At 42.8% G+C, this 144,179-nt stretch overlaps 2 long non-coding RNA genes across 5 annotated transcripts; one reads left to right on the top strand and one right to left on the bottom strand.

Moving 5' to 3' along the window:
- Nucleotides 1–36,978: 36,978 nt before the first annotated feature.
- Nucleotides 36,979–94,625, bottom strand: LOC310765449. Of its 2 annotated transcripts, XR_014549595.1 has the most exons (4): nt 94,480–94,625; nt 92,427–92,519; nt 60,209–60,395; nt 36,979–37,320 (listed from the first exon to the last, which is right to left on the bottom strand). It is a non-coding gene; the product is annotated as an uncharacterized lncRNA (long non-coding RNA). The 2 variants fall into 2 exon arrangements; XR_014549596.1 differs by lacking the exon at nt 60,209–60,395.
- LOC310765440 lies at nt 94,152–124,705 on the top strand. 3 transcript variants are annotated; one of them, XR_014549582.1, is made up of 4 exons: nt 94,152–94,467; nt 96,242–96,338; nt 123,593–123,830; nt 124,573–124,705. It is a non-coding gene; the product is annotated as an uncharacterized lncRNA (long non-coding RNA). The 3 variants fall into 3 exon arrangements; XR_014549583.1 differs by lacking the exon at nt 94,152–94,467 and adding an exon at nt 95,074–95,147 and having other exon boundaries at nt 96,242–96,334; XR_014549584.1 differs by lacking the exon at nt 94,152–94,467 and adding an exon at nt 95,074–95,147.
- Nucleotides 124,706–144,179: the final 19,474 nt, after the last annotated feature.

The raw sequence follows: 144,179 nt of genomic DNA, 5'->3' as shown, positions 1-144,179 counted from the left end.
TAATAATAATAATAATAATGGTGATTATATGTATAAGGTGTTCCACAGTTAAACCAAAAGTGGATAACAACCTGATTAGAAATGTATATTGGCTTCTGAATGCAGAATATGATCCCCAGTAATACCACATGCATTATGCAGTACTTGGAATGAACTGGTTGATTATTATTTTTTAAATCTCTGAACTATGTGTGAAAGTAGTTTCAATAATGGCTGGGTGAGCTTAAGGTGAATTAAGTTCATTTGTGGGTACAACTTTGAATGATTTCATTTTTCTTTTTTCTCATTCGCCTCACATTCATTCTCTCCCTCCCCACCCAAATGTAGAACCAAATGTCTTAGCTCCCAGTTTTTTAAAAGGAAATCAATAATGAAAGGTAGAAAGCAAAACAAGGAGGGAATGTTCTAAGGCTTATTAGGCAGCTACGGAGGACACTGCTATTGCTAAGGTTGCTTATTCACTTAATCACTGTTGCTAAGCAATCAGAAGGAAGGAATGTAAGGAATTTCCTGTATCTATCATGCTGCACAAATTCATTCTCTGCCAACAGGAACAGCCAGCAGCAAGTAGTACAGGAACAAAATTCCTTGTGCCTTTAAAATCCCCTGTGTTAAATCAAACAAGGTAAGCCTTCGGAAATTCAATATGGAAATGCAGTTACTTGTTGTTCGTGGCCCCTGAATTATTTTTGCATCCTATGCTTCAGAACAGCAGCTTGTAACATGCAGAATGTCAATTCCCCCTGCCCTCGAGGATGATTTTGATATTAACTAAAAAGTTCATTTGGATGAGTTTCAGTTGAACTATTATGCAGCACATGATTGTAGACTCCTTTGGATAAGAGTTCCAAACATCCTAATATAGGTGATGGGAAGGATCAGGCCCAGGAACTCCTACAGTGTATTTCCAGAGTGCTTATTTAAATACTGTGATGAAGCAGTGTGATTTTATGAAATAGACTCCATTTTATGAAAGTAGGTTTCTGACAAGTTGGATTTATGGCTTATGTTTTAGAGTTTATGCATTAAATCACATTACGTGCATTATTCATAGAACCTATTACCCTGTTGGTACAAAGTAGAATAGTCCGTGCCTTTATATAATACACAAATTTCCAGTGCTTTGTATAAACAATAGGGATCAAAGCTATTAAAAACCCTGAATTTTCCATTCATCTCATCTTTCATCATGTGTTTTTTTACGTGTGTTGCATTCACTTGTAGTGATTAATATGCAGTTAAAATGTAGTGGGGGGGATGACATCACCTATTTATCTCTATGTAAATTTTCTGACACACTTAATAGTTTGAATCTTCCTGAGTAATTCCCAAATCCCAGACCTCCATGGATGCAAATGTGCAGGTGAAAAAAGAAAAGATTTGGGTGGTTACCTGGTTGCAAAGGTCACAGGAGCTTCCAATAAGAATGGAAACGGACTGTCTCATGCCATGCCCACGGAGATGCCCAATTGCTTGGAGAAGGGACAACCAATGTGTTGACCTCCAGATGTTTTTGGACTACAACTCCCATCAGCTGAAGCCAGCATAGCCTATGGCTGAAGTGATGGAAACTGTTGGCATCTGTCTTGGGAAACAATAGAGGAGTGCACCTTTGAATTATTATTATTATTATTATTTATTTATTTATTCTTTATACCCCACACTCTGGGTGGCTTCCAACAGAATATTAAAATACAATAGTCCATTAAACATTAAAAACTTCCCTAAACAGGGCTGCCTTCAGATGCCAAAAGTGAGGTTACAGGGAACCAGGCAGAGGGCTTTCTCGGTGGTGGCGCCTGCCCTGTGGAACGCCCTCCCATCAGATGTCAAGGAAATAAACAACTATCTGACTTTTAGAAGACATCTGAAGGCAGCCCTGTTTAGGGAAGTTTTTAATGTTTGATTTTTATTGCTTGATGATGATGATGATGATGATGATGATGATGTTGGGAGCTACCTATAGTGGCTGGGGAAACCCAGCCAGATGGACAGGGTATAAATAATAAAGTGTTGTTGTTGTTACTGATGATTGAGTTCAAAGCTTGCAGTGTGAAGGTGCAGTCTTGGCCCCTGGGGAAGATACTTGAGTTGTCAAAGGATACAGTCCAAACCCAGGTTTGAAATTTGAAAAATAAGGATGAAGAGAAAACAATTCCCATTTACAATGCTTCCCAGGAATAAGGGAAATTGCAGTACCAAAACATCTGGATGTCTCCCCTTTTGTAAGCAATACTTGGCTAATGTATCTGAAGTATTGCAAACACTCACAAAGTTCCATATAAATGCTAAACATTTTCATTTTCTTCTTCTTCCATCATTTTCACAGGGGAAGATTGTGCTGGGACTGGCATCCAAAACAGGTTTTGGTTTTTTTAAGTGCCTCCTGAAAAGGTATGTTTTTTTACTCAAGCCTCTTCTGACCCTGGGTAGGACTTTTCAGTTCTGTACTTCTGCAATTTTTTTTGTTTTGTTTATCGCTTTTAAGATGTTTGTGGTTGTTGTATATCATGTTGTGGGCCAAGTTGCAGCACCCTACCTCTCCTCAGTGTGAAGACGAAAGGACAATAGTTCTGTGTAAAGGAACAGACTTGGCAATACAACAATCTGGGATAAAAATGGCCACAACTTTATTGATTGCACACTGTAAGTAGACTTTGACTTGGGCATTCGGTGTAAATTCATTTGAGTCTCCTGTTGGAGGGCTGAAACTTGAACAGAGTCCTCCCAAGGATTATCGCTTCCCTAAGATGCTAATCTAGGGGATGCAGGTGGCACTGTGGGTTAAACCACTGAGCCTAGGGCTTGCCGATCAGAAGGTCGGCGGTTCGAATCCCCGCGACGGGGTGAGCTACTGTTGCTCAGTTCCAGCTCCTGCCAACCTAGCAGTTTGAAAGCACGGCAAAAGTGCAAGTAGATAAATAGGTTCCGCTCCGGCGGGAAGGTAAACGGCGTTTCCGTGCGGTGCTCTGGTTCGCTAAAAGCGGCTTAGACATGCTGGCCACATGACCCGGAAGCTGTATGCCAGCTCCCTCGGCCAATAAAACAAGATGAGCGCTGCAACCCCAAAGTCATCCGCGACTGAACCTAATGGTCCGGGGTCCCTTTACCTTTTTAAGATGCTAATCTACTGAGGTGGCCACCCTCAGACTGCTGCTGGAAGCTCCATGGTGTGTCTGCCCCCAATTGGCTTCTGGACAGAGACTTCCACCTAGACCCCTCAAACGGGGCACACACAGTTTGCCTGCTTTAGGTTGAGATGATACCAATTCACCCATAACCTTGATAACTAGGCACAACACAAAACACAGGAGATTGATGCTGTCAGTGTCTATTCCATCACAGGGAATCCATTTGAGAACTGGGAGGGAGGCATGCAACGTATTTGCTGTACCCGGCACCTCCTGCATCTGTGCAGTGGCTTGCTTCTCCCACACAGACGCAAGACAACTCCAGCAGTAATTATCTCAGCTTTATTGCTCAAACTCATAAATCACTGTGGAGCTCAGTCTTCGGTGTGTTCATCCCAGCTTCCAGTCTGAGCTCCCACTTTCACTTTCTTTCTTTTCCCCTCTTCTCGCAGATTCTCTCGAGCCTATGATTTTTTGGACAGGCTATTTCCGGGTCTCTCCCCCCCCCCCCGGCTTCTCCTCTTCCTGCTCTTTGTTCTGTGAGATTAGGCTTCTACTGCAGCTTGGCTGCTCCTCCCCCCCTTCACATTCCAAGCCAATCACATCCCTTGCATTCTCATTCTCTGTCAGCGGAGGTACGAGTTTCACGGAGTTTCACGGAGCCGACAATCTGCCACCAGGACTGGGGCTGTGAGAAACATCATGTCCTGAACCCCGGCATACCCAGAGGTAAGTTCTGATAGCGGACACAGTCCCAAGGGCAACACTGGCAAGTAGTCACATAATCCCAATGGTCAAATACCTGTACAGGTTCAATGCAATCAGTAATGTCTTAAGTTAACCTGCAAGGTCGGATTCCCACCTCTGCAGAAGATTCAGGGTTGGAACACCTGGGGACATTCCAGAAGTCACAGTCCAGTGCAGTTCCTGAAGCAGCCAAGCCATGGTCCATCAACGGAGAAGGTTGAGCAGATACAGAGTCTCTGCCTGTTCATGACACATCAGTAGCAGCCACTCAGTGAAGACATCCTGGCCTGTTTGGGACTGGCATCTAACGTCTTCAAGAGCTGCAGAAGGGCATTTTCTGGGCCATCAGACAAGAAGAGGAGTGGGGACTTACACATACATTGTTGCTCTGCTGTTGTTGTTGTTTTAGTTGTTTAGTCATGTCCAACTCTTTGTGACCCCATGGACAAAATGAAGCAGGGCAAAGGCTAATAGAGTTCTGTCAAGAGAACAAGCTGGTCATCACAAACACTCTTTTCCAACAACACAAGAGACGGCTCTACACATGGACATCACCAGGTGGGCAGCATCAAAATCAGATTGATTATATTCTTTGCAGCCAAAGATGGAGAAGCTGTATACAATCAGCAAAAACAAGACCTGGAGCTGACTCATATCATTGGCTTCTTATAGCAAAATTCAAGCTTAGACTGAAGAAAGTAGGGAAGGCCACTGGGCCAGTAATATACAATCTAAATCAAATCCCTTATGAATACACAGTGGAAGTGAGGAACAGGTTTAAGGATTTAGATTTGATGGACAGAGTGCCTGAAGAACTATGGACAGAGGCTCATAACATTATACAGGAGGCAGCAACTAAAACCATCCCAATGAAAAGGAAATGCAAGAAAGTGAAGTGGCTGTCCAACGAGGCCTTACAAATAGCGGGGGAGAGAAGGCAAGCAAAATGCAAGGGAGATAGTGAAAGATACAGAAAATTGATTGCAGATTTCCAAAGAATAGCAAGGAGAGACAAGAGGGCCTTCTTAAACGGACAATGCAAAGAAATAGAGGAAAACAATAGAATGGGAAAAACCAGAGATCTGTTCAAGAAAACTGGGGATATGAAAGGAACATTTTGTGCAGATTACCATAATAAAGGACAAAAGTGGTAAGGACCTAACAGATGCAGAAGACATCAAGAAGAGGTGGCAAGAATACAAGGAGGAATTATACCAGAAAGATATGGATGTCTCGTACACCCCAGGTAGTGTGGTTGCTGACCTTGAGCCAGACATCCTGGAGAGTGAAGTCAAATGGGCCTTAGAAAGCACTGCTAATAACAAGGCCAGTGGAAGTGATGATATTCCAGCTGAACTATTTAAAATTTTAAAAGATGATGCTGATAAGGTGCTACACTCAGTATGCTCTGCTGTAGTGACTATTATATTCCCATCTATTTTAATTGCTACTTGAATATATAATGTAAGCCTCCTCTGGAACTTTGGTTAGTAGGTGGGGTATAAATACGCCTAAATATTTTTTTTAAAAAACAGATAGTGTTGCGTGATGGTGAACCTTTCTAATCAGATGTGCAGAAAATGACATTTGCTGTTGTATTTGGGTTTTCATTACATATTGGCGTATTTTTTTGGTGATTATAAAAGCTGCTCGGAGCACATAAACAGAAGGGTGGGTTATAAAATTTTAAAATCAAATCAAACAATTACTAAAGCACAGAACTCTTGTAGCCATCTATAGCCTTGGGATTTTTCTGCCAAATATTCCAGATGTCAATCAACGTCTCCAAAAGGATGCCTGCCAGAACCATGCACACATCAGTTTTTAATGCTTTTGTTCCTTCTGAATAGCAAATGTCCAATAAGGCTTTTGTTTGTACGGGGAAATTATATTGACTAATTCTCCTCTACTGAGTGTACATTGTTTCTACACTTTACTCATAAGTCAAGCAGAATGGGCACCAATTTGCAAACTTAAGTTTTAATGGTGGCATTTCTCCCTTCATTATTCATGGGTTTATAATTTCTCTACATCCACTTGTGTATAAAACTCCTGGCTATCTGGGTCATATCAGTCACATACTATCCAGCATTTCAAGATGAAATTTATATACTTGCATACTTTATATACTTGTATATTTTTAAAGCTATTATTGCACCAAGAATTGCTGTCTCTATTTGTGTGTACACACAGAGAAAATACACACACACATGCATGCACCCACCCACACCTGTCTACCTGCTTCCTTTGCTTGCTGTATACTGTGCAACAGCTTGTTCTGCACTTCCTTCTGGCGGTTTGTTAGTAAACTTTCCCTAATAGCTCCCTTCAAGGATATTTAAGAAAATGTTTAATTGGACATTTCAGGCTGCTATCCTCCTAACAACACATTTTAAGAAGCAAGACCTATTCAAAATAGTGTGATTTACTTCCAAGTAAATATGTGTAGCATTATACTTTTAATTAAATACTACTACTACTACTACTACTACTACTACTACTAATAATAATAATAATAATTTATTGCTACTAACATGAGTTTGACCAAACTGTGGGAGGCAGTGGAAGACAGGAGTGCCTGGTGTGCTCTGGTCCATGGGGTCACAAAGAGTCGGACACGACTAAACAACTGAACAGCAACAATAATTTATTGGAATAACAAAACAGTCATGCTATACTTGTGACAATTTTTTTAAACACACACACACACACACACACACACACACACACACACAAAACCACACACAGAGAGAGTATTGTATTGCTGGAACACCCCCTTGGATGATAGGTGGATAAGAAATCAAATAAATAATAACAACAGTAGCAAACACTTTACAAAATCCATATTATAATAAAAAAGATTAACAAAACAATGGACAATGGCAAAAAAAAAACCCACACTGAAAAATCAAACCAAATCTTTCTTGTAAATGGATTCAGATATGTTTAATTGAAATTAGAAACAGAGATGACATACCTCCAGGCTCCAAACATTATAGTGACATTTTATTTGACTACCCAGCCATGTGAGATTGAGTTGCAACATTTACTATTTGCAGTAGGCAGATATGGAGACGCAGAAGGCATATGCTATGAATGGACATTTTGCATTCATGCACGTCCACTGAAACGTTTTGTGCACTAGAACAAAGATGCATTCGGTCCTATACTCAAAAGATTTAACTTCTAGAGATTTAAAGGAAGCGGCTGAAGCCAGAAGAACTCTAGAACATAGATGTGCATACTTGAGGAGCATCCTCAAAAAGGGAACTATCGACAGATTTTTCTGAAGGGCAAATCCTAGAAAATAGGATCTGTCCCTGGGGAATAAGAACAGTTGGAGCATATGTGATCATGGCTATGCTCCTTTGTTGTGGCTCGAATCATCAAAGCAAAAGGCATAAGACTGACATTGTCAGAGTCTGCTCCACCACAAGGAACTCACTGAAGCAAAAGGCCATGAGAAAGTTGCATGTCATTTTCCACTTCTGTTCTTATGCAAAATGCATGTTGTGGAAGTGATGTAATGTACTATTATTCCAACTGGGCTACAGGGAGGGAGAGCTTTTGAAGAACAGTTAGTATGTTGCTGCTCATCTGGACCCTTGGACTGAGGTGAGCTGAGCTCTAAGTCAAAATGTGAAAAACAAACTTGGTTCACATATTGGAAAAACGCAGATGGCGGAAAGCATATAATCAGATATTCCTACTACTACCATATTGGTGGAGTCTTTTGCAATCCATTCAAAAGGACCTGTCTAATTAGGGCTGTTCGTTTTCAGTGATTCCATACACCAGATGTCCTTGCAGGTGCACTTCCATTTTAGCTGCCATAATGGTGACAAACAGCATCTGTAAATATGTGGGCAGAGGGAGAGATTTCATTTACCTTGCCTTTCCCCATCCGGCTATCTTCAGTCACTGTCTCCCTGCTCTAATTTCCCTGTGGTATAGTAGTTAAGAGCAGTAGACTCGTAATCAGGTGAACCGGGTTCGCTTCCCTGCTCCTCCACATGCAGCTGCTGGGTGACCTTGGGCTAGTCACACTTCTCTGAAGTCTCTCAGCCTCACTCACCTCACAGAGTGTTTGTTGTGGGGGAGGAAGGGAAAGGAGAATGTTAGCTGCTTTGAGACTCCTTCGGGTAGTGATAAAGCGGGATATCAAATCCAAACTCTTCTTCTTCTTCTACTGCCTGTCACTCATTCACCACTCACCTTCTCATAGCAATTCTGCTGCTTAACATTTCAAACTGAAGGGGGAAGGGAGGGTTGTTCCTTCCAAAAAGTTTAACAAGCAAATGGAGGGGAAAGGACAAAGGGGGCAAAGGACAGAGCCACTGTTGGGGGGGGGACAAGCAACAAAGTCCGGATGTGAAACACCAACCGCTCTCTCAGGCCAATAAGGGGCAAAACAAATCATCCCAGAGGGGACAAAGCAACAGAAACCCAAAGAAAATGCAAGGCAACCGCCCCACCCACCCTGCCAAGCCAGTCTCCAAACCTCATGGTTTGCAAACCGCTGATGATTCTGCTTCCTTTGAGGCACTCCACTCAGAAATCTGCTGCCAAGACAAAATACTTGAGCCCCTGCTTCCCTGCAGGAACTGCTCCTCCTGGCTCTTGCTGCCCACACTCCCAAACCAGCCAAAAAACAATAAGCTCCTCCAGAGGTCTTGATCCGATTAAAACCAGTAGTGGAATGAAAGAGAAGTGCTGCCACGGCCACGTTTGAGTGGCAAAACCCCACCCCCAAGCCTCCACCTGGTTGGTTGGCTACCTGGGGGCGTGGCACAGCAGCCAGGCCAGCTGGGTAGGGGGCTGGAACGCCCCCTGCCAACGCGGGAAATGGCTCCTGCTCACAGCTCCTCCCCTCTGTAAGGAGGAGAGGCTTTATCATTTCAAACGAAACACCTAAATTGTGCAGAAATTAATGTACAGGACTGGGAATAAAACAATTCCAACTGAATGCAAAATAAGGACACAAGCTAACTTCTGCAGGGTGGATGGAGAGTGTAAGTACAGTTATAAAGGTAAAGGTAAAGGACCCCTGGATGGTTAAGTCTATTCAAAGGCGACTATGGTGTTGCAGCGCTCATCTCGCTTTCAGGCTGAGGGAGCTGGCGTTTGTCCGCAGACAGCTTTCTGGGTCATGTGGCCAGCAGGACTAAACTACTTCTAGCACAACAGAACACCGTGACAGAAGCCAAGAGCACATGGAAATGCTGTTTACCTTCCCACCACAATGGTACCTATTTATCTACTTGCACTGGTGTGCTTTCGAACTGCTAGGGTGGCAGGAGCTGGGACAGAGCAACGGGGGCTCACTCCGTTGCTGAGATTCGAACCGCCAACCTTCTGATCGGCAAGCCCAAGAGTTTCAGTAGTTTAGACCACAGTGCCACCCATGTCCCTCAAGTACAGTTATAGCTTGACACCAAAACACAAAAAGATTCAAAACAGTCCAGCATAATACTCTGTAGCATGCATGATCTTTTGCATGTTCCGACCCAGAAACCTCGCCCCTAAAGAAATTCACACTTTACTCAAATTTTTGGTTTGGTTTTTGGCAGAATTTAGGCCACAACTTTATTGATTGCAGAAAGTGACAGGTTGCATAGGCTCTGTTCGACTAGCTCCCTGCCATGCAGGTAGCGCTGACCCAGGGCACCAACATAGGTCAGCCAATGGTGAACACCTAGATAAGTGGAAAGCCGGGAAGCAGCTAACTCCGCCACCCAAATCAGGCACAACCCCCTCTCAGGGGTTGACCAAACCATCGAGTCCCTGGATTCCTTTAACAGAATACCCTTCACATAGGGATGGCAAGAGCATTCTCCCATCCCTATCACCTGAACTAGAGCCTATCTGCAACCTTACAAGTTGTGACGATTTGCTACACGGCAGGCGAAACCCAAATGGCAACAGACAATCAGCCAAGTGGGGAAAATTCCTGCCGTGCCCCTGTCCCAATGACAGACGACACACGACGGCATAGCAAGGTCAACCACAACAAGCCCTAAAAGTAGGGAGAGGTGGGCAGGTGTTCCGAATGCACGCGCCGAAAGAAGAAACTCTGGGTCATGTACATGGGCATAAATAGGTCCCTCAAACCATTTGGACTACGTTCCATTGGTCAGATTGTACCCAGCTTTGAGGGACCTACCAATCGGGTGTTGTGGCTGACCAAATGTACCCACCCACAACACAGGGTGTCGGTTGTCCAGGTCTCACTGCAATACGTGCCCTTTTTAAGGGAGGACCCAATTTATGGCACATTGCATACATCACCATCTCCTTGAGTACCCATATTGTGATCAGGCATTCTTCAACCTGATCTCTGTGAAATCAGTGAATGGACAGCTTCCGTCTGTTATTCCATTTTTTGTCATTCTTTGCTTGCACCGTTAAGCCTTATATAGCAAGCTAAATATTTCTCATAGCAAGTCCTTCAACAGGCCGTTTTGCCACAAACCACAGCCATTCCTTGCACCTTCCTTCATACTTACTGAGGCACAGCAAAAGGCAGCTAAAAGAAAAATTCATTACATAAAGGGTTTTTCCTTTATTAAAATGGAATTCACCTTCACATCCAAACATATTCCAGACTTCCCTAATGTATTTAGACAGTGTGTGCTCCCAAACAGCCATAATCAGCACACCATCACTACAGCAAATGTTCGTACACAAACCTAGTTTTCGTGTTTAAGTAGTCGGTGTAAGAAAAAAAGAAAGAAAAAGAAAATATTCTTAGTGTAAGCCAGTGTTAACTCTATAATGAAAATGTAGGACTCAGCTACACTGGCAAAGAAAAAGCACTTTATATTTGTTGTTTATGCATTCTAACACTGACACCAGATGGCGCTGTGGAGTACCATTTTTGCTAACCAGATTTTTCATACAAACTTTCAAATGCATTTAACTGAAACGCTTCTTTGATGTGTCTAGATCCAGCTGAAGTCTTCCAAAGCTCTGCCCAGCAGCAGATTTTAGATGGAAATAAAATCTTTTAAATGCTAAGGCATGAGATTTTGAAGAGCTACTGCTCCAGAGATGAAATGGGAGGGGCCCGGTAATATTATGTAAGCATCGCATAACCTACAATGCAAACCAGCAAATATAATTTGTAACACATTCTACACACTGTAAACAAAGCTAAATTAAAATACGATATAACAAGCCAAGGAAGCTTTGGTAAACAAGATCCTTCAAAAGAGTGTATTTGCACTGCGTAAAGAGAGTATCCCAATTTGAAGCAGTTAAGTATGGAATATTATCAAAGGGATAATAACCACCTCATATTTATGCATGCAGCATAATGAAGAGAAAAGCACAATAGGGCAGATACATTAGATTAGCATAATTTTATCCCACTATTCAGATGTGTAAGTTGGAAACGGATTTTGTTTCAATTACTGCTTTTCTCTGTGGGGTTTAGACATTTTTATTCAAAATCCTCGCTCTGTTTTTATTTTGTCTTATTCATTATATCCCACCGACGTTTGCTCTGCCTCTTTTTATCAGTAGATGTGTTTCAGTAATCTGTCCCCAAACATTTGCACTGTACCAAACTATTGCTGAACTCCTGATTATTACATTTATCTTAGGGGTATTTCCAAAGTTTGACTGAACACCTAAGTTGACTGAATACTAACAGGGTCATTTCTTCACATCCTCCCTGTCCAAGATTGAAGAGTAAAGAAAATAGTAATGAAACCTAGAATGTTGTTGGCATTTTATGAAAGCTAACTAATGAAAGTTATTAATTAAAAAAATGTAATATAAAAGCAGGCTGTAAATGTGAACGACCCAAAAGGCTACTTCAATGAACGAGTGGAAGTGTTTGTCTATGTTCCCATATTCCAGCATACGCATTAAACCAGGCATCCCCAAACTTGGCCCTCCAGATGTTTTGGGACTACAACTCCCATCACCCCTGACCACTGGTCCTGTTAGCTAGGGATGATGGGAGTTGTAGTCCCAAAACATCTGGAAGGCCGAGTTTGGGGATGCCTTCATTAAACCATGCAGTTAACTAAACTACCACCCTAGAGTCTGTTTTATCAGCCCAAGGTAGCTAGGTCACCCGTGGACCCAATAAGACATGATGTTAAATACATCTTTACATTCAACATGCACATTTTCTGAAATTGTAAAATTCAAACAACAGCTTCTGGAGAAAGCATGATAATTAATCATATCACAGCATTAAGAGGTTGAGGGAAGAGTTCAAATCAGCCCTTTCCTCCCGAAGGACATTGACATACCCTCCAATTCTTCTCAGACGAAAATAAAAGAAGAAGAAGAGTTTGGATTTGATACCCCGCTTTATCACTACCCTAAGGAGTCTCAAACCTATCAATTCTTAAGGAAATCAGCTCTGAGTGCTCACTGGAAGGATAGATCATGAAGCTGAGGCTCCAATACTTTGGCCACCTCATGAGAAGAGAAGACTCCCTGGAAAAGACCCTGAGGTTGGGAAAGATTGAGGGCACAAGGAGAAGGGGACAACAGAGGATGAGATGGTTGGACAGTGTTCTCGAAGCTACCAGCATGAGTTTGACCAAACTGTGGGAGGCAGTGGAAGACAGGAGTGCCTGGCGTGCTCTGGTCCATGGGGTCACGAAGAGTCGGACACGACTAAACGACTAAACAACAACAACAAGGAGTCTTGAAGCAGCTAACATTCTCCTTTCCCTTCTTCCCCCACAACAAACACTCTGTGAGGTGAGTGGGGCTGAGAGACTTCAGAGAAGTGCGACTAGCCCAAGGTCACCCATGTGGAGGAGCAGGGACGCGAACCCGGTTCACCAGATTACGAGTCAAGGGGCAGCTTGAGGCAATTACAACCTCTCCGTCGAGCCTACCTCACAGAATTGTTGTAAAGGGAAAATATGTGAGGAAAGGGATCATGCACAACACTGTCAACAGATAAAGAGAATAAAACAATATTTTAGCTGTAAGCTGCCTTGAGTCCTTGTTAGGGGAAAAGGTGCTGGCCACCATTTGCATTTAAAACAAGAAGAACGTGCAATTAAATGCCAAGATGCATTTAATGACAAGTGTAGTTTGGCCCTGTATCATCCCACTAAGGAGAATCTACCCTTTACCAAGAGGGCTAAGTGGTAAAATCATGGTCTGCTTTAGGCTTAGTGCTGTTTTTTACAGGAACTGATTTTCCCAAAGGCAGGGGAACACAATGCATTTCTGTTTATCCCATTCATGTGTATTTTAAAGTGGAGCGAAGCTAAAACTGCAAACATTTACCCTTGGTGTGATGCGAGGGTGTTTTGTACTCAGGTATGCCAACTGAGTACAAAGTGTCAAGTGAAAGTCAGCCCCGATACAGAAGCAAGCAACAAATCTTCATATCTCAGCACGTAAAGCACATCTCGATTTGTCTGTGTATGATCGACAAAAGGAAAACCTCCGCCAGTCTGCCATGACTCTTAAACCCGGAGAACAATATTTCTTATTATATTAAAGGCTTTTAGATGACTCATTAAACTGAATCTATTTCTGCTTCCACACTCAAAAATCCCATTTATTGACTCCCAGATACCTCATAAAGGATTAATACCCACATCGTGATGCCACAAGGACGTCCTTAGGGTCATGTGAAGTGCAATATTATTCCTTCATTCCTGATTTTGCTTTACAATTTTACTGGGGTTGCTGGAAGCAGGTCCAGTGTTTGGCTCCAGTTTCCACATTGTTAGGCTGGTTTCCAAGTGGTCAGCAGATGGCTGGTGCTCTTTGTCTTTCTCATCCAGAGATTATTATATGCCAGCTGCTTTTTTGCAAACATTTGATCTATAGGGCGGCAGGACAATTTACTATCGGTGGCACAGCTAAATTAGATTCGGTCTCCCTAAATTTAAAAGGAACATTTTGGAACAATGGATATTTATATGAAATTGAGGGAGCCACTTATTTATGAACACAAGTGTTAGCTCTTGGGGTGATTCATTGTTTCACAGAATAACAAGGCTGATCTACAATCCAATTAAGGCAAATGCTGCTACTCGGATCAATTCTGTCCCAGTCAAGTCAAGTTGAAATGAGACTATATACAAAAACTGCAGCTCAGATCAAGGTGTGGTCCACAGTGGACAAATATCCAAGTGAAAAACAACAACAACCCTTTATTTATTTGAAAGGATATATACTCTAAGTGAAATCTGTTAGGGAAACAAACTTCTATAAATCCAGTTTAAGGCCCACAATTACTGATTACTCCCTTCCATTACAGTCAAACCTCGGCTGTCGAACGTAATCCGTTCCGGAAGGCCGTTCGACTTCCGAAACTTTTGACAACCGAGGTGCAGCTTCTGATTAGTTGCAAGAGCTTCTTGCACTCAAGCGGAAGCCACATCAGACATTCAATTTCCAGAAAATGTTTGAAAACCAGAGCATTTACTTACAGGTTCTCAGGGTTTGGGAGCCGAAACGTTCACAAAACTGAGCTGTTTGAGAACTGAGGTTTGACTATATTGAGCTCAGCAGAAGAATAATCAAATGCCATTCCAGAGATTCTGTCTGCCCCAACACAGGCAGAAGCTGTCTACAGGAGACCAACCTGGGAAACTTTTGACATGCTCAACAGCAGGTTCTTAAATTGGAGGAAAACGGTCTTATACTACCTGAATTTCTGAACTGCCTAATTTCCTTTATTGCTGTTTTCCAACCAAGGAAGCAGAATGTTTAGCCTGAGGATGGAGGCCAATATGAGCATCAACTGGATTTTCTGTTTCCAAAAATGAAGGATTCACCTTTTCTGTGTGTTTCTTCTTCCCGTCAGCCTTTGTACAACCTGAAACCTGAATAGAAGAAGAAGAGTTTGGATTTGATATCCCACTTTATCACTACCCTAAGGAGTCTCAAAGCGGCTAACATTCTCCTTTCCCTTCCTCCCCCACAACAAACACTCTGTGAGATGAGTGAGGCTGAGAGACTTCAGAGAAGTGTGACTAGCCCAAGGTCACCCAGCAGCTGCATGTGGAGGAGCGGAGACGCGAACCCAGTTCCCCAGATTGCAAGACTACCGCTCTTAACCACTACACCACACTGGCTCTCACCAGTGTGAGAGCATACAATATCGCACAATAGACTCCAATTTCAATGTCTGCTTCCACTTCCCACATTCCCTCTGAAGATTGCAAACAATTGCAGACTCTGTGGTTTCAGCATGTGCCCTTTTTTCGTCCTCTCCTTGCTATGTTTACCATCCAACCTGGTAAAGCGTTCTGGAGAACATGAGAGCTTGCACACTGCAGCTTTCAAAGCCAATTTGACACTCCTGCTGCTGCTCCCACACTGTACAAGTCTTCCCACTGCCTTGCCTTTCCTCTTCTCCCGTCTGGTAAGCACACCAGTGTGGCTGATGGGAGACCAATGCGCTGGTGGGAGTCTCTGCTGTTTTGTGACATTTTGGCTGTAATATTACAATGCTCTAGTTCAGATGTGCCAGGGATTTCAAAGGCAGAAAATAAAAATAATGGTAAATGCCACTGCGCTGTGATGCAAAAGCCACTTGGATTTCACACATCAGATGGCAAAATGTCTTGGTGAAATCTTGCCCTGTAATAACATTGCATGCATTGTTCTGGAGCATGAAAGCTTGTGACATAATAAACAAGTTGGTCTTTAAGGTAATTTTATTGTCTAACATGGCTATCCTGTCCACTCTGCAAAGTGTTTTTTTTAATGAATGAATGCTGACCTTTAGCAAACAAAAATGGAGTAACATGGGTAAACAAAAACTCTTGCACATCATCAAATGTACCCATGTTGCAACCTTATTATATTCTGTGCTTTCTTGGCTATGCCAGCAACTGGGCAGGAAAAATATGTGGTTTATCTGCAAGGGTGTTTCTATACATTATGGGGGAAATGTTGATAGAGGGATGTCATTTTTTTAGAGCAGCTTCATGCCAAGTATAACTTGTAGTTCTTCATGGCATATACTTCCTTAGTATATGGGCACCTATATTGCTCACAATACCATGGGTATTCACACGTAGTTGAAGAAAAAAACATATACACAACTCTTTAGAAAGGTCCTTGTTACCTTAGAGCCAGGAGGCTGCCTATAAATGAGATGTTCAGCCTTGCTAATCAAATTACTTATTGAAATCACTTACAATAATATAAAATAACTAGGCAGCAAGGGAGTAATAAAAACATTAAACCCATAAACATAAAAGCAAATAAAACGACAATTATTGCAATCATACACTAGTGTATTTCCCTAGATTACAGCATTACATTCCAGTCTAAACTAATACCTCCAGAACAGCTTCCTTGCAGGATGGGAAGAGATAATCTCAACTATTTCCTAAGGCAGTCAAAGGAACATGGTAATAGAGCAGAAATAGCCAATTATTTACCATGCTAAATAAGATTTCCTGTGCCAGTTGCTTGCTGTTTGAAACAAGCAGCACAGTAGGCTTTCATTAGGTAACTCCAAGCAATTGGTTATGTACTGTTTGGAACAATTAGAAACTGCAGCAATTTTTCCAGGCCAGAACCCAGCCAAATCCTTTTGCCACAGTGCATTTTTGCATGGGATTCATGTCCTAGTACAGTGCTTTTGGTTTGGTAAGAGTGCAAAAGAAATCAAGTTCAAAAGAGTGCTGCTTTAGTATATATACACTTTAATTGGGGAGGCCCTGGCATTAGGAAATCATCTAAGGCAACTGTTTCTGGGTATCATGGAAAGACAGCAAATTGATAGTCAATGTCCTTTTTTAACTTCCAGAATAAGGGACTAGCATTTGTGACATTTTCTGCCGCAAGTGTCAAAATAACCAAGGCAATACAGTGGTACCTTGGTTTCCGAACGGCTTAGTTGTCAAACAAATCAACTCCCGAATGCCGCAAACCCGGAAATGAGCTGTTTTGCGAATGTTTTTCGGAAGCCGAATGTCTGACAAAGCTTCTGAATTAGTGAAAGAAGCGCCTGCAGCCAATCAGAAGCCGCGCCTTGGTTTTCAAATGGTTTCGGGAGTCAAACGGACTCCCGGAACGGATTAAATTCGAGAACCAAGGTACCACCTTATTGGGCACACTCACTATACATCTTTACTTGGAAGGGAATGCCATTTGCCTATTAGCAACACTTTATGGAGGGCTGAAGGACCCTGTGTGCAGGGATGAAGTTAGGGTGGTGATAGTGATGCGCCAAAATTTGGAGAAGGAGGCATTCCTCTCCTCAACCGTTGGAGCTAAACCATTTTAGTCAGAGGTTAGCAAAGCTGAGCCAGCATTTCATCACAACTTGCTGCTGTTAAAGCAGGATAGTGCCAAAAAGATGTTACATATACTTTTTATAGTTTGAAATTTCAACAGGATAAATGTGTCTTTGAAATCTTAGCCTAATGTGAAATTTAAATACCAGCTGCTGCAGTAGAATACGAAAATAGATATATATATATATATATATATATATATATATATATATATATATATATCACCTCTAAATGAAATGAAACAATTGTTTCACAAGTGACAGCGTCAAGTTCCAGCGGCATGAGAAACTGATTGCTTTGGTAGGCGCATTATGTGGCTCAGAAGACAGGACACCAGGCGTTTGGATGAAAAACAAGTTAAATATTTATTGACTGCAGCAGGCAGGGTAAGGGCTGGCATGGGTCTAGCAAAGGCTGGCATGCTGGTGGAATAGAATCAGCTGAGGTTGGACCGTGCCAAACCTGTTCCTTGGGAGTCACCCAGTACTGAACATTGTCATGGTACAAGCCAAACCAGCTAAGTCTTGTTGAGTGACCGGGATAAGGATACCAACCAGGCAGAGACCCCCACCGCAGCTTGGGGGTGCCAGGGTCAGTTCCCACTTCTTATGGCCCCCATTTTACAATGTTGATCATGCCCAATGCCAGTTTCACCCTTATACAAAAAGTTATTCCACCAACAAAATGAAGCCGTAATTTTCACTGTGAGAAAGGCTTAAAAACAACAACAGCCAAGTGCCAATCAGGCTGGAAGACAAAAAAATATTTCCGGCTTAGTCAATCAGCGACCAGAAAATCCCAGCGAAGGTTCTAACCCGAGGGTGAGTGGGAAGTTCACAGTGTGAAAAGTCTTCTCCTCTCTCCTCCTCTCGTGAGAGTTTATTCCCATGGTTCCCCTGTGCTCTTTTGATGGACTTCGAAACAAAAAGAAGAAGAAAGGGAAACCTATTTAATTATTACTTTCCGAAAAGATACGTACTTGAACCCAAACACAATCTCTTCTCTGAATTTTGCAATGCAATGTGTACAAGGCACGGAAGGTCAGCACCCATACCAAGGCCTTAATATATATAAATAAGAAACTTAGGGCTGATGGGACTGGCAGAAATGACTGGCAGAATCCGCGACCAGGGAGAAAAGTCAGCAGAAGAAGATTGGAAGAAATTCAAGGAATATCTACAGAAATACTATAAAATTAATGAACTTTGAAAAGATGTTGATTTGAACTTTGGTGGTCTCTAGCTGTTATGATAAAGATAATGGGGATTATAATTGTTTTTGTTATTAAATTTAAAAAAAAAGTTGAGTGGAAAATAAGGTGATATTCTAAAAGGAATGTTAAGAGATTAGGATTTGCTGAATTAACAAATTGAACTAGAGAACAAGAAGGGGAGGTATGAGGAAGTCAAAGAAACATGTGACCGAAAAACTGTTATTGAAACCGAATTGTTTTTAATATTTTTCTTTTTCTTTTTCTTTTTGTGTTTATATAAAATTGGAAAATTCAATAAATATTCATTTAAAAAAAAATATTTGAGGGGGCCAGACCCCTCCCCAAAGTTAAAAAAAAGAAAAGAAACTTAGGGCTGAGTGGTAATGGCTATACAGCCTAAACAGGGTTAGTGAGAAAAGAGAAAGGTACCTTTAGTTGAGGAGGGGACTCAAAGGAGGTGACAAAAGCCCCCAACACCCCATGTTTAGTGGTCATAGAAGATTGTGTGTCTGTTGCTGGGGTGAAGGGGGCAGGAAGGGCAGAAAATCAGAGGGCAGGGAGCATAGAATGGAATGGCTTAGAAATGGCTGACTGGCACCCTGAACAGGTGCATGCACATTGCAAGTGTTTTGTGTTAGGCCCCGAGTATAACCAAGTTTCACAGACACGGGTGGCACTGTGGGTTAAACCACAGAGCCAAGGGCTTGCCAATCAGAAGGTCGGCGGTTCGAATCCCCGCGACAGGGTGAGCTCCTGTTGCTCGGTCCCTGCTCCTGCCAACCTAGCAGTTCGAAAACACGTCAAAGTGCAAGTAGATAAATAGGTACCGCTCTGGCAGGAAGGTAAACAGCGTTTCCATGCGCTGCTCTGGTTCGCCAGAAGCAGCTTAGTCATGCTGGCCACATGACCCGGAAGCTGTACGCCGGCTCCCTCAGCCAATAAAGTGAGATGAGCGCCGCAACCCCAGAGTCGGCCACGACTGGACCTAATGGTCAGGGGTCCCTTTACCTTAACCTTATAATCAAAATCTTGGAGTACTTTGGAAGTCAAGGTAAAGGGAAATGTTCTAGTTAACGCCACAGGAAGCAAGTTAGAATAGGAAAAGGTCACTGAAGGTTTATAAACAGAGGTTGGGTGGCCATCTATCAGGGATTCTTTCGCTGCAATTCCTGCATTGCATGGGGTTGTACTAGACTTTTGGAGACCCTTCCAACTTGCTGATTCTATAAAGCCATTACATGAAGTCAGAAATCAATTTTCAGACGTGTCTTACAATTTTTTAATGCAATTAACTTTTTCGCTTTTGCTATAATCGTGCACGATAACTAAATTGTCTCTTTTAAGGTGGCGGGGGGCCAAGCCTGTGTGATCTCTGCTAACTTGAAAATATCTGGCGAAGCTACGCTAACCAAAAAGCTAGAAAGGGAATGGGGGAAAAAACCCTTTTATACGGCATGTCTTTCTAATTGTGTTAAGCTCAGCAGGTGTCTCAAGAGTTGGATCTTTGCTTTAGTAAAATCAGGGAAGAAACAGCAAGGAAGTGATCTGGGGGCAGTGAAGACTCTGTGGTCTTAAGAGATAATGGGGAGTTGAAATAGTTGATAAATCCCAATAATTCATGTGACAGACACAACTGGGATGTAAAAGTCCTTGCCAGTAGTATTATTAGCATGAGATCTAGTAACTCGAAATCTCAGCTTGTCTAGAATTCCACTCATCAGTTTGAACTGGGTGTGCACAAGGCATTTTGCTATAGAGAGCATCAAATATATTCCAAACAGGTGTGGTGGTTTTCAGGAAAAACAAAAGCAAAATTAAAGGTCCAGTTCACCCCTAGGCAGGGATGTGGGTGGTGCTGTGGGTTAAACCACAGAGCCTAGGACTTGCCGATCAGAAGGTTGGTGGTTCGAATCCCCGCGACGGGGTGAGCTCCCGTTGCTCAGTCCCTGTTCCTGCCAATCTAGCAGTTCGAAAGCACATCAAAGTGCAAGTAGATAAATAGGTACCACTCCGGTGGGAAGGTAAATGGCGTTTCCGTGTGCTGCTCTGGTTCGCCAGAAGTGGCTTAGTCATGCTGGCCACATGACCCGGAAGCTGTACGCCGGCTCCCTCGGCCAATAAAGCGAGATGAGCACCGCAACCCCAGAGTCAGTCACAACTGGACCTAATGGTCAGGGGTCCCTTTTCCTTTATCACCCCTAGGCAGGATGTATTGATTCAGGAACATACACACAGAGGTTCTTTAGTGAACACTGAAATGTGTCTATTGCCAAACGGCTTTCAAAAGTCGTGGTTCCCCATGTCTTTGCTGAATATACGTCGCCTATCATTGCCAAAAGCAAATGCAAAATAAGATTATTACAAAAGGGTTTAGAGCACTGGCTCTAGTTATTTCAATAAATGGAGGCAAGTCAATTTCTTCCTAGAATACAGATATCAAGAATTAATAGTTTCATATCAAAGAAAAAGAGTCTTGTTTCTTCGCAATGAGGTTTCTAATGAAATGCAAATTTTGGTCTGGGCTTTAAAGATTTGTTCTTCCTTATCCAATTCAAGTTTATTGATATTGAGATTGTAGGTCTTGTGGTTTATTTGGCCTATATACTGTAAAACTGGTCAAGTAATAAGAAATGACATTTAAAGTTCCAAAGTATAGTATGAAGATACAAGATTCACTCCTAGTACAGAAAAAAATTTAAGCAGATCTGATTCAGAGCACTGCCAAGATGGGAGAACAAATGAAATCCATTCTGTAGCCTATGGAGAACTGTCATGTTAAAATGAACAAGCAAGCAAGCAAGCAAAAAAACCAAACAGGTAGTTGTGAGATAATCAAATGAGATATAACCATGCAAATATATGTAAGATATAGTCCAGTGACCTTCATGGAAATATATGTAATCTAAGTTACTGGTATGCATTCTCAATATATTTTTGTTTCGTTTCTATACTGTATTTTAAATTATAAATAGTGCTGGACATGCTTTCATAAGGAAATGGCACGAGGACCTTACTTTACTGCCAGGTCAGCATGGGTGCTGCTGGGGGGCGGTATGCCACCCCCAAGATCTCATCCCCTAGTTCCCTCTCCCTGATTGCTAGACTCTGTCATTAACATATTTGTGATTTTTCTTTCAAGGATCTGAACATGTGAGACACAGCTCACCCACCTAGGCATATACATTTTTTTATGGTGTCACCACTGCATGTCAGACCCTGAAGTCTGTAGGAAAGGCTTGTCTAACAGTTACATCAGTGAACATGACCCTCAGTTTGTACAACTCTCTATCTCTGTTTCTCTCACTTAAAACACATCATATCATACTGGCATTTGGGGGAATGTCTGCGAGTAGGCCTGGTGATTTTGATGCTTCCGATTTTATCCGTGTTATGCTCGAATTAAACTCTAAAGGAACTGCTCTACAATTTTATCTTGTGTTTTCACTGTCCTGGCTCCCTATGGGAGGAAGGGTGGTTTATAAACATAAATAAATAAATAAATAAATAAATAAATAAATAAATAGGGTTATACTATAGGGCAGGCGCACCAACTCTAGGGGGCGGAGGTGTCATCAGCCCCCTCAATGTTCCTTAGCAGTGGTTTCAGCCCCATCCCACCCCAATATTTAGGGAGTGAGGGAGACTGAGCTGCTGAGCCAAGAGCAGCGTGGCATCAAACGCAGGCTCCTCGTGAGTGCAAGAGTTGAGGAGAAGTTGTGCATCACTGGGCAAGGCCTCCCACTGACGACCTGCACGCCACGCACCATGCGCATTACATCACAGGCACATGATGCACTGCTGCCCAAGCTTTTTAAAAAATCATTTTTATTAATTTTCCAATAAAAAACATCCAATTAACATATCCAATCATAATCCAATTAAAATAGAAAACTAAAATAAAAAAGACCAAATTACCATCCAAATTATAATTATTGATTTTTGGGGGCTCCCCATAGTCTGGACCTCTGAAGCATATCTCCAAATCTCAGTCCTGCCTCTCCTCGTTATTTCCATATTTTACACATCTTGATTTTAATGCTTTAAAGTTCTCCATCTCTGGTTCTACGGTTCTCAATCATGTCAGACATCATATATATCCAATACAGTTTTATTTGTGTATATTTGTGACCCAAGGCTGCACCTCTGCTATAGGCTTCTTCAGCTCTCCTTCTCTAAGCATGAGAACACAGAGTTCCACCCTTGTAAAGACCCCATAAGTTAAAGATAAAGGTGTATGGAAGTGAGAGCTGGACCATAAAGAAGGCTGATCGCCAAAGAATTGATGCTTTTGAATTATGGTGCTGGAGGAGACTCTTGAGAGTCCCATGGACTCCAAAAAGATCAAACCTATCCATTCTTAAGGAAATCAGCCTTGAGTGCTCACTGGAAGGACAGATCCTGAAGCTGAGGCTCCAGTACTTTGGCCACCTCATGAGAAGAGAAGACTCCCTGCAAAAGACCCTGATGTTGGGAAAGATGGAGGGCACAAGGAGAAGGGGACGACAGAGGACGAGATGGTTGGATGGTGTTCTTGAAGCTACCAGCATGAGTTTGACCAAACTGCGGGAGGCAGTGGAAGACAGAAGTGCATGGCATTCTCTGGTCCATGGGGTCACGAAGAGTCGGACACGACTAAACGACTAAACAACAACAGCCCCTGGATGGTTAAGTCCAGTCAAAGGCGACTGTGGGGTTGCAGCGCTCATCTCACTTTCAGGCCGAGGGAGCCATCATTTGTCTGCAGACAGCTTTCTGGATCATGTGGCCAGCATGACTAAACCGCTTTTGGTGCAACAGGACACCGTGACGGAAACCAGAGCGCACGAAAACGCCGTTTACCTTCCCGCCACAGGGGTACCTATTTATCTACTTGCACTGGCGTGCTTTCAAACTGCTAGGTTGACAGGAGCTGGGACAGAGAAACGGGAGGTCATTCCATCACGGGGATTCGAACCTCCAACCTTCTGATCGGCAAGCCCTAGGCTCTGTGGTTTAGACCACAACGCCACCCACGTCCACAACCCCTAAGACCACTCCCTGCCACTGCAGAAATCTCTGACACTCTTCCCTTACCCACAGTGAAGTTCCAGCATTGGCAGTGGGGAAAAGGCAGCGTGCTGGAGCAGATCAGTGGAAGTTGACGGATGCAGTCTCCCAACACTCCCCTAAAATGGATGCATACACATACCAGCCCTGAAACAGGTGTATCTGTTTTCCCTCCCACTGGAAAACGGTATTAAAAAAAGAAAGGTTAAGGCTCTTTCTTCCACCCTGTCAGCACAAGCCTGGCAGGGCCCTGCAAAAGGTGGATCATCCATCTTGGGTTCCGACTCCTGCTACCTTTTGGATTGTTCTGCCCATAAATTAATTAGCCAACTAAAGTGTTAATTGTGTAATTGGCGGTAGGTCAACTTTAATAGGTAGGGCTGTGAGTTACAGACATACCTATTTGTTACCAGAAGCTATTATGGCTGGGGAAAGTTACAGTAATAGGAAATGAAGCAGAAAATGTCTTTCCTTGTAACAGTGAGCAGGAATTGGGTCATAGCTCAGAGGTACGGAAGATGCCCTTGCATGCAAAATGTCTGTAGTTCACTCCCTGACATCTGGAGGAGGGGCCAAGAAAGGCAGAAAGAGATGAACTGCAGTTTCCTACAGTATGTGTTTTAAGAACTACAAGTTATCATACGCTTCCTTCAATATCTCAAAAAGAGACTCATATCCAGAGAGGTATTGATGATATTCAAATTAATGAAAATCTGGTTATTAATCAGCAAAAGACAGCAGATTCTTCCACTTGAAAAATAAGGTTTGAGATGAGAACCCTAGAATTTATCAGTCTGATTAAAACCACATTTCATATTTTATCAATGGATTGTGCTGTTTGTGCTTGTTTCCAATGCAATTTAAACTAATTCATAAACAGCCTTGTGCTTTCACGTTGGTCTCCTTTATTAAAGAGGGGATGTCATTTGAATGCTTAATTGTGTTATTTATTGGAGCTTGGGATGTTTTGATTAGCTCACCATGGAATGGAACTAAGGACAATTTGGGCTTATAAAATATAATCAGATTTTTTTAAAATAAAAAAAACATGCTGGCAAGTGCAATGATGGTAGATTAAATGCTTACTAAAACAGACTAGGTAGAAATGTATTAATTCAACAGAGCTAATATTCACACACACACACACACACACACACACACACACAGGTTCTTAGCATCATTCACCTTAATTATTTCAGATATTTCCATATAAAATGGGAACTTTCTAGACACACAGCACAGATCACAAGCGGTGTGATTAAAATCTTACTGCCACACTCATCATTTTAGTTTACAAGGTCATGAGGCAATACCTATTTTACATTGCTTTACAGTAGAGTTAAAGGACAGAATTCAAGATGAAGACAAGCTGTGTGTGTCCCAGTCTCCTCCCTAATTAAAGGCTGACAGCAGTTTCTACACCATTCTGTATGTCCTAGAAATGTCAGCATGTGCTTGGAAGAAGACTGATAAATGAGGCCTGTGGCTTTATTCCCTCCCCACAATAGTATGTTGAAAACCATCATGTACTACCAAAGCACTTAGGTTATAGGAAATAACCTATTTTTCACTTTCACTCCCAGGATGGGACCTGATATTCAACACTTGTCTCATCAACCGAGTTATATATACACTGCAGTGTAGAACTTTTCACAAGTGCGTCAAGGAAATTTCATTTGGAAGGTCTGTACTCTCAGATTATGCCTATAAGATGTGTCCCACAAAGGTAAGCACAGCCATTCAGCTACATGCGAGGCCATTGCTCCATGTAATCCAACATTGGCCAAAGCACAGTCCTTTGGTAATCCTCATAGATCTCTAGCCCAATAGTTGCCATTAATTTGATTTTGAATTGATTTTAGAATGAATTGATTTTAGAATGTTGTGTTACTTTTATTGTTGTTAGCCGCTCTGAGCCCGGCTTTGGCTGGGGAGGGCAGGATATAAATGAAATTTTTTTATTATTTATTTTATTATTATTTATTAACACTGCTTAGTCTAATTAACAGAAGGCTTGTTCAAGCATTGCACTGGACACAGGCACTGTTAAGTAGCATAACTGATTTAATTGACACAGAAATGGAAAACGTATGTGTATTCATGATAGCTCAGTTGGTTAGAGGATGGTGCTGATAACGCCAGAGTTGCAGGTTTGATCCCCGTATGGGACAGTTGTGTATTTTTGTATTGCAGGAAGTTGGTCTAGAACAGGTGGCCGACTCCCAAGAGACTGTGATCTACTCACAGAATTAAAAACTGGCAGTGATCAGGGTTCAGGTCAAAGAAGTTGTTGAGCTTTTTTTAGGAAGGAGGAAAGCCCCATTTTGGGGGAGTTCAAGGCTGAGCTGTTGGCCATTTTTAGGGAGAAAGAGGAACCCGCACTCACCAACAGATCACTCAGGAAACAATAAGTATACTCTGTCTGCCGTTCTGCAGATCATGCAACAATGGAGGGCAGGGCGAAGGGCCGGGGCTGGGCCCTATTTTAACAATAAGGAAAGGGACCCAATGATCGACCGCAATCTACCAAAATCTCCTGGGGATGTACCAGTAGATCACGATCGACCTGTTGGACTAGATGATCCTCAGGGTCCCTTCCAACTCTACAGTTCTATGATTCTAAATGGAAGGATTTTTCCACAGTAGTTTTTTAAGGGACTCTATGCTCCTAAATGGATTAATGACTCCCTGTTGATTGTTTTCTGTTACTCACTGCTGTACCCTTAGATCAGGTGACAAAGGTATTGAGTTTCAGGTTCGCCATCTTGAAAGGGTACTGGCTGTTAGTCTTTCTTTGAACATGACTGAGAGCAGAAGGATGTGAATGAAGATCTCGAGGCAAACAGCTCCAGGGAAATGGATAGTGTTAAAGAGAGAGAGAGACCTTTCTTAATAGGTCTGCTTAGGGTTATCTTTCATTTCTAAGATGTTGAGCCTGTGCTGGACAGCACAATACATCGTATGCATGTTTTGGATGTATCATTTACTGTATTTTGTTTTGCTTCTGAAGAGTTCTGCTAGTAAAAGCTGAATGCTCTTTTTATGAGCCTGGACAATGATTCCCTCCAAAGGGAGTCGGTCCTTATGCTTCCGGTTGTTTCAAACTGTGCAATAGTAATATCTGCAACAGGTACTAGCTGTGTAGAAGTGTTTGTGTGAATGAGTGTCCACTTGTTGATTTGTCCAGCTGAATTATATGTCTACCCAGGTACACAGATTGTACAGTGGTACCTTGGGTTACATACGCTTCAGGTTACATACGCTTCAGGTTACAGACTCCGCTAACCCAGAAATATTACCTCGGGTTAAGAACTTTGCTTCAGGTTGAGTTCAGAAATCGTGCTCCGGCGGCGCGGCGGCAGCAGGAGGCCCCATTAGCTAAAGTGGTGCTTCAAGTTAAGAACAGTTTCAGGTTAAGAACAGACCTCTGGAACGAATTAAGTACTTAACCTGAGGTACCACTGTGCACTTGTTGAGTGCAATCTGTTAATACCCCTAGTTACAGCAGTGTTCTGCTACAGAGCCAGAACTTTGCTACATTCTAAGCTATTCATCCCATCAGATCTTGCCATAGATTGCCTCCTTATAAGTCAAACTCTAGCATGCCCCTGTTGTCTGCCTCCATGCCCACTCCTGACTGATTATTCTGCACTTCCTGTATAAGGGACTTCCTTGATGGCTACTCATGGGACCCCATACCTTCACAACAGCCTTTGCTTTTCGCAAAAGTAATGTGCAAAATGGTCTAAACAAACTCATTTAGTATTCATTTTGTTTATCTAATTTAGAGATGCTGCGGTGTTACCAGGCACTAATTTATCTCTAGGTTCATTGCTAGACTAAACTGTATGAGATTGCTCTTGCATATTTATGGGAAGGGATTTTTTTTTTTTTACTGCCCCAACAATCTATTAAGCACAGCATAAATACTGGAAATAAATCAAGAGTAAATAGAGTCTGCTGTTGATTTACTAAGCTTATAACTTCTTCAAGTATCTCCTGCTAAACAGGGCAAATGAGTTCAAAATTTCCTACAATCCATTAAATGCTATTTCAGTATTTTTTTGGCTGGACATGCCTATAAACCTTGCATTAGGGAGTCCAGTAGGATAAGAAATCATACTTCTAATAATCCAATCCATGCCATGATTACTCAAAGGTAATCTCATTCCTTTCAGTGGAATTTACTTCCAAGAAAGTTTGCTTAGGATGTAATGTGAGCCTGTTTTACTAAAAATAAGTCTCACTGAGTTGAATAGAGCTTACTCAAATTAGCATTTAAAAACCTGCAGCAGCCTAATATAATCCCAAATCCAATACATAAAAGTTTATAAATTTTCTAAATCAAAAGAAAAAGAAGCTACTCTGTGAGTTTCACCTGGTCATTGGTTGACTTGCTATAATGGCAGGAAATCTCCAAAATATCCTCACAGTGGAGGTGAATGGTGCTCCGTAAATTAAATGTTGACAAACCTATAAGAGAAGTGAACGGTTAGTTTCCCTGGGATATAAACCTCATATAGGGACTAAGTACAAGACAAACAATTTGCTGTAGAGGGAAATGGCTTGGAATCTGAGCAGGAACATGAAGAGGTCTAAGAAGACAGAGGACCCAAAGAACAGAAACAAGAGGGCTGGAGGAAATGTGGGGCAGGTAAGAAGAAAGTGAACTGAGACTAGAAAGAAGGATGGATGAAAGAGGTATATGGGGACAGAGGGGTAGGACAGTGTGTGGCAACCAGATCCAAGAAATGAATTGTTGAGAGGAACATTGAGACCAGATAGGTTGTGATTTGTTGATTGGTAGGTTGCCCACCTAGCAGTTCGAAAGCACGTCAAAGTGCAAGTAGATAAATAGGCACCGCTCCGGCGGGAAGGTAAACGGCGTTTCCGTGCACTGCTCTGGTTCGCCAGAAGTGGCTTAGTCATGCTGGCCACATGACCCGGAAGCTGTACGCCGGCTCCCTTGGTCAATAAAGTGAGATGAGTGCCACAACCCCAGAGTCGGTCACAACTGGACCTAATGGTCAGGGGTCCCTTTACCTTTACCTTAGCGGGTTGACAGGCAAGCCACAGAGACAGTGTGATAGTTAGCAAGGATAAGGCAGAGCTGACAAATGATTTCCTGTTTGCACTAACTTGCTGCTTGCTAATATGACCAGTAGGGTAGCTAGATGAAAAAGACAACAGAGCTCCTGAGCCTTTAGTATTTATGTGAAAGAGGGAACTTTAACTGCTGAAATTCTTCCTTCTGTACAGATATTGAAGACTGAATTGCTGTCTCTCTGATACATACTGAAATATTTCAGCTATTCACATTTAACCTCCCTTGCATATCGTTAATTTGCTTGGGCTTCTGAACTCTTGATTGGCACCACAAATTCATAGAATCAATGATCAATCAGGTCTGGTACTAATGTGTGTACAGTCGTACCTTGGTTTTCGAACGGAATCCATTTCGGAAGTCCGTTCAATTTCCGAAAATGTTCGAAAACCAAGGCGCAGCTTCTAATTGGCTGCAGGAGCTTCTTGCACTCAACCGGAAGCTACGGACGCCACATCAGATTTTTGGCTTCCCAAAAAAGTTCTCAAACCAGAACACTCACTTCCGAGTTTGCGGCATTCAGGAGCCAAAACGTTCGAGTCACAAGGCGTTCAAAAACCAAGGTATGACTCTATTAGATTGTATCAACAGTCACATGTGTGCAATTGTAAGGAAACTTCTTGTTTTGGAAACGCCTCTTAATTTCAGAAATTGTTAACTGGTGTATAGTGATGTGTTGGAAAATGTGAAAGATATGTTACCACAAGGAGAGAGACACACATCCATCAGGCTATCTCTCTGATGTTTTATGCAGAGCCTCTATAGTGACCTGAAACTGCTTAGCTAATCCAGAATGCGGCAGCTAGACTGGTGACTGGGGGCGGCCGCCGAGACCATATAACACCGGTCTTGAAAGACCTACATTGGCTCCCAGTACATTTCTGAGCACAATTCAAAGTGTTGGTGCTGACCTTTAAAGCCCTAAACGGCCTCGGTCCAGTATACCTGAAGGAGCGTCTCCACCCCCATCATTCTGCCCGGACGCTGAGGTCCAGCGCCGAGGGCCTTCTGGCGGTTCCCTCCTTGCGAGAAGCAAAGCTACAGGGAACCAGGCAGAGGGCCTTCTCGGTAGTGGCGCCCGCCCTGTGGAACGCCCTTCCAGCAGATGTCAAAGCGATAAACAACTACCTGACATTCAGAAGACATCTTAAGGCAGCCCTGTTCAGGGAAGTTTTTAACGTGTGATATTTTACTGTATTTTTGGTTTTTATGGAAGCCGCCCAGAGTGGCTGGGGAGGCCCAGCCAGATGGGCGGGGTATAAATAATAAATTATTATTATTATTATTATTATTATTATTATTATTATTATTATTATTAGCTAATAGAATCCTTTTTGGCTGTGTATTTTAAGGAATTGGATCTAGAATTGTGTATGATGTCACAAGAAAGTGCTTCAAGCAAGTCCACAGTGTGAGACAGTACAGATATAGGGGAGTGGGCTTCCCTAAAGGCCATCATAAGTCCTTGGACAGCTGCCCAAGCATCGTAGATGCATGAGGTTTGCATGGGAGTAATGAGCTATCTCCCTTGGCTACTAACCATTCCTTTGAAATGACCCAGCCATAAGAGCAATAGTGGAATGTGGGTGACTTCATTTTAAGATACTATAAATATTATAAAGCTCAGTAATGCCCCTGCTTAGTAGAAGATTTGGAGACCATCTGTGAGAGACTGGAGGAAAGAAAGGATGTGCTTTGCTCAGGAAGAAATTATCCAGCAACTCAAAGGAACATGAGAAATCTGCTTTATTTGTTTTGTGCTTTGTATTGTTGTTGCTTAGTCGTTTAGTCGTGTCCGACTCTTCGTGACCCCATGGACCAGAGCACGCCAGGCACTTCTGTCTTCCACTGCCTCCCACAGTTTGGTCAAACTCATGCTGGTAGCTTCGGGAACACTATCCAACCATCTCGTCCTCTGTCGTCCCCTTCTCCTTGTGCCCTCCATCTTTCCCAACATCAGGGTCTTTTCCAGGGAGTCTTCTCTTCTCATGAGGTGGCCAAAGTATTGGAGCCTCAGCTTCACGATCTGTCCTTCCAGTGAGCACTCAGGGTCGATTTCCTTAAGAATGGATAGGTTTGATCTTCTTGCAGTCCATGGGACTCTCAAGAGTCTTCTCCAGCACCATAATTCAAAAGCATCAATTCTTTGGCGATCAGCCTTCTTTATGGTCCAGCTTTTACTTCCATACATCACTACTGGGAAAACCATAGCCTTTGTTGGTAAGGTGATGTCTCTTAAAAAGTAGAGGGGGGGGGAGTGCTTTGTATTATTAGCTTGCAAATAAGCCTGCTAAAGTGCAACTTGGTGTTTCATTCATTGTCTACCTGAATCCAAAAAGAACTCCTTGGCAAGGCGGTGGTCAGGACAGTACCAAAGAGCATGAGTCCAAGCTTCACGGAGTGCATGAAACCTGGGGCATAGCATTTTGGACATCATCTTTAATGAAGCTTCTGACAGTTCCAATGTTTCAGTTCTGTGACCAAACTCATAAAATGTGGGGAGGGAAGTTGGTTGAGACATTTCTTCAAAGCTTTCAGTGGCCCAGATGTAATCTGTCCATGGTACTGAACTGAATGGGGAAATTTCAAAAACTAACTGATAATTATTGCTTCAATTGCCAGAAACATATCCTTTATATTGTACCTTTTCTAAAATGGCAGTTATGGCATTTTCTGTCTCTTCTGCAGATTGTATTCAATTTTGCAAAAAATGCAAACATTAAGGGGGGGGGTCATATTGGTTATGCAATGATCAGTTCATGGAGGAGGGTGAGCTAGTGCTGGAATGAAGGGAGAAGGGGCCACATCTCTCACTAAGAATAATAAATTGTCTAGGTTGGATTGAAGGAATGGGTTTCCCAAACCCAAAACTGACTGTGCAGGCAGTTTGAAACAGGCACCAAAATCCCTATTTTTCCTTAGCTAAAATCCATTAACTTGAGCTCTGAGTCAATGTATAAACAAAAACCCGGCTGAATAAACAAGTGCTCAGAGCCCTCTCCTTTATCAGTTCATGATGGCAAGGATGGCCTTGACTGTTCCAGTAGAACAGGGGTGACACGTCTAGGGCTTATCTTACATGCTGACGCACAGACCTAGTCCGGGAACAGCGCCAGAGTGTGTTCTTGGAGATGGTGACCTCTTGCTCCAAGATAAGAGTAGGAACAGGAATATCCTTTTATGGTCAGAAGTACAGGAAGGAATACCCTTTTATGGTTAAGAATACCGGAGTAGGAACATCTGTGATGTCAACCTCCATGCACAAGCTGACGTGCTTGGATTCCTGGGGAAGGGGGAGAGGGTGCCTGGAGGATATATATACTGTATGAAATTTCTCATTTCTTTGGACTTGCTGTGGACTGACCACGCAAGTGCCTTTCTGCTGCTCTGGAGAGCAGAAATAAAGAACTCTTTCTCTGAACCAACCCTCGGTGTCATTTGACTTCCTTCCTCCCGTCTGGGAGCAACGCAGAGCCCACCAATCGGTAAAGTCTAATAAGGCTACAGGATGAATTCAGGGTCCTGTCCCAAACTGCAGCACTTCTACTTTGTAGCATGGTTAACCATTCCCTTGCTTACTCGCGTGGGATGCTTGAGATCATTGTATGGGCAATCTATCCGGAAGATAAATTGTATCGAGAAGTTAGTGATCTAACATGCTTGCCCTTCCTGCCTCTGTTCCTTCCTCTTCTTATCTCTTGTTAAATTCTTTGATGGCATGAGAACAGCCTTTAATGTCCCAATCCAGGGGTCAGCAACCTTTTTCAGCCAAAGGCTGGTCCACTGTCCCTCATACTATGTGGTGGGCCGGACTATATTTTTTTTTGGGGGGGGGGGAATGAGCAAATTCCTATGCCTCACAAATAACACAGAGATGCATTTTAAATAAAAGCACACATTCTACTCATGTAAAAACACCAGGCAGACCCCACAAATAACCCAGAGATGCATTTTAAATAAAAGGGCACATTCTACTCATGTAAAAACACACTGATTCCTGGACTGTTCTCAGGCCGGATTTAGAAGACGATTGGGCTGGATCTGGCCCCCGGGCCTTAGGTTGCCTACCCCTGCCCTAATCTGTTGAAAGGAAGTGCTAGGGCTAGGTACCTTCTTTGATGTTAGTTAGATAGATAATTTATTACGGTCGGAGACCAGCTTATAAAACACACTTGGGGGTACTGTCACAGAAGGAAAACAAACAATTAAAACAATGTACAGCAATAAATGTAAAAACCATGTACAACAATAAACTACCGCAGGGAGCTGACCCAGAGTCACCCATAGAACCAAGTTTGGGGATTTTCTTAGCGAACTAGTTTGAATTGGGAGATGGTCTGCACCTACAGTTCTGTACACAGAATCTGGCGACCATCCGGGTCGTCTTCTGATCTTTGCCTAACAGGAAAAGGTCAAATTTTTGCTTTTCTGGGAGGTCAGCGAGCCTCACCAGTAGGGCATCAATGGTCTTACTATGCGCCTCTTCATAAAAGGGCATCTAAAGAACAAGTGCTCTGGGCTTCCTATCTCCCCCAATGAACAGGCGCAAAGTCTTTGAGCATATGGGACTCTTTTAAAGGCTCCTTCCAGGACCGGCAAGGGCAGGGCCAAACTTCTGGCGAGTGTAAAGGCCCTTCTTGCATTTTTAGATATGAGAAAGAAGAGATATGCTGCCGGTGCAGCTATCTCTCTCTCGATATTCTTTGATGTTGGACATTGTTTGGAGAAAGTGAGGCATTGGGGGAGGGTGACTAATGAACAATCTACATGTAACTAGTGATCTGCACCTAGTCAGTCGGGCAAACCACACAGGTTAGCTATCTATAAATCGGATGGTTTTGGGCATAGTTTAGAGAGAAACTTGTCACAGACTGAGGGCCGTGCAACTTGAGGCTATCGGGAATAATAATAATAATTTATTATTTATACCCCACCCATCTGGCTGGGCTTCCCCAGACACTCTGGGTGGCTTCCAACAAAATATAAAAATACAGTAATGCATCAAACGTTAAAAGCATCCCTAAACAGGGCTGCCTTCAGATGGGAAGTCACTTTGCTGATTCTTGAGGGCTTCCAAGTAGCAGATTGAGGTGCTGGCTTGGTATGTATATATTGCTTGCTGTTTAGAATAAAATTGCTGCTTAGAATAAAATCTTTAATCTTCTCACTCACTTGTGTTTTGTATCACTTCTGAATCTCATTTTAAAAGAACTACCTTGCATTTGGCAAGACAATCATGGAGGTGGGAGAGGACTTAAACCTTTGCCCAGTGCTGCATTCCAGTTACAGATTGCCCCCCCCACACACACTGGTACTTTTTAAGAGCTACTCACACAGGTGTTAATTGTGTGAATTGCACTCTTGACACCAAGGTCATCTTTATTTATGTATTTGTAGTATTTGAAGAAGAAAAAGCCATTAAAAGCAAGTAGGAGAGAACAAGCCAGTTTTATCTCTCCATGGAAGGGCATTCATTAAATACCTGGGTCTCCTATGTAATTGTCATTTAAAAAGAAAAAAAAAATGAAATGCAGACTATGGGACATATCTTTAATGGCATGCGTTGGGAGAGCTTTGCAACAAATAACCAGTAAGACCATGCAGGGAATGCACAGAGATAAGAGTGGAAATCAAGCCAAAGAAGTGTCAAGACGGACATGAGCAGTGTACACACTGGACAGCATGCAAAGCTCAGATTGTGGGAGAAACTTGGCTGATAAATATAAACCTTGGCTCCAGATTTATAAGCCTGTCAGTCTATATGTACAGAGTCGCAGCCGAACCACGCCAGAAGGCAGTTTTAAAATGTAATTTGACTGATACTCCAAATGAGTTAAGTCTTAGCTAACTAGCATTTAAATTAGCATAATGTGTATGAAAAACAGGAGCACGTCCATGACTCACGTAATAAATGCTAAGTTGTTGTTGATTTCTAAATTCTACAGAGCAAAGCGCTCAGAATGCAAGGGATTTGTGTACCTGTGTTCAGACAACAGAATTTCAGGCTGTGTACACAACACACATTTAAAGGACTACCCCCCCCCCCCAATAATAATGCTGGAAACCATAGTTTGGTAAGGGTGCTGGGAATTATGGTTCTATAAGAAGAAATCTACATTTCTCGGGATACTTGAGAAGTGTAAGCTTTAAATGCATGGTGTATATACAGCCTCTCCCTCTCCATTCTCTCTAATATGCTTCGTAATTAAATAAAGGCAAGTTTAAAGGGCACCTAATTATAAATTCAGCATGTTGAGATTTTCTCATCCAACTTGTAAGACCACTCGGTTATAAATAGCGTCTATCTCCAGCTGAAGAATGCTCACCGCAAATACCATACATTTGTCTTTGTCTATGCAGTGTGTGTGTGTGTGTGTGTGTGTGTGTGTGTGTGTGTTTGTGGACACAGCACATGCATATTCACTAAAACTCTTTCCCTATTGTGTCAATGTATGCAATGCACAGCCAGTGTAATGTGAAGGGAAAAGCATGTCCTGCGCTGTCATGCCTTGATAAGGAGGGGATTGCGGAGGTGACCCTCATCATTTTGCTGAGTGCATTTGGCCACAGTGCCCATGTGTGTGTGTTCATTTCCTCACTATTGTTGAGGTATATCTTCCCTTCAGCAGAGTACTTGGTTGCCATCGCAGACTCTGTTGGAATCTAGACACATATAAAAGACGCTGTGAAAATGTGTGGTGTTGTTTTTTTAAAGCGTTTTGAAAAATATATTGAATTTCCCATAAGCTCACCATCTCCACCTAGTGTCACATTTGCATAATGCACTTAAAAGTGCACTTAAAATGTTATATTTGCAGCTGTATAGCTGAGTCCTCTTTATTGGGTTGTTGGAGGTGGGGGCACTGCCATCTAGGCAGGCAGGCAGGTAGATAGATAGATAGCATCCTCCATAAAGTCTCCATAAAGTATGTGAGGAAGCATCTCTTTCCCAAAGGAAAGACACATTGTGCATGCTCTAGGGAACTTATCCAGCACAGTGGTACCTGAACTTGCGCCCTAGAACAGAAGCCTCTCCAGCATATTCCTTAGCAGACATATTAATGTGGAAAATACAGTGGTACCTCGGGTTAAGTACTTAATTTGTTCCGGAGGTCCATTCTTAACCTGAAACTGTTCTTAACCTGAAGCACCACTTTAGCTAATGAGGCCTCCTGCTGCCGCCGCACTGCCGAAGCACGATTTCTGTTCTCATCCTGAAGCAAAGTTCTTAACCTGAAGCACTATTTCTGGGTTAGAGGAGTCTGTAACCTGAAGCATATGTAACCTGAAGTGTATGTAATTTGAGGTACCACTGTATGCCTGATTTATTGTGAAGATGAAATGGCAGTCATACATGCACAGGACAGCTCAGCTCTCCCCCCAATATGTGGGAACGTGGCTGAGACTCCCAATCTTGAGGGGCCAGGCCCTGCCAGGCCTCCGTGCAGTGCCACCCCATGGTGGTGGAGTGCCTCATGGCCTGACACCATGATGTCACACATGTGATGTCACACTTGTGATGTCACACACAAGTGACAAGGAAATCGGCACCTCTGATAGCAATCATATCTGCCTGACTATTAAAAAGCACAGCAGTCCTGTCTGTTTGTGCCAATATATTTTCTCTTACTAGCATGAGACCAGGGTACCAAGAAAAACCTTCCAGCTTGTGCACTGGAAACAAGAACCATCAAGGTATGCTAGCTGAGCTTTGGGGCATGTAGTTTTTCAGCTATGAGAAAAATAACACAGACTCACCAAGCCACAAGGCTCCACAAGGTTTAAATATGGAGTCAATACTTATTCAGAGATTGATTCAGCAGAGGGGAAAGAAATGGCCTACAATTACACGACAGCATCAATGTTTTGCTCTTTAATTCCTCTCCTCCCTTCCTTTTCTTTTGGCTCACCAAGAAATAAGAATCCAATGAAATGCGTTTCCTCACAACCAGCATAAGAGCAATTTAGATTGCCCTGCTTAATGGACCAAATCAAATGGCATTGCCTTCCTATGAACAAGCCTCTAATAATATGTCGAGGTTGAGGCTTTCATCTCAATTTCTTACAGTTCTTTTTTTTTTTTCCTACTTAAACAAATGTTTCAGCAGTAGGGAAATCCTTTCCTCACACTTTCAGTATTCAGTGTCTAGAAGTTGCACTTATTTTGTGTGCTTGGCAAAAGAGTTCACATGGCTGTATTGGAGTCAGTTCTGAAGGCCCTTGATTCAATTCCTAGAATTCAGCTGCAACCAAAACCTGGATGAGAGCGGTAGGAATAATAATGCTTAAGATTTCTATAAAGCTTTGGAATATCCAAAGCAATTCTGATCTAGTAGCCCCGTTAGCCTTCTGACAACTCTGTAAGATATATCACTATTTTTAACCTCATAGGGAGAGGGAACAAAACAAGATGGCTTCACTTATTATTGACTCTAGCTCCACCAGACATTTTCTTTGTTCCTCTTGTGTTGATCTCTCTGCATTCCACCTTACTATTTTCAGTGGGAACCAGACTCCCCTGACTGTACAGGTATTGCTCCTTCCAGAATCAGGACCTGAGATAATTTATCCACTTCTAATATTAGGATGTTGCTTCAAAAGAAAATTCACCCATTTTATTAACCTGATGAGATACCGGGAGCTAAAGCTTTGCTCGGATCATAACACAGAACAGTCTGTAGTCTATTGTTAGCATTTCATTCCGAAAGATCAAAAGTTGAGCATCTTCAGAGACTGAAGTACCCTTTTATCTCCATAGGTGCTGGTCTCTGTAGGTTAGGTAGCGGTCGCAACTTCTGATAGTTGGCCAGTGAGTCTGCAAGACTCTTGTTCCTGTGGGTGTGGAAGAAAAATCCATTAATGTAAGTAAAATAAAAGTGGAATGTACATTATAGCTTTGCCCCTTGGCTTTCAAGCAGGAGAATGAAAGCCACACACCCAGAGATTTCTCATTTTCTTTTCCCTTTCATATCAACAAATACCTGCTATGCTGCTTCTTTTTGATATACTTCTATATTCTCAGTAACAATTTGTATGCCATAAGGTGTGGTATTTTTTTTCTGTATGTGGGAGCATTCAAACATTCAACCCATCCAACAGCAGCCAAAAATTGAGCAGCTCTGGAAAACTTTACCACTTGATTCTGCTGACTATAAAAACTGGTCCTCAGTAGATGAGAATTAATAAGGTGGTAGTGCTCTGGCGTGCTCTGGTCCATGGGGTCACGAAGAGTCGGACACGACTAAACGACTAAACAACAACAAAGGTATAAAATGTGTGGCCAGACACCAGGTCTGGTTCTGCCTACTTTGGGCTCCAGCACAACACAGAGATAACTCTGGACAAACCTACCCCCAGATGTGTGGACTCCAAAGATTTCACATGAAGGACTGAACTCAATATAAAATAGAGTTATCCATTTCCTACATAGCAGAGGATGATTCCCGTGTCTGAATGGTGAGCTGCCGAGAAGGCTCATAGGTGCCTTATGAGCTTACATATTCATTCAAACTGAAGGAGGCAAGGGCATAATGAGGAGAAACAGGTTGCCATGAAGGAGTTAAAGGCTGATAAGGCAGATTGTAAGCAGTCCTGAAAATTTGTAGATAACATATTTGAATGATTGATTTGGCCTGTTTAGCACTCTTCAGGTATTTGCTGGTAATAAAGGCTTGTCAAGGGTTCTTGAATGAGATTATGAGTGATGATGCACAGGCTCCACCACAGATCTTCCCCTAGAGTGCATCACTACTAGAAAAGGTTGGGCGTGTTTAACACAAACTGAGTTTATTATATGGAGTGAGAATAATCTAGAGAATCTTCCCATAGGAACTGAATTTACACCCTAGAACAGAAGCCTCTCCAGCATATTCCTCAGCAGACCTATTAATGTGGAAAGTATTGTTTACAGGTGGAAAGTTTAAAAACTTCTGATGTAGTAGATCAGAGATGGGGAACCTACAACCCTCCAAATGCTGTTGAACTCAAGCACCCATCAGCCCCACCCAGCAAGACCAAACGGCCTTGAGCCAGAATGATGGGATTCAGTGGTGTGTGGTCAGTGGACTAGGGGGACTAGGCTATGCCCTAGATATTCCCTTGACACCTCCTTCTCAAAACCTAGGAAGCTTTTGCCCGGCTTAAGGAGGAAGGTGCAATGCTCACAAGTGTGATGTCAGGACGTCACATGCATGACGTCCTGTCCCCCCAATTGCCCTTGCAAGTGGCCTTCTCTGGCCCTAACTGTTCCTCTATGGAAAAAAAATCACTGCACACCACTAAATTGGGATTTGTAGTCCAACAACATCTGAAGAGCCAGTGAGGTCTTGCGTCTAATGCTTGCTCAATACTTCTAGATGGCCCTGCAGAAGTCACTATCTTTTCATCCTTAGTTACCTCACAGGGATATTCTGAAGACAAAACGTAAAGGCAAAGGGACATGAGTGGCGCTGTGGTCTAAACCACTGAGGCTCTTGGGCTTGCCAACCAAAAGGTCGGCGGTTCGAATCCACACAATGGGGTGAGCTCCTGTTGCTCTGTCCTGTCAACCTAGCAGTTTGAAAGCACACCAGTGCAAGTAGATAAATAGGTACCGCTGCGGTGGGAAGGTAAACGATGTTTCCGTGTGCTCTGGCTTCTGTCACGGTGTCCCATTGCGCCAGAAGCGGTTTTGTCCTGCTGGCCACATGACCCGGAAAGCTGTCTGTGGACAACATAAATGCTGGCTCCCTCAGCCTGAAAAGCGAGATGAGCGCTGAAACCACATGGTCACTTTTGACTGGACTTAACCATCCAGGGGGTCTTTACCTTTATTCTGAAGAAAAAAATGGGGTGATCCTAACTATATGCCACCCCGAACTCCTCGTGCAATGGATGGATTCCAGATATGATAAATACATAAAAATGAATGGTGTCATAAGATTTCACATTTTTAAAAAAGTTGCCTGAAATACCTGATCTTTTCAAAATAATTTATCCCTACCAGCAATGTTCCTTGCAGCTGTTTTGATTTCAAATTTGCTTCAGATGTTGATTCTGGTGAAATAAGATAGAAATTCCACAGTGAAACTCATTGTGGCCATGAAGAGTCCTGTACTGTTCTATTGTTAAGACTTACTTAGCAAAATTAAATGAAATTTTGTAAGATTCAGGGGTTGCACATTGTTACCTTGCTTGCTCAGGCTGCACATCCAAAAATGTCTGTAGGTGCCTTTGTGTTAAGAGATTAAGACATTTCAGAACTTGAATGACTAGAGTAAATTCAACTCAAATGGAGAAATGATTCCCATTGTGACTTTGGCTCTGTCCCATTTGTCCAGTACAGCTAGTATGAAACTGTAATTCTAATTAAAATTCCCAAAGAAGCCATGAGTAAGTAACGTTTGGATCATTTATTCCCTGGGTGGGGAACCTCAAGCCCAGAGAGCTTTATATTTCCAGACAAAAAATGTAACCTTTTAGAGACAGTGAGATAAGGAACACAAAGAATGACAGTGCTCTCTGGCTACAGCATGTAGTCATGTGAAATTTTCATGGCCTATGTCAATTGCAAATGGGGTTGCCATCTTTCTTTTTCCGATGGGGCTCCTGTGCCTTTAATTACAGTGTGACATTCAACAATTGAAACTTTCCCCAGCTCTGAAAACTTCTACTGTATTTCTGCTTTTTGTGCAGCTGTTAAAGGCAGAGACCCCACTAGAGAATATTGTAGCAACTCCAAAGTCCCTCGTTTGGAATTTTGAAAGAATTTTTGTAATTGCCAATGGGTGAGGGAGAGGAGGAAAAATCACTTTAAATACTGAATAAACACCCTTTTGGGGAGTAAGGCAAAATAACATACAAGCAAATTCACCCTTAATAATTTCAGTGCCTTTCAGTATTCTTCATAAAAAGCCTCTCATCTCAGGGAAAGCTATCATTATCCTTTTCATTTACCTCATGTTTACCTCACCATAGGCAATTTCAGCTCCAGAGGCTGTTCTGAAAGATCCAACTACAATCTCTGGCTTTTTTTTTTTTTTTGGCTTTTTTTTTTTTTACCTCAGGCCAATATCCTATCAAGCTTTTGAGGCTCTTTTTTGGATGAGCAAATGGAGAAGGAAAAGAGCTCAAAAGCAGCTTTCAAACCTCTTTCATTATTAGGTGTAGTGAAAAATAAACATGGCTTCTCATGAAATGAAATGCCTCCAGGTATTATAATAATATTTGTAAACTTTTCGGTTTCTATCTTTGCTGTTATCTTGCTACTAGTTTATATATATATATATATATATATATATATATATATATATATATTCCCCTCAAACATATATGAATATATATTCAATAATATAAGGAACAAGAGGAAGACAAATGTAAGAGGAGTAGGTTCAATTTATAGAACTTCCATAACTTCCGCAGACCAAGATGGGAGCAGGATTCCTTGAGCACAATCTAAAGCTCAATCGTAGGATATTTGCATTGTGTGCAAAAGTTCCCAGGCCCAATTCCCAGCATCCCATATTTAAAAAGGGTCTCAGACATTGCTGTGTCCAAATCTTTATCAAAAGGTTTATTGAATACAGACGTAAGGAAGCAATACTTTCTGCCATATGCTGGGTTCATCGCAACTAGCGCTGTTTCTATGCTGCCACAGTTCAGCTTCCACTGAAATCCACACTATTAATCTCACCATCTGCTATCACTGAAACAAATGTAATTACAGTGGTACCTCGGGTTAAGAACTTAATTCATTCCAGAGGTCCGTTCTTAACCTGAAACCGTTCTTAACCTGAGGTACCACTTTAGCTAATGGGCCTCCCGCTGCTGCCGCGCCGCCGCCACACGATTTATGTTCTCACCCTGAAACAAAGTTCTTAACCCAAGGTACTATTTATGGGTTAGCGGAGTCTGTAACCTGAAGCGTCTGTGACCTGAGGTACCACTGTAATTCCAATGTGTTTTTCATGGAAGGGAAACACACACAAAATACAGAAAATTACATAACTATTTCTATAACATTTGCAGACTTAAAAACAACAGTGGTGATAACAAATATTGGATCATATTCGCTTGTGTGGTTTCTGTTCCTAACTCAGGTAGCAGCACTTGAAAACTGACCTACATAGGACCCCCCAAATGCATAACCACCCCCAGAACAGCCAGAGACAGAACAAGGATTCAGCTAAATATGAGGCAGCTTCCTGTGCCTATTGTTCTGCATGACTAGATGCAATTCAACAGCAAATAATAACCCCCGGTGCCTTTCAAATGGGACAACTACACCTGGTGAGTAGGTGGTATGAAAAGCCATGAGCTGAATCCTCAGTCTTATGCCTGTACCATGTGTAACCTCTATCTGGAGAGAAGATAAGAGACAACATAAACTGGGTCTGAGTTTTGCTGTATAGTGTGTCACTAGAGACCTGGATATAGAATATTTATTTCTAGAAGGTTAAGAGTCTGAAAAGAGGACGTTGCATAATTGTAGCAGTTAAGGAGCTATAAACAGACATCATTTGGTGTCTTCTGCAATAAATAAATACACCTGAAGCATCAAGCAGATTTACCGCAGCCAGCAAATAATTTAAATTTAGCACCGCTCGCTTCTAAAATGCAAATTCACACCATCGTAACTTCTGCATTTATTCAAAGTGCACAGCACTATCCAATTCCAGAAAAGTGGTATAAAGGGACGCCGCCTCCAACCTGGGTGTCTATGTTAGAATTCCTGCTCCATGATTGCAGTCATGGGATTGTTGTCTATCACATGACGGTATATGTTTTGACTCCACAGATTGAGAAGTGACAAAGACAGGATGTTTGTGTTACTGTGTTCTGTGAAGTTGGACTATTGTCCTTTGTTCTTTTTCTCTTTGCTATCTGATGCTAGAGAGAGAGGGAGCCATGTTGCAGTGCTCCGTGTGTATTTATATGTAAATAAAGTAGATTAGCCAAAATGCTGAGTTGCTTGGCATTCTGTCACGCAAGTTGCGAAGACTCTGCGGATCCCTAAGTGTGCTGATGTCTGTTGACATCGATTGCTGTGATGTTCAGGCTGAAGAAAACTTTTGAAGCTCCCGAACGATCGACCAGGAGGGAGTGAACATTCCAGTCGGGCATGTGTCTCTGCCAGGGTCTTCCTCGAGTGTTGTCCGAGCTCCTGACAGTCTATAGCTCTGGTGGATGTCAACCCCCAGTATTCCTGATCATTGCCATGCGGGATAGATTTTGACAAATTCATGAAGGATCTCAAGGGCTACCACTCATGATAACCGTGTACCACCTCCAGTATTAGAGACTGTAGGTGTCTGAATATCAGTTGCTAGGAATCACAAGTGGAAAATGATTCCACTCATGTTTTATTTGCAGACTTCCCATAGGCATCTGGTTGGCCACTGTGAGAAAAGGATGCTTAACTAGACAAGTCTCTTATGTTCTCATATAAAAGAAACTAACAAGAGCCCTGTCCTCTTTTGTATCTGACCATCCTAAAGGGAAGGTTCTGCATATTTCAAAGGATTCAGCAACACTCTTATTTTTTTCCCCCAGAGATGAAAGCTGTCAGTTAACCCTGAGTCAGGATAAACACATAAGCTTGGGGCTTGCACAGAATTTGCTGAGACTCAGGCCTCTTACAAAAGAGGAGAGGCCCATATATCTTTGCTGAACTTAAGGTTTATTAACATAGATCTTTCTTTCTTTTAAATGCTGCAATAGACTTCAACTCTTTCAGACCCACCTGTGACTCAATAGATGTATTTGCGGGTACACTTTTTGATTCTTTTGCAGCTCACTTTAGATCAGGCTGCAGCCCAACACTGGATCCCAACACACCAGTTGAAGACCAGTGGCATAAGCGTTACAGAATGTTCACTCTCAATAAAGCCAGAGAGGCTTCATGCATGGAATGTTGGCTTGTATTTTACTACGCCTGTTTCTATGAATTTCAACATTATCCACCACTTAAACCAGGGATGAAGAACAACCCTCCTGATAACATTGGACTCCCAACTCCCATCAATCCTAGCCAGAATGTTAGGTGTGATGGAAGTTGTTGTTCAACAACCAAACCCAATTTAAATGCACAAAAGTTTATAGCCCCATATAAAATACAACCTTTGCACATTCATGTAGCCACTGGAAACTATAAAAAACGTAAGTGAACAGCTGTTCTCAATAGTATTTCCTGCACTGAATACCAGTTGACTTTTTTCCTTTCTTTAATGGATTCTATATATTTTTAAACTATTTTATTCTTTTAATGATGGTGGGATTCCTGCTTCTGGAAATAATCAAGCAACAACAGATACTAACTACTAGTATTATTTTATTAGTAAACTCTTACTTTCTGGGGGCATAATGATTGAAGCAACTAATTGCAAAATGTGATTGAAATAATGGTATTTTTCCCCAATAGAACAAGTTCCAAATTTCCATAAATTGTGTAATATAGATCAGAAAATTGATTCCATCATTTTCTTTCTAGAGGGAAAAGAAATAAAATATATATTTTAAAATAGTCTATCAGATCTAATTCAATGATATAAATCTCTTCAAGCAATTAGTGTGTTATCTTAATGTGGAATGTGTGAACGACATTAGCTTCTAATACAAACAAATAATACAGGGTGTATTTACTGGCATTTTAGTTCAGGTTAATCAAAATGTAACAGAAATATGCATTGTAATAGGGTCCTTGGGAATGAACTCATATGATTAATAAGAAATGAGTGTTGCATAAGAAATTAGGATGAACAGAATAGAGTTGCTTATGAGGAAGGGATAGCCAAATTTGTCAATTTCAGTATCTCTGTTTCTCATTTGTCCAATCTTAAGTTCACCTTACCCGGTTGCCTCATCAATTTGCAAACAAACAAACAAATGTTGTTGTTTAAAGCTGATGAGAAATTGCATATACATTGCTGTGTCCATTTCTTCTAACACATGCATTTTTACTTGCAAACAGCAGTACTGCCTAATATTATGCATTTTGTGCTTCAATTTGACTAATATACACATTCTCATGCATATTTTATCCTAAGAATTACCTTTTCTTGTACACATTTTTAGTTGGTAAACAGTATCAGAAAATTTTGGTGAAGGATGAATTTTGAAGGATATCTGCATCTCAATTTGCATATTAGTTCAGGAAGTGCGGATTTGATAGGTAACGAACGGGACAAATTTCTTTCCCTTTGTTTTGGGTATATATGGATGTATGAAGACTTCATGAGAATATCAGAAAATTCAGGGGTATAGCTGATCCACACATTATCCCTTGAAGTATGGATTGGTCATTTTGTACAGGAATTGCCTAAGATTGAATTCCTCAAGCATTGCTAGCCTTTTGCCACAACCCTGTTTATTCCTTCAAGCATTTTTTGTACCTGGATTTAGGACATATGCACATGACTAGTGTTAGCAAAATATCTTTTGTACCTCTTGAAATTGAATGTTCCTCTTTGGAAAGAAGATCCGTATTTGTTTTTTAAAAGTTGCTCTAGATCCGTGGTTCCCAGCATGGGGCACGTGCCCCACAAAGGGGCAATTTGATTTTTAAGGGGGGAAATTCAAGAATGAGTTATTAACAGTTAATGGTCCTTTAGGCTTCCTCCAAGTGAATATGAGTTCACTTTTTGAATAATAAAAATTATATGTCATGGGGGGGGAGCATCAGGATTTTAGAGATGCTTAAATATGGCATGGCAAAAAAAAAAAGAAGAAGAAGAAAGGTTGGGAACAACTGCTCTAGATGAAATTCAGTGGAAACTGTAGTTCCAGGTCTAATCAGCTTTAGTTCCTCTGTGGACATCTTTTACAAAGCCCTGGACTCACGAGTTATCCACATGGCACCTGCACTCATCTGGAGACCTTGTCCAGAAAGATTTATGTCCTAAGTATAAGTATAAGTAGGGACACGGGTAGTGCTGTGGGTTAAACCACAGAGCCTAGGACTTGCTGATCAGATGGTTGGCGGTTCAAATCCCCGCGACGGGGTGAGCTCCCATTGTTCGGTCCCTGCTCCTGCCAACTTAGCAGTTTGAAAGCATGTCAAAGTGCAAGTAGATAAATAGGTACCACTCCGGCGGGAAGGTAAACAGCATTTCCGTGCGCTGCTCTGGTTCGCCAGATGCAGCTTAGTCATGCTGGCCACATGACTCGGAAACTGTACGCCGGCTCCCTCAGCCAATAAAGCAAGATGAGCGCCACAACCCAAAGTCGTCCACAACTGGACCTAATGGTCAGGGGTCCCTTTACCCTTTACCCTTTACCTATAAGTGTGCCTCCTACACCAAGAAATTTCACAAGGCCATTGGGAATGGTTGAATTTAGACACAGCCAAATACGATTGTACATTTAGAATAGAGCCACTGACACTAAAGGGTATAACTAGTTTAGGACTTTTAATTTCAATGGGTTTAGGCTGAGTAGAACTTAGTTGGATACAACCCATCATCTCAAATAAAGGAAAACCTTAAGAATTAATTAAATCCTAATTTTCTGATGCAGTTTGCATTCCACAGAACCAAAACGCAGGTCTCTCCTTTCAGAACCCAACGCCCAGATATCAAAGCGAAAAGGCGATAGATCAAAACTGGGGAATAGCCATCATCTCCCACAACACATACAATATTTTCATGTCCTTTGTGTCTCGGTTTTTGAATTCTGGTTAGTCTTTTTAAATAATTTGTTTCAGCTCTAATGCTAACAAGTGAGCTCAGTATTCCTCTTCACACCAGTCAACAATTTGTTTCCATGGTGAGCTATCCATTTAGCTTCTTAATGCTGCACAAAGAGGCTGCTCTCGACGTGAAGCAGATAAATCAGCACAGTCAAAATGAGCAATCATGGTTCAGTTCTCTCATGAAGACACGCTGAATACTATCCATGGATTTGTTCAACTAATCAAATTTAATAAACTCCCTCCCACTCTTTTGAGTGGGCACAGAAATCTTCTGTGGAGTGCAATGGATAACTTGGGAAACAGCTTTCCATCCTCATTAGGTGAGAATGATTATAAATCAGTGTTATTCCGCCAAACTAAATTAAGTAATGGTGATTTGCTGAGGGCTTGGATGTTTTTGACCATTATCTCTGCAAAGTTAATGATTTACTGCAAAGGCTGTGGTCATTATTTCCATGTTTTCTATATTCAGTAAAAATGTGTTTATATAGTTGTGCCTATTTAATTTACCCAGACTTCTTAATCCAAGACAGCATGGTACATTAAATCATTTTGGGAGTGGTTGATCTGCAGAGAAGTCATGGATAGGAGGAGCATTAGGCAAATATGTATCTGGGATCCCAGATTGGGGTGAGTGGGGAGGGAACAATTGGGACGAGTTACAGGGGGAAAGCCATGGATGGAAGTGGGGAGATAAGCATCCCTTTCCCCAACCACCATTGAAAAAATGTGTGAGAGGCATGTGGGGTCATGCTTTGTAGCTCCCCCCCCCCACACACTGGTTTTCTCAGCTACACATGCAGTAGCTGTATCAAGGTGCTACTAACATATGCACAAAAAACTCCTCAGCATGAGGATGTATCTTCACCCTTCGTAGCAGTAGCATAGCATGGGTTGCCAGTGCTTGGGGCCACATAGAGGCAGTTGGGAGAGAGGGAAATGGACAGACTATGAATGAACATTCAACTGCCTGGTGCCCCCCACATCACCCAGGAGATTGCAGGTGCAGAGATAAGAAAAGAAGAGTCATTCCATTGTCTGGAGAGGCCACTTTCTCGTTTGCATGGAGAAGCCATTTGCAACATAGCTCAGCAAGGGAAGCACACAGCTCTATTGAGGCAACACCAGGTGTTGAAATTTTGCATCCCTAACAATTTTGCACCCGAGGGAACCATCCCTGTGGCACCCCCCATGCTATGCTACTGCTGTGCAGGGCCTCTTCACTGAACTGTAGAATGCACAGCTGTTGGGGCATGGCTGATTTGCACAAGGCTTGTTCAGATTAATTCTTCTGGTGCTGATTTATACAGTGAAGAAGCAACAGCCTCAGTCTGGAAACATACCTTTCCAAGCCCAAAAGTCATTTGCTAAAATCAGCACTATTTGTAGCCGTAAAACTCCTATTCAGAGAGGGCTTCCAACAGCAAGTCCCATTGATTACACTAGAGCTGGCTTCTGAGTAAACATGCACAGGATTGCAGTTCATACTGATTAGAGAGACTGTTGCCCTAACTACTTGTATGCTGCTCAGAGGGGAGCCCAAAGGATCCAAATTTCAAAGTGGCAATTTGCATCTTGTTTTCTTTAAGCTTAAATGCTAGTGCATGCTATCTAGAACCAGAAAACACACACCACAGGCAATTTAGAAATGTATATAATTATGATTTACTTTCTATACCATTTCTGATTATTGCATTTATGTTAATATCTCCTTGTCAAGAATTCAGAACTCGGTTGTTTAGTAGATGTATTCATAGCTTGGGTGCTCAAGAGAGGCTTTGCCAGACAATTTGGGATTCGCTGCTGTGCAATATGGTTTGACTGGCTAGCCAGGAGGTTCCCTATGGCAAAAGTCCTTTATAAGGCTGTTAAATCACTCACAAAAAATATAGATTTCCAAGACTACGCATTCATAAATAATAGTTCTGGAAAATGCATGTTCTCTAAGCTGAGGGATTGAGGACGGTTTTAGGATGGCTATATTTCAAAACAGGCCAGGGGTTCTCGCCCCGTTAAAATCCTTAAGAAAGATCAAAGTTTTTTATGTGCAGCAACTGCCATCACAGTGTGCCTGATGCCCTTGACAACCATAGCAGTAGCTTTGCCAGCTCTTGAAATAAAAGATAGAAATCTGTTCCTGGGGTTGTCCTCAGAAGTGAAGTCCAGAGTGGGCTGAGGAGTGGTGCTGGGGTTAAACAGCATAAAAATTCAAAATCTGTCATTTGCCCGATAATAAATGTTGGAAATGTAAAGAAAATGAAGGTACATTCTTTCACCTTTGGTGGACGTGCCCAAAGATTAAGGCTTTCTGGGAGATGATATATAATGAAATGAAAAAGGTATTTAAATATACCTTCCTGAAGAAACCAGAGGCCTTTCTCCTGGGCATAGTCGGCCAATTGGTGCCAAAGAAGGATAGAACCTTCTTTATGCATGCAACAACAGCAGCAAGAATACTTATTGCAAAGTATTGGAAGACACAAGAGTTACCCACCCTGGAAGAGTGGCAGATGAAGGTGATGGAGTATATGGAACTGGCGGAAATGACTGGCAGAATCCGAGACCTGGGAGAAGAGTTGGTGGAAGAAGACTGGAAGAAATTTAAAGACTACCTTCAGAAACACTGTAAAATTAATGAATGTTAAAATGATGTTGGACTGAAAATAAGTGGCATTAGCAACAAAGTTAACAAGAATATGCAAAAATGAATTGATAAGTGGATGAAAATATAGAGTTATAAAATGTTAAGATATAGAGTTAAGATAAACGAAAGAGGGTAAGGATTTGCTGATTTGATTATTTAAATGGGAATACAAAAAGGGGAGGTGTGAGGAGGCCAAGGAAACAAGCTAATGAGTTTAAAGTTACTAAAAACGGATTTGTTTTTTTAATTCTTTTTTACCTATTTGTTTTTTTTTTTGTATTTTGTATTTTTCTTCTTTTTTCTCTTTTATGTATTTTTCTATGTCTTCTTTTTTGTATATTTTTCTTTCTATGTGACTTTTTTCTATTTTGTAAACTTATGTTTTTGTAAAATCTTAATAAATATCTTTTAAAAAAAATTCAATGAATGACAGCAAAAAAAAAAAAACAAAAAACCCGAATGAACAAAATCCCTATGAAAACATTGACTTGCATCCAAAGAAACACAAGGAGAATGGTGAGCTTGCACAATGGGCCTTCCTTACCTCTGTAGCCCCATGCTTTTGCTGCAATGACACTCCTGAAGCTAGAAACCTTTCAAAGGGCTGCCATTTGCAGTTAGACTCACGGGGGCTTGTAAACCACTTAATCTCCATCTTAAAATATTGGAGGTGGAGCATGAGCTCAAATTTTGTCAAGGGCAAACTCTGACCACTGCATCCAGCTTGAAGTGGGGTTGCTTCTGAATCTGCTCAATTCAACACCACCAGTTCTAATACTCAGCCCCATACTTCACACATTCCACCCATACAATCTGTTCACATTCTTGTGCCTGTGGCGGAGAGACCATAACTCCGTGGTATATACGGATGGGGGAGAAATGCAATTCAATGTGAATGTATCTGAAAGAAAACACAAACAACCTTTAACATTTTCATTCCTCTGAATTTTGCAATACAGTTTGCCAGCCAAGCAATTTGTATAAAAAATAGATAAATGGGCTGGGAAATATATAAGTGGGGTGTGAAGGGGAAGAACTGGGGGTTAATGTGAGGGAAATGGAGGGGGTGACTCGGGGAAGCAGGAGCACAGGCCCTAGTATCTTATAGTTTTAAAGAAATCTGTAGAATGTACACAGTAAAATTCCAGCATGTTTCCTTTAGGAAAGTGATCAGTTATCCTGTGCAACTCAAGTTATTTCCCATGACACACACCAGACAGATTTCAACCCATCTTCGCCAGAAATTACTGATGTTCACATTTATCTGTATTTTCACTAAGAGTGCAGCTGGGATGTAGCCACATTATAAGTAACTCAAACACAAAACAAGTGGATTTCTCTAGTTCCTACATATTACATTATTGTAATACATGGGGTATTATGTGGGGTGGTAGGAATGACTGGTAAGAAATACAGAGAGATGGCATGCCTTCTAGAGCTTCTGCTTCTATCTCAAAACAGTTTGAGTTTTATCTTGAATTCATTTAAAGTAACTAGTTCTTCCCTTACCACCTCTATTCTGATGTATGAATTGCTTCAAAAAGGATAAAATTCTTCAAAATATAAAATACAGTCATACCTCAGAAGTCAAACAGAATCCATTTTGGAAGTCCTTTCCAATTCTGAAACATTTGACTTTCAAAGCACAGCTTCTGATTGGCTGCAGGAAGTTCTTGCAGCCAATCAGAAGCCACAGAAGCTCCATTGGACGTTCGGCTTCTGAAAGAATGTTGAAAAACTGGAACACTCACTTCCGGTTTTTGATTGTTCGGGAGCCATAATGTTTGACTCCCAAGGCGTTTGGGAGCTGAGGTATGACTGTAACAGTAAAATATCGTCAGGTATTTTATAAGTTCTAACAAAAACTAATCTGTCTAAAACTGTGCCCCACAAATGTCAGCACTGTGCCCCTCAGAGGTCCACACCCTAGGCAGCTGTTTAGTTGGCCAAATGATAACACCCTGGTCAGGCAGGCCACTTCCCTGTCAGATGGGAGGGGAGTTCCACAGCACAGATGGAGCTGTTGGGGAAGGAGGAAAATTATGCACTGTCTTCAAGGCAATTGCAGCACATCAAGAGGCCCAGCCACCAACAAGGTGTGCCTCACTTCAGCCCAGGAACTCTTAGTGGGGTAGGGGACGCAGGTGGTGCTGTGGTCTAAATCACTGAGCCTCTTGGGCTTGCCGATCAGAAGGTCGGCAGTTCAAATCCCCACGACGGGGTGAGTTCCCATTGCTCTGTCCCAGCTCCTGCCAACCTAGCAGTTCACAAACATGGCAGTGCAAGCAGATAAATAGGTAGTGCTGCGACGGGAAGGTAAATGGCATTTCCATGCGCTCTGGTTTCCGTCACTGTGTTCTGGTGTGCCAGAAGTAGTTTAGTCATGCTGGCTACATGATCCAGAAAGCTGTCTGTGGACAAACGGTGGCTCCCTCGGCTTGAAAGCAAGATGAGTGCCACAACCTCATAGTCGCCTTTGACTGGACTTAACCAGCCAGGGGTCCTTTACATTTTTACCTTTACCTTAGTGAGGTAGGCATTCCCATGAATAGCTGATACAGCTTCTTGCCAGGGGCACTGATATAGCTCCTTACCAAGACTACAATACATCCTAGGTATGTCTCTGCCTAGAATCCTGACCCCTGGCCTTGTCCCTCAACTATGTTTCCTTGCTGCATCCCAGGCACCTAAGGGCATCAGAACTAATTCCATCTCTTCTCTTGTGCTGAGTTTACACTGCCAGTGTGCTAGAGTAAACCTTGGCTTCTTTCCTTACAAGAAAGGGCATCCATTGTTGTTCTTGGGCAGCAGCCAGGACAGACTGTAGGAGACCTACAGTTAATCCTAATTTGCTTAGTACCTGCAGTGGTGTGGTAGCTATTGGAACCATAGTCACTCCCAGGGTATACTCTGGGTAACATCTATAGCAAAAGAGGTTAGGGTGGAGCATGTGGCTGTGTACTATATGAATGGCACCTGTCAATAAATGGCAAGTTTTTTTTAATAGAGTATTTTTATCAAACAATTTCAACATAACAAGATATCAAACCACATAATCAATCACATTATTTCCCCCCCCTCCCCAAGGACTTCCCTCAGCTCCTCTCTCTGATTTCTTTGCACATATTGTTCTCTGCATATTATAAAATTATACATATCCTTGCTTTATCTATCATGTGTTCAACTAATAAATTTGTGGATGTTTATTCAAAACCTGCCAAGGAGTCCAGATCATTTTGTTGTCTTTTTAAGTAATTTGTTAAAGGTTCCCATTCTTCCTTGAAGTCACTGTTGTCCTTTTCATGCAGTTTATATGTCAATTTGGCCAATTCCACATACCGGTAACTCATCATTTTTTCTTGCTACTGTTCTTTCGTTGGGATTTCCTCATTCTTCCATCCTTGTGCTAACAAGACTCTTGCTGCTGTTGTAGCATACATGAATAAGTTCTTTATTTTTCTTGGAAGGTCTTGTCCTACAATCCCTAAAAAAAATGCTTCTGGTTTTTTTTTTGTTTTTTTTTACAAATGTCACTTTAAACATTTTTTTTCCAATTCATTATATATCATTTCCCAATTTTTTTTTAACTTCTCTGCATTCCCATCACATATGATAAAAAGTCCCTTCTTTTTCTTTACATTTCCAACTTGTGTTTGACCCGGTTTTATACATTTTTGCTATCTGTATTGGTGTTATATACCATCTATACATCATTTTCATATAATTTTCTTTCAATTCAAATAAATGGCAAGTTGATGGATAGGCCGTAACCCTGTGGTCCTTGTGAACAGAACAGAACAGAACAGAACACCACACCACACCACACAGAGACAGACATTAATTCCTGGGAACAGTGCCCATAAAGTTTGCCACAACTGGTAAAATGTATAATAAAATCATATAAATCACTAGTATTTCCTAGAGATGTGTTGTTTATTTCCCTTTTGAGATCATCTACAAGACAACTGATAAAAGACCACAAAAGTTTATTTTCCTCTGGAGAGCATATACAAGACAACTGGGATTGGAATACTGATCAGCATTCAGAAGTATTATACAGCAGAACTCTCATTATGTGAATTGTGGGTGTCTGATGCATCTTATCTGAATTTCTCAAACGTCTTCCCACAGTGTATGATATCTGTGTATCCCGTTGTGAATTGCAGTATTTTTCGAACTGCGCTTCTGATTATCTAAACCTTTAAGCAGCAGCCGTGATACTATAAATCATATCCACCCACTCCCCATGGCTTTGGGGTAAAGCAGATTGCACTGTATATAGGAACAGTGACTTGCCTGACCCATATTTCTTAAAATATTCCTCGGAGCACACAGATGGACTTCTCCTTCAATATGTGCAACATCTGTGAGAAGTTGTCTCAAATCAAAAGTTGTTACTGGCCCAAAGTGTCTATCCCCTGTCTATCCTTCATTCAGACAAGCAAGAGATACTATAGAGGGGCAAAAATATGCAAGGTTCAAAGCAAATCTAGTGAGGGATGTGGGCCTGTGGAGAAGAGGAATGGCCTGGGAAGAATTTCAAGGCCCAGATATAGAGACTTAGATGTCTATATTTTGCCCTGTGGCCCGAGATTTCCCAGTCTACTGCATCTCTGTTAAGAATTATGATAGACTGAATTCCCCTCACAATTCTTACCTTTCCTATCTTGTTGTTATCTACTTCATTATTTATGTTTATTTGTGAATTTAACTATGCAGATTTGTTTCTTCAATTATGCTACTGGATGAAGTATGGAGACACACATAAATTGTTTTAATATTGTGGCTCATCTGATATTTCCACACCAGGACAGAGGAGAGGAGTAAATATTTGAAACTGTTGTAATTTGAAAGAAGGAACAAGAGCAAAAGTTTGAAAAAAGGAATGCTACATTAAATCACTCGTATTCTGTGCTGATGGTATATAGCGATGCATTAAATTATTGGAGCAGCCCAGCTACCAAAGGAAGAAAGTTCAGTTTAATAAAAAGGAAAGTAATTCAGATTCTGTGCACAAGATAGACAATCTCTTACTTCAGTTCCCCAAAATTGTTTATTGGATTGTTGCTTCACTGGAGCTGCAAGATCCAATGTGGACTGACATATCTGTGACAGAATGCGCCTGTATGGAAGGAAGCTTTGTGCTAAATGACAACTCACATACTCATGACAACCAACCGAGTACAAAGCTGAGTGAAATGTTTTAATATCATTTCCCCCTGAACTTTCCTGTTTCCTTAGAACTTGTTTGTGATTTCCCATTTCTTTTTACACTGCACTGGATCTGTGGTCATGGTGGTGATCATAGTATGAGGTCCACTTCACTTCACACATGGCCACTCATCTAGAAAAGGAGATGCCTGCAGACAGACAGCGGAAATGCTCTTCTGGTCTCCACCAGACTTCATGGATGTGTCTGCTGATGTTGTGTGTCCCAATCCATGACCATTACTCACAGGAAACACATGAACTGAACAGATTTCTACATAACTGTACACAGCTGGGCCCATCACCTCCTGGCAAATAGAAGGGGAAGAAATGGAGGCACTGAGCGATTTTACATTCTTGGGCTCCATGATCACTGCAGATGGTGACAGCAGCCATGAAATTAAAAGACGCCTGCTTCTTGGGAGAAAAGCAATGACAAACCTAGACAGCATCTTAAAAAGCAGAGACATCACCTTGCCAACAAAGGTCCGTATAGTTAAAGCTATGGTTTTCCCAGTAGTGATGTATGGAAGTGAGAGCTGGACCATAAGGTAGGCTGATCGCCAAAGAATTGATGCTTTTGAATTATGGTGCTGGAGGAGACTCTTGAGAGTCCCATGGACTGCAAGAAGATCAAACCTATCCATTCTGAAGGAAATCAGCCCTGAGTGCTCACTGGAAGGACAGATCCTGAAGCTGAGGCTCCAATATTTTGGCCACCTCATGAGAAGAGAAGACTCCCTGGAAAAAACCCTGATGTTGGGAAAGATGTTGGCACAAGGAGAAGGGGACGACAGAGGACGAGATGGTTGGATAGTGTTCTCAAAGCTACCAGCATGAGTTTGACTAAACTGTGGGAGGCAGTGGAAGACAGGAGTGCCTGGCGTGCTCTGGTCCATGGGGTCACGAAGAGTCGGACACGACTAAACGACCAAGCAACAACGTACACAGCTGGCGGAAACAACAGAGCTACTTTTGACATCCCAAGTGGGATTTTTTAATCTTTCCGCCTTTAAACTCCAGATATCCCATCCCACTGCTTTCGAAAGTCTCTTCAGATTCAGAAACAATTTTCTGTGTGGCATTACGACAACATGCCATTTCTTATTGTTTAAGGAACATTAGCATAAGATCTCTTGGGTCCATGGAGTAAGCTGTGTATGTTTCTGGATCCTAGCCATTACATACTTCACTGTGAGGGGTAAAAAATCACACCTGTTTTGCACACAGCAAAATTTATATCCATGTAATTTTCATACATTACAGTGGACATGGATATCTTTATCTATCTATGGATACACTATATGTTTTGGAAAGTGGTTTGTCTGCTTATCCATTTGCCTGTTTGTCTGTTCTCTGTTGGTTTGGATGCCTCTCAACATATCATTACCAAACTCAGTTCAAGGGTTCATGAGTTGGGGGGTGGGGGTGGTCTTTGTTGACCCTGGGATGCTGGGTGTATTTAAAATCAAGATGGTGGGCTGAAATGTGACTTTGCATGGCTTCACCCAGTTTTTGGGCTTCACCCAAACTGTGCCAGTTTGGATGCCACTGAAGATATCATTGTCACCCCATTTGGCGGGACTTCACCAAATTTGGCATCCAGATTCCAACCTGTTCTGATTTAGAAGCTTCTAAAGACACCATTGTCTAACTCAACAGGAGTGTTCCCAAGGGGAATTGGTGTTTGTCTACGTTTGAAGACCTGGTACCATTCTGAATCAAGATGGTGGACAAAAACATGACCATGGTAAGTTTTCTTATATGCAACTGCTGCGGCCAGAATTATTATAGCAAAAAATGGGAAGGGAGAAAAAACTCCCTCAATAAGAGAATGGCAAAAAAGATTTTGTGAATATATAGAATCAGCAAGACTTACAGCAGTGGTAAGAGGCCAATCAGACCAAAAACTGATAGAGGAGTGGACTTGCGTGAAGGAATACACCAAAAAACATTGTTCTGGTATTAATATACTGATATGCAATGAATGAAACTTATAGAGTAAAACATTAAGAAGAAATGGGTATAAGATGAGATAGTCAAAAATAATATTGGTAACACAGTGAGAAGAAGAAAAGAAACAAAGGAATCCACATATAGGTGGAGGGAAGTCAAGATTTATGTCTGTATGTTTAGTTTGTATGTTTGTTTTCTTTTTTGTAATCTAAGTTGAGAGGTGTATGTATCTATGTAGAATAAGTTTGTTTAGTGTTCTGGTTTGTGTTTGTAAGTATTGCATTTATCAATAAAAGTTAAAAAGGAGAAAAAGGCGGGGGGAGAAATGTGACCTTGGTGTGCCTTCACCCAGTTTGGTGCCATAGGTCCAAACTGTGCCTATTTGGATTACTCTTAATATATTATTGCCCAAGTTTTGGCATGAAGGTTTGCAACTGTGCTCATTTGGATGCCTCTCAATATATCGTCTCTGAACTCAACACAAGCATTCCTGAGGTGGAGATCTTCCTCAATATTTGAATGCCGGGTGCTTTTTTGAGTCCAGTTAGTGGACCAAAATGTGTCTTGGCATGACTTTATTCAATTTGGCACGGCTCAAAACTCATAAATCACACTACCCATTTAAAAATCACAATATTTTTCCATTTCCCAAAATTCCTTGGCAGTGCCGGGCACTTTCTGCTATACCTCCCTGTTTCCCATGTAGGAAAAATGATACATGAAGCATCCCCCAAGAACACTAGCTGTACATCAATACAAGCCGGAGCCCTATTTCATCAGCAGTCAGAATAAAGATAGCACAGGTGCAAAATGGAGATCACCTTTGCAACTGATTGGGAATGACACTTCCTTCTGGCACACATAATATTCTTCCTGATTCCTCTGGCCATCTGACAGAATGGCCTGTAATGCTAGATTTTTGCACAGGGAAAAGCCAGAGAGGCAAACATATTGTGTGAGTTATTACGGACATTTCACTCCATGACAGAATGCTGAAATGCAAAATCACTGTATGCTGCATGTGCATCTTGGGATGCTACTGCATGCATTACAAATTAATACAGGATGCTGGATATTCAAAAATGCATGTGAGAAGCCATCCCTACTGTCTAGGGTATTGATGGAAAGGAAATAATATTCATCGTGAATGACATCCATTGCTTGATTCCAGCCAAGTAACACTTTGCCCATTTAAATTCTAGTGTATGCAGTATCCTGAGCATGGTGTATATATATATTACTTTGCTCTGTACATTAGGTGTGGAACTTGAGATATTACAAATGAATTCTGAACAATTCTCCCCCAATTTTAAAAATTCTAGCCATGTTCCATACAGTTCAGGTTGGTGTACTTGAGGTCTGTCTCACTGTGTACTCAAACTGTGCTGTGTTGGACCGCCATATCATTTCCTGAAGGCCACCCAATGTTATGTTTCAGGAATCTGAACTCATATATTTCTGGGAATGCACCATATTGATTCTCCTTTGAGTTTGTCACAGTGGAGAGGGAGGGAAGGTTTAGCGGGCTTATTTAGCCTGTCTTTTCTCCTTGCTTCCGTGAGTTCAAATGTTTGTGTGTGTGATCTGAGTGTTGCTCACTCCAGATCATATATCTGAAACTGGTTAGCTTTTGGAGCAATGACAACATAAGAAGATTCCTGCTGGAATCTGACTAAGGAACCTTCTGGTGCAGCATCCCACATCAGCTATGGAGAGCCAGATGCCTTCTAAAAAGTATATACAGCATGAACATAGAAGCCTTTCCCTGTTGCTTGTTTTCAACATCTGACGTTCAGAAATATACAGCATTTGAAATTTGAAGTATCTTGGTGTTATGTACTGAGTTGAATAGGATCCAAAATGCATCAGTCTGATTGGCCCTAGAACAATAGGATTCAGAATGCAGCAGTCTGATTGGTGCACAGGAGCCACCCAATCCAGCTCCAGGTGGAAGGGAATCCGCAACCTGATTGGCCTACAGGAGAATCCCGGAATTAGCCAATCACGTAGGGCCCATTGTGTAAATAATGCACCGTATTTTTCGCTCTATAAGATGCATCAGACCACAAGATGCACCTAGTTTTTGGAGGAGGAAAACAAACAAAAAAAAAAAAATTCTGAATCTCAGAAGCCAGAACAGCAAGAGGGATCGCTGCGCAGTGAAAGCAGCAATCCCTCTTGCTGTTCTGGCTTCTGGGATAGCTGCGCAGCCTGCATATGCTCCATAAGACGCACACACATTTCCCCTTACTTTTTAGGAGGGAAAAAGTGAGTCTTATAGAGCAAAAAATACGGTATATAAAGCAGACATTCTGGAGGAACTTCCATTCCTCCTCACCACTATGAGCTGAATAAAGAGCATGAAATCCACTCTCGACTCCGAATATATTTCACTTGGCATAGCTAAAGAGTGGGACCTGCTGAAGAGTGGGACCTGCAGCAAAATGTTGCAATGTTGAGTGTTCCTCTTCAGGGTGAGTTTTCTATGCCCCCCCTTTTTTGCTACTTCAACGGGTCTTGAGGTTCGCCCCCCCCCAATATCCCTGTTGTGTGTGGATGGTGCTGTTTTGATTTCATAAGATTCAGCACCTTTTTCAAGAGCTCCACTCAAGTGCTTGCATAAATCTCTGTAGCCTCACTTCCATTGTCACTCCCCCTGCCTCCTGCAAGTGAAACCTTACTTACCACAGGGGAAGAGAGCAATAGGTATGGCTGCCCCACTTAAAATAACTGTTAGTTTCATAGACATTTGGAAGGAATTGGACCTTACCTATATGGACTTGTGTTTTGTATGGGAATGCATATTTTTTCTGTCTGTTTCCTGGGGATTTTAGGGTTAACCGGTGTAGCTTGCTGGGAAGAACCAGTGATGTAAAGGGCTTTTTTAAAAGGCAGCTACTCTGGAAGTGGGCAAATCAAGGTGGATCTCAGCTTAATAAGGAAAGGCTTTTCTACACTTGGGAGAGAAAGGCAGAAAAGGAGGACTGTGTGAGAAGAACAAAGGAGCTTGCATAAAAAACTGTCTTGAGAGAAGGCACTGAGAGATGGTGCAGAGGACTGCATTTAATCTTTGTTTGTTCTTCTGCTCTGTTGGGGAATCTGCTGGTTTTCTGCAACTTTTTGCATACAATATCATTTTCTTAAAACTCGGAATCTTGGACAACATGTTTCATAAATCTTTGTGGTCTCCTTTTAATATAAAGGCCCTCACGACTGGAAGGCATAACCTCTGCTACTTGGAGAAGTTTCAGGAAGACTCCCCAGGGAAGCATTTAGGCCATTTGATAGGGAGCAGCCTGGTAGAGATAATTCCCCCCTTTATCTGGTGGCAATGAGTTCTTAAAGTGGGAATGGGAAGGTCAACCAAAATGGTCAAGGGCCTGGAAACGATGCCTTATGAGGAACGGCTAAGGGAGCTGGGCATGTTTAGCCTGGAGAAGAGGAGGTTAAGGGGTGATATGATAGCCATGTTCAAATGTATAAAAGGATGTCACATAGAGGAGGGAGAAAGGTTGTTTTCTGCTGCTCCAGAGAAGCGGACACGGAGCAATGGATCCAAACTACAAGAAAGAAGATTCCACCTAAACATTAGGAAGAACTTCCTGACAGTAAGAGCTGTTCGACAGTGGAATTTGCTGCCAAGGAGTGTGGTGGAGTCTCCTTCTTTGGAGGTCTTTAAGCAGAGGCTTGACAACCATATGTCAGGAGTGCTCTGATGGTGTTTCCTGCTTGGCAGGGGGTTGGACTCGATGGCCCTTGTGGTCTCTTCCAACTCTATGATTCTATGATTCTATGATTCTATGATTCTATGATTCTAGGTGCAAGCAGAAGGGAATACACTGTTGTGACCTGGATCTCTCTTTCACAGGCAACACCAGACCCAGGGTGGCTGGGAAGTGGCTGTCACAGATATCAAGGAAATGTATGTCTTTTTATTTTTTTCATTACAAGCCATTATTCTTTATAGTGGGGCAGGGGGTGGGGTGGAATACTCAAAGCCCGTTACTTGGTGAATCCATCTCCTACACTCACCTTGTACGTTTCCTGTCTTCAGTGTCACTGTTTGTTTTTAGAATTATTTCAAGGACATTTCATGTTATCCTAGATTCCACAGCCAGCCAGAAGAAAGAGAAATTTGGAGTCATGGCCTGAAACAGAATCTCATCACATTTTGGAATGCTGTATGTGGCACAGACAGACAGACATTTGCTTATGGAGAAAAATAATGCATGCAATGGTTTTCTAACGGTTTTCAGTAGCATTGGAATATATCTCCTATTAGAAATTGTTACAGGGGCGGCTGAATTGCACCATAGGTGGAATTTGATGGCAGATAAATAATTCAGTGCGCAGTCCTACTGCTGTGTCACACAGGGAAATAACTCATCCATGCACATGAGCAAAATGCATCTTTGCCATAACTGCCTCTCCGTTCTGTGGGAAGAAGAGATAGCAACAATGGAGTCTGAGACTCAACATAACAAAGGCAGATGTGGTCCGGCTTTTTAAAGGGGGGGCAGTTGTGGAAAATGAGGAGCCTGGTGGTTTCTTGGGGGTGATCATTAGGCAAGGAGCTGCACATGTTCTTTCTATGTAGTAGGAAAAATACTTGGAGAGTGTGCATGTGGAAAGCATACTTTCAATACTGTGTAATGGTAAGAGCTTTCTGTACAGACAATGCAGCCCAGTTTTGTTTATTCTGAGCTGGCAACAGCTCTCCATCAAGAGCTGCACCAAAGTTTTACTCATTTTGAGGCGTGAGTTTCAGGTCAAAACAGTTGCCTTGAGTATTATTTTTGAAGGGTGTCAGGACCTAATATTGAGAACAACTGCTTTTTGTTGTTGTTCATGGCCATGTTTTCCCCATTCTGTAGCTGTTTTAGCACCATTATATCATTTATTTACTGAGCTGAAAGAAAACATGGGCTTTCATTTCAGTGAGTAAAGAATTTTGCTGTCCTTTGAGACAACGTTCCTTCAAAAGTCATCGCCCAAAGATGAGGGGACTGTTTTCTGAAAGTACTCCAACTCAGCCCTAGACCTTGATATCTGTGAGAGCTTTATGTATTGTATTGTATTGTATTGTATCGTATTACATTGCTTTGCATTGTCTTTATGCAACACCTTTTTATCCAAAGAGCTCAAAGTGGCATAGATAGTTCTTCCCCTCCTCCTTTAATCCCCACAACAACCCTGTGAGGTAAATTAGGCTGAGAGGCAATGATTGGCCTTAGGTCATCCAGGGAGCTTCATGGCCAATTGGGGATTCAAACCCTGGTCTTCCAGATCCTAGTTGGACACTCTAATTTCTACACCACACTGCTTCTCTCTTGTAGTGGTGCGGGTGGTGCTGTGGTCTAAACTACTGAGCCTCTTGGTCTTGGCAATCATAAGGTTGGTGGATCGAATCCCCACGATGGGGTGAGCTCCCGTCGCTCTGTCCCAGCTCCTGCCAACCTAGCAGTTCATGCAAGTAGATAAATAGGTGCCGCTGCAGCAGGAAGGTAAATAGCATTTCCATGCACTCTGGTTTCTGTCACGGTGTTCCGTTGCGCCAGAAGTGGTTTAGTCCTGCTGGCCACGTGACCCGGAAAGCTGTCTCTGGACAAATGCTGGCTCCCTCAGCCTGAAAGCGAGATGAGCGCTGCAACCCTATAGTCACCTTTGACTGGACTTAACCATCCAGGGGTCCTTTACCATTTACCTTACTGGTTCCCTCATTGTGCTCTCATGCAATCTATTGTTTTAAATTGAAAACTTAGACTGTTAGAGCTACTTGCACACATCTGCTCTAACACTGATCTTTGGGCCCTTCCGTATCAAGAAAGTGATGTTTTGTACATTGCCATTCATGAATATCCACATGCTGATAAAACTAGGTATAATTACATTTCCTCCCCACATAACATAATATTTACAAATACATTCATGAGTATATGTCTGGATATACATGTGGAATTCAGGAAGAAAATTGGGGAGCACAAGAAATGCTGGAAAAGGTTGGTTTGGGCTTTTGTTTTCTTTTTGGCTGTCATAGAAGGCGCAGGGACTTAGCTTGATTCTATTTTTCCTCCAAGCAAGTAATTTGTTTCTTATGCCTTCAAGGAGGCAGAGTGTTCTTCCTCTCCTTTGAGCTAGCTGAAGAACTTGTGGCTGTTCAAGGTAGCAACAGTCGCTTTGAAACTGGGACACTGTATAGTGCAAATGCTCCCCAGAGGGATTTGAACCTTGAAGAAATCTAGATCCGCCTTCAGACAGCATTGGCCTTTTATGTCATTGAAACACACAGCTGATTGATGCCACCTGGCCTATCCACATCTTTTAGCACAATGTTCTTCAGAGAGTAACCTTCAGGTGTCACCCAAATAGCAGAAAAGAAAAAGAAAGATAACGGAGTCGCCATCAATATGCTCCCCCCCCCAGCATGGTAGAGTAATAAAATCATGCAGAATTGGCCCTGTAAAATAAATAAAAGCAATAATACTTAAGCACGAGATATATTGCATTGCCACATTTATCAAAAGCCCACACAAGAAATGTAAAATCATTAACATAACTAATATTGCCTAAAGACTGAGGGAAGCAAGGAGGAGTGAGCATGAATCAGACATTTTGGTGCCTTATCTTCTTCAAGCAGGGAAGTAATTTTAGAAGGTTTCAGCAAAACATTTGAAATTTTCAGTCATTTAACATTCTTCAGACTATTAAACATTAGGGAAAAAAAACAATTAACTGCAGCAGAAAAGGGGAAAATGAAACCAAGTGAAATATGCACCAGCTGACTGGCTTCTCGCAAGCCTCAGTGCAAGGTTTCCATGGGAACCAAACTAGGACATCCATTTCCAAATAGACAAATACAGTGGTACCTCGGGTTACGGACACTTCAGGTTACGCATTTTCAGGTTGTGCACCACGCCAAACCCAGAAGTTACTTCTGGGTTTTGGCGCTCGTGCATGCGCAGAAGTGCTGAATCGCGCTTTGCGCATGTGCAGAAGCGCCAAATCACGACCCGTGTGTGCGCAGATGCGACGCTGCAGGTTGCGAACGCTGCGGGTTGCGAACGTGCCTCCCGCACGGATCACGTTCACAACCTGAGGTTCCGCTGTAAGTAACCCAGTCCTGCAAGGACCTCTATGGAGATGTATTCTTTAAACTTGAACAACTCCCTGAACTTCAGCAATGAGCCTATTGTGGCCTACAATTACCAACAGAATATTAAAAGGAAAGTTATATTTTAAAGCAACCACATTCTACTGGAACATTTATATATCCACGTTGTTTTAGTCTTGTGTTGATTTCATTAATGGATCTCAGACTAGGACCCCACCTATACTATGGATTTAAAGTATCATTATACCACTTTAAACAGTCCTGGCTATCCCCAAAGAATCCTGGGAACTGTAGTTTGTTAAGGGTTCTGAGAGATGTTTGATGACCATCACAGAACTACAATTCTGATTGGGTGGTTTGGCACTTAATCCCCTTTCCAGGGAACTCTGGGAATTGTAGTTCTGTTTAAGGGAATAGGAGGTCTCCTAAGAACTCTCAGCACCCTTAACAAACTACAGTTCCCTGGATTCTTTGGGGGAAACCAAGTGGTATGATGCTGCTCTAAATGTGTAGTATGGATGGGGCCTTGCTATTGCAAGATTATATAAAGAAAATACCAGCAACGATAAAGGAATATCACCCATTCCAATTGCAGCTGATAATTACAAAGAAACAGGATGCCATCAAAAATACTATGTAAAAATGACATGTGAATAGAAAGGTCACATTTCCACTTCCCGGTCTTCTTCTTCTTCTTCTTCTTCTTCTTCTTCTTCTTCTTCTTCTTCTTCTTCTTCTTCTTCTTCCTATTGTTGCTGTTGTTGTTTAGTCATTTAGTCGTGTCCGACTCTTCGTGACCCCATGGACCAGAGCACATCAGGCACTCCTGTCTTCCACTGCCTCCCGCAGTTTGGTCAAACTCATGTTAGTAGCTTCGAGAACACTGTCCAACCATCTCGTCCTCTGTCGTCCCCTTTTCCTTGTGCCCTCATTCTTTCCCAACATCAGGGTCTTTTCCAGGGAGTCTTCTCTTCTCACGAGGTGGCCAAAGTATTGGAGCCTCAGCTTCACGATCTGTCCTTCCAGTGAGCACTCAGGGCTGATTTCCTTCAGAATGGATAGGTTTCATCTTCTTGCAGTCCATGGGACTCTCAAGAGCGTCCTCCAGCACCATAATTCAAAAGCATCAATTCTTCGGCGATCAGCCTTCTTGATGGTCCAGCTCTCACTTCCATACATCACTACTGGGAAAACCACAGATTTAAGTATAAGGACCTTTGTCGACAAGGTGATGTCTCGCTTTTTAAGATGCTGTCTTAAAAATTGGAGATGTTCCATGAGGGATTGAAGAGACTCTTTTTGTCTCAAGTGTAAGTAGGATTTCTAATTCTTTCTGCATTCTGCTTCTTTCACTATCCCTCAAGATTTAGAAACATAGGGTAGGTTTAGCTGCCAGGTGCCCCAAATTCAGCACAGAGATATAATCAATGAAGTATCTAGAACTCATTTCCTTATTATTTTCCTTCTTCTTCCCTAGGTTTCGAAGGCTCTGAAGGATCTGTGGGCTGCTGGTCTCCTGCTGTCACAAGCCGAAGATCCACCCCCTGGTCTGGAATGAGGAGGTGGATGTAATAAACAACGACAAGCTGGAGAAGGTGGAAATAAGAAGGATATTCGTAAGACCATGCAACCAGGGAATGGATGCCACCGATACCAACATGGATGCTGAGTGCTGATCTTTGTTCATCAGGAACAGGGAGGCCAGAGAGAATTTGGATGACTGGGGGGGGGGGCTCCCTGATTCAAGAAGAGTTCAGGAATGGGATGAGGAAAAGAGAAAGGTAGAATAATGTAAGCCACCTTGAGATTGTTGTAGAAAGGTAATATTAAGAATCGTTTCTCTTCTTTTGTTCAACAGTTGTGGGCATGGGAGGAGGCCCGGGACTTGCTGCAGGAGTCTATGGTTTGGCTCCTTCCCTTGTGGATACTTTCCCCAAAAAGGAAAGAAGAAGAAGCCCTAGTGAAAGAAGAATGGATACCAAATCCTATGGAAGATGCAGAAATGGTGAAGCCTACCGGAAAAACAATAAATCAAGATAAACTGATTAATTCTGTTTATAAATTCTGTTAATAAAAGATAAATTCTGTTTATAAAAGAGTGGAAAGGGTTTATTGAATATTTACAAATAAACTGTAAACGGAAAAGAACATTGCAATAACTTGCAGTTTTATAAAAGTATATATATATTTACAGTAGATGAATAAATGAGCAAATTTGGATATGCAGAAAATTTATAAAAAATAAAATTTAAGGAACAGTAGAAAGAGGGGGATGGAAGTCAAATTTTGAAATGTTAAAATGATTGAAAAACAATTGAAATGTATAAAATTGAAAATCGTAAGTACTGGTAATAAAAAAAGAATGTCCTCCTGGACTTTTTGGTCTTCCAGGAAAAAAGCCACAAGTGGGGTGCCACAGGGTTATGTCCTGGGCGCATCGCTGTTCAATGGCTTTACAAATATAAGGTTTTGCATTTAGGCAAAAAGAACCAGATTCACAAATATGGGGGGGGGACACCTTGCTTACTAGCAGTACAAGTGAAAAGGATCTAAGGGTCTTGGTGGACCACAAGCTTAACATCAGTCAACAGTGTGATGCAGCAGCAAAAAAAAGCTAATGCTATTCTAGGCTGCATCAACAGAAGTACAGTGGTACCTCAGTTTACACACACTTTGGGTTACAGACTCCACTAACCCAGAAGTAGTACCTTGGGTTAATAACTTTACCTCAGGATGAGAACAGAAATCGCGCGCCGGTGGCATGGTGGCAGTGGGAGGCCCCATTAGCTAAAGTGGCACCTCAAATTAAGAACAGTTTCAGGTTAAGAACGGACCTCCAGAACAAATTAAGTTCATAACCAGTATAGTAACTGTATAGTGTCCAGATCAAGGGAAGCAATAGTGCCACTCGATTTAGCCTTGGTCAGACCACACCTGGAATACTGTGTCCAATTCTGGACACCAAAATTTAAGATGGATGCTGTCAACCTGGAACATGTGCAGAGGAGGGTGACCAAGATGATCAAGGGTGTGGAAACTAAGGCTTACGATGAACGCTTGAAGGATCTGGGTATGTTCAGCCTGGAAAAGAGGAGACTGAGAGGAGAGCTTCAAATATCCTAAGGGCTGTCACATGGAAGAGGGAGGATGCTTGTTTTATCCTGCTCCGGATGGTAGGATTCGAACAAATGGCTACAAGTAAAAAGAAAGGAGATTCTGACTAATCATTCGTAAAAAACTTTCTGACAGTAAGGGCTGTTTGGCAGTCGAACAGACTCCCACGAGAGGTGGTGGGCTCTCCACCCTTGGAGGTTTTTAAGCAGAGGTTGGATAGACATCAGTCATGGATGGTTTCACTGAGATTCCTGTGTTGCAGGGGGTTAGACTAGATGACCCTTGGGTCCTTTCCAACTCAAAGATTCTATGATTCTCAAAAACCAAAAGATATTGTAGACCAGATCTGATAGTTAAGTGAGGAAGGATGAATTGAGTTAAGCTTACAAGAGTTGCCCTCTTTTCTGCAGCATAATCCACCATCATTAAGCCATGGATGCAAGCATTATGGGAGATAATATTTTATTATTATCCCCCAGCCCCCAAGTACAATAGGATGAGTTGCAAATGGTACAGATGTCTTACATCTATCTTAAAGACATTGGCAAAATTCTTTTGACATGTTACTCCTAATCAGAAGTAAAGTTTTTGAAATGTACCGTATTTTGCGCTCTTTAAGATGCACCAGACCACAAGACGCACCTAGTTTTTGGAGGAGGAAAACAAGAAAAAAAATATTCTGAATCTCAGAAGCCAGAACAGCAAGAGGGATCGCTGCGCAGTGAAAGCAGCAATCCCTCTTGCTGTTCTGGCTTCTGTGATAGCTGCGCAGCCTGCATTCGCTCCATAAGACGCACACACATTTCCCCTTACTTTTTAGGAGGGAAAAGGTGAGTCTTATAGAGCAAAAAATACGGTACTTCATTCTTTTCTTTCTAGCATTATGGTCCTTCTATCATAAGACAAGGCACACCTTAACAATTATAAAATTATAAATAGTGCTATAATAATAAATTTCTTCTCACACAAAAATGCAATTTCCCTAAGATTATTCCACAAATGTCCTCCACAACTATGATTCCAACCACTAAAGTAAAGTGAAGTATCACATTTTTTACATGGTGTTTCTCAGAGTATAAGTAAGATGCTGAAATTAAGTGGCTGGAAGTTATTAAACATTCTACATACTTGCTTTGTTTGTTTTGTTTTTGTACTACCCTTTCAGGCAGAGAAAGCTCGGCAGAGAAAAGCAAAAAGATAAATTGACATCGGTATGTTCTTTTTTCTCTGTAGGTTTTAGAGTTCATTAAAGTAGCATTTTAACAGTATGCTGCTGTATTTATACCTTTTTATGCCTCTTTGGTTCCCTTCTGTTGACACCAAGATAAATGGATCAGTGGAAATTGCAATCATCATTAACATTTTCATGGAAAAAAATGGTGCTGAAGTTGCAGTTAAGATGATTACTTGGAATTGATTTTGCCCTATTAAAAGACACTCTAATTACTGAGAAACAGGAAAAGCTGAAACACGCTTCATGCTAATAGCCCTGATTAGAATAGATTTGCAACAAGCTTTAACTACACAGATTAATAACTTGAACCATCATATATAAGAAAACCATTCCTGGAATTTCTGAAGTCACGGAATTCAAGCATGACTCAGGAATAGAACTCTATGTGAGCAGATGAAGAGGCTCATTTCAACATGTTGAGTCAGGCTTGATTTTCATTGGCTTTGATTGGCAATCTTGATTTTCATTGGCTTTGATGGCAATCTTGGGGCACATTTGGTGCAAAAGGCAGAGCTTGCTTGGCCTCCACTTTTTCTGGGCTTGGCTGTGCCTTGTGAGCCACTTTGAGAGGACTTTTTGTACAGAGCAGCAGCATAAAAGTTGCAGTATCACCACCCTCATCGATGTAAGCACAGAGCACCCAGGTGCACCCTGGAGTCCTCCAAAATATACACCCTTCCTCTGCTTGCAGGCAAAATCATGGGCATTCTGATAAATAAGTTGTTGCTTATTTTATCCATTCATACTATGCAACCATGCTAGACCTGCTCTCAGTACTGTCTCCAACTCCTCTCCCCTCCCCTCTCCAGCATCCTTTCCCCACTACATCTTTTGTCACCTTGTGATGGCAGCCATTTTGCTCCCACAGTGCCCTGGGATGTCTGGGACATGTTGAGGTCCTAAAACATGTCAGCACATGCTGTCAGAAAAGATTGGTCCTCTTATTGCCACTGCCCAATTTGACAAAGAAGAAAAGGCGTACCCTCCATTAATGAGGCAAGCAGTTCTCCCGGGCTTTTCTATGCCAATGGCAAATTCACCAAAGTAGGAATGTCAGAGACTTTAAATGAAAACAGAACTGGGAGTAGAAATTGCCAGAGTTAGCATGTCCAGAACAGAAATCAGTCTGGAGAATATGATAAGTGTTCACTGTTGCTACTTTCAGTCAACAGACAATGTGTAATTGATGATCCCCCAGCCAATTTGCAATTTGTTTCCTTTGCATTGGAGTGAATGGTGTGAAATGACATGATTATAATGTAATTAAATATGCAAAATCTCATCATTGTGAACAGCAAGGCAAATAATGTGTTTTTTGCTGAAAGCTGGACTGCAGTGAAACAGAAACAGTGTTGAACTTGGTGAGCATAGGGTTGAATGAAAATCAATACCTTCTTACATCCTTACCACAAGGATCACTATAATGATATTTTGGCAAACCTCATTTCAGTCCTACTATGCTTGTCTGAGTAGTATATTCAGGCAGCAGACAGATGACCACCTTCATGATTAGTGCCTTATGGGTGTTGATGATCATCACTGGGATCAATTAAGACACTCCAGAGTTTTTGCTTCCTTAAGGGTAGAGTTGTGAGCAGGAAAAATAAACCTTGAGATATTTCACTAATCTTAACCAAATCCTATTATTTTTGCTCAAAGTGGCTGTGGATAGTTTACCTGAGCAGGATGTTCCAAATTCATTTTGAGTTTTGCTCAGGGAGTGTGCTGTGGCCCAATGGCCCAAAGGCAAACTCCTTGCTTTTCTTCTGTATGTCCCTGAGCAAACAAACAAAAAAACCCTCTGAATAACTGCAAGGTTTACCATTTGCCTTTGTTTTCCCCAGTTGCACTCGTGAAAGCCTGAACATTTGTTTCTTTGCCTTCAGGCACGAGGAAAGGTGCTGTTTGTACCAGTTCTCAGGTACTGCCATAGAGCAGACAGTTTCTGAAAAGAAATACATTTCACAGAGCTGAGAGCGGCAGGCAGCACACATTTTTAAAATAGTGAATGTAAAGTTTCCCTTTGTGTGTCTGGCCAAGCAAGGTTATGCAGGGTGACATAGGGCTCCCAATTTAGGGACAGAGACTCTGTTGACTCATTACCTTTGTAGTATGGAAGCCCCTGGTGCTGTAGAATGGAAGCCAGTGGAAGTTGAGCTCTTTTCTCATGCTGCAAAGATAATGTGGGAAGCTTCAGGTCACAACCATACAGTTCCTTCAGCCATGGCTTGTGCACCTTAGGACCAGCAGGGTGAGAGGCAAGGAGGTCAACAGTACCTGGAGCCATTGGAAGGCAAAGGCAACTAAATTATAGTTATGTCCCCATCCATCTCTCTACAGAGTTCTACAAGAGCAACACTGAGACTAAGAAGGAGGAAGCTGACAGCCAGTGCCACCCCCATGGCTGAACATACCGTATTTTTTGCTCTATAAGACTCACTTTTTCCCTCCTAAAAAGTAAGGGGAAATGTGTGTGCGTCTTATGGAGTGAATGCAGCTATCCCAGAAGCCAGAACAGCAAGAGGGATTGCTGCTTTCGCTGTGCAGCGATCCCTCTTGCTGTTCTGGCTTCTGAGATTCAGAATATTTTTTTCTTGTTTTCCTCCTCCAAAAAGTAGGTGTGTCTTGTGGTCTGGTGCGTCTTATAGAGCGAAAAATACGGTAAGTAGGAAATTATTATCATTATTATTTATTGAGTTTATATATCGCCCTATACCTGGGGGTTTCAGGGCGGTTCACAGAATAAAATCAAGATATAAAACCACAAAATACATAATAAAAAAGCAACAACAACCAAACATCCCCCCTCCCCCCCAAAAAAACCTCCCACATTTTAAAAGGGCATAGCATGTAAATCAGATCAAACGAAGGCCTGGTTAAAAAGGAAAATTTTTGCCTGGCGCCTACAGGTGTATAATGAAGGCGCCAGGCAAACTTCCCGGGGGAGAGCATTCCACAGATGGGGAGCCACTACAGACAAGGCCTGTTCTCATGTTGCCACCCTCCAGATCTCTCAAGGAGGAGGCACATGAAGAAGGGCCTCAGAAGATGATCTCAGGGTCTGGGTAGGTTCATATGAAAAGAGGTGGTCCTTGAGGCACTGCAGTTCTGAGCCACTGGTTGAGGACAGACTGAGATTGGTGGGGCATGACTACATTCATCCTAATGGACTAGCCTCCTTCCCACACTGGTATTGCCCCTCTTGGAAACCAAAGCAATGGTGCCATGGAAAGAACATGAATCTACCACCAAATCAGCCATGTAGGAACTATTTAGTAATGCTTTCCAGCATGCAAGGGAGAGTCCTGCGCCCAACTGTTGATAAAACAAACCCAATTTCCATGCTAAGTTCAAACTAGATGGTTATGTATATGTGCCTTAAACAGCTCTTGGCTCTCCAAGTTGAACACAGCCCACCACCCATGGTTGGCAGCCCAACAGGAGCTCAGTAAAGCAGTTTCCCCTGCTTACATGGACTGCCAAAGCAGAAGGACAATAATCACTTGGTAGGCAAAATATGTGGCTCGAAAGATTTGCATGATTCAGTGGGCCTCAGGTGGCGCCGGTCCACTTTGCACACTTCAGAATTAAATATTCTGTTGGGCTTTGAAATGAATTTCAATTTATCCTAGCATGCCTTGGGATTGAGTCCGAATGCTTTAAGGGCTTTAGCCTGATCCCAGGTAGGCTGGAGGACTTTACCGTCACACAGGTGCCTATTGATTTTTAAGGTTCCATGTATTTTAATGTTCATAGCTTTCACAGGACTGAGCAGCTAGTTTCTTTCAGAATCTTCCCAGGCACATCAAATGAAGTTGGATTCATACAAATGGACACAAAAGCACTGGGATTTTGTAGCATCAACTACCAAAGAGAGAATGTTAGTAGACAGTCAGTCCCAAGAGGCTGTTGGTGATGGCTTGTTTGGCTTTGTGAAAATCAGAACTAGGATCACAGGGGGAGCTCAGTTTTTAGAAGGGGATAGCAGCTGCATGATTTGGCTTAAAGTTGAAGGAGTTGTGGGGAGCTTAGATTTTATTGTCTCTTCTACCTCCCCACTTCCAAATAAGTCAAGTACTGGTGGAAATAAATGGTGAATGGCTGGTGAATGATAACTGTGAAATCAGGACTTATCTGAAAATCCTTATCTGTTTCCCTTTATTTTATATCTTCTTTGAGATGCTAAATGAAGCTAGATGCCTATTTAACAACTTCATTAGGATAATCAAAACTATACACAGGACAAAAAGCAGCATGCCAGGAGAAAAAAAAGATCAGTTTAGAAATAAAAATGGGATGGTTGTTTCTTGTATTCAGTTAAAGAAGCAAACCAAGACCACTTTAGATGATATTTCCAGGCCTACTTTATACAGAAGAATGAGGGGGGTGCGCCATGGCATCAATTCAACAATGCCTGCATATGCAAAATTCAGTGTACACATTTGCTGGTAACATCATCAGTTTACCCAGGAAAAAAAACAAAACTGGCTGAGGAGGGGAGGCTTCGTTCAGTCTGCACCCTGTGCTGAGCCAAATATCTGCCCCTGCCTCCCCGCCAAGTGTATGAACTGGCCTGCAAGAGATGAGAAAAATTCCTCATCATCTTTCCCTCCCCATTCAGGTTTATGAAGGCTGAAGCAGAGGCGTAGCTCATGGGGGCAGGGCACACTGGGTACCACATTGTGGGGGTGGCACTCTGGGGGCCTGCAGCACGCCCACGCCATGTGTCTCTCCACCCTACAGCTGAGGGGGTAGCGGTGGGTGGAGTCCATGGAGGCTCTGCGCAGTGTGCCCCGCCCTGGCTCACCCCGCACTGTGGGCAACATGCCCTGCCGCCGGGTGCCCGAGCGGCTAGCTACACCGCTGGGCTGAAGGCAAGTTATAGACGTGTTAAATAAAACAAACCCATAACTTGAATTAAGCCTTCACAATGAAATGATAAATACAAATACTGTTCTTGTTGGCATCCGTTTGTCTTGAGTGTGCCTCCAGGGGTTAAGTCAAACTACTCTGTTTACAGCACAAGCCTTGGCAGTGGGTGGGTATGGAGGTCCTGGGCTGCCCAGATGACAAGACCCTACTCTTGGCATTGCTTATGTGGTTCGAAGGAAAGCACAACAATATGTTTGGCACCAGGAGTTGCCTGGAGGCGGCTTACAAGGCCCCATCCAAATATCTAAGGGACTCCACTAGGATTTGTGTAGGGTTTACTCTTTAGCCTTTTATCTCCCAAAGATATTTTGCAAGGCAGTGGAGTTTTAGGATCAGAATTTCTCTTCTCCAAATGGGCTACCTTTCCAGGTTGATGGTCCTCATCTACCCCTCACTTCCCTCTAGCCTATAGCATTCTTGACCGTTGGACTCACTATTGTCTTTCAAAAGACACAGAGTACAAAAAAATGTTTGAAGACTCCATAACTGCATCCTATTAATACATACTGTAGGATGGGATCCGCCCCCTTGATTGTGATGATACATGCTCAGTATATAAGCATGGAGAGCCCCCACAGAATTCTTGGAAATGACAAAGAGAGAATGATGAAAGTCTGTTCCTGTGGCATGGTGATTTCACTTTGGAAGCACTGAACCATGGCTGGCACGAGAGGAAAGCCATTTCTTATTCAAAATGATGAATGTCACTGTGTGAACATGCTTAGAAAATTCAGCTCCTCAAGCTAGCGCTAGCAATTAATATCACATATTTAACATTCCAGTCAAATCTTTAGCCCTTCTGGCCATTTCTGACTGGACACATTTTGTCAGCCCCTCACCAAGCAAAATAACTTCCTTGGAATTTCACCTATTTGACGATTTGTTCTTGACAGTAGTTCATCGACATCCCTGCCACCAAATTTGTAATTTATTTCTATATGTTTGTTTTTATTTTGAGTGTTTGTGTTTCAATGAATATATAATAGTGAATGTATAAATTCTCTCTGTGTGTGTTAGTTATAGTCAGTAAACTTATTTCACAGTATATACATAGCTGCAGTGCTTTCTTTTCTGGGGGAACGCTGGGGTACATATACCCCTAAACATTTTGTGAATCTTTGTACTTTGTACTTTTATCCATTTACTGTATTTATTTTCCTGAATTCAGCTATAAAATGGTGATTTTCTTGAATCAAAATGAGAGTACCCCTAAACATTTTTTAGGGGGGAAAGCACCGCATAGCTGCCTTATAAAATAGTTTTATGTTTCTGTATATTTCAATGTTTCTGCATGTTTTAATGTGTGGGGGCCTTGTAAGAAGCAAAGCTATACAAAATGTTTGCCTGTGGAGGACTAAAGGGTTCTGGGTTGTTTTGTTGTTGTTGAAGCATAGCAACAGAGAGGCTTTAAAAAAAAAAGTTTAAAGCTTCATTTAAGGTTTTTTTTTATTACTATTCTACATTGTTCTGCTTTAACAAAACAAACAAATAAACTCAAAGCTCTACAGAACTCCACAGGCCCCCAGACAGGCTCATGTTGTAAGGCCTCTTGGAGGCCTGAAGGCAACTCAGAAGACACAGACAAGCACTGGAAATGTTTTTAAAATGTACAATAAAAAATACCCATCACTTGACCATCTCATAATTATTTCAAGGTAACAAAGAGCAAGAGAGAAACGCTAGCTCCTGCTTTAAAATATATGGAACTAATATGGATTTTGGAGTTTTAGTTGGCTTAGTAAAACTATTGCCCTAATGTTAATTATAGAAGAAAGTTCTCCTGCAAAGGTCCCTGGACCTATTTGTCTACAATTTGACAGGTTTAATCCACTCTGCAGGGACCCCCATGCTTGTAAATTTCATCCGCTTTGGCCAAAAGGGGGGAAATATTGATGTTTTTAGATTTCCTGTTGTAATGAGTGGGGAGTACAGAGCTTTCTTTTATACAGAGTGGATCATAACCCCAGATTGGAGTGGAGAGAGCAAATCAGAAACAGGCCAGAATTGGTTATGGCATACTCTCCAACATTTCTCCAATTAAACAGGGACGTCATAGTTGTTGTTGTTATTGTTGTTGTTGTTGTTAATCTGACTGGGTTGTCTCAGCCACTTTGGGTTGCTTCCAACACATATAAAAACAATAAATCATTAAACATTTTAAAACTTTCATATACGGTGCTGCCTTCAGATAGCTTGGGATTGGATAACTCCATACCCTCCAACATTTCTCCAATGAAAATAGGGATTTCCTAAGGAAAAGTGGGATATTCCAGGATCAAATCAGAAACCAGGACAGCTTCTGTAAATCCAGAACTGTCCCTGGAAAATAGGGACACTTGGAGGGTCTGCTAGTGATACAAGACAAATCTTGGGACCAGTGCACAGCCCTAACATGTAATAATAATAATATGTATTCTAACAATTATCAGCAATTAGAATACCAAATCCTTTTTAAGCATATTTTGTCATTGTTATTCATCACAGAGATACAGAATGTCAGAGTTTATATGCTGCTCTAAGCCTACAAAGCTTTGACTCTCTTGGCGAAATGATATTAGAAAAGGAAAGATGAGCATTAGCATTCTAAAGTAGGATTTTATAAAGATTGGGGTGAATGTTGTTATGTTAATAAAAATGTGAATACAAATGGAAGGTATTAAGAAGAAAGTGGCTAAATGGGAATATTTATCTTGCTTATATCACTACCTGCGGCTGGTTATTATTATTTTTTCCACTGCAACTTATTTTGACATTTAGGATCAAGGTTCATTCCCAGCCAGCCTTCGCAGTTTGAAGAGCCACAGATTGTTTAAGTAGCCAAAGGCCAGCGAGAAGAGGAATTTTTTCTGCCTGGTGCCCTAAAATATGTAATGAAGGCCCTAGCCAAGCCTCCCTGGCATTTTGCAAACAGGGAGCCATTGCAGAAAAAGCTTTCTCTCATGTCGCCACCCTCTGGACTTCTCATGAAGGAGGGTCACAAAGAAGGGCCTCAGATGATGATTGCATGATCTGGGTTGGTTTATACGGGAAGAGGCGGGCTGAAGTTAAAATAAGTTTTTAAATGCCAGTACTTTGTATGGACCTGGGAACTAACTGGCTGCCAGTGCAGTTGGGCAAGGATTGGTGTTATATCCTCAAACCTGGCTGCTGAATTCTGCACCAGCTGAAGTTTCCAGACCATCTTCAGAGGTAGCCCCATGTATAATGCATCAGAGTAATCTAACCTAGAGGTTACCAGACAGTGGCAATCATACAGGGCAACCAAAGCAGTTTCTGTGTCCAGACTTGGTCTAAACTCTGTTTGAAAATGGCAGTTTCCTCTGAGAGTGTCTGGATCTCTACCCTAAGGGGAGTCATCGAGGTGAATGAATGAATGGGAATCTGCAAATTTGTGCAGCTGTACACTCTTATCGCTGCCTGCTTCAACAATATCAGTTAAACAGTAAAGCTGATATATCAATGCACAGATGAGAGCAAGCAGAATCTCATTTACTCAAAGAACCAACATCTACCCTCTGACTACAAATTACTGCATATTATCCCTCCAGAACCCCATGTTTGATTAAGGGAGATTAGATAAAAACTTGTGCTTTCAAGGGAAGGCAATAACTTATAAAATATTCCAAGAAACTGTTTACTCTCTTTGTAGAGCACTTGGATATGTCATAACTCTGTCGAGAGTGCATCAGGTTTAGGAAAGACTGGAGTACGTAATTAAATCAGAGCAAGCCTAATGTGGCATTCTTCAGCTAATGTTGGGCTCCATCTCCCATCAGCCTTAGCCAGTGTGACCAATGGCCAGGAATGATGGGAATACAGCAGCATGTGAAGGGCATCACATTGGAGACCCTTGGTTTTTTTGGGGTTTGTTTGTTTGTTTTGAAAAATAATGTTGTGTATAACATTCTCCTTCTGCTGCACCCAGAATGTACTGACACCGCCTTCTGATAGCTGCATTTATCCAATTTCCTAAGAGAATCAGTGATATGTTTTCAGATTTGGTAAGATTGCTGGGCTAAGTTTGCATGCTTGCTCCTATCTCATTGTCACTTGCTAAAGCTAATGAGAGTTGACGGGAACTGAAGGTGTCTGGGGTCTTAAGAACCCTGCACATGATGTTTTGTTTTGGGTTTTTTTTGGCTCTTTTTTTTTTTGCTATTGTCAGGGGTTCAGGAGCAGAGGGAACGGATGGCGAGGAATCGGAAGGAGAGGTTAGCGATGATAGCCGTCCGAGATCTCTAAGTCTGTCCAGCGAATCGGAGGATTCACAGAAAGGGGCTCCCGTGGGCAGAGCTGGGGGGTTACCAAGAGGGGCACCCCAGGAAGAAGGGACCAGAGGGGATTCAGAGAGCAGCAGCTGGAAATCCGGACCAGCTACTCCACCAGAGAGCAGCAGGGGGGAGGAGTTCCAGGCACCAGCGACAGGCAGCTCTCCGGCAACAGCCACGCCTGCGTCAGAGAGCGAGGAAACGGTAGAGAGGAGGGTCGGAGACAGCGCGCGCGCGCCAAGTTCAAATGTACCAGAGGGAGGCGCAATGAGCAGCCCGGAAAGGGAGCCAGGTCCTAAAGCCCGCCGAAGGGAGGGGGAGGAATCCGAAGGGTCCGCATCCGAGGCATCCAGGAAGGAAGGAACCCCGGGGGGTGGTAGGACCCAGAGGCGAAAGGAGAGACGCAAAAGGTGGAGCAAGGCTAGGGTCTTGAACTGGTGTACAGGAGGCGGAGATTCAGATGGGACTTCGCCGATCTAGGGAATAGACGTAGAGACGCACGCTAAGATGTGGAAATGGAAACTATACTTCAATAAAGACTTTATTCCGTTCTACCGGCTAGCGTTGGTCCTTTGTGAGCCGGGACCTAGAGGCAGTCTCTGACAGCTATAGTAAGTACTTTTCAATGGTGAAGTTTCTTTTTCTCCCTTGCTGTATGATGATCACAGTCCCTCTTCCTATGTCAATCTTAGCTTAAGTGAAGGGAATTTACAGTCCTTGTGTCTTTAGAATGCATTCCAGCCAAAGGAGGCAATGTCAGGCCCTGAGAAACTATGGGCTAAGTATAAGGAGTAGTGACATCTTTTATCAATGATGACAACAGGTTGGGGGGGGGGAAACCAACGCAGGACTCTCTCCCCTCCCCCAAAGAATCTCTGGTGCATGTTGTAATTAAGTATGACAGACAAAATCCCCAAGCTGCGATTGACCTTTCTCTTCTCTAAGAAGCTCGAAAGTAAGTAAAAGTGGTGTAGGGCTTTGCTTTAGTGCTTGCAAGCCAATTGGTGGCTTGTTTTTTGTTTATTTTCATGGTTGTGTGTTGTTGTTTTTTTATAGAGGCATTAGCAAAGCTGCGTGAACTAACTGCTGAAGCAATAAAAATCGTGTGTGAGAAGAACCCAAAATCTATGACAACAAAACAGGGATTCTGCAGCCCATAAAGAATATGCAAATCTACATGCTCTCTCCTATTTTAAATCATTTATTCTGAATTGTTATTAATGTGATTTTCAGTGTGCTTCCCTTGTCTTCAACTTGAGGAGGGACAGAAAGCTTTTTTTTAAAAAAAATGCTTACTGTATTTAGCTATTTTTCTCTTCTCCAAGATACATATAATGCTTCTTAAAGCATATGTTTGCAACCTGCTTGGAAAGTTGGTCTGCTTAAACAAACAAACAAACAAAAAACCACAAGATTTTTCAGGAAGTTAAAAAGGAATTAGACCAACCTTCACCAGTCTGGCAGTCTCCAGATGTTGTAGATGGCATTGCCCATCATCCTGAGCCAGGATGGTTCTGCTGGCTGGGGCTGTTGGGGTTGGGTGCCATAGCCATTCCAAGAGAAATAGGAAGAGGTTCATGGTGAGCTCTGACACCTAATTTTCTGGGAAAATAGCTCTGTGTACACAGATATGCACAAATGATGAATTTCTTGCAGCCTTTGTTGTAATTTGAAACAGGTTGGTGCAGGCTGGATTGGATTAATTCATGGAAGATGAAGTCTGTCAATGGCTATTAGTAACGATGGCCAGTGCTTTTTTTCTCGGGGGGGGGGGGTCCGTAGGGGTCCACACACCCCTAAACATTTTGTGAATGCAAGTTTGGCCTCGTTGAGGGCCAGTATTTCAATATGAGTAGGAAAATGAGAGTACCCCTTAACATTTTTTTTAAGGAAAAAAAGCACGGACAATGACTGCTGATGTTATTATTATAAGTGTTAATAATTGCAATACAGTGGTACCTCGGGTTACAGACGCTTTAGGTTACAGATGCTTCAGGTTACAGACTCCGCTATCCCAGAAATAGTACTTCAGGTTAAGAACTTTGCTTCAGGATGAGAACAGAAATCACATGGCAGCAGTGCGGCGGCAGCGGGAGGCCCCATTAGCTAAAGTGGTACCTCAGGTTAAGAACAGTTTCAGGTTAAGAACAGACCTCCAGAATGAATTAAGTTCTTAACCCCAGGTACCACTGTATTAATATCGTTGTGATTTGGGGATAGGCTGCATGATGAACGAGTCCCTTCAAATTCCTGTATCAAACAAGGCTTAACGTCTAATGGAAGATTCCATTGTTGAATTAGCCAAGCAAGGGCCATAGTTATGACCTAAATATGGTCCTTATTCTGGCAAAGCAAACTGCTCTGTGCTCAGAGATTGGTGCGCCATGCAACAATAGGTTTGTGCATGTCACACCTTACTACGTATAGCACCCAAGGCAGCTTACAGCTGCAGTGGAGGCTGGTGTTAGTTTCTGTTTGCCACTGTGCAGCGCTTTGGAGTCACAAGACTCTGTTTACATTCCACACATTCCATACTGTTGGAAGTCTCACGGGAGACGGATGTGACGTTACTGGTTTCCTGTTCCTTTGTTTGTTCAGTTGCTCTCTGCTTTCACAGAGAGAGGATGTGTTTTCTGTCTGCGTAGTAAGAAATAAAGCATAGCGATGTAGCCATAAATCTCATCACTTCCGCGTGCTGCTTTGATTCTCTGCTGAATGGGAATGTGGCTGGAGCCTCTTTAAGGGCTCAGGTCGTTAATCATTGTCAGAGGGCAATTCCGGAAGATGAGCTTGATCAGCTCGGTCGAACGGAGATTCCGACAGCTGGTTTATTAGGGCACATGAAGCTCTACTCATCAACCTCAGTTTGTTCTCAACCACCCCTACCAGCCTGCCTTCTTACTTACAATTCCAAGGCATGGCATGCTCTGTCTGCTTCCTTCTCCTCCTTACCGTTGCTGTTGCAGAACTCATCAAGGGAGAGGATGGGGTTGACAATGGAATTAGTTGGCCCAACTGTCATTGGTGTTGTCTCTGCCTGTCACCGCCACCACCACCTTCAACCCTACCAGATCCAATGGGCACTTGCCACCACAAAATGGTTATAATAATAAACTAATGAACCATTTTTGAAAGAAAAAGCCAACGATTTTCAAGAAGTCTATAACAATAAGGTAAAACAAATAAAAAATGCCAACATCAGCCACATTAAAACATATTAAGATAAACAGTAAATGGGGAGGGGGGGTCAGCTCAACTCAAAACCTGTTTGAATTATTTTTAATAATATTGCTGCTACTACTACTATTAATAATAATGATAATAATAATTTGTCCATCAACTGAAGAATATCAGAGACAGGGCTAAGCGGGATCTGTTAATGAGTGCTGAATTTTGCAGCTTAAAGAAAAATATCTGCAACATTGTGACATACACATAAGCCTGAACATAAGAATTTGCTTTGCTGGATTTAACCAGCGCTATGTTTCCAAGAGCACCTAGCTTCTGAAAACTCCTAGGAAGGGCATTATTGTGATAGCTAATCTCTGTGCTTTGTTTCCATCATAATGAGATCTACAATGGACCTGAACATGGAGATTCCATTTAGCTATCATGAGCTTCGGACACTAATAGACCTCCATAAATTTATCTAATCCTTATTAAAATGCCATTTAACCTAGTGGCTATAATCACATTTGGTAGTAATTGAATTCCATACTGTTCATTGCTGTTTGGGAGTGCACATGATGCTTCAACTTTTATCCTTTTCTGTAGATGCTAAAATCCATTTGGACATCAAAACACAATTGCTTCTCTGTGAATTCTGCTGGTTTGTTGGTTTGTTGGTCATCCCAGGCCAGCAGTAGAAACAGGAGGTTTATTAAACTCCTGGCTATCCAGCATAGAGTGTGCTGTGGTCAACTTTGTGAGTTACAAGTTGCGGACACATGATATGCATTGTACCACTATCATCTCAAGTAAGTTTGTGAGTTTTTGAAGTATTGAAGAAGCGGGTGGGGGAAAGTAATGAATGTACACAATGAAAGCTCAAGTGGTTTGCTATTCACAAAAGTCGATATGAGGCACCTCTTTTCCTTTATATCAGGTATGAAGAAGGAGACTGCCACCCTCCAAATGACTTTCATCATCCCTGATCATTAGCCATGCCCACTGAGGCTCATGGGAAGTGGAGTCCAGCAACATTTGAAGGGCCACAAGTTTCTCATCCCTAGCTTATATTGAAAAGAAAAGACTGTTCACTATTAGGGAAGAAGAAGTTTGACTATTTATGCTTTGCCATTTAAAATGGTAACAGGCCTGCTGTTACAGTTCTGGTCTCCCGCTGTCCAAGGTACTGGCAACATTGGCGCTGTGGTCTAAACCACTGAGCCTCTTGGGCTTGCCGATCAGAAGGTTGGCGGTTCGAATCCCTGTGATGGGGTGAGCTCTCTTTGCTCTGTCCCAGCTCCTGCCAACCTAGCTGTTTGAAAGCATGCCAGTGCAAGTAGGTAAATGGGTACCGCTGCAGCAGGAAGGTAAACAGCATTGCCATGCACTCTGGTTTCCGTCACGGTGTCCCATTGCACCAGAAGGAGTTTAGTCATGCTGGCCACATGACCTAGAAAGCTGTCTGTGGACAAATGCCAGCTCCCTCGACCTGAAAGCAAGATGAGCGCCACACCCCATAGTTGCCTTGGACTGGGCTTAACTGTCCAGGGGTCCTGTATCTTTTTTACTTTTACATGTAAGATGCCAGCTGTTTTGATCAACAAATGGTTGATTGGTTGATTTACCTCTTTGAGAGATATTTGTAGCACATTTACTGTTGTGTGTGCCATTATTACTCCTTAAAACAAAAATTATAGTTCTTGAATTCCCAGCTTTTTCTGCTTGAAACCACAAAACAGAGTGTCTGAAAACTCACATGTAAGTTGTGCTCAGGTGAATAGGATAATAGCCTTATTGTCAAACTACATGTCATGTCTTAATGTGTAGCGTTCAGCCTGCCTCCATGTACATATCTCTATCTCTATCTCTCTATCTATATTAATAGAAATGGGAGGATTCCTTTCTGGACCACAGCATGGCAGGGAGGGGAAGTTGATTTTCTCTCTCACCCTACCCTGGAGCTGCAGTCAGGGTGAAAGTCACACATATACAGAGCTGGAAGAAAAGCTACCTTTGTGAGAATTATTTCTGAAACATCTTAGCTGCAGAGGGGGGTGTTTTTCATCATGATAACTAGCTAGGGAGGAGAGATACCCCACTACCAACTGTGGTCCAGATAAAAATAACCCTCAAACACCTGTAATTAAAGAAAGACCAGCAATGTAATTGCATGGTACACATTAAATGTCGTGAGTAGTTTGACACACACAGTAATATTATGGCAAAGACGAACTTCTCCTGGGGTCTAGAATATGGAAGCAATTGAATGATGGCGGCAGCTGGAGGGCGAATCCTGACATTCTCACATAGTTCTGAAGAAATGAGAACAATTGTCAGAGAGAATCAGCAAGGCAAGATCCAATTTGAGGTTTCAGAAAGTGAGTGCTGTGCACTGACAAGGAATATTAATGTGGATGTGAAAGAAGTGTTTACAGTCAACTTAATTTAATTGTGAGTGAAGCACCAGTGAGGCAGGTGGTAATGGAAGAGTTCATTTCTGAAATTCCATCAGTTCAGTCTGGCATATTCTTTGCACCATAGCACATTAACTCTTTGGGTCTCGTGCCTAGGTCTCTACCATTCTTAACCTTCAAATACCTCATTTAGCTCCATAGGCTTGTTCATACATGATGACAATCCCAAAATGAACACCTTGAGAAAGTGTGGAACTGTTATGGGGTTCCATGTTGGGTAATTCCCAATGGGACACATCCCATTGGGTAATCTGTTTGATACTGAAGTTGAAATAGAGAGAGCATGAACAGCATGCTCATCATTTCAACTTCTATATCAAAGAGAATATACCCAGTATGTCAACTGCTGAACTGCTATATTTCCTAAAAATAAATTAAGATGCATTTTTGTACAGACACACAACAGTTTTTGTTCTGACCTGTACCACAGTAACATACTGATTCAAGTCTAAGTCCTACTTAGATCAGTGGAACTTCCTCACAGGAAAGTAGGTGTAAGATTGCAGCCTCAGAATATCTGTGCAGTACTACTTCTTTAGCTCTAGTTTGGAATGTGTCAAGGCAATCCCAGATCACTCCAGGCTGGTTCCACCTGGAGTCATCTATGGCTACCAAAGAGGGAGGAGAGACTTTTGCCTACACCATCTCCTACATCCCCCAGACTCACCATCAACCACATATTTAATTTGGGTTTAAAGCTCTGATTCAACATGCATGTTGGGTGGAGTGGGCAGATGATGCCACCTACTACATGTTTAATTGGGGTTTGAAATATTCATTTTATATTGGGGACTGTGCAAGTCCCCCTATTCATTTCAAGCCTCTCGTCAAGATCAGGCTGGGTCAAGAGCAGTTCAGGTCTGACTGGGCCTAACTGGGATCACCAAATTGGGTCCCACATTGAATCAGAAGTGGTCTGCACAGCCCTACTTCACATGTTCAATCTGTGCCACCAATGCATGGGTTATAGAAATGAATATTTTCTCTTATATGGGACCCAGCCTCTTCTGCTCCTTCATCTAACTGATGCTTACAGATTCAGTAGCAGTCGAGTTAGATTGCTATAAAGTGAATGAAGAAGAAAAAATAAAACTGGTATAAGATGAATTCAGTGGGGCAAATGTCATTCTCACTCTACCAACACAACTTCCACACATGGCTAATTTTCTTCTCTGTTCCTTGTTTGAGCTTTTCTATACAATTCCCCACCCCACTGCTGAAGGCAAAACAATAATGTTTTTCTTAGGTCCAACTTTAAAATATAAAATGAAAGTGACAGGTGTAAGATTACTACGAGTCTGGGAGAATTAGCCTGAACAGATTTGTTTGTAAGAAGATGGATGATAAGTACCTTGAAATCCCATTATCACTCCAATAGTCATAACCTGCAGAAACATCATTTATTGATGCAGCCTTCCTTAGAGGCTTTGAAATATTTGCATGGCTAGCAGTTGTGAATGAAAATGTATTATGATTTCACCAACCCATGCTCACACCTGTTTAGTAGCCAGTTTGGGGCTTTGTTTTCCATCCTCCCGATTTTATCAGTGCTCTTATTTTTATCACCATCTCATCTAAATGCACAGTTGACTGTGCAGTAAAGTCCCATGTGGATCAAATGAGACTTAACTATAGTTATTTATTTCCTTTCTTCCCTGCCTCCCTCAAGATCGTGGACCCAAGGGAAGTTATAAATTCAGTACAGTGGTACCTCTGGTTAAGAACTTAATTCGTTTTGAAGGTCCGTTCTTAACCTGAAACTGTTCTTAACATGAGGTACCACTTTAGCTAATGAGGCCTCCCACTGCCGCCACCGCACAATTTCTGTTCTCATCCTGAAGCAAAGTTCTTAACCCGAGGTACTATTTCTGGGTTAGCAGAGTCTGTAACCTGAAGCGTCTGTAACCCGAGGTACCACTGTAATGTGATCCATCAGTTTATATAGTAAACAAAAACAATCACTGACAAAACCATCATAAAAAGACATTGCAGAAACACAAATTAAAGCCATCCTTCACCCTGCTCCAAACACTTTCTGGGGGAGAAAAGGAAGCATCCATGTCATTCCAGGTGGTTTTTAAAGAGTGAATCACATTGACCTGAGAAAGTGAGTTCAATAACTGTTGAGTCACCACAGATAAGATCATACTCTTGGAAGCAACCAACTTAACTTCAAAAAGGGATGCTTCAAGGAATACGCTTCTCCTAAAAGATCCAGGGAGACTAGGATATTCATATGACACAGAACTTTTTCCTGGAGAGCATAGCTAGATAGTTTTCTCCCCACATCTCCTCACTGGATCTTATGCTGCAGGAGGTAATTGCCAGTGGTCTTGTTATTGCCAATAGAAGGGGAATGTTAAGGAACATACCTTGTACATGGACTGAGGAAAATGGTTAGAGGAAGCCACATTTGGCTTGTTGGCTAGTTTCATTTAAACATAAATAAAAGGTGCTTGCTTTACCCAAACCTCCAATTTAACGAGACTTGATTTCCTTGTGAAGGAGGCTCCCACACACCCCTGTCACCTTGAAAGCAAGGTACGCACAACAAAAACCCCACCCATGACTATTTTGTATTTTCTCTCTGTGTGCTTTGATAATTTCCAAGTGAAATTTCTTTCCCCATTAATTGATGAAGAATGGGGAAAGCATGGATTAAATTTTCAGCACAGTACTGTAGAAAATGCCTCATGGGGCATTAGAACTCCTGCCAGATCAGCTAATAAACAAGAGGATTTTGCAGTACAAAAACCTCCTACTTTGTGCTTGTTGTTGTTGTTTTGGAAGCCCAGCAAAGCATTCTGGTATTTGAGGCAACTAGGGACGGGCAATTCTGTCAGTTTCAGTTTTTCTATTTTCCAATCTAAAGTTCAATTCTTCACATTTTCTTTTTTAAAAAAAGCTCATCAAAATTCATCATCAAATTTATCCTGGTCTACACATTTTTACATGCAACTTTTCCTAATCTACACAAATATAATGCATTTTTATTTGTGGTGTTTTCAAGAAGTTATACATTACTGTACCCACTTCATCCTCGTATATGCATTTTTGTGTACATTCTTTGACTGAATGGACTACATTGCAAAATTCAGAAAAGTGCAAATTTTGAAGGGTGTCTGTAATTCAGTTCAGTTTCATGTATTGTTCCGGGAAGCAGGCCCACCCTTAAATATGAACTGAAAGATATCCTCCTCCTCTGCCACCAGCCCGGGCAACAAGAAAACCATTCTATGAGCTCCATGTAGGATTCCCTGTGCCCAAGGAATGTTTGTGATGCTTTCAGAAATCGTTTCATTTTCCTCAGCTGCTTTGCCTGAGGTGGAACCCAGAGATTTGTCTTTAGTTTCACCAAATACAGCTCCACCAGTTGCCAAGGCTGCTGTTCTACACTGAAGCTCTTCTTAAAAAATATCTTGAACAGGAAATCTACAAGCCATTACAAAGGCCATTTTACTGCTGAGAGGTATATGGACCTCCCCTGCCAACCTAGCAGTTCAAAAGCACACCAGTGCAAGTAGATAAATAGGTACTGCTGTGGCAGGAAGGTAAACGGCATTTCGTGTGCTATGGTTTTTGTCACGGTGTTCCATTGCACCAGAAGTGATTTCGTCTAAGCTGGAAAGCTGTTTGTGATCAAACGCCAGCTCCCTTGGCCTGAAAGCGAGATAACAATAACAATAACAATAACAACAACAATAACAACAACAACAATAACAATAACAATAACAATAACAATAACAATAACAATAACAATAACAATAACAATTTATTATTTGTACCCCGCCCATCTGGCTGGGTTTCCCCAGCCACTCTGGGCAGCTTCCAACAAAGATTAAAAATACATTAAAATGTCACACATTAAAAACTTCCCTGAACAGGGGTCCCTTCAGATGTCTTCTAAATGAGCACCACAACCCCATAGTCGCCTTTGACTGGACTTAAGCGTCCAGGGGTCCTTTACCTTTTTTACATGCACCTAGAAGGAGCATGTCTGTGAGGGCTCAAGAAGCTGTGTGGCAGTAGAATAGTGGGTGGAAGATTTTTAAACAAAGCTTCCCATTGAGATTTTGACATGTCTCGGAGAATCACGAACCACTTTGCTCTTGATCTATTCGTAACTGTGAACTAACTCTGCAGTTTAATTAGCTGCAAAAAAGTACCAAATCTTCCCTGAAGCTAAGGAAGATGCAGAACATCCTCCAGCCTCAACTTCACCAACTTTGGTGACGTGGAAGGCACTCATTGGAAGCATCGCAGGGGCCGAAAAGCAGATCCGTTGATTATCAGCACAGGGATTCCTTTTTAAAGAAAATCTTGTGAAATCATCCTGAAATTGCAGGGGCTGCAGGAAACTGGCGTGAATCACGGAAAAGAGATGCTGTGCAAGATGAATGGATTTATGATGTTTTCCTTTGTGCGTCTTACTGCTCCGATTCACCTGGATTTCTCCATCGCTGTTCAAATCACAGCTTATGCTTGGTCTTAGCCAATGGTAATTTAACAGCCCCGTTAAATTGCTTTGTTCATGTATTTAAGGAAAAGAAATAAAGTGGTCAATTAATGAGCTGGGACTAAACAGTTTTGCAGCACATCCCCTCTAGATTTGTATTAATGCAGATCCAAATTAGGGGCAGGGATGAGGGGAATATTGTCAGTTTCTATTAATCCCCATTGTCCTAGCCGCTGTTCTCCAGTGCCATGAAACTTCACTTGTGCAGGCTTTAAAAAAATGAGGGTTAGGGGAAATAACCAAATGTGAGTGTAAAGCACCTGCTTTGCATACAAGAAGCTCCAAGTGCAATCCAAAGTATCTCCAATTAAAAGGATTCAGGTACCAAAGTAAGAAAAAGGAAGAGGTCATAGACCCTGAAGAGTCACTGCACCAACCCCAATGTATTTGTTGTACCTGGTGAAAGATATACACCTCCCAGACTAGACTGTAGATCTGAATTTAACTAATCCACCATGCAGTGACCAATTTGCATTCTTTTACGCATCTTTATTTCCACCTACATCCTACAACATAGCAAAGGAAATGATGTTGTAAATATGACACCATTTGTTGCTGTTCTTTAGTCGTTTAGTCATGTCCGACTCTTTGTGACCCCATGGACCAGAGCATGCCAGGCACTCCTGTCTTCCACTGCCTCCCGCAGTTTGGTCAAACTCATGTTAGTAGCTTTGAGTACACTGTCCAACCATTTCATCCTCTGTCGTCCTCTTCTCCTTGTGCCCTCCATCTTTCCCAACATCAGGGTCATTTCCAGGGAGTATTATCTTCTCACGAGGTGGCCAAAGTATTGGAGCATCTGCTTCATGATCTGTCCTTCCAGTGAGCATTCAGGGCTGAATTCCTTAAGAATGGATACGTTTGATCTTCTTGAGAGTCCATGGGACTCTCAAGAGTCTCCTCCAGCATCATTCAAAAGCATAAATTCAAAGGCATCAATTCTTTGGTGATCAGCCTTCTTTATGGTCCACCTCTCACTTCCATACATCACTACTGGGAAAACCATAGCTTTAACTCTATGGACTTTTGCCAGCAAGGTGATTTCTCTGCTTTTTAATATGCTGTCTAGGTTTGTCATTGCTTTTCTCCCAAGAAGCAGGTGTCTTTTAATTTCATGACTGCTGTTACCATCTGCAGTGATCATGGAGCCCAAGAAAGTAAAATCTCTCACTGCCTCCATTTCTTCCCCTTCTATTTGCCAGGAGGTGATGGGATCAGTGGCCATGATCTTAGTTTTTTTGATGTTGAGCTTCAGACCATATTTTGTTTTTGTCCACTGAATTTTCTTGGCAGGGATACTTGAGTGGCTTGCTGGTTGCTGCTCCAGGTGGAACATGATTAGTCAAAACTCTCCACTATGACCTGTCCATCTTGGGTGGCCCTGCACGGCATAGCTCATAGCTTCTCTGAGTTATTCAATCCCCTTCGCCTTGAGAAGGCAGTGATCCATGAAGAAGAAATATGACACCATAGTAATATTCAAATTACATACAGGGTTCACCCAAGTGCAGGAAAACCCCTCGCCTCCAGCATGACTGCCAGATCCTGGGGAGGCGTTGTCGTTGTCCTGCAACAGTGCCCAAGCGGGTGGTAAGCATCATTACACAACAGATGAAACATATTTCAGTGGTTTTCCAAAAGTAATAATAATAATAATAATAATAATAATAATAATAATAATAATAATTTATTATTTGTATCCTGCTCATCTGGCTGGGTTTCCCCAGCCACTCTGGGCGTCTTCCAACAAAGATTAAATATACATTAAAATGTCACACATTAGAAACTTCCCTGAACAGGGCTGCCTTCAGATGTCTTCTAAATATCAGGTAGTTTTTTATCTATTTGACATCTGATGGGAGGGCATTCCACAGGGCGGGCGCCACTACCGAGAAGGCCCTCTGTCTGGTTCCCTGTAACCTCACTTCTCGCAGTGAGGGAACTGCCAGAAGGCCCTTGGAGATGGACCTCAGTGTCCGGGCAGAATGATGGGGGTGGAGATGCTCCTTCAGGTATACTGGGCCGAGGCCGTTTAGGGCTTTAAATGTCAGTACCAACACTTTGAACTGTGCTCAGAAACGTACTGGGAGCCAATGTAGGTTTTTCAAGACTGGTGTTATGTGGTCTGGGCGACCACTCCCAGTCAGCAGTCTAGCTGCCACGTTCTGGATGAGTTGTTGTTTCCAGGCCACCTTCAAAAGTAGCCCCACAGAGAGCGCATTGCAGTAGTCCAAGCAGGAGATGAGCTGAGTAGGCTCCACTCTGGCGAGACAGCCTGCGGGCAGGGTGGGTCTCAGCCTGCGTACCAGATGGAGCTGGTAGACAGCTGCCCTGGATACAGAATTGTTTCTTGGAATTGTTTCCTGGATACAGAAAGTTTCCTCTTTTTTATGCTTCCACTGCCTCCTTATTTTTATTCAATGCCTCCCAATTGCAACTGAGGCTAATACTGCTCCCCAAGGTGGTGGTATTGCCCATTTTGGGAAACACTGGCCCATACCTGCATAGTACCTAATTTTTTGAACGTTGGTGTGCTTGTGCATTCTTATGGTCACTTTGAATAAGACCTTCCCTAGGGTAACCAGCTTCCCCTTACAGCCTGTGCCTTTCTTCTTTCCATCACAGAACGAAGGAATAGCTATGCAAGGTACTATTTGTAATGCTAAAGAGAAATGGATTAGAATGTGCTTGAAAACCATTGTTCTTCTTGTTTAGGCTGTATCAAATTTGGAATGCAGAAATAAATTACTGAATCTCAGAGTAAGCAATGGTACCTAGCACATTTCCAGGCAGTGCAGTACTATTTCAGTTTCAAAGTTCAGCAAATGTATTTTCCAGCAGAGACAGGTAAATCAGTCAGGTTCCTGTTCATAGCAGTTTCCTGCGTGTTCACTCACAAATCTGTTCCATTCCTGCATCAGTGTGATAATTATTTATTGTTCAAGTCTACACACAAATCACGTATAAATATGGGCTTTAAACTAATTTTCTCCCGAAACGAACTTTTCTAAACAGCTTGCTTTTGCATTTGGCTACCTTTTTGCCCGGCGTGCTCTGGTCCATGGGGTCACGAAGAGTCGGACACGACTAAATGACTAAACAACAACACCAACACCTTTTTGTTGCTAGCCAAGATCTCTAATGGAATATTAGGAAGTGTAGTACCAGGATGATCTAAGAAAGCATCTGTGGAGGCACAGATCAGAATTCAAAAGAATGAATTCCTCGAGCATCCTTAATTCACAAGAAGATTTATATATGAAGATTTGCAGTTTTATAGCCCTATTCAAAGGGTTCCAGATGTGTAACAGCTGAATTGACTCCTTCATCACCAGTGAACTTTCCATCTTCAGTCAAATAAGTTAAAACAATGTAGGAAGAACAGAAATGTTAACTGTGGAAAATGAAAGTTGCCCCATCTCCTCTCCCTCATATTCTGTAGTCCTATTAATTTTCTTTATGCAACCCAGGTGAGTCAAGAGAATCCATTAGCTGTGGGCACAAAGTACTCTAGCACAAACAAACAAATCACATAACGCGCACATAAAAGTGAAAGACTGCCTTTGTGTCCCATTCACTTATATCACATGCAACACAAATCACAACCAAACACCATTTGAGCTATTTTCCTACTGAAAGGAAGCATTCTACAGAAAACCAAATGGTGGAACAGGCTTCAACTATTATAGGCTTAGTACTGCCCCACCCCCTCCAGCAATATGTCTTTATGGCAATATATCTCCTTTTACTTACAACAACTTTACCTCAATGTTGCAGCATTTGGATTCTCTACATCAATTACAAGCAGAGGAAACACGGAGGCAGCAATCTAGGGAATTGGTTCAGCCTGGACACTGAGTTCCAGCTTCAAGGGCTTTCTGGCGGTTCCCTCATTGCGAGAAGTGAAGTTACAGGGAACCAAGCAAAGGGGCCTTCTCACCTTGTGGAACACCCTCCCATCAGATGTCAAAGAAATAAACAATTACCTGACTTTCAGAAGATATCTGAAGGCAGCCCTGTATAGGGAAGTTTTTAATGTTTGATGCTTTGTTGTGCTTAATTTTCTTCATCATTTAACAGCTGAAAAAGTTACATGGCCCAGCCTCACAACTAAGTTTTGACAAGACCAATGCCCAACTATTGGAATGAAATTCTTCTATAAACTGCCTGTCTCTTAATCCTGAGCTTTTGTTTGATATCCCTGTTTGTTCGTTAGACTTCTTAAAACAATTTCCCCTCAATTATTGCAAGGTGGGGAGCTCCTTTTCCTATTTAAAAGACTAGCAGAGAATGTGAAGTACAGAATCTGTTGCAAGAGACCTTAAAAAAAAATAAAAATCTGGATGCATCCAGGCAGATTTCCTTTTCTCTGTCGGGATGGTATCCAAAGAAAATGATTAAAAATAAATGGCCATCAAGATCCAACCCAGGTAATTCTTCTTTTCAGTGAGAGCAAAACCTCAGACGTAAAGATAGATACAAATCTCTGAAGGGTTGTCATAGTAATCGACGCACCAAAAGTAATATTTCTTCAGCTGGAACTTTTTTCTTCCTTTTTTTACAAGAGAAGAAGAAAAATGATTTGAGTTTCTAATCACAGCAGGAGACTTGGATGGAATGGGAGGTTGACTGTCTTCCTCCACAACCACCTGCTTTTGAGACAAGAAGAGAAAATCTTGCACAATGCGGATGATTTCAGAAAGCATTTCAGTGTGGTTCTTGGGTGCTGGCTTTACCTGTGATGTTAAAAGAGATAGAAAATCTTTTATTTCCTGGCGGGGCACCTTACTTTTCTTTTATGCCACCCAAAGTGAATGGAGCGAAAGAGTGCTGGAGAGACTGGGACACAATTTTTCAATCACTCACGAGTTTATCTGGTGACTTTGAGCTAGCCACTCTCCATTGTTCTAGCCTACCTCACAGGGCTTGTTGTTGTTTAGTCGTTTAGTCGTGTCCGACGCAGTTTGGTCAGACTCATGCTGGTAGCTTCGAGAACACTATCCAACCATCTTGTCCTCTGCCTTCCCCTTCTCCTTGTGCCCTCCATCTTTTCCAACATCAGGGTCTTTTCCAGGGAGTCTTCTCTTCTCATGAGGTGGCCAAAGTATTGGAGTCTCAGCTTCAGGATCTGTCCTTCCAGTGAGCACTCAGGGCTGATTTCCTTCAGAATGGATAGGTTTCATCTTCTTGCAGTCCATGGGACTCTCAAGAGTCTCCTCCAGCACCATAATTCAAAAGCATCAATTCTTCGGCATACTGAGAGAATAAATAAGGTAAGTCCCATGGACTTCTTTGGTGAAATTGTTAGAAAGTTAATATGATTTACATTTTTAATCTGTTTGCCATCAATGAATGTCTGTGCAATGGAAAGCACAGAGGTTTGTGTGAGGTGTCACCTGATGACTAAGATTGGGAGGAAAAAAGTGTATATCTCCAGTTCAAACTAGGAATGTACAAACTTTCCCCAATCCATTCTAACTATCGTTTGTATCCAGTACTTTTAGTTCTGCTGCAATTGTATTATTTTGCACAAGCTTTTGTTCCGTTTCAACATACACTGATGTGGAACTATACCTATTTTTTATGTAACATAGCACCCAATGCACACATATTTCTCAGTTGTCAACAAATATTTACAGATCACTTACCTTGCTTGTGTGTTTCCTTTTCCAGTTCATAAATTTGCAGTTCGCAGGCCTTGTTAGTCTTTGGTAGCAAAAGCAACAGAGTCCTGTGGTGCCCTAAAGACAAAGTGAATGAAGGGGTTAATGGACCATCACAAAGCCATCCATCCAAAGTAATCCTAACTATGTCTACTCAGCTGTCAGTCCCATTGAATTAAAGAGGGCCAAGGTAAGTCTTGTTAGGATTGCAACCTATCTGGGTGGCTTGATTTCATTCCTTCCTTCATTTTCATTGTAGGCTGCTTTTCTACAAAGAAATCATGCTCAAAGCAGCTTACAACAAAGAAACAGGGATGTATTAAAACATCATCATCATCATTTATTATTTATACCATCTGGCTTGGTTTCCCAACAGAATATTCATAGAATCAATCATTAAAAACTTCCCCAAAGAGGGCTGCCTTCAGATGTCTCCTAAAAGTTGGATAGTTGTTTATTTCCTTGACATCTGATGGGAGAGCATTCCACAGGGGGGTGTCACCACCGAGAAGGCCCTCTGCCTTGTTCCCTGTAACCTCACGTCTCACAGGGAGGGAACCGCCAGAAGGCCCTCACCGCTGGACCTCAGTGTCTGGGCTAAACAATGGGGGTTTATGACCAGGGTTGCTGTGCGTAAGAGAAACCTGGTGGACAAGCAGCGGCAAGATCTGGCCCATCTGCTTCATCCAACCAAGTCTCTGTTACACATGCCAGATCAAGTCCTCCATCCACGATCAAGTCACGGATGGCAGTGATCTTATGAATAATTGACGTGGCATTGCACAGCAGCACCTTGAGGTGATTCCAGTATCTTTCCGGTCAAAACCAGACCCAGAGGCAGGGATAGTCTTCAAACAATGACTAAACCTGCCTCCTCGGTAATGACATGGTCTGGTCTTAGCGTAACTCCTCCTCCTGCCCGTGATCACTGAAATCGGGTGTCCCAGTGCATTCTCCCCCTGTGGAACCTGCCCCAGGCAGCTCTGACCACCTCTTCTTCAGAACAAAGTATAAACAATAGAATAGCCAACAAAACAGTGGGGGGAAGGGGAATACAATTATACCCAAACTGTCAGGAGTCTAGGTTCTCAGCTGGATAACATAGTAAGCGTAGGTCAGGCACGTCCAACTCCCAAGGGACTGTGATCTACTCCCAGTATTAAAAAATTGGCAGTGATCTACCCATTGTCATTGCCCAGAGTTCTTGAGCTTTTTTTGGGGGGGTGCAAAACAATTTCTAAGCTTCTTTTAGGGATCACCACAGAACACCCCGCAATCAACCTGTTGCATCCACACAATCGACCAGTAAATCATGATCGTCCTGTTGTACACGCCTGGTGTAGGTAATTAAAAAGGAGCATTATTGCCAAAAACAACAGGTAGCTCCGGATGGTTTAAACAAAGCATCCGGCATCATTACTCAGATGATCCTTCTAAAAAGTCATTCTGGGATCTACAGAAGATATTCAACTTACGACTCTCATGTCTTTGGTTTTTCTTCCTGTCTAGCAAACCCCCCCCCCCATTTGCTGGCTTTTGTGACTTATTGGCTTAGCTCCAACCTGATCTGGTTCCGACAGACTATCTCCTTGCCTGTTCGTGCCTAATTGATCTTCCAGAGAGCTTTGGCTGCATTCCAGGCCGCTCTCCGTCGTTCCCTCGGCAACCGGCATTCCAATGCCCGTGGCAGTTGCACTGGGCACTGGCCGCTGTTCAGCTGGCTGCAGATCTAACTCTCTCTGTTCTGCAGCTGGCTGTGGAGTTTCACTAGGAGCTGGCTCATTCCCGACAAAAACTAAACCAACCCGGAGCCCCAACCAAACATCCAACCCACCAGGAACAGAGCAAAAAAAGAAAAATGCCACCGACTGCATAAGAACATTTCTAAACACATGGACAGTTGGAGCAGGGAAGCAACAGCAGAACACCCACCCACCCCTATCACTTCCCCAGGATTTCACTCCAGTGAGTCCAGCAATGGGCCCTGCAGTCTTCTCTGCAGCAGATGGTTCCTTGGCTTCCCAGGGTAAGTAAGTACCTGGAAGTGTGAGGGTCTGGGCCCCACCCCCTAGGCCGGCTGGTGAAAGCCTTGGAAGGGAGCAGGCCCTGCAGTCCTCCCCGCTGCAGATAGCATTGTAAATCAACCGGAAATGGAACATCTGAAAAAAATACTGTACTTTTCCATGTACAGTGGTACCTCGGGTTAAGTACTTAATTCGTTCCAGAGGTCCGTACTTAACCTGAAACTGTTCTTAACCTGAAGCACCATGTTAGCTAATAGGGCCTCTTGCTGCTGCCGTGCCACCGGAGCACGGTTTCTGATCTCATCCTGAAGCAAAGTTCTTAACCTGAAGCACTATTTCTGGGTTAGTGGAGTCTGTAACCTGAAGCGTATGTAACCTGAAGCATATGTAACCCGAGGTACCACTGTATAAGACTAGGTGGTTTTTTTACTCAAAAATAATATTAATAAACGGGGGTCATCTTATACACGGGCAGTACGTTGTGGGGATGGGTGATTGGTTGTAGCTGCGAGCCACAGCATGTCAGTGGTGATTTGGTGGGTGATTGGTTGCTGCGGCAAGGGCTGCCGTGGATTGGGTGCCACTGCGGCAGTTGGGCATTCGAATTCCGGCTGCTGTTGGCGAGTGGACAGACGGCAGTTGGCTTCTGCGACACGAGCGATTCTGAGCGTTTGTCATCCGGGTTAGTGATTTTCTGCATCCCCCCAAAAAAATAGAAGCTCAACAACTCTATTTTCTTAAATTTGAGTCCCCCCAAATATACATGAAGGCGTGTTATACACGGAAAAATATGGTACATTCCAATACTATAAATATAACAAGATTACAGTGGTACCTCGGGTTAAGAACTTAATTAGTTCTGGAGGTCCGTTCTTAACCTGAAACTGTTCTTAACCTGAGGTATCACTTTAGCTAATGGGGCCTCCTGCTGCCGCCGCACTGCCACCACCCAATTTCTGTACTCATCCTGAAGCAAAGTTCTTAACCTGAGGTACTATTTCTGGGTTAGTGGAGTCTGTAACCTGAAGCGTCTGTAACATGAAGCATCTGTAACCTGAAGCGTCTGTAACCCAAGGTACTATTGTCCTTAAAAAGCATGTAGTACCCAACAGCAAAAATAACAAGGGAATTTCTTTTTAGTCCTAGAAACACCCCTCCCTTGATGTTCCCCATTGTCCGTCTCCTTCAGCAGATTCTTATAAGGCTTCCAAAGCAAAGGGGGGGGGGGGGAGCTAAAAACACCCATCACAAGATGTTGCTTCATGAGGTTTTCAGTGCAAGCTTGCCGTCCTCTCGCATTCTCTTTACTCAAGCATCAGGGAGGGACCACTTAGCACTCAAAATTTTGCTCGATGGCCTGGATTATATGGATTCCTGTGGGCAAATCACACTTTTTACAGACGCTTTCCTTTGCTCCCTGTACTGCCACTGAACCACATATAAATCCTTCTTTTAATTGTGCATTTTATTCCGGAAATGCATATTCTATACAGGAAATGGTCGTGTGTGTTCATCTGCTGAAGTATAACATTCATGTTAATTTATGTTGAAATGTTTGTAGTAAAGGGGTGGAATTCAGCACTGTGCTATTTTAAAGCAGGTGGGTGGAGGCACAAGCTATGATCATGTTGCTACACGATTTGATAGAACAAATCCCAGTTTTTCTCTCCCCCCCCCCCCCGGTTCCATGGCACATCTTTAAAATTATGCAATAGAACAATTTTGTGATAATCTTTGGAAAAAACATATATTTCTTTCCTGACCATTCATTTTCAGATAAGACGTTTGCATGAGAATTATGTTGCACATTTGATATACATATCTTCTCCAGAGACGAGTTTAATCCAGGGCTGCCAGAACTGCACAAATGTAGGTTAGTCACAAATATCTGAAATAATTTGAATGAAAAATTGATGGCTGTCTGGTAAAGAGTTATAGAAATAACGGAAAAAGAAATATAGGTTAGCCTAGACTGATAAACAATCTACTTTTTCTCCTCCACAATGACCCCCCCCCAAAAAAAAATAACATAAAAATGCTTACATTGGGAAAGAAAGAAAAAGTTTCCTGATTCCCAAAAGTAAAGCCACCCTTTCGTAGGAACAACTTCCAGAGAAAACTGGCAACGAACATGGTGCCAGCAGAGATTCATAGATGACCTATGTGTATGTAAAAGAGTTTGCATGCATGCTTTTCCAAAGCAGGAGTTCATACCACCAAAGATATGAGGAAAGCCACCTTTAAAAACGAACAGCAGCTTCTCTCACCGGCAATAAGCTTTCCATGCTGTTTTTACTGCAGAAGTCTTGCATGAAGTGACACACAAAGTTCTGATGGCACATGCCATCCTCCCATGGAGGACCTTAAGGTCCATAAATAGCAACACCCCAGAGGTCCTGGGCCCTAAGGAAGTTAGATTAGCCTCAACCAGAGCCAGGGCCTTTTCAACACTGGCTCCGGCCTGGTGGAACGCTCTGCCTCATGAGACCAGGACCCTGCAGGATCTGATTTCTTTCCCCAGGGCCTGTAAGACGGAGTTGTTCCACCTGGCCTTTGGCTTAGAATCAGTTTGATTCCCTCCTAATGTTTTAATATTGTACTTTAATCTTGTTTTTTAAATTGTATTTTAATCAACATGTTTTTATTATTGGTTGTTAGCTGCCCTGAGCCCGGTCTTGGCTGGGGAGGGCAGGGTATAAAAGAAATATATTATTATTGTTGTTGTTGTTGTTGTTGTTTTGTTGTTGTTGTTGTTGTTGTTGTTATTATTATTATTATTATTATTATTATTATTATTATTATTCTACTGTAACATAATCCCACTTAACCTAAGGTTACCAGACGTCCCTGTTTCCTGGGGACAGACCCCGGATTTACAAATTAGTCCCCTGACAAAATCCATCTATTTAGTAGGAAGTCGAAAAGTGTCCCTGGATTCATTGGAAAAAATCTGGTAACCTTACCCCCCCCCCCCCGCCAAAGAAGCTGCATTCTAGGCCAAATTAGGTCCTGGAACCCCTTTGCCCACGGCTGGTGAGGAGCAATGGTGGGCAAGAGTTTTTGCACATGTCATGATCTCCATGGAGCCCCATGGGAGTGGGAGGGAGTAGAGGCTTCCCACACTGGAGTTCAGGAGCATTTTGCCCCATGAGCTTCCCACCCACCCTTAAGTTAGCCTTCACTGTGCTATTTGGGTCACTGGTAGACTAGGGCTGGAAACGATTCCTCTCCTCCCAACCAGGTTTGCACTAGGTTTGGGTTTCCTTGCCTTTCCCCCAGTGAAAATTATGAATTTCTTTCGTTGGGTGGAAGATTGTTGTCTTTGTACAGTTGCTGGATACATATTCCCTCATTCCCTTTCATTGCTGCCGCCACCATGTGAACATGGGGCATTAGTGTTTTGAAGAAAACTGTAGATTCATTTCAGTGTTTGCGAAGAGCAGCTTCCATTCTTCTGTCTCTTGATTATGGATCTGTATGTAGATCACTTGGGGCATGTTGGAAATAATAATAATAATAATAATAATAATAATAATAATAATAATAATAATAATAATTTATTATTTATACCCCGCCCAGCTGGCTGGGCCTCCCCAGCCACTCTTGGCAGCTTCCATAGAAACCAAAAATACAGTAAAATATCACACGTTAAAAACTTCCTTGAACAGGGCTGCCTTAAGATGTCTTCTGAATGTCAGGTAGTTGTTTATCGCTTTGACATCTGCTGGAAGGGCGTTCAACAGGGCGGGCGCCACTACCGAGAAGGCCCTCTGCCTGGTTCCCTGTAGCTTTGCTTCTCGCAATGAGGGAACCGCCAGAAGGCCCTCGGCGCTGGACCTCAGTGTCCGGGCAGAACGATGGGGGTGGAGACACTCCTTCAGGTATACTGGACCGAGGCCGTTTAGGGCTTTAAAGGTCAGCACCAACACTTTGAATTGTGCTCGGAAACGTACTGGGAGCCAATGTAGGTCTTTCAAGATCGGTGTTATATGGACCCGGCGGCCGCCCCCAGTCACCAGTCTAGCTGCCACATTCTGGATTAGTTGTAGTTTCCGAGTCACCTTCAAAGGTAGCGCCACGTAGAGTGCATTGCAGTAGTCCAAGCGGGAGATAACCAGAGCATGTACCACTCGTCTCAGCCTACGTACCAGATGGAGCTGGTAAACAGCTGCCCTGGACACAGATTTGACCTGTGCCTCCATGGACAGCTGTGAGTCCAAAATGACTCCCAGGCTGCGCACCTGGTCCTTCAGGGGCACAGGACCATTCAGGACCAGGGAATCCTCCACACCGGCTCGCCTCCTGTCCCCCCAAAACAGTACTTCTGTCTTGTCAGGATTCAACCTCAATCTGTTAGCCGCCATCCATCCTCCAACCGCCTCCAGACACTCACACAGGACCTTCACCGCCTTCACTGGTTCTGATTTAAAAGAGAGGTAGAGCTGGGTATCATCCGCATACTGATGAACACCCAGCCCAAACCTCCTGATGATCTCTCCCAGCGGCTGCATGAAAATGTTCAAAAGCATGGGGGAGAGGACAGAACCCTGAGGCACCCCACAAGTGAGAGCCCAGGGGTCTGAACACTCATCCCCCACCACCACTTTCTGAACACGGCCCAGGAGGAAGGAGCGGAACCACTGTATGACAGTGCCCCCAGCTCCCAGCCCCTCAAGGAGGTCCAGAAGGATGTTATGGTCGATGGTATCAAACGCCGCTGAGAGATCCAGCAGAACTAGGAAACAGCTCTCACCTTTGTCCCTAGCCCGCCGGAGATCATCAACCGGTGCGACCAAGGCAGTTTCAGTCCCATGATGAGGCCTGAATCCCGACTGGAAGGGATGCAAATGGTCCGCTTCTTCCAGGCGTGCCTGGAGTTGTTCAGCAACCGCTCGCTCATTCACCTTGCCCAAGAATGGAAGATTTGAGACTGGGCAATAGTTGGTCGTGGCCGCATCTAAAGATGGTTTTATAAGAAGCGGTTTAATAACCGCCTCTTTCAGCGGGTCTGGGAAGGCTCCCTCATGGAGGGAAGCATTCACCACCCCACAAAGCCCATCGCCCAGTCCTTCCCGGCTAGCTTTTATAAGCCAGGATGGGCAAGGATCCAGGAGACAGGTGGTTGGTTTCACTCGTCCAAGCAGCCTGTCCACATCCTCGGAGGTAACAGATTGGAATTGATCCCACTCAACTTAACTAGACAAAACTCTAGCACTCTCCTGCCCTGGCCCTGCTCCCACGATGGAGTCTACTTCTTCCCGAATCTGAGCGATTTTATCTGCAAAAAACTTTGCAAAATCATTGCAGGAGAACATGTGGCCCGTACTGGGCCCCGATGTTGCAGGTGGTTCCGCTAAATTGTGAACCACCTGAAAAAGTCTCCTGCTGCTGTTTTCTGCAGATGCAATAGAGGCGGTGAAGAAATTCTTCTTCGCTGTCGCTATCGCCACTTGGTAGGCTCGACGTTGAGCTCTAACCTGTGTCCGGTCAGATTCGGAATGAGTTATCCGCCACCGGCGCTCTAGCCGTCTCAACGATTGTTTCATTGCCCTCAGATCCGTGGAAAACCATGGGGCTGTCCGGGCTCCATGCAATCGGAGAGGGCGCTTCGGAGCCAAACAGTCAATAGCCCTGGTTAACTCCACATTCCAGCGGGCCACCAGGGAATCAGCTGAAAGGCCATCAACATGGGATAAAGCATCCCCTACCACTCTCTGGAAACCATTTGGATCCATTAAGTGGCGGGGGCGGACCATCCAAATTGGTCCCACCTCCCTGCAGAGGGGATGGGTCGCAGAGAAGTCCAGTTGCACCAGGAAGTGATCTGACCATGGCACTTCTTTCATTTCGCTTTTACTTAGTGTCAGATCACCAACATCCATAGAGGTAAACACCAGGTCCAAGGCATGTCCACGGCTATGGGTTGGGCCAGACTTATTCAGGGACAGCCCCATGGAGGCCATGCTTTCCACGAAGTCCCGAGCGGCCCCTTGTAAGGTCGTGTCGGCATGCATGTTAAAATCCCCTAGGACGACCAAGCTAGGTGTTTCCAGGAGAACATCCGCCACGACCTGAAGCAGCTCGGGCAGGGAATCCTTGGTGCAGCGGGGAGGTCGATACACCAAAAGGAATCCTGTACTGCCCCTATTGCCCAACTTCCAGAACATGCACTCGGAAAACTGGGTCTTCCCAATAGGACGCCTGGTGCAAACTAATGACTTCCTAAAAATCACTGCAACCCCCCTCCCCGCCAACATGACCTGGGTTGCTGTGCGTAAGAGAAACCTGGTGGACAAGCAGCGGCAAGGACAGGCCCATCTGCTTCATCCAACCAAGTCTCTGTTACACATGCCAGGTCAAGTCCTCCATCCATGATCAAGTCATGGATGGCAGTGGTCTTATGAATCATTGACCTGGCATTGCACAGCAGCACCTTCAGGTCATGTGGGCATCCCTTGCTGATTCTAGTATCCATCCGGTCAGGACCAGACCCGGAGGCAGGAATAGTCCTCAGACAACGACTAAACCTGCCCCCTCTGTAATGACATTTAAAGCATTAAAATCTATACCATGTGGGGATAAGGCCGTTCAGAAAATAGCTACCCTCCTCTCTCAATATCACCCTAAGACACAGTAATAAATTGTTTACTTCTCCTTTTTCCCTGATGCCTGTCTGATGCTTTCCTTCCTCTTTGCTAGCTTCTCCTCCTTCCCCGCCAGTTACTTCCCTTTGCTCTGTTTTCTTTCCCCCGTCACCCCTTCCCCCTCCCACATCCTTACCCAAGCAAGTGATGATACTTCTATATGGGAGCCACTCAACTCTCATCCTTTTGAGGCGACAGCCATTTTAGAATCCTCCTCAAATGCATTGCCCAGCATCAAGTTGGACTTCTGAATTTTTGGGATTCCAAAATAACCACTGCCTCATGGGGCTAGAAGTAGAGCTCATATAGAAGCACAAGTGGCACTGTGGTCTAAACCACTGAGCCTCTTGGGCTTGCCGATCAGAAGGTCGGCAGTTCGAATCCCCATGTCGGGGTGAGCTCCCATTGCTCTGTCCGAGCTCCTGCCAACCTAGCAGTTCGAAAGCACGCCAGTGCAAGCAGATAAATAGATACCACTGTGACGGGAAGGTAAATGGCATTTCCATGTGCTCTGGTTTCCGTCGCGGTGTCCCGTTATATCAGAAGCTGGCCACATGACCCAAAAAGCTGTCTGTGGACAAACGGCAGCTCGCTCGGCCTGAATGCGAGATGAGCCCAACCCCATAGTCACCTTTGACTGGACTTAACCATCCATGGGTCCTTTACCTTTACTAGAATTGCCATCATCCACTTGAGTGACAAACATGCAGTAAAATCCCATTTTACAGTAAGTCTTTTAAAAAAAGAAATGCAAAAGGACCCGTGCGGATAAAACCAATCTAAAAGAATGTAGGGTGGGAACATTTATTTGTGTTTTTATTTTGAGCATGCATGTGTAACGACTGATGGTCCAGTGCAAGCATAGCTCGGCAATTCAATTAAAGTGCCATTTCTAGAAACTCACACACCTGCTGATTTCTATTTATATTTAGGGATAATTAATAAACTACCCTGCAGAGAGTGTCTGTCGCAGATGGGAAGTAAGGAAAGGCCACGTTTTCACTAGAATGGCAAAGCCATACCCGACATTCCCCTTTGATGCTGAAACCAGGTCTGCTGCCAGGGCAGAGGTTGCAGATGAGGAAATATGTTCCCCATTTCCCTTGCTGTCAGTGATTAATCTTACTGTGGGCAGTACTGCTTTGCCCCTATTATATTCTGAAAGGTTACAGTGAGTTTAATAAGTCTTCTATCAAATGAAAGCGGTTTCAAAACAGGAGAAAATACTCAAATATTCTCAACACAAAGAACAAGCAACCACTCCCACCCCCAATTTACACGGGGTTATGTTCTGAGCTACTGCAAGAGCCATTGAGACAACCTTCAAACACCCTGTTCCACCCCTTTTCTGTGATGTTTTTGTGACATTTTCGGGTCACTTCTGTGTAAATTGGGTGACTGAATCATCACAAATGATAATTGTTTGCATGGGCTCGCCACCTTAGCAAAGAGGATTTTGGAGCCCTCACAGCCTGAACAAGACTAGTCCAGCCAAGCTTATTACAGGGATGTGAATATCAGGCTTTTCTCTTTCCTTCTAACATGTGCTACTGTGAATGGAACAATGAGACAGGCCCAAGCCGATTTTTCTCAGATGCAGGAAATTGTTTTCCGGTTGCACTGCTCATTTTTTCCATGAGTGTGCTGCTTCTGCTGCCACCACCAGGACCACTACCCCTTCCTCCAGGCCTCACTCTAGCAAAAGCCAAGGGAGTGCTTCCTCAGAACAACGTGCTCGTGAGAGTGCCTGTGGCACTGTCGGTTTCCACAACCACTAGTTTAAATTTAAGGGAGGCGGGGAGTTGAAAGTCACTGACTAACTTAGTAGTTCCAGTTACAGATAGGTAGCCGTGTTGGTCTGCCATAGTCAAAAAAAAAAAAAAAAATTAGAAAAAATTTTTTTTACTTACCAAAGAATAAACGGACATAAATCGGACATCAAGAATCACAAGACAGAGAAACCAGTAGGAGAACACTTCAATCTCCCAGGACATTCTATACAAAGTAGCTGTATTACTACAAAGGAATTTCAGAAATAGACTGGAAAGAGAAGCTGCTGAATTGCAACTCATTACCAAACTTAAAACCATGGAGACACCTGGTCTGAACAAAGACATTGGATTCTTATCTCATTATACATGACAAAGCCATTTTTCACCTTCTCACCCCTTGCTTTTTCCTGTAAGACCTATTGCAGTCGTTAAGAGTCGTCAACAGGCTCATCACAGCTATCTGCCAATCACCCATTCCCACCACCCTTCTGAGTAATACCCCTCCCCACCTTCTCACTATATAGAAGGATCTGGCAACTTCTGTTTCAGTGTATCTGAAGAAGTGTGCATGCACACGAAAGCTCATACCAAGAACTAACTTAGTTGGTCTTTAAGGTGCTACTGGAAGAAAAAATTTTTTTTGTTTGTTTTAACTTAGTAGTGTTAAGCTTACTTTCTAAATCTATAGCATTTTCATTGCTAAGGCAAACCACACCAGGGCACGGGGGGATCTCTCAGCTATCTTACCCAGAATGCCTCACTCTGAGGGAGACCGCAGCTTCTTCAAAGGCCATCATCACTTGCTTCAGAAACGGTGACAGCAGAAACAAGGGACAGAACCCCCACATGCACTCGCCGCATGTTGGCTTAGGGCAGGCATCCCCAACCTTTGGCCCTCCAGATGTTTTGGCCTATAACTCCCATGATCCCTAGCTAACAGGACCAGTCAGGGATAATGGGAATTGTAGTCCAAAACATCTGGAGGGCCAGAGGTTAGGGCTTATAGTAAGTAGCATGGGGAGAGTGGTTCTGGTTTGCATACATTTTACTGGCTGAAACTTTATATACTGAGCTGTACCCTAACCATTGTTTTCTCCCTTGTCATTTTTAATGGCATACACATTGGCACCTTTGGAGCCCCTGTGTTAAGCCCTGAATGAATTCTCAAAAGCTTGTCTGTGGTGCAGAGTGTCCATCCATAGACTCAATAAAGCAGACTCCATTAATCTTATCAAATTGGTTCATGTGGAATTGTACTCTGAAGTGTTTGTTTAAAACAGTGGAGTGTGGCAGGGGGAGAAACCTCTGAATGCCTCAGTTTCTGTGGAGAGATATCTTTATCGTCAAGCCACTTTCTCTAGAGTAATCCTGTTGAACTCAGTAATGCTACCCTTACGTAAGCAATCTGGAGGTTGCAGCCTACAGTGTCTGCTTCCACTCTTTATTAGGCCAGGGTCCCTCATCAGTATTCCTTCCTGTGCTCGTTCCTCCTTTTAAGACAGTTTCTTGGAAGTCTTCACAAAGGACAGTTACACAGTGTGCAGGCAGCTTGTTCATCTTTGGATTCTGTCCACCTGGCCTGCCCCCCTTCCCGCCCACAGAAGCACAATGGGAACTGCACAAGTTCGGCTTTTTTCAAAGCCATTCTCCTACCTGTGAAAGAGAAAGTCGGATTTGCCAATGTTCCTTTTCAGTCTCCATCACAACTGCCTTGCCTCTCCATCCCCCCTCCTTTTATTGTGGCTGCCTCTGACACTTAGCCACATCGTTCTGAAGTTGTTCCTCTTCTTCCTCTGCCTTGTTGTATTCGACACTTTTGGCTTTTCGAGATAAGGGCATCTTCTGAGCTGCAGCAGCATCCCATTTGCAGGAGAGAGCCTTGCGGAAGTGTGTGCAGTGCGGAAATCATATCCACTCAGCTCTGCACTCAGAAATGGAGAGACTTTGCTGGGTCACTCAACAAAGCTGATCTCCACCCCCCTGGCAAAAAATGCACTCTCCCCCCCCCCTTCATCCTTTGTTTGCAGGAGTGTGGGGCGTGGGGGTGATTGTACATGTTCTATTTTCCTTGCTACCACTTGGTTCAATTGATCCACCTAACAACAATGGAGAGAATGCTATTCTTATGTTTCTTTTTTTGGATCAAGAGAACCAGTGTTGTATAGTGGTTAGAGCAGAGCTTTCCCAACAGTGTGTTGTGACATGTTAGTGTATTGGCTGCAGCGCATGAATGTGTTGCATGATTGCTCCCTGTACTCCTCCTGAGGCTGGAAAGGGCGCTGTGGTCTAAACCACAGAGCCTAGGGCTTGCTGATTGGAAGGTCGGCAGTTCGAATCCCCACGAAGGGGTGAGCTCCCGTTGCTCGGTCCCTGCTCCTGCCAACCTAGCAGTTCGAAAACACGTCAAAGTGCAAGTAGATAAATAGGAACCACTCCGGTGGGAAGGTAAACAGTGTTTCCGTGCGCTGTTCTGGTTCACCAGAAGCGGCTTAGTCATGCTAGCCACATGACCCAGAAGCTGTACTGGGCCAGTAAAGCGAGATGAGTGCCACAACCAGAGTTGTCCGTGACTGGACCTAATGGATAGGGGTCCCTTTACCTTCACCTTTATGCTAGTAAAACTGAATTACTGTGTCGTGAAATGATGCATATCTAAAAAGTGTGTGCATTGCCATGATCTCAAGGTAGCTTACATTATTCTCCCTTCCTCCCTTTCTCCCTTCCTCATCCCATCCCTGAACTCTTCTTGAATCAGGGAACTGCCTCCCCCCCCCCCCAGATCCAGATTCTCTCTGGCCTCCCTGTTCTTCATGAACAAAGATCAACACTCCCCATTGGTAGAAGCACTGGTGGCATCCATCCCATGCTGTGAGAAACAGCAGCCGTCATCTAGGCCAGAAGTGTTTTCCCTTGGTGACCCCTCCATGTGTTTGCAAGGTGTTTCTTGTCCTGTCCAGAAATGCACCATGTTGGATGAAGTCAACTCTAGACCTTTTCAACATAAATTGAATAAAACCACTTAACCCACTGAAAGATAGATATATTTGAAAAATAAATATTAAGGGGAACAATGCCCATTGTTAAGCAAGGTAGCTAAAGTAACCGTGTCATGTCCTCCATTGTGACACATCCCCCTGCTGAGTGACTTGGCTGAGAACTTTGGGTAGAGCAACTATTTGAGGTTATTGAGTGAGAAACAAGTTGGATTGGGTGAATTGTGTTTGCTGAAAAAAAATGCAGATTTCTTCATCACGCTTGTAAGTAGGATCTCTTATTCTTTCCACAGTCTGTTTCTTTTGCTATCCCTTAAGATTTAGAAACATAGGGAACCAGGTCATGGTTAGAATTATTTTTAAAGATTGTCCTCAGGGCCCCCTTAGATGCTTTGAGGGAAATGGCTTGCAGTGCAGAGATAGAGTATCGAGGAAATAACTACAATCCATTTCCTGACCTTCTTCCTTTTCTTCCCTAGATGTTCCAGTCTGCACAGGATGAGAGAGCTGCTGGCCTCCAGTTGCAGCTCCATCAAAATCCATCCCCTGGACTGTATGAGGGAAGAAAGCGTCATAGTAGATGGAAGGAGGATTAAATTAAGAACGATTTATGTGAGACCGAGGGACCAGGGGATGGAAGCCACCAGTGTTTCCACCAGTGGTGAGTGTTGATCTTTGTTCACGAAGAACAGGGAGGCCAGAGAGAACCTGCCTGGCTGGGGGGTGGCGGGGGGGGGGAGGCAGCTCCCTGATTTAAGAAAAGTTTAGGGATTGGATGAGGAAGGGAGAATAATGTGGGCCACTTGGAGATCCTTGCAGCAATAATAAATGAAAATATTAAGAATCTTTTCTGTTCTTTTCTCTTCCAGGAAGCGGCAACAGTGAGGCCAGCAGCTCAAGCTGAGCTTTCCCCACCAAGGCCCGGTTCCCCCTTCCCCAATTAAATATTTTTCCTTCTATTCTAATGAAGGTTGTATTACAAATATGCTAGTCTTTTGTCATGTTAATGGAAAGAAGAGGAAGAAGTCCCAGCAAAAGAAGAATGGATACAAAAGCTTATGGAATATGCAGAAATGGCAAATCTTACCGGAAAAATAAAAAAATCAAGATAACAAACTTTTTAGATATTTCTTATTAAAATGAGAGAGGAAGTATCAATTAAAAGAATTTAAGGAATTATCATGCTGTTTTACAACATGGATACCATATCATCATTTGGACCAAGTATTTAAGAAAGATATGATATGAGGGTTTGGGGAACAAATATCACAACTGGAGAGAGATCTGTTAGAATGTAATGTAAAAGTGCTGTCTAAAATGTATAAGATATTATTGGAATGGGAGACCAAGGATGAGCAAGTAAATTCCTCAATGATACATTAGGCAATAGATACTGGTTATAATATAGATATGGGAGCATGGGAATGATTGTGGAATATGGATATAAAACTTACAGCATGATAGAAAATTATATGAAAATGTTATATCAATGGTACCTAACACCGAGTAAATGGCAAAAATGTATAAATCAAAATCAAATAAGTGTTGGAAGTGTAAAGAGAAAGAAGATTCTTTTAATCATATGTGGTGGTCTTGCAGTAAGGTTAAAGCTTACTGGAAAATGATATATAATGAATGGAAAAGGATATACAAAATAACTTTTATTTTTTTAAAAAACCCAGAAGGTTTTCTTTTAGGAATTATAGGGACAGAACTACCTAAATTGTATAGAAATTTATTCATGTATGCAAATGGTTTATTGAATATCTAGAAATAAACTGTAAACAGATAAGAAGATTGGCAGGATTATTGTAATAACCTGCAGTTTTATAAGAGTATTTAAAGTAGCTGAATAAATGAGCAAATAAAGATAATTTGGATATGCAGAAAATATAAAAAACAAATTTAAGGAATTGCAGAAAGAGGGGGAAGGAAGTCAAGTTTTGAAATGTTAAGATGATTGTAAAATTATTGAAATGTATCAAATTGAAAATCATAAAAAATAAAAAAGGAATGAGGCACAACAGAGACTGCAGTTTCTTCTCGATGTATGGTTTGTATAAAACTGAAAACCATAAATAAAATATATATAAAAAAGAGAAAGGCAGGGCATTCCTATCAGCATTCACCTGCACAGTGCTGGCTGCCCCCACGCACCTTACCCCTTTTCCGGTAAGCTGCAGTGATGCTGCTGCCAGGAAACTTGCAGCTAAGGCACCTCTTCTATCAAGCTCTTTTATTACATTGTTGTTGCTGTTTTTTGCCCAGCTTTCTGTCCAAGGAGTTCAAGATGGCATATATGGTTCTCTTCCCCCTCCTCATTTAATCCCCATAACAACCCTTTGAAATAAGTTAGGTTAGATGCATCAGATTCCTAGAATCGTACAGCTGGAAGGGACCCATCCCATCTAGTCCAACCCCCTGCAATGGAGGAATCTCAGTGAAAGCATCCCTGACAGATGGCCAGCCAACCTCTGCTTAAAAACCTCTGAGGATGGAGAGCCCACCACCTCTCGTGGGAATCTGTTCGACTGCCAAACAGCTCTTACTGTCAGAAAGTTTTTTCTACAAATGTTTAGTTGGAATCTCCTTTCTTGTAACTTGAAGTCATTGGTTTGAGTCCTACCCTCCAGAGCAGGAGAAAATAAGCATCCTCCCTCTTCCATGTGACAGCCTTTAAGATATTTGAAGATGGCTATCAGATCTCCTCTCAGAATTCTCATTCCCAGGCTGAACATACTGTGATGGCCTGGGATTCGGACTCGGATGCTGAACCTGAGGGATCCCAGCCTGCACAGGATTCCCCACCTCCAGAACCAGCTGAGCTGGGGCTGGGGCATGAGCCTGAAGGGTCCTCACCTGTGCTGGATCCTCAGGTGCAGGCACCAGCTGAGTCTGCTCTGGCTTCTGAGGTGATGGAGGACCCATTGCCTGCAGGTGCTCCACTCTCAGCCCCGTCAGAGGAAGCTGAGGTTGCCTCTGGGTCCGGTAACCCTCCAATCTCTCCTGAGCTGCAGAGGCTCAGGGCAGGGAGGCGGAGGGAACTAAGTTCCCGCAGGAGGAGTGCTCGCCTCCAGGCCAGGAGAGGCGAGTCACCAGAGAATCGGGGCCACCCTATGCCTCAGGCCGATAAAAGCCGGCCAGCCCCGGTCCCAAATTGCTGGAGGAACATTGTTGATTGCTAGTTCCTGCCTGAACCCTGTCCTGCTTTCCTGCCTGAGCTACTGACACGCCCTGGCTCCCTGCTTGCATGTCTGTTCCTGACTTCACCCGACTCCCTGCTCTGCACCCAGTGTCAGCTACTACGGACTGCCTTCATGTTGCACCTTTAACCATGGACCAGACTTGGACCCCGCCTCTTGGGTAACCCACGGGACCAGCACACATACCCAGATCCTTCAAGCGTTCATCGTAAGGCTTAGTTTCCAGACCCTTGATCATCTTGGTCACCCTCTTCTGCACATGTTCCAGCTTGACAACATCCTTCTTAAACTGTGGTGCCCAGAATTGGACACAGTATTCCAGGTGTGGCCTGACCAAGGCAGAATCGAGTGGCACAATTACTTCCCTTCATCTGGACATGATACTTCTGTTGATGCAGCCAAGAATAGCATTACCTTTTTTTGCTGCTACATCACACTGTTGACTCATGTTAAGCTTGTGATCCACCAAGACCCTTAGATCCTTTTCACTTGTACTGCTAGTAAGCCAGGTGCCCCCCCATCCCATATTTGTGAATCTGGTTCTTTCTGCCTAAATGCAAAACCTTACATTTGTCCCTATTGAAATTCATTTTGTTAGCTTGTGCTTGTCCATTAAACTTTAATTGGTTTAATATTAAGTAAACGTCCAGTGCGCTTCCAACGCCATAAATCTTATCTCAGCAGAGAATTTTGTGCAGCGGTTGAAGAAGGCAGGAGAGTCAGTACCTTTCAATGAAGAATCCTGGAGCAAGCACTTTGGAACTCAGGAAAAAACTTTATTTACAAAAGAAAAACCCTGGCGATAAAGCACACATGCTTTTATCTCCCGCATAAAGAAACTTTACTCTAAACTTAACTCATATCAGCAAACACGCCCATGGCCACAAACTGAGTCTGCGAGTCAGGTCAAGGGGGGAAAACACACGGGTGAACTGACTATTTATACAAACTAACTCACATTCCTGGATGCTTAATGACTTCCAGCTGCTCAGTGATTAGAGTGACTTGTTACCTCTTAACCCTTTAGTACCAACAGTGCTCAGTTCTCCAATCTGTTAATGTCATTTTGAATTCTGATTCTGTCTTCTGCAGCATTAGCTCCCAGTTTAGTGTCATCTGAAAATTTGATGAACATCCCCTCAGCTCCTTCATCCAAGTCATTTGTAAAGCCATTGAACAGCGATGCGCCCAGGACATAACCCTGTGGCACCCCACTTGTGGCTTTCTTCCTAGAGGACAAAAATGTCCAGGAGGACATTCCTTTTTTATAATTTACGATTTTCAATTTTATACATTTCATAAATTTTACAATCATTTTAACATTTCAAAACTCGACTTTCTTCCCCCTCTTTCTGCTGTTCCTTAATTTACATATATATATTTTCTGCATACTCCAAAGTATCTTAATTTACTCATTTATTCATATAGCCTTGTTGACCAAAGTTCACTCCAATGTGCCCATCGGGTCAAAAGGTCCCCAGTACCCACAGGCCATGCCTGACAACAGTGACTAAAAGATGCCCACAACCCATCACTGTCATCATTTCTGAAATCTTCTCACCTGTCCAGACTACATACCAATTACCCAAATTGAAGGAACATCACTCCAACAGACCACATCACTCAACAGTGTGGAGTAGGTGAAAAAGAGAAAACCCAGAGCAAATTAGAGTTTCCCAAAAATATATCTACTCAGCCCCTGGAAAGCAGAAGACTAGCTTGTAGGCCCACACTGAAAAAGGACGAGAGGGTTGTTGCTGATTAAGAAGGGAGAGTGCAGGGCAGAACAGATTTACATAGTCTATCACCACCTTTCCCCATTGAGAAATATTGCCCTCAGGCCATAACATTCTCCCATAGGAAAATATTGCCTGTACTTTTTTTCTAGGAGAGGAGGAGTGTGACAAATTCACCCCACCCATAAATGGGGGAAAACACATCACCAGCTAATAATAATAATAATAATAATAATAATAATAATAATAATAATAATAATATTTATACCCCACCCATCCGGCTGGTTTTCCCCAGCCACTCTGGGTGGCTGCCAACAGATTAAAAACAGAATAAAAACCACACATTAAAAATTTCCCCAAACAGGGCTGCCTTCAGATGTCTTCTAAAAGTCAAATAGTTGTTTATGTCATTGACATCTGATGGGAGGGCGCCACTACCAAGAAGGCCCTTTGCCTGGTTCTAGGGGTACTCTCCTCAAATCCATTGGCTATGTAGCTACAAAATGATCACACAGCCCTCGAGGGGGGGGGATTGATTACTTTTATCCCTTATCCTTCATCCTGCAATCCCTTCCCTCCAAAGAGGCCTGAACAGTTTACAAGACTCCTGTAAAATTGGAGAACTCCTCTTAAAGATGGGGATACACAGCAACATGGTGTTAAGTCTCACTAATTTTTTATTTGTTAGCTCTTTGAGAAATAATATACATGGAAGGAAAGCCTAAGCATTATTAATATAACAGGGTTTTACTGTATCTTGGCAAAGTCTTCCCTTGAATATTAGGGATACAGGAGTAAAATGTCCATCACTTAAGGAGAAAAAATTCACCTTTCCCTTGCTAAAATGTCTATTACATACTATAACTTGTAACAGATTAGTAATTCAAAGTGTGTTTAAATAGGATTAGAAATTGCATGTTTGTCATTGTTATTTGGTTATATTTCCTAGCCATGTGTAGTATTGATTCAACTTTATTACAGAATCTATTTGAAAGCACAGCTATGGATTTTTGATATTTGTTTAGTTTTGGGTAGGGAAAAATGGGTGAATGTGTTTAAGCAAAGCATTCTTCCATAGCTTTCTCTCACACAAAAATTAATCTTTCTAAAGCAGATGAAAATTAGCATTTTGGTTTGGTTCAGACTACTAATTTTCCAGTCATCTTGACAATGATGATGTGAGACTCAACTTTGTGTTTTGTACCTTTATAAAATGTTCATCCTGCTCCTGGGATAAGTCAGTTGTCGCCTTGCTTCTATTCCACCTCCAGAAACTGTTCAGTTGGAAGGAAACTGATTCTCTTTTGTCTGGTATGTCTCAAATTGTTGGATGAAATGTTTTTCATCTCCTGTTATTTATTTATTAACAGCCTCATACTCATCTTTGCTTGGGAATTCTAAGAAACAAAAAAATGCGGCTCTGGAAGATTTAGTCCACCATATTGATGAAAAATGGCATCCAATTTTATCCAAACATAGATGAAAACCTGCTCCTTTATTTCAGGAACTTTCATGCAATATTTAGTAATGATATCTTAACAACAACAAATTTCCAAAATATAAAGCAGATTTGTTTGTTTATTCCTCCAATCTGTAGAACATCCATCATGCCATTGTGCTCCCAGGGCAGTTTCTAAAAATACACAAGCAGTAATAATGCATAAAATTATTGAGACGAATCCTATTTTTTCAGTGCTTTGCAGTGCATTTCTCCAGAAGATACACATATTAACCATAAAATGCACATTTTTGTGCACACTTGTTGCACACTACTTTGCAAATTCCAGAGATGTGTGAAATCTGATCAGGCGCTGAGTTCCAATCCGCAAGCAAGTTTGAAATTGTCAAATTGGATCAGTCGGCTGCAAAAAGTGCAGACGATGAATGCTTCTTCCTTTTCTATCCCAAGCAAAGACTTGAGCAGTGGTTCCTGAGTCTTGGACTCCAGGGATATAAAAGAAAAGAACTTAAAATAAGTGTTGGAACTGTGTTGCAAACAGAGCACACAGTTGGTGCCCCTCTATGGACAGAAGGCTTTTTGATCCAAGGGAGTGGAAGAGGGATTGAGAAGTCTTTGCCAATCCACCTTCCACTGATTTGTAAGAGCTGGCCTTGACACCAGACTTCTGGATGGGATGGGCAGGTTAAATGGGGGGAAATGTTGGTTCAATGTGAGCGATTTTTTAAATTGGGGTGGTGGTGGTTGAGTTTTTGTTAATGTTGCTCACTAGCATTTATATGGCTGGTATGCCCCCCCCCGATGTAAGCTTATATGAAATATTAATATATTATATGGTTTCCCTTCTTCCCCCCCCCCATGGTATTATGTACTAAAGGTACATAATGTGGGTGGTGCTGTGGTCTAAACCACTAAGCCTCTTGGGTTTGCCAATCAGAAGGTCGGCCGTTCGAATTCCTGCGACGGGGTGAGCTCCCGTTGCTCTGTCCCAGCTCCTGCCAACCTAGCATTTCGAAAGCATGCCAGCGCAAGTAGATAAATAGATACCACTGCAGCAGGAAGGTAAACAGTGTTTCTGTGCACTTTGGTTTCCATCATGGTGTCCCGTTGCACCAGAAGTGGTTTAGTCATGCTGGCCACATGACCCAGAAAGCTGTCTGTGGACAAATGCCGGCTCCCTCAGCCTGAAAGCAAGATGAGCGCTACAACCCCATAGTCGCCTTTGACTGGACTTAACCATCCAGGGGTCCTTTACCTTTACCTATTACCGGTATGTACTGTATATTGTTCTTTGCCGTAAGTCACAAGGAGACCTTCAGGTGACAAGCAACTAATAAGTTTGATAAAGAATAATAAAGAATACAGACACAGCTGTTCTAGAACATTGAGCAAGTCTAAAAGCCGGTCACAAAAATTTCCTCAGTAGTATAACAGTTGAGGAGGGCCCTGATGCTTGCTGCACCACCAATAATCTGACAAGTACAGAGCTTTTGAACTGATTCAAAGTGATGTTTCTCACTCACACATGCAAATTCCCACACTTGATTTTCCTGCCATCCATTACGCAACACATTCTGTGTGAACGTGCCCTAACAGCCTGATCCCAATGAGGTAAAAAGGGAATCAGACTTACTCCAAAGAAGTCTGCATAGGATTGCCGCCTGTAGGTCTACTTAGCTGTTCCAGAAGCGAAGAAGTGGGAAAGGAATTAGGTGAGAACAGCTCCAATGCATAAAAATAGTGTAATTCTTTAAAAGTCAATAAGACACTCTCCTTTATTTAAGAAGTGAGAAATATTTTTTAACGGCGGAATGCTTCAAACAATTCTACCTATTAAAAAGCCATTAAACCCGGGGAGGCACAGAAGCATATCCACAACAGCTGTTCTGAGGAAATACTTTGTATTACGAACTATTATTGGAAACTGAAGGTCAAGTAGAACAACACTGTTCACATGAAGTTGTTTTCCTTTTTGTTCCACCTCTCCCTCTCTCACACAAAATGAACAAGACTTTATTCTTTTAAAATGCATCAGATGAAGGGAACATTGGGGAATACACAGTTGAGGCAAAGTCAGTGTGACTATAATTTTGAGGATTGATGGCGGAATAGAAAACGACTTAACACAAAATCCATATAACACACTTCCCTATGGATATATATCATCTGAAAAATGGGGAAGGGGGGGTGAGATTCCCCCAGTATGAAGGGGACATGAAAATGAATGCTATCATTTAGTTTAGTTATATAACCTAATGGCTTAAAGTGTGAAGCCTGTGGGTTTGGCTAAGGAAGCACTTCTGATCATAATTCAGGAAGTCAGGTTGCTACCAGCTCCTTTTAGGGAGGTTCAGCTGAAGCCTTCATTATACACGTTTAGGTGTTAGAATTCCTGCTCCATGATTGCAGTCATGGGATTTTTGTCTATCACATGATGGTATATGTTTTGACTCCACAGAGTGGGAAGTGACGGAGACAGGATGTTTGTGTTACTGTGTTCCGTGAAGTGGGACTATTGTCCTTTGTTCTTTTTCTCTTTGCTGTCTGATGCTAGAGAGAGAAGGAGCCATGTTGCAGTGCTCCATGTGTGTTTAGTTACATATAAACAAAGTAGGTTAGCCAAAATGCTGAGTTGCTGAGGTCTGTCACGCAAACTGTGCAGACTCTGCGGACCCTAAGTGTGCCGGTGTCTGTTGGCATCAGTCACTGTGATGTTCAGGCAGAAGAAAGCTTTTGAAGCTCCCGAACAACTGACCAGGAGGGAGAGAACATGCCAGTCATGTATGTGTCTCTACCAGGGTCCTACTCGAGTGTAGGACGAGCTCCTGACATTAGGCACCTGGCAAAGGTGTTCCTCTTTAACCAGGTCTTTGACTGATTGACACCTAGTGCCATTTTAAAATGTGTTGAGGGGGGAGGTTACTTGTTTGTTTTTGTTTTCCATTTCATTTATTTATTATTATGCATTTTGTGTTTTTATATTGTGATTTTATGTTTTAACTGCCCTGAGACCTGCGGGTATATGGCGGTATACAAATAACAACAACAACAACAACAACAACAACAACAACAACAACAACAACATAATAATAATAATAATAATAATAAACCACCCCCTACTAAGCCCAGTATGGATTTCGTTGCATCAAGGCATTTCCCCCCTCCTTCTCACTGATTCTATGGCAATGGTGATCTTGGGCGTTGCGCTGGGCCCAAAACCTAGCCTCCAATTTCTCTCATGAAAGATGATTCTGTTCTTCTGAAAGACTCACATGGCAGTTTAGAATTTCCTTACAATTCTGTGAGTCACAAGGGCTGTCCCAGAACACTAAAGGCCTCATGGTTCTAAAACTGCTGAAATGGCAGGAACATGGGGAAGAGGTGATGCATTGGTGAGACTCCCTATCCTCTTCTTCTCTCCCCTGTAATGGCAGAGTTTGTAATTGGTTGATACTCCTTTAGCGATAAGGACCTGGTAGTTTGAGGGCTACCTGACCTGGGCAGTTTCTTAGGCCTGCTGTTTCAGTTATGGCAGAAGGTCTTAGAGGCTCCTCTGAATTTTTGTTAAAATGTTTCCCACTGCTGGTGCCTGTTCCTGGGCCAATAAACTGTTCATACTCTATGCCTTCCTGTCCACTGATACCTCTTCCTGAAAATCCCCACTGCTTTCATTTCTCCTTGGAAAGGCATCAGCTCAGAGTTTTTGCAGGGGTTGATCTCAGAGGGGCTACATTCATATGTTTATGCAGATTTAAATGCATCACCCATCCCAAAGACTCAGGTGGGCTTTTTTCTGCTCCGCTTCCTCGCATTGTTGCTTTCCTGAATTAATTTCTGAATCTTATATCCAGGCTGAAATGAGAAGAACAAGAGGAGAAGGAAGAAAGAACACCCCCCCCCCAAAAAAAATCTGCACTTGCCCTGGGCTTTGATGTATGTTATATGTAAAATAACTGGACTTGTTCTGCACTACAACCAAGTTATCAGTTATGACCACCGAAGCATGCTGTAGCTGCTGAGCGTCAAAATCCCTTTCCATGCTTGCATGTGTTCGCGTTGACAGCTTGGCACCTAACAAAAGACAAGTAGGCAAGCTTCAAATTAGACCATTTGTTCCCCTTTATTAACGAAGCAAAATAAAAGCCCCCCATTGGCAGGCTGCCTGTATAAGCTGTCCCTTCAGCACCACATAGCATAGGCATTAATTAAACCAGTGACTTCTCCCTACCCTCTCTCTGTAATAAGATGCAATGATGCAAGTTAAAGTGAATTTTCTATAAAGCTGACCCTCGCCCTGGTATTTCTAAGACATTGCGATTTGCATTATCGATTTTGTTAAATGAAGAGAGAGAGAAAAAGTTAGCTACTTGTGGTCACCTTGACTAAATGTCAAAGTCCTTAGAATGCCACTGACAAGAGAGGGAGAGTTTATTTTCGAATTCTGCATGCATTCAAGCTAAATGAAGCCACTGGTATCAAAACAAAGTCCCAGATCATATTGCATTGTGATGCTAGTATATTTTAAAACCTTCGTTTACTGTGGACATACCAATTATGTACACCAGAAGTTACTTTTGCAGTTGTTTCTCTTTCCCCAGCAAACTGCAAAATTATATTTCTCTCAGCATATTCATAGCAGCTGCTTCATACAACAATTCACACGATAGTTTGAGGAAGCCATGACAACATACTGGTGTTTGTTGAATTTCTCTCTTGCCTCCTTCCAAGCAGCGCAGGGCAGAATACATGGTTGTTTCACAGAAACCTTGTGCAGTAGGTTAGGCTGAGAGACTGCGATGACCCAGAAAGTTTTATGTCTGAGTCCCGATTTGAGCCCAGATCTCCGCAGTGTTAGGCCAGCACTCTGTGCCATTAGCCTGTAGCAAAGATAGACAATGTAGTGCTGTATAGATACTGCTGGACTACAACTCCCATCTTCTCTAACCATTGTCCATACTGGTTAGGGCCAAAGGACCTTGATTTTAGTTTTATTCCTCTTTGAACTGATGCACCCTATGCTGCAAATGTATTGTTCCACATGCAAAAGGGGAGCGGGTGGTGCTGTGGTCTAAGCCACTGAGCCCTTTGGGCTTGCCGATCAGAAGGTCGGCGGTTCGAATCCCCATGACAGGTTGAGCTCCCGTTGCTCTGTCCCAGCTCCTGCCAACCTAGCAGTTCGAAAGCATGCCAGTGCAAGTAGATAAATAGGTACCACTGCACTCTGGTTTCCGTCACAGTGTTCTGTTGTGCCAGAAGTGGTTTAGTCATGCTGGCACATGACCTGGAAAGCTGTCTGTGGACAAACACCAGCTCCCTTAGCCTAAAAGTGAGATGAGTGCTGCAACCCCAAAGTCACCTTTGACTGAACTTAACCATTCAGGGGTCCTTTATCTTTCTTTTTTACCACTTCCGTGGGTGGCGCTGTGGGTTAAACCACAGAGCCTAGGACTTGCTGATCAGAAGGTCAGTGGTTCGAATCCCCGTGACAGGGTGAGCTTCCATTCCTCGGTCCCTGCTCCTGCCAACCTAGCAGTTCGAAATCACGTCAAAGTGCAAGTAGATAAATTGGTACCACTCCGGCGGGAAGGTAAACGGCATTTCCGTGCACTGCTCTGGTTCACCAGAAGTGGCTTAGTCATGCTGGCCACGTGACCCGGAAGCTGTGTGCCAGCTCCCTTGGCCATTAAAGCGAGATGAGCGCCGCAACCCCAGAGTCGGCCACGACTGGACCTACTGGTCAGGGGTTCCTTTACTTTACCTAGAACAAATGCAGATTGTGCACAGCTGTATGTAAGAGGGGAAAATGTAGTATGAGCTTCTGCTCATGTGTCAATCCCACATTGGGACACCAATCACTTTAGGTGTTCCCCATCCTTTGACTATCCAGCACAGGAGCTGGAGATCACAGACTGAAGTTTCCTTATAGGCAAGTGTGGACAATGCATAGTGGAATCCACACAGGAAGTGGAGCTGGCACCAGGCGTGGACCTAAAAACATAGCATCAAAGCCACTCACCCCAGTCAACACTCAGTTGCCCCATATGTGGATAAGACATGAACAAGTTTCAATCCTGAGATTGTAATCTGTTTTAATTGTTTTTTAGGGTTTTTTTAATTTTTTTTTTATTTTCAACGCAAAATTACAACAAAAATTACAAACATTGAATCCCAAATAAAACAGTACAAACAAGAAAAAGAAAAGAAAAAAGAACAAAAAACAAAAAATACACATCTACAAATAAAACCATATCATCATTCTAATCTAGTCATTACATACATATACACACATTGACTTCCTTCCTCTGTTCTAAGACCTCAAAATTTTTACTCTTTCTAAGTTGTTGTGTCTAATGTAGATTATTTCTATCTTTATACTTTTTACACCATTTTTCTCTTTCTTTAACCCTCAAAGCATCATTCATTACATACCGATATTTAACATGATATTAAATTTACGGCATGTTACACAATCAGAGAAAATTTGATGAAAATGGTGTAGCAATGGTACTTAATTCCGGTAAAATTGGCTAAAATTTACAAATTAAAATCAAATACCTGTTGGAGATGCAAGAAAGAAATAGGAACAATGTTCCCATGTGGTGGGAATGCTGACCTATTAAACAATTTTGGAATGAAATATATGAAGAAATCAAAAAGATGTTTAAAATATCTTTTAGTAAAAAACAGGAGGCATTCCTTTTAGATATAATCACAAACAATATTTCTGACAATCAAAGGAAAATATTCCTCTGTGCTACAACAGCTGCCAGGATGCTTATAGCAATAAATTGGGAAGGGAGAAAAAATCCATCAATGAAAGAATGGCAAATTAAATTTTGTGAATATATAAATCTGGCAAGACTCACAGCATTCATAAGGGGACAATTGGACCAAAAATTATTAAAAGAATGAAGATGTGCTAAAGAGTATATGAAAAAACATTGTTCTGGAGTAAGCATATCTGTTTTTTTAGTTTTTAATTGTTGTAGCAATATTTCAAAAAGATGTGAACTACCCAAATGACATGCTAGTTACAAATAGATTTTGTAAGTGACAGACAGGATACTTCTTGTAAACATCCTCCCCCCTTTCCCCAGTGAAAACTGCCCATTTCTTTTGGCAATCAGAAGGCCTAAAAAATGACATTTCTAGTTTGTGTTGTGCAGAGGTGGGTTGAGAAGAGAAGGATTGCCTCCTCATTGCCTCAGCAGTGGGGATGCATATATTGACCATAGGAGGAAGGCAAGCGAAGTCATTTGAGAATGAGGCAAGAAGAAGAAAACATAAATTAATTAAAATGAACCCCATAAAACTATCAAAGATGGGAGAGCCTCCTTGATGCTGCTAAAATATGAAATAATACAAGTGGCTTGAGCTCATCAAACCAGTCTGTCCAAAAATTCAAAATTTGTTTCAGCTTGTTTGAAGCTTTCCCACCACAGCAAGTTTTATTCGGTTATGTGTGTGCAGACAGCACCCAACTTCATTCTAATCTCAAAAAGGCTTTTTGAGTTTAGCAAAGTCATATCAGCTTCATGCTGCAGTAAGAGCAATTGCTTGGGGGAGGCCTTTGCCTGCTACAGATGTGCTATTGCTTAGTGACTCAAAGAGGATCAAACCAGCTCCAAGAGAATCACGGAGGGAATACATCATCTGATATGTGAAGTGTTTACAATAAGCTGAGCAGCAGGGAAGTGACCTATTACCAAGCATCTAAAACAGAATGTTGACTTATTTGTTCCTTCGCATCTGTCCCTTGAGGTAGCACCTAAATCCTACTATTATTTATTTAGGAAGTTTTTCTTTCTGCGTCAGGCAGAGGCTTTCTTTCTCTTCAGTTTGGTTCCAGCTGTGACAACTCTCATGGAGAAACTAATTCAACTCCTAGTGGGCGTATGATCCTGTGGTATGTCTGCAGGTGGTTGTGTTACAAAGGCAAAGACAAAACCAACTCAGAGCTGGTTTGCAGCTCAATCATGAACACATTTTCCTTCCTGCAATGCACACAGGAAAACAATGGATAGATAACATGCCCCTTGTGTGAAAATAGTATAACGTCTGGTTTGCTACAATGCCTCACCTGTTGGGAAGCTCCTCTGCTATCATTTCAAATGGCCAGCCATACTTATTCAGTATGTTTCAACAGAAAAAGGGATGGCATGGTGTGACAGCATAGGCTTTAGCTTGAACCATGAGGGGAAAGGAAGACAACAACAACAACAACTAAACAACAATTCTTGCCACTGCCACCAAGCAGATATCTCCTCTCCATCCTTGGTTGCCTCCACTACAAAGCATGCTGAACTTTTGGACATTTACTGGCTCCTTGTATTGGGTTGAGTGGCAGAGCACCTAGGTATGAGGTGAGTAACAATGGCTCAGACCATCTTTCCCCCTCCCCCCCCCAAACCTCAACCTGTATTTTTACTTTTTAGCACGGCAACAAGTTAAACCATTTTAAAGCAGGGGAGGCTTTGCAGTTTGATTCACTACCCATTAGAACAAGTAATACCTACACATTTTCTAGACAATTTCCCTAACCCTGGGAACGACTTTGTAGCTGATTAATTCGTCTACCAAACGAAGCATCCCACTGATGCAAACTGCCAGCTGACTCCCCCCCCCCCAATTCTTGGTTCACAGTGTAAAATACGGAGGTGATACAATAAGGCGCCCAACTTCTGACAGGTGTGCCCTGTTCCTTTTGGATTACTCTGTCAAGTACTGCAGGAGGGAGGATGAGAGAAAATGTCAAAATCCTCTAGGGAAAAGCAGCGTTGGCCTCAGGGCCATCTTAAGCTTATGCGGTGCCAGGGTGCAAAGGTCCACCTGGCACACTCCCCCCCAAGTTGCCCAAAGTGCATGGCAGAGCTGGCCTGGCTGGCTGCCTCAGCAGCAACAGAGGAACCCGAGGCGGCAGCAGAGCAAGGCTGGGGCCGGGCGCTAGGGGGGGGGCGGGGGGCAAGCAGACCCCAGCGCAACAACAGTTGAGTCTGAGGCTCATGTGAGCAGCATGCACTGGGCGGGCCTCTTGACAGCCCGCCAATCCCAGGCATGCAGGAGGTCAGAGCAGAAGAGCTGCAGTGCACCGCCATGGTTTTGTTCCACTTGGCAGCGGCTGTTGGCTCTCCCAATCCCTGGACTCCAAATCTTGGCCCCAGACTCTCAGCCTAGCGCCCCTGAGAGCCCGGCGCCTGGGTGCCCCGCACCCTTAGCACCTATGAGTAAGATGGCCCTGGTTGGCCTCTTTAGATGCCTTCCATCTGCCAGCATCCTCATATTGTTCCTGTAGTTCTAGAACCCTGAGAACCTTGAGGAAGAAATAAATTGGGAGAGAAAAACCTTTCTTGACCTGTGACCTTTCTACCTTCCTCTTCTGATAGCTCTCCCTGCTCAGGGAAAGAGGTCTAGTCAGATTCTGAGTCAGTGCCAGACCTGTGAGAAAGGAGTGTGCTCCCCCCGCTGTTGCCAAGAGACAGAAGGTGATGGTGACTATGAGGTCACTTCATTTTCTTTCTTTGAAAAAGGCTCTAGAGCCAGATAATTCCTCATTAGGATGTAATTCTGAAAGAGGGTGAGACCAATGCTTTTGTGTCCTATGAATCTGCCACTGCAGATTGTATAGCAGTGACTTACTCATATTACATTTCTTATATCTTTTCCTCTCAGGATGTCATTGGGGTAGCCCTTTTACAATGATTTTCTTGGTCTATTCCATTTCTGGTCCATGGCAGGAACTTTATATGGACTCCCTCTCCTAGGGACATAAAGTTCAGAAGAAATGTGCCCCCAAGCAAGGAACCATAAGAGCCAACTCCTAGAGGCCGTGTGGGATTTGCCCCCCCACAATAAAATATTTGAGGGGGCTGGGCCCCCACAAAGTTGATGGGCATTCCCATTCAAATGGGGTGTGTGTGCACTGTATCACATGACCAGTTATGTGGGGCAGGGCTTATCTGGGCCCCCACCATATTTTTTTTCAAGTTGGCACTGCAAGGAACTGACATGACTCACTGCCTAAGGGGAGAGAGCTTGTCTACACAGGGTCTCTGACTCCGTTGCGGCTGCAAAAGGCAAGGCGCATTGGTGAGGCACTATTGGTGGGACAGAGCTGACCCTGTGGTGGCAAAGATGTTTTCCTGACTTGGTGTCCTTCGGACCTTGTCTCTACTCCCAGTCCAAAATGGGTGGGGAGAAGAAGACTCAGCTCTGCTGTGGCAGACCTGAAGTGTGTCCAACTGCTTGGGATAGCTTTTCACTCCACGAGGTAAGAAACAGCTCCAGTCCAGGGGTCTGCTGGGAAGCACTTGATGTTCCTGAGGAATGGGCATGCTGCTGTTCCTTGTGGAGTCTGTCTGCTTGTTCCAGGTAACCAGGGACGTCTTTACCATTGGGCGTAGTGGCGCGGTGAGCCAGAGCGCCAAGCAGAGGAGGGCGCCAGGCGGAGAGACCGGGGAGGGGAGAGCGGGGAGGTAAGTGAGGTAGAGCGGGGACTTGGTGCCTGCACGCCTCCAGCACCCGTCGGAGGTGGGAAGGCTCCGGATGCTTTCCCACAGTCCGGAGCTCTCTCCGCTGGCTCCGCAACACACCACCTCCTTGGCTGCGTGGTGTGTGCTTGCATCCCAAGCCCTGCATATAATAAACATGACTCTACCACTGCTCCCCGTCCACTCTACCTCAAAAGATCCCCGCGCTCGAGGCTACACTCTGCAACTGCTGCCCCCAGTGCCCCTCCCACCTTCCCCTGCTTCTCCACCGCCTTACATGGAGCCTGCCTCTTCCTGTTACCCCCACCACCTCTACACTCCTTCACACAAACCACGTTTCCTTCCCCTGCCCGATCCCCTCCCAGTCACGTTCTCTCCTCCCCCCCTTTCCTCCCCAAGCAAGGATGGCGAGACTGCGGCTGAGTGAGCGCACTTCTCTGCTGCGGCGATGCGGACGGCCCAGCTCGCTTCGCCTGTCCCTGCCTGGACAAGACCCCCGTCTGCCCCCCCATGCCGCCCCCATCGTGCCCGCCTGCCCCGCCCCACACCATGATTCTGCTGCGGGAGCCAATGCGGGAGCAGCATGGGGCAGCAGTGAGAGAGGGCAGGAGCAGCCTTTCCTAAAAAAGGTCAACAACTTTGGGGTCCCCCCCCCTTAAAACAGGTCGACAACACTGGGAAACGGAGGAGAGGGACTGGAGGGATCTTTGCTCCGTGGTGCCAGATATGCTTAAAATGGCCTTGCAAGTAACCCTAGTTCATTCGGTTCAGCAGTGTTGTGGGGTGGTGGAAATCTAAGCCGAGAAGCCTAAAACAATGCTCTTGTTTCTTAGCCCCAAACCAGGTGGAAATTGTTCCATTCCCTAGTTAGAAGAGGGAAGGCAAGCAGCGGGAAACCAAAAAGCAGGGAGAAATAACTTTGGCATCAACAGCTTGAGGATCTGCTCCACCACAGTCCTGCTAACTGCAAGCCAGACAGGTCCTGTCTGAGGCTGCCAGTCCTGTCTGTCCACCAGAGGAGGTTCTTCCAAAAGTAGAAGACCACTCCAGTCTGGAGCTTCTAAACAACAGGTCTCTAGAGACTTGTTGTCTCCAGGGAGCTTACAATCTAAATTTTGACAGGTGGAGACCAACTGGGGGGAAATGGAAAGGGTAGAAAGGGTACAAATTAAAGTTTGGGTTTGAAACGAGATTAAGGCAAAGGCTTCAGTGGAAGAGGTGGCATGGAGTTATGGTTTGAGGGAAAGAGTGGAGTGGCACCAGGTGGGTGTTTAGAGAGGCATTGCCATCATAATTCCATCATAATAGGTGGAACGGGCAAAGTACTATAAGAAAAAACAATTGCCATAACCAGGTTATATTACATAAGGGTAAAGGCAAAACCACAAATGTCTTTAATATAATTCTATTAATTTACACACTGGAGATTGCAAAGAACAAAATTGACCAGAAAGCTCAGGAATGAAGAAGACCAAAACTTTAGCAAAGAATGGGGGGGGGGAGGGGATTATAGTTTATCTTGCAGATGAAAACTTTAGCAGGCTTGCAATAATGCTTGTAATGTAGCAAGTACTATGGAGATAATGGAGTGATATAAAAAATGGACTATTTAATAATATGCAGTTGAAAATGTTAACAATAGGACCCATGGAGGGGAAGGTGGGAAGTCCAGAGATTAGGAGGAATCTACAAATATTATAATTTCAGACTTGTAAAATCAAATAAAAAAAATTTAAAAAAAAAAAAGATTGCAAAGCACTTGCAAACATCTTTGAATATATTAAGGACTTTCTTTCCCCTTCTTTTTCTTCAGCAGGAAGAAATGGCCTGGCTCACACTGCCTTGTGTGCGCTAAACCCTGGCTTTGGTCCACAGAAAAGCTGGAAAAGAGCTTGCATAATGTCCCAGGGTACCATATCCCAGGAAATAAACCATATTCAGAGGAGGACATTCATAATTCAGGGTGTGAAAACCTGGCAGCTGCAAGAGGCTAACTTTGTGCAACACAAAGATTGCTTGGACAGCCTGGGATGCTGGTGGGCTTGATGTCAATGCTATTGTTTTTATCTATCCAGATGCAGATTCAAGAACACAATATGCATCTGCTTTCCCAACCAGCAAGGGGAGGGGGCTGATAATGGAAAGAAGACTACTACTTATGTTAAAGAATGCTTCAATTCAGGCAGATAGGAAAATGTGAACAGCCTGTACATGGAGGAAGTGTTCCGGAATCCACAACCTGCAATTGTCCTGCTGAAGGCATTTATTCAAATTCCCTTTGAGAGGCTGTTTTTTTGCTTTCTTTCATGATGGCTATGCCATTGCCTTCCAAGTTTAGAAAGATCTATTTGGGGGCACAGCCTATGGGGATTTAGGTTGGTGTTTTCAATAAGCAGGGGAAGGACAAGGTGTCAATAACAACAACAACAACAACAATAACAATAATAAATTTTATTTATACCCCGCCCTCCCCAGCCAAGGCTGGGCTCAGGGCAGCTAACAACCAATAATAAAAATAAGTTGAATGAGTACAATGTAAAAACAAGCTTAAAATACAACATTAAAACATTAAAAACATTAAAATGCAGCCTCATCACAGGAGGAGAAAGGAAAAAAAGAAAGAGGGAGAGGGAATCAAATTGACTCCAACCAAAGGGCAGGCGGAACAATTCTGTCTTACAGGCCCTGTGGAAAGAAATCAGATCCTGCAGGGCCCTGGTCTCATGAGACAGAGCGTTCCACCAGGCCAGAGCCAGTGTTGAAAAAGCCCTGGCTCTGGATGAGGCTAATCTAACTTCCTTAGGGCCCGGGACCACCAGGGTGTTGCTATTTATGGACCTTAAGGTCCTCCGTGGGGCATACCGGAGAGATGGTCCCATAGGTACGAGGGTCCTAGGCCGTGAAGGGCTTTAAAGGTCAAAACCAGCACCTTAAATCTGACTCTGTACTCCACCGGGAGCCAGTGCAGCTGGAAAAGCACTGGGTGAATATGCTCCCATGGCAGAGACCCCGTGAAGAGCCTCGCTGCAGCATTCTGCACCCGCTGGAGTTTCTGGAACAGCTTCAAGGGCAGCCCCGCGTAGAGCGAATTACAGTAGTCAAGCCTGGAGCTGACCGTCGCATGGATCACTGTAGCCAGGTCAGGGTGGGAAAGGTAAGGAACCAACTGCTTGATGCGGCGAAGGTGGAAAAATGTCACCTTGGCTGTTGCTGTAACCTGTGCCTCCATGGAAAGGGAGGCGTCAAGGATTACACCCAAACTCTTAATGGAAGGCAATGACACCAATTGGGCCCCCGCAAGAGAAGGGAGTTGGTCCCTCATCCCCATACCATCCTGACCCAGCCAGAGGACCTCTGTCTTTGAAGGATTTGGTTTCAATTGGCTGCCACGAAACCATCTAGCCACAGTTTCCAAGCATCTTGTCAGTGTGTCCGGGGCCGAGTCGGTGTGGCCATCCATCAGCAGATAGAGCTGAGTGTCATCAGCATATTGGTGACAGCCCAGCACAAAGCTCCGGACAATCTGGGCAAGGGGGCGCATAAAGATGTTAAAAAGCATCAGGGAGAGGATTGCGCCCTGCGGCACTCCACACACCAAGGAGTGGTGCGACGACAGTGTCCATAAGCAAACAGCCTTCCTTTCAGCATGGCCAGAGAGAAAACATTCCACTGAAGCAAATGGCACTGTGTATGTGAAACATTTAGGCAGCCATAACAAATCATCATACCATTACCACAATTAGACTAGAGACAAATTAGTGTTGCTGATTATCCAGAGAGCTGGAGATGGCCTGAAAGAGCATAGCTGTCTGCTGTGTTGCACAAGACACACTCATATATTTATTTCCTAGAATCACAGCATTCAAAGGGATCTACATGAGTCTAACCATCCAGGCAAGACGTGCAATGCAAAATGAAAGTACAGAATTCCTGATGGGAGGCCATCTACCCTCTTCTCAAACACCTCCAGTGAAAGAGACCTCACCAGAGGCTGTCTGATCCACTGTTCCATCGCTCCAACAGTAAGGAGGTTTCTCCTACTGTTTGGCCAAAACCTGCTTCCTTAATATTTCCATGTATAGTTTCTGCCTTCCAAAAGCGGAATGGATGAAGCCATAACCAAAGCAACTTGCATCATATGCTGGATCATGCAGTGCTGAACAAGTAAAAAGGTTTTCACCTGATTCCAAAATGACATCTAACCTGATGCAGGTGGGCATAGGCGAGGAGGCTAATCCATCAACTGGGCACCATGACTGAAAAGGCCATCTGCTGGACATAAACTAACCTAAAATGGCAGAAGGTTAGGTAGAAGAACCTCATGTGATGGCTGCAGAGCTCAGACAGCAGGCTTATGGTGTTCCATCCTGCTGTTGTTGCTGGCAAATGGATTTTGAATGATTATCAAGTTCACTGAAAACTTGGCAAAAATGCTTTGAGCAGAGATTATAGTAGGACAGAAGAAATGAGTATATATGTCATGGCCAATTTATTTGCTAGATAACTTTAAAACTTGGTCTGCGTGTGTGTGGGAGGGGGGTGATTCTACTCTAATCCAGTGGTTCCCAACCTTTTTTTTGGCCATGACCCACCTAAACACCTGTAAAATCCTGGTGCCCCCCATGACATATAATTCTTATTATTCAAAAAGTGAACTCATATTCATGTGGAGGAAGCCTAAAAGGCCATTAACATGCTCTAAACAAGTTGTCCCCCTTAAAAATCAAATTGCCCCCCTGTGGGGCGTGTGCCCCACGTTGGGAACCATGGCTCTAATCAAATATTTAGGCTACCCATGCACAAAAATCAGTGTAATTGACGACTTTGTATATGTGAGTCAGGCAGCAGAGGAAGCAACCCTCACAGCGGGAACGGGTAAGACAAGGAAAAGTCCTTACCATCTGCTTTTTTTTTATTCTACCAGTCCTCCTCTGCCCAGCCCCTGACAATGTGTGTGGTGCAATGGTTAAGAGCGATAGACTTGTAATCTGGTGAACCGGGTTTGCTTCGCCGCTCCTCCACACGCAGCTGCTGGGTGACCTTGGGCCAGTCACACTTCTCTGAAGTCTCTCAGCCCCACTCACCTCACAGAGTGTTTGTTGTGGGGGAGGAAGGGAAAGGAGAATGTTAGCCGCTTTGAGGCTCCTTCGGGTAGTGATAAAGCGAGATATCAAATCCAAACTCTTCTTCTTCTCTTCTTCATTCATAATTTTATTGAAACAATAACTATTCTGAGAATACCATTAGAGTTGCATAAGAATTAGGATTGATGTGCGGGTGCTGGGAATGAGGAAGGGGCAGCATAAGTTTCAGAATGGGAAATGATAGAAAGCACAGAGGAGGCTATGGGTCAATGTGCCCAGATGTATTTCTCTCATCGTGCCTTTTTTGCAATCCTCCAATGCTTCTTAGAGCCATGCAAATATATCTAGATGAAATAGTATGGGATACAGACAAGTTATTTCTCACATCTATTGGGAACAACATTAATGTTAACAAAATTGCTTCATTAACTGGAAGCACTTCACAGGTTGAAACTGCTATATCAGAAGACTAAAGATTTTTGACATTATAGCCTACTGAAGATATGGAGCAAATGGAATAGGAAAAGATTTAGAAGTATTATGTTCTGCAAATAACCTGATCAGAGTGGGTAGAGAGAAACCAATGAATCAAGCTAAGCATGGATTTTTCTTTCCCCCCTTTTTCTAAATGACCTTTCTTAATGGATCTGCAGAAATTCCGATGCAGAGCAGAAATGTGTATATTGTGTCACATCATTCTAAAAGCTGATGTACTGCATTGCAATGATATGAGAAAAAGCAGTAATAAATGGAATTGTGTTTTTTTCAGATGTGTAGCTTGAATATGATAGTTGTTATCTGTATAAATGTACTCTGGTCAGAAGCCTTATGCATTTTCTCAGCATCTGCAAATTCAGCAGACGCCTGATTTCATCACTACGTTTGCATGTACTGAAAAATTCTGTTCTCAACAATGAGACGGAGAGAGAGAGAAAATGAAAATTATGTACATTTAGGAAGCGGGGCATATTTTTAATGCTAACTTGTCAGAAGGAACATAATTACCACTTCCAGTGAGTCATGATCCTTCAGCAAGACACATTTCCATTCCCCATACAAAAATGGAATTTGCAGAGCACCACATCTGAATTTTATGCGGTGGTTGACAATAAAACCTGTTTAGGTTATTGCCATATGAATAAACAAGCTCATGCCGCATGCCATGTAGCTTCTGAAGCATATTGCAGAATCTTACTCCTGAGAGGGAAACTGCTATTAAAAGAGATTGGAAAGATGTGATTCTAGGAATTCTATCAAAAGCACATAATCTTCACTGGATTGCCAGAGCTTGTTCCAGAATGCAAATTCCTAATAATAATAATAACAATAATGTAGAAAAATGTGCAGAAGGAAATGAGATATGGAAATGTCATCTAAAATACGGAACAGACTATTGGGCTCAATGCTAATACCTCTCATACTTTTATTGATTATTTTAAGCCACCTTTTTATGACATTGAACATGATCCTACCACATCTAGATGCATTTGAGTCTCATTGATTATTATTATTATTTTAAAAAAGATATAAACATATGTCTGTCTGTTTGCTTATCTTATCCAGGCTATGCTAAGACATGATCCAATCCCACTGCTCTCATGAGCCCAATTAATTTCATTGCAAAGATTCAACCATAAATTTAAATCTCCCGCTGAAATAGTAATCATTTCCATTGGGCATACATTTTGCCTGAGTTGGAACCTCCAAATTCTGTTCATATTTCAATACTAAGAAATCTTCCAGCAATTGCAGATCCGCAAATCCTGCAAATCTCCTTGTCCAAGCTATTGTATTCTCCCTTGAAATGCCTGCAGATGCCGCAGCAGGGAGCTCCAAATTAGGCCCATGCATAAGTTCTGTCCAGTGCCCATGCACTGGTCACTGCACCTCAAATTAAAATTACACCTCAAAGACTTCGCAGACAATAACTCCATCAACGGCTCAACTGATTAGTAAACTCAGAGGAAACTCAAAGCAAAAATTTGCGGGAAAATGGGATGGTTATAAAAGATATGTTCAAAAATACAATAATAGTTTTGACTCCATTCTAGCATTCGAGTGATAAGGGAACTAAAAGGTGGACAACAATTAAGGATTTAATATGTTTTCAGAATGTATTAGAAAAAATTATATAGAAAGGTTTATTGTTTTGTGTACATTCAAATGTAAGATAAAACATGTGCAAAGGGACTTGACAGGAAGTCAAAGTTGAAGAAAATATTTTGGAAGATAAGAGGGGAAAATATTTACTTTCATTATTATCATTTTGTGTGCGGGTGTGGGTGTCTGCACATATGTGTGTTGTTGCATGCAATGTTTGGGAGGAAATAAGACGGTAAATAACAAATAACAAACTAAATATCGATGTATGTAATTTTTATTTCTTCATTATATTTAGTGGTAGTACGGCTGTAATGTTTTTTGTAACATAAAATCATTCAATAAAAATTATTTTTTTTAAAAAAAAACAATAACTCCATCAACGCCTTTTTGCTTGGCGTTGTTTTTTGCAGTCTGTATCTGGGCTCCTGTCCTTATTTTCCTTCCTTCTAAAAATAAAAAGGTACTTTCAAGGTCTTCTTGCTACAGCTGATTTTGACAAATACTTCTGGCTGTGTTTCAGAAATGGCTGGCCCACTGGAGTGGACTCACAAAGCTAGTTTATTTCTGGATGGGTCGCTGTTGCTTACTGAGAAGGGAAAGGCTGGGAAGCTGTATTGCCTTCACCAATGCGCTTTCACTGTGAGGACCTCCCCACTGCCTTGCCCCTCTTGCTCCCAGTAAGCAACAGTGACTCACCTGTCAGGAAGCTAGCATAGCAGATGCCCAACCACCCAGCATGCCACTTCTGCTCTGTTTGCTATGTAGCAAACTCCAGCATTTCTCTATGAGATAAAGTGGAGATAAACTAACTGCATGGAGACCTTTTTTTGCCTTGCAGTGGGTTCATCTGTATTCGAGGCAGGAGGAGGAATATTAGGTTGTCCTCAAGTCCTCTTCCCCTTAAAGGCAAATGTTCTACACGAACAATAGTAAACAACTTAGTTTGACAGCTCCCAGGTTGCGAGAACATAGTGTGCCATGCATTAATTAACGGGAGCTGAAAGAATGGGAAGTGGAAGAAGATTAAATCCAGCCAAGTGAATAAATTGATTGAAGGAGAGGACTTTGCTGTCAAATGCTCCACTTAATGATGTTTAATTATGTATTGTTAACAAGTTATGTTTGCTTCCCTTGAACACAGGATCATTAAGGAAAATTTTGGTTCCTGGCCATTGGTGTACACAATTAAGCCACTCTCAAGTCGAAGGCATCAAGTTGCCAGAATGGAGATGTCTTGGCCAGCGCTTTTTAGTTCAGATTATGCAAGGGCTACATGAAAGCAATGGCCTGATATAAAAGGAATGCATAGTCCTTGTGCTGGATGTATTCCAATCGGAATTAGTGAACCTATGGCAGGTTTTTGTCATAAATATCAAAAGGGATTCGGATGATCTGGCAGGAATTTATGGAGAACCAGATCACCCACGCCAACACAATCACCCGAATAAAATCCGTATAGACCAAAACAAGTATCCATCATTTACAGTTCCTGAATTTTATTGTGAAGAGGTGTTGATTCAGTTCAAAATTAAGCTGAGCAGCAGTGACAGACTTATGGACCAGAGACCTGAGTTTGAAATTGTGAGGCTTTGGCAAAGAAAATTATTTTCATATTCCACTTTCAAGAGCCATTCAGAAAGCATAACACACACACACACACACACACAGAGAGAGAGAGAGAGAGAGAGAGAGGGAGAGAGAGAGTTAGAGAGTTGCAAACAGAAAAGTCAGGTGGCTTTTAAAATGTATGCAAATTGCTCTCACCGTGAAAAATTATAATACTTGTGATGTTGAAATGATGCAGCTAGCTGATCAGAAGATGGCTCTCTCACATGTTACAAGTTACCAGTAATGGCACAACAGTGGTCGCCATCACTTCTCTTTCTAAAGATTTAACATGGGAAGGATAAATGGATGTTACTAGCTTAGGCCTAGTCCCCAGCATCTGCAGCTTGGTGGCAGACAATCTGGTTTGCATACTGAAGGTCCCAAATTCAATTTCTAGCATCTCCAGGTAGGAGTGAAAAAGACCTCTGCCCTAAAACTTTGGCTAGTCGGTATTGACAATATTGAGCTGGATAGTCCAATGGTCTGACTCTGTACCGGGCAGCTTTCTATGTGCATTTGAGTAAGCGCACTAATAATCCAGTACATAAAACAATGGGAACACTGGAATATCAATGTATATAGCCCTGTTTCTCCCAATTTGAGAACAGGCAATAACACATAAGTAGGGCTCCTAGCACATCACAAACAAGTGACAGGAATTAAATAAGATATATTTGGAAGTTGATCTCTTTAACTCCCCAAAGTTGGAAGGTGCATCGGCCATAAGATTTTATTCAGAGTCCAATATAGAGCTTCAGGAAACAGCCCACCTCAGTGGGAGATGTTTTATAGGTTGCTCATTCCGGCTGAAAGCTGGTCTGTGTCTGTTTCATTATTTCTACCACCACCATTTGGGTTTTTTGTGTGTTTGGGGGAGTGGAACACACAACTTTAACTTTTTTTTCTTTTTAGGAGAAGTTGATGACATTTTCAGTCACACTGGCCTCTACAGTGTGGGTGAAACCTGCCAAATTTCAGACAAATAGGTCCAAATAGGCTTTTGTGTTGGACACCTTTACATTTTTAAAATACCATATTTATAACCTCCCCTCCCGTGTGTGTGAGTGGGGTTTAAATTGGCAGGTAAGGTTACACTTTCTGATGGCATGTATCCTGCTAAATTTCAAAAAAAGATAGCTGCACTGATTTTCCTGCAAGTTTGGGGAGGGTGAAAAAAGATATTATTTCACCCCTAGTGTATTGTGGGCAATTGGCGCAAGAACTGCAGACATAGGGATATGTTCCAGCAACTTCCTCTCCCTCAACTCTCCCTCATCGCTTGGACAGAATAAGGGAGAGGGAAGGGATTATGAAAGATAGTCAAGCTTCATATTACTGAGGGGGAACAAAGTTTTTTTGTAGGTAAGGGGATGATGCCTTACACCATCCCACTTTCTTTTCTTTTTTTGCAAATCTGAAATCTCTAGAAGCCCCTTCTAGTGTTCTAGGCTATCTACATGTGCAGCCTTCATAGGTCTTGCATAAATTTGGAAAACCAGAGAATTCTAATGAAAACAAGAATGGAAATTCCCAGTGTTTGCTCATGATTTCCATGTTTGGAGTGGAAATAAATCCAGGAAATATGATTAGTATTCACTGTTGTTGTTGCATTCAGTCTGCAAACAATATGCAATTGATTACACACACACACACACACAATTTGCATTGAAATGAACGTAGCAGAATAATGTAATAACAATTAATTTAATTTCCCCACAGCTGATATAAAGGCGAATACTGCAATTCTTTTGTGGAAGGTGAACTACAGTAGAAATGAAACACTGTTGCATGCAACAAATAGTGGGTGGAACAGCAAATGATACCTTTTTTACATTCTTAGTCTAGATACAAACTCTTAAAGAAGAGTTTTAACCACCTTCTCTACATAATTATCAGATAGAGCCTAATTTAAAACTAGGCATGCTTTCCTCAGGTGCATTTTCCATTTTATTTAAAGACTGTCCAATTGATTTACAGAAGGGACAGCAACTAAATGAATACCACGATATAAGTGACAGAATATTTAGGGTATCTGAATAATTTGATCAAGTTTCCCTAGAAGTGAATATTTTCTTTGGCCTCCAATGGTTGTAAAGTGAGCAGTGATTGACTGTGTGTCTGCACATAAAGTACATCAAGGAATTCAGAAACTGTGTTGAGCAATTACTTGATCCAGTGCTGGCAACCATCTCTGATGCTCTCTACAAAATATGACCCAGTGCCCAAGAGTGACAGGGCTATCCATCATCAAATCTGGAAACAGCCAACTACAGGGTGAAGGTAAGGCATCACATTTTTAGCCCAGCTGGCAAAAGCCACATTTGAATCCTTCATATCCCAGCAGCAGTACTGAACCTCAACTCTTTGCTACATTATTTGCTTTTAACCTATATTGGCTAAACCAATAAATTTCACTAAAGAAGTCTGGCTTCCGAACTGCAGATGCATCTACCTTTGCTTATCAGGTTCTCCCAAGAAATTCATCATGCTCGTCAAGAAGAAAACAATGATTAAATCCCAGCACTCTCTTTCACTATCTCTCAGTACCATCTGAATCAGGAGAGGCAGTGCAGGGCCAAAGGTGGTAACATGGTGGGTGTGGGCTGATAAATTGAAGCTGAATGCAGACAAGATGAAGGTTCTGTGGGTGGGTGGTGGTACTCAGGTCCTGGAATTGCTTGGTCAACCTGCTGTAGGCAGAGGGGTAGGAAGAGGGGTACGGTGGGCGTGATCCACCCCAGGTGTCATGACTGAGGGGGTGACAAAATGGAAGGTGAGTGGGCGGCACACCTCGTACCCAGTGGCAGAAGCTCTTCTGACCTGGTGGCAGAGAGCAGCCCTCCTCAGTCATGGCGAGGCGCACCCGTTGCCAAGTTATGTCTGACTCGGCTGCAGAGAGCAGGAGGAGAGTGAGCAGCAGCTTCCTCGCCCCTCTCCTACCCTGTGTGGGATGTGAAAAAGAAGAGCAGTCAAGTACAACATTCCTAGAGTGAACATGTTTACACATGGGGAGGAATGTTTGCCCGGCCAGCAGGTAAACTTCCTGTTTCCTTCTGGCCTGGGACAGACTTCCTCTGCATGTGACTAGAGGTGGGCGTGGCCTCACCTGTGCAGGTAACGACAAAAGCACAGGGCAGGGCAGCCATTTCTCTCTTTTTGACTACATGCATCGAAGAAGCAACATCTGCTTAGCCAAAGATGCTCTCTTGGCTTCCAGCCAAGAAAGGACAAAGGGACTGTCTCCTTATGAGATAGTTTCCAGGTGTATGTTAGTTTTCTAAGCTAAGTCTGCCTTCTGGGATCTGATTGTGAACAGAATGTGAGTAAACTCTTTTTATACTTTTATAGAAGACTGTGTCATGTCTTACCTTTTATAAGAGAATAAGGGGAAAATACCAGGACAGTTATTATAGAGGCTTTAGCGAGCCTGAGCAAATGCATCCGCTGTAAGTTTAAAAAGGGGAATGTTACTCTGCTAAATTGTGAACTTGTTAACACAAGTTGGAAAGGCTATAGTCAAACAATATATCCTCTCCTGCATCCCTGAACATTCCCACACCCTGAACTGTGGCGCATGGGAGGGCACCCTCCACGCCCCTCAGAAGTGCACCCCCCATGGGACCTTGCCCTATGCCCCTCGGGAGCACGCCCACCCTGGGCAGCACTGGCATATGCTCCGCCGCTGGCAGTAGGTGGGTTGCACTCCCCTTGAAAGAACAGTCGCATAGTTTAGGGGTGCTCCTTGAGTCATCTTTGCCACTTGAGGCCAGGTGTTCCTATGTTCAGCTGGTGTGCCAGCTATAACAATTTCTGGACAAAGATTTGTCGATTGATGGATTTTTATTTATTTATTCAATTTATATCCCAGTTTATATCCTCCTGAGGGAGCTATCCCAAAGGCCAGGTTTGCCACAGTTTCCCATGTCCTGTTAACTTCCAGTAAAGGCAATATGCTCTATGTTGGGCAGCCATTGAAAAGTTGCAACTAGTTGCAAAATGCAGTGGCTCAACAGCTAGTACATGCCTGGAGATGCTCACATATAAAACAAATTTTGAAGCAGCTACGCTGGTTGCCTTTTGGGCTAGATTTATGGTGCCTATTTTAGCAATTAAGTTCTAAATTACCCGGGCCCCAAACAGAGACACCAATTTGTGCCAAAGATTGAGGGGGCCCAGGTAGGTAGAGGTCCTATTGAGCCCCTGAAGCCTTCAGCCAGTGCCCAACTTGGCCGATCGCTGGAACCAGTCCTGAAGGTAAACATCAATTCTGTTCCCTGCATTGATTACTTGCATTGGTTATTCACTTTTTCTTTCTTTTTTCACAAAACAAGTTCTTATTTATTCATTCTCATTTTTACTGACCATTGTGTTGTTTGAAATCTGGGGTGGGATTGGGTTGACACGAGCATCTGTGTCCCAATTTTAACCCAGATGAGGCAATGGACAAAATTCAAAGGTGTAAAGAAATACAGCCATCCAGATGTGAAGCTAATGGGTTAGTGTCAGGAAGCAACCTCAAAGAGCTCTGAATATGATTGTTAGTGTCCAAAATCTGGCTCACTTGGCAATTAAAAAACCCAACAACATACTGCTTTTGTCTTTTTGTCTTTTTAACTGGCAGAAAATACAGGTTTGGGCTCGCCAAGTCTTCCTAGTTTGACTGAGTCCCTCTCATTATGGAATGGGACTTAGCTACTTCTTTATTATTTACAAAAAGGTTCCAGCAAAGGATTGAATTCCCACTCTTACCTGTTTAGGCTTACGGATGCACCCACAACCCTTATGCCCCAGCTCAAAGCTGAGGAAGTCTGTGGCATGAAATTGCTGCATTTGTGAGATGCTTTTGCACTGGTGACCTAGATACTCAGAGATAAAAAAAAAAAAACCGAGAAGTGCTCTGAGGTTTTTAAAAGACAGATTCAACACCTGCTCAGTTCAATGGGGCATTCTCCAAAGACTTCAAAAGATGGTGGCTCGGTCTCTCTAAGGTACCGCAATGTAAGAGAGGCTTGTTTTCTGTTGTTTTCATTCTCTTGCCTCCATGACCACATGTCTTCCCTAACCAGCAGGGGATAAAAGCACCTGTAATGCTATTATCTAATGTGCAAGGGAGGCAATTTGCTTAATGCCACTACTGATTGTAACAATGCAAGCGGGTTAATGTAGTTAAATACAAGGGGGAGAAATGGAGCGAACGGTTGCTTCTGCTCTGAGAAACCAGGTCACAGAGTCTATTTCAATGTCACACCAATAAAATGCTCCAAATATAGGCCACCGCTCAGAGACAGACGAGGAACGTACGTTCTACAGTTTTGTTTGTTGCTCAGAATGTATAGGTTTCACACACCCAGTCTCTGCCCTACAATGCAACAACAAGGCAGTGCACAACAACTGCAATAAATCCATCAAATGGTGGTAGAAATAGCAGAAAACAATGAACACTTTAAACAGTAGACCCAAAACTCTGGACCAAGGGTGGATGTAGTCTAAGAGAGAACTTGTAGGCCACATTTGGCTCACAGGCCAGAGGTCAGTTGTCCCTGAGGTACAGGATTACAGTCTCCAATGCTCTTTGAGCATTGTTTCTCACATGAAGGGGGAAACCGTGGTGAAGGGGGCAGTAGGGTGACTCATTTAGCCCTGTCTCCCAAGTTGCACAACACTTACACATCCACCATGTAGGGACAGAACTTCTGAAGCAGGAGCCTGATCTGTACATGGAGGCTCCTCTGGCAATGTAGAATCCTGGTCACTTGGATATCTCCTGGAGCCCTGGCTCCCATATGAACTTCCTCATAACTTCAGATTGGCTCCCATATGAACTTCCTCATAATTTCAGATTGGCTGAGGAGACACTGCTGTGGATTCATACCCTGAGGCCAGATTGTCCTGCACACAAAAATGAGGGCTTGCTTCTGGTTGTGTCCTTAAGCTGTGTGTGGCAATGCGAGGGGCAGGGCAGATTAACTCATTAAAAAGTTCTTCTTGGCAGTGGGGTAAAGTGGGACTAAATTGTGTTTCATTCCTCTTTTGTGGCAAGGAGGTACAGGAAGGGAACTGGGTAGAACAGCTTGGTGACCTCCTTAGGGACCTCTGAAGGTGATGGGTGGCTCCTGAGGCTTGTAACTCAGGAATACTTTGGGGACAACTTGTGCATCCACTTGATGGTTTAGGGCTCTGGAGAATGGTGATGCAGAAGGCTGTTTTGGGGGAAGAAGGAAATGGTTCAGGGCAGAAGGACAGAGGCTTGTTGCCCTTACAGCTGCAGGCATGTGCTTGAAATATGGTTGTTTAGCTCCTGTACTGATAACTTTCCCTTTGCACGTTCTGTTCATGTTTGAAGTGTCCCAAAGTTAAACCCAGCATCAGTATTTTATTTCAGGCTTCATCTGCAATGACGTTCTAGAAACTTCAGTAGGCACTGATATCTCAACAGGGTTGACACCTGTCTAATTGTATCTGGAAGAGAATTTCATGGTAAAACAAAGGTACTGGATGGTTAAGTCTGGTCAAAGGCAACTATGGGGTTGCAGCACTCATCTCACTTTTAGGCCAAGGGAACCGGCATTTTTCTACAGACAGATGTACGGATCATGTGGCCAGCTTGACTAAACTGCTTCTGGCATAACGGGACACTGTGACGAAAACCAGAGTGCATGGAAACGCTGTTTACCTTCCCGCAGCAGTGGTATCTATTTATCTACTTTGAACTGCTAGGTTGGCAGGAGTTGGGACAGAGCAACAGGAGCTCACCCCATTGCGGGGTTTCGAACTGCTGAACTTCCAATTGGCAAGCCCAAGAGGCTCGTTTGCTATCATGGACCAGAATTTGGAGACATATGGCACAACCAAAATAACTCCCTACTGATTACTTCAGTGTGGCAGCTATTCAAGGTAAAGGGACCCCTGACCATTAGGTCCAGTCATGACCGACTCTGGGGTTGCGGCGCTCATCTCGCTTTACTGGCTGAGGGAGCTGGTGTTTGTCTGCAGACAGCTTCCAAGTCATGTGGCCAGCATGACTAAGCCGCTTCTGGCAAACCAGAGCAGCACACGGAAACGTCGTTTACCTTCCCTCTGGAGTGGTACCTTTTTATCTACTTGCACTTTGACATGCTTTTGAACTGCTAGGTTGGCAGGAGTAGGGACCGAGCAATGGGAGCTCACCCCGTCACGGGGATTTGAACCACTGACCTTCTGATCGGCAAGTCCTAGGCTCTGTGGTTTAACCCACAGCACCACCCACATCCCTTTTGTGGCAGCTATTATGGAGTATAAATGGTAAGGTGCATTATGTGGGGTATTGATCTTCTCAAGTAGCAATGTACTAACACCAGACCATAAAATTTGCCCAGCGGTATATTGGCAGCCAGTGTAGTTCCATCAACAAAGATGTTAGCTGGTGATGTCAGATTGAGGCAGCATTCTTGATACTACATTCTGGACCAACTTCAGCATCCAACCCCCTACAGTCTGGCAGTAACTGAAATGGAAGTTTGCTGCTCTTCTTCTGTCCCCAGTTTTATTTGGAATGTATTTAATACATTTGTGCTTGCTTCCATCCATTTCTCTGAAAACCACCTTGAAATGCTTCTTGGATTGAAAGCGGTATACAGATCACTACCATAACAAGAATAACAACAGCAAGAGTGACATGGCAAAGGTCTGAATGAATCTGCAGGGCAGAAACTTGAGGAGTATGTACCTCTGCTTTTCCACAGTTTTACTGCTAAGCAAGTGATTATTCAGAATAGATTGAAGTTCATGGCACTGTGAGAAGGAAAGGAGAATCAAGTTCACTTTGCCTCTCTGCATTATGGAGCAGCTTCCATTGTGAAGAATGTAAAGCCTTAAAAAAACACAGCCTCTACAAGGCTATGATGCTGTGACATTCATAAGCATAAATGCTTGCTTAAATTTGAAAATCAATAGATTTTTTTTTATTCTTATGTGTGAGCAACACCTCCTCACTGTCTTTATTGCCCTGTCTATGGGGCCATGTGATGTGCTTCTCAATCTTTGCCTCATCATACTGAAAGTCTGCCACATAAAACCTGTCCCTCACTATACTTAAGCAGTAAATCATGGCAGCACATTAACTGCAAACTGTATTTACTGTCTCTGTGCTCCCATCGGGCAAGCCAGAGTACAGAATGGATTCTGCCTACACTTTGGCAGAATGTATAAAATAGATGATTGAAATCAGCCAAATGGACACGTTTCATTCTGCCTTTGCTCCAGTGAGCATTTCAAGGAATAGACACAAAGGTTGTTCCAATACTGTGGATAAGGAAATATTATTTCTTGCATTCCACTGCCACCCCTCCCAACCCCATCTATTTCAGTTGAATTCTACATTGACCGTATCAATTAATTAGAAGAAGGACATGCAGCTTATTCAGCCCAGAGGGCCGGATCAGGAATTCATAGCAAGCAGGATGGTCAGAGCAAATATCAGTGCATTTTGCATATTAAATTCATGATGCGAGAGGATGCCAAGCTGAGGTTCATGCCCACGTTGGCTTGTGTTGCAATGTAATTATCCTGAAATTATTATCCGCCACAAGTGCAAATATATAATTCAGCTGCTCCAAAATGCAAACACAGAGAGAAAGAGAAATCTATCAAAACTGTGAAAAGGACAGACATAGCAATCCTAAACCCCATTGCAGGTGGGCAGTAAGATCCCCATAGGCAGCAGAAAGCTGTAGTATGGTGCTTGGATAGGGAGGAATTGAACCAGAGCAAGATCCCAAGCTGGCCCTGCTGCCATCGCATGATGTCATCAGGTCTGATGGTTCAGATGTCAGATTGTTCAATTGCCTTTCATGCCAGCTCAATTATTCTCCTCTGGTGGGGTGGGCAACCAGTGGCATGGTGTGGGTTGCTAGCACCTGGGGCCGTGCAAAGCGGGGAGTGGGAGAGAAGGAAAATAGATGGACTACGCATGCACATTCAACTGCCTAACAGTATCTGTGTCACCCAGGAGAGCACAGAAATAAGGAAAGAAGAGTTATTCCATTATCCGGAGAGTTCACTTCCTGGTTCTCATGGAGAAGCCATTTTCAGTGGAACCCAGTGACAGAAGCACACAGCTTCTGGATGGCAGCACTGGATGTTGAAATTTTGCACCCCTAACAATTTTGCACCCGGGGCAACTGACCCCCATGATACGCCATTGTGGGCAACAAAGCCCGGTGAGTAAGGAGGCAGTGTTAGGTGGGTTATGGGTAAAGCAAGCAGGTCAGGAATTGAGTCAGAATGGAATGTGGTGAATAAAAGAGGAGGCAAACTACGGAGAATTTTGTGTATTAGTCTGAACTGGGGTGGAGCTTTGGCTGCCATATGGTTTCAGCCTGGCTGCATCTGATAGGTTGCACGGAAAGCCAAGAAGATGGCAGAACTTACTGGATTTTCAGACCTCACTATTGGCTACCTAATAAAGCACAGTTTTACTTGTCAGACCGGTAATCTGTTACTTGATTGGGCTACCCAGTTTCCTGTAGCAAAAAGGTTTCCCCAAGGTTCCTCTACAAAATTGATTTCCAAAAGTTTGGCTTCTTCTAAACTATGAACACGCCAATCTTTCTCCATTCTTACTATTTATAATGAACAGAAGGGAATTGGATTCTTTATAAGGACCAGACAGAGTCAGTGCATCATTCACCTGCAAATCAATCTTCCAGTTTCAGTCTTCACTTAAAAAGTGTCCATCTGTAATACTGAAATAATTTTGTTAGGGCACTTTCCTCCCCTACTCCATTCAATGCATCATGCCTTTTTAAAAAAACAGGCTTTATCTCTCAAAATGGATTTTTATATAGTAGTTTTAGAACTTGAAATGCAATTTACTACTCTGAGAAGCTCCTTTAAAAAAAAGAAAGAAAGAAAAGATAACTGCATTAGAAATGAGAATCTAAATTGTGAAACTGTGAAATTAGGTTTTCAGAGACAGCTGCTAATTGAAAAGTAGTCACATCTCTCATGGAACTTCCATTGCTGCAACTTGCAAATAATTCAGCATTTATCAGATAAAGATCCTTGCTCAACTCAGATATTAAATTACTTCTCCCCACCCCACCCACCTAAAAACACAGGAAATTAGGAACAATTAAACAAGTCACAGTATATGCATTTGACTCAGGAGACAGGACAACTTTGGACACACATTTACAATGCCAGAGAATGTAGTTATTTTTTACATGGCACTCTCCAGAAGATTCAGACAATTAAGTCAAACTCCAAGGTTGTTTTTATTTATTGTATTTGTTTGTCATTTTGTTTTTAAAAAGTCTCTCAAAGTAAACTAAAATACAAACAGGTTAGATCAATGAAAAACAATGTACAAAACTAAATTTCCTATACTGCTCCTCCAACACTGTAATAAAAATGACAAATCCCATTCCACTAAAAGAAATTAGCACCACAGCAGCAAAGTTAATAATAAACCAATACGATATCAAAAACCTAACTGCCATAAGATTGGGTGAATAAAAATGGCTTAGCCTGGCACCTAAAAATGGCAGTGATGGTTAAGTACAGTAATTTAACTCACTGAATTTGTAAATGCTTGAATGTGTTACTGAGTGTTTACATTTAATCGGTTGGTAACTGAATTCTAGAGAGTTCTCTAGTAGTTCTCATGTGATTGGCTAACACCAGTGGCATCGCAAGGGGGGGTGGGGGCGGTGTACCCTGGGTGCCATGTCTGAAGGGGTGAACGTACCTTCTTTCTCTTCCGGTCATTTTTGCCATTTTGGCACAATCCATCAACTTAATCTGCCATTCTTCTCTGGTCAGGACACTGTCTTCTTTCCATCTCTGGGCCAATAACTTCCATGCAGCTGTGGTCGCATACTGATTTGTGATACAATAATCAGTCTTTCAAAGGGGACAACATTTTCAGTGAAAAGTAAGTAAGAAAGAAAGTGTCATAATGTTTGTGGGCCAATTTTTTCGCTACATTTCCCATAGTTCTCAAGTCCTGTTCTTGACATGACATTTCCCAGTGTGGCCCAGGTCCATGTTTGTGTTCCATTTCCCACAGTGCCCCAGTGTCTTCATCATCAGTATATCCAGGTCATGTAAAGAATGGGTTTATATAAAAGGTGTGCAGGTATTTTGTTCCTTCTGTTGTGTGAGTGCGCACCGTAAACCTGCATGAATAGAAATTAGCAAGAAGGTCAAATCTTGTAGATGAGACCACTGTAACCTTTAGAACAGATGGAATCACTACCCCTTTTGCTCTTAGTACGTGAAAGGCCTCTTGCCAGACACAATTAAAATTGTGAAACAGTATTAAAAACTAGCAATCACTTTTAAATTATTAAAGACCGCCAATTAGGAATTAAATGAATATTGTAGGGAACATTTCTTTAAATCTGATCTAATCTTTAGGACAGATCAAGGTTAGTGGCGACTATATGGAAGAGCTCTTTGCTCCTCTGTCCTTTGTATCTCGGACTGAAAAGGATAATAATTAGCGCTCCCTAAAAAGATCTAATTGGAAATGATGAAACTTTTTTTCATTATCATTAACTAACCATTGAAGCTATGCTTGCTCTCTGGTTAGCAGTCAGAATAGAGGCACTTTTCTGGTATGTGAATTTCAAGTCCCAGTATACTCCTTTTAATACATGTTAATATAATTATCTGAAAAGCATAATGCTCAGAGGAGATAATTTTTTAAAAGGTTAAAAGGTGGAGGCGGCATGAGGAACCAACCTAGAATTTGTATCCCTGCATATTGCAATTGATTAAATTTAAGAGGCTGTTACAGCAAACATTTTATTTTTTTAAAAATTGTTAGGTGACCAGGAGTATTCCTGGCACTGATCTAAACAGGTTATATATTAATTAATTGGAATGTTTTCAGTTGCCAGGTTCAGAATCTTTTACCATCTTTAGGCTTCTTCTATTCATGCAGCAATTTGAGACTCAAATCCACACCTGACAAAACTTCTGTTTGTGGCCTTTTAAAAGCCACAGGGATAGAGTGTGGATACGACTATTTGAGGAAGTCATGCCTTTCCAGGGAAGTGGGATGTAGAGGGGTCAATAGCTCCCCCAAGGTTAGCTGAGGATTAGAAATATCTGTTTCAGGGTGATCAGCCAAAGGACATCTATCTTATTCTTGAATTATGGTGCTGGAGAAGACTCTTGACTGCAAGAAGATCAAACCTCTCCATTCTTCAGGAAATCAGCCCTGAGTGCTCACTGGAAGGACAGATCCTGAAGCTGAGGCTCCAATACTTTGGCCACCTCATGAGAAGAGAAGACTGCCTGGAAAAGACCCTGATGTTGGGAAAGATGGAGGGCACAAGGAGAAGGGGACGACAGATGACGAGATGGTTGGATAGTGTTGTCAAAGCTACCAGCATGAGTTTGACCAAACTGCGGGAGGCAGTGGAAGACAGGAGTGCCTGCCGTGCTCTGATCCATGGGGTCACGAAGAGTCAGACACGACTAAATGACAACAACAATGGCTGAAGGAGAAGAGATGCAGCATGTTCTCTAAGATTCTGAAGCCCAGCCCACAATCTTTGTTGTTCTTCCTTGGGAAGAGAGTTTCATTGTGGAAAGAGTTTCTGAACTTAACTAGCATGGGAGTCGGGGAGAGAAAGAA

The sequence above is a fragment of the Podarcis filfolensis genome (genome assembly GCF_964270895.1).
Source record: "Podarcis filfolensis genome assembly, chromosome: 6".
Lineage (NCBI taxonomy): Eukaryota > Metazoa > Chordata > Lepidosauria > Squamata > Lacertidae > Podarcis > Podarcis filfolensis.
Note: the sequence above shows the minus strand (reverse complement) of the source record. Positions and strands in the feature narration are given on the sequence as shown.